Consider the following 144,179-nt stretch of genomic DNA (forward strand, 5'->3'; position numbering starts at 1 on the left):
TGCAGCTGCCTTGGGGGGCGAAGGCGAGCGAGGTGGCCTGTGCCGTCTTCACCCCACCGACGGTCCGTGCGGCCGCAGCCCCGCGGGGCGGGAGGAGAGGGCCGAGCCTCCCGGTGCTGCCGAGCGCTGAGCGGAGTGGAATGGTAGTTTTCCAGGTCTTGGCGTGGGCGGCCGCGGTGGTCTAGCCTGGTACCCTGACGAGAAGGTTGGGACTACGGGGAAGTGTCCTCAGTCCTTTAAGATGCAAAGCGAGGGAAAATCCCCCCACCCCACCTCCCACTTTTGCACCGGGGCACCTCCGCACGTACGAGCAGGGCACTCCTGGGCGGCGGCGCCGACGCCGGGACAGCCCGTGGTGCCGGCGGCGAGCAGCGAGGCAGTCCCGAGGTGAGGAAGAGACAGCACTCCCGAGCCTCCGCCGTCTCATCGGCCCGGCCCGGCCCAGCCCACAATCACGGGCGGGCGCCCCGTCGGGCCGGGCCGTCGCGCAGAAGGCGCTGGTGGAAGGGCCCGCCGGGGGCTGGGGTCCCGCTGTCCCTCCTGCTCCCGTGCAGGCAGGGGGATCCTGGCTCCCACGGACGTGCGGGAGGAGCCTTGCGCGACGCCGCGGCTGCCCCCGCGTGTCCTCGGAGCTCCGGGGCACTCCCGGGGGCTTCCCGCAACATTCCGAGTTGGGGACCATGGTGGAGCCGCCATCCTCGCTCCAGCCCCGAAGAGGCAGAGGGCCCGGAGGCCAGACGGGAAGAGCACGAAAACAACTGTTCCCATTCCCTTCACGACGTCGTTTCTGAAGGCAACCAAACCTCCGTTTTCCACCCAGCCGGGTGTCCGCGGGAGCACGGAGCCTTTCCCTGTCGCGGCTGCCTCTCCTCTGGCACCGGAGAGATTTCCAGCCCTGGCCTTGGAGGGAGGCAGGCGGGACCATACCAGGCCAGGATGTGGCTCTGCCGAGAGCGCTGGTCACGCAGGGCCCCCAGACTCCTCGCAGCCAGGCCCTGCGGCTCCCGCGCTGTGTTCAGCCGGGGGCATCTCTGCTTTCTGCGGGCATCTGCATGGTTACCAGGAGTGTCCCGCCATGAGACATCACAGAAATGTCTCAATTCTTTAAAACACTGCCGTGGTGGGAAAGAAAAAGAAAATCAGTCTAGGCATCTCTTCTCGTGAAATTAGTCTGTTCTAGTTGCCGCATCACATTGGTTTGCACGTAGACAATAACTCCAGCTTTCCACGGCCAGAGGCTGCTGTGAGCCCTTCCCTGCCTTGCTCACTCATGCCCCAGCCCATGTCGGCTCTGGGTGTAATTCAGACACAACCAACCGTATCACTGCTTTGTGCATTTTTATTTACTTTACCGTTTTAATAATACATGACGAAGCGACTTTAAAACGGATTTTAAATTTTTAACAATTTATAGCAAATTTTACATTGTAGCACATTTTAATCTGGTGCACAGCTTTGTAACTAGTTACAGATCAGGAAGCAATAGTTATCTGTCTCTGGGGAAAAGGCCAAATGTGCGTGGGGAATAGACAAAACTCAGCCTCTGTGGCTGACTGCTGCCGCCAATTGTCACATTTAGGAGAGCTGAGGAATGGAGTAGGATCAGGCCTTTATGCTGGCATCGTGAAATTTGCCTTCTCTTGCTTTGCAGCTGGGAACATGCAATTATGAATCCTGAAAAGAAGCGCTGCAATTATCTGTGTGGTTTCTCTGAAATAAGGTCTTTTGAAAAAGGAATCAGGGGGATATTTGAACACCGTGGCTATTGCTTTTATTTTCATTTAATTTCTAGTGGAACTGATTAAGAATGATCATTACATTTCGGCAGCTATCAACCAGAGAGTGTATTTCTATTCCTTTCTTGGTACCCCAGAGATTAAGATTCCTAAAAGTCTAATGCAAATGAGAACAAAGCAAACATGATTTAAAAGTTCATCACTTAGTCACAAAGCTCAGAGACAGAGGAGAGGGCTGGATGTACTTCCCATAAATGGACATCTCCAACATAAAGATTATACACACAATATTGACCTTTAAAACTGGCTACTAGGTTTACAGTAAAGTCAATAATGAAATAAACTGCCATAGTATGCTATCCAATTAATTGTATATGTTCATTTTAATTAGAGGGACACTTGCCACAAACAGGTTATCCCAAAATTTAGTCAGGGTAAACTAAAAGCAGAAATTCCCCCATGATGCTCTTGTAATTTTTTTTCCCTGTAAAACAATTTATTAGAAACAATAACTAAGGTTTTCTGAAGGTGCATATGGGTATTTGAAAGCTTAACTAGGGAACTATAAAGTAAATTATTATTTTGATTGGATGAGACTGATAAAATGAAAAAAAAGAAATATGCACTGAGGAAAGGAAACTAGATTTAAGCTGTTTAATGTCTAATAATTTTAGGATGTAGCAGTGGTACACAAAAGAAAGCTGATTTTTGTATTAGGGAAGGATATGATATGTGACTGACAGTGTCCCTTTGCAATGGTGTTGGGCTGTAAACCACAGTAATTCGTATTCACATGAACACACACGTAAACTTGAAACATTGAAGATTAAAAAAAAAAAAAGGAAACACATGGTATAAAATGATTTAAAAAAATTATGCTAATAAAAGCCAAATGGCAGCAGGAACAGCAGCAGCAGCTAGAATGGCTAGATAAGGCGCCGGCGCTGTGAGGTCTTCCGCAGCAGTCGTCTGTAGTCATAGGGATTATCTTCGGCTTTACTCTCTTCCAGGGGTCTTTCTGCAACCCTCGACCTAGGGATTAAGCACAGAAGTGTTTTAGAAATTAAAGTCAAAACATTTACCTTGGCAAACATTCCTAATCGACTGCTTAACCTCCACCCTTGTGGGGGGAAAATAAAAGGAGAAAGAAAAAAAATCAGCTAACTTTGCTAGGCCTCTTCCTGTGCTGCACAAAACAGGCACCTCGGAACAAACACATTATGTGCTAGAAGCAGATGAACACAGAAGAACAACATGTTCTTCTATGAAGGAGACATAATAAAAGGACATAAAAACATTGAGAGGATGGGGATGCTTTGCAGTAGCATTTGCCTGATGGTTACTGCACCAGATTTTTAGTTGGCATAAATTAGTTTGCTCTGTATTTAACCTGCCTGTGGAGCTCCCTATAAGTGTCCATCTCATTTTATTTTATTTTCAGATGGCAAGATGCATTTTGGATGTCACCTCTGACAGGCTGGAATGGTGATGTGGCATCAGCTGTTACCATGAAGCAAGATTAAAAATAAAAGACAGTTATTTAAAAAGTAAATTACTCTGAAAAAATTACAAAAATCTGTAGTGTTCTACATTAAAGGTGCTCCCACCACTGGTCCTATACCAATGTTGAAGGTAAACTGCCAAATAAAAAATACTCAGTGCTTCACTTCTGTAATTGAAATGGCTGTATAGTCTTTATATCCTTGTGACCCTATTCAAGAGATACTGAAGTGCAGAAATGTTTACTAATTGCATCCATCTGCCCTCTGAGGTAACTGTTAATTTAAAAGTTACACATATTTTGCTTCACTATGGCTACTTAGGCTGCAATCAGAGCAGCATATAGTAAAGGGTGAGAAATTCCTTTTAGTAAACTCAGTAGCAAGGCTTTCATTCACCTACACCAGATTCAGGGTGACAGATTTGGTGTAACTAAACACCTTAGAAATGCAACATTTTCTAATGGTTGTAAACTGTATGGTAATTCCCTGATATTATTACTTTTAATTACACATCTTCACAACGCTTTCCTGAAACTAATTTAGATCCTATGTGAAAAAAAGCCAGAAATGAAATACTTAACGGGCACAAAACATTCTACATTCTAAATGTTCTACAAACATTTTCTCTGTTACTACAGATACATTTTCAAATTCAGCCGTCATCCCAGGCTTAGTGTTTCCCTTAAGACTTTGACCTAGATAGTTTTCCAAGCTTTTCTTATATTTAGGAACATGTAAGAAGATACAATTATATTATTACAGATATGTGTTTGCATGTGCTGTGTGTGTGGGTGCATTGGCAAGAGTGGGAATATGAATTTGCTTAGCCTGGCAGCAGTCACCCTCTATGAAGTCTACGTGGGAAGAGAGGAAGTCGAGTGAACCATCCCTTTAGGGTTTTTCTCCTTACTGTCCACCTTGGTGAGGTGCACTCAGGCTACAGACACCTGTCCTGCTACAGGACAGCAGGAGAAGGAGGCAGTCCAGCTGGAGTCTTACCTGCAGAAAACATGCAGAAAGTCTGGCACACGTCCACCCTATTTAAAACCTAACTAATCAGAAATACAGTTTTTAGATTCTGCTTCAGTTTAATTTTATGTTAGATCAGAGATGCAGAATGTCTGTCCATCTGGCCCTTGGGAAACCAAAAACTAGCAGGTAGGCTAAACACCAATCACACTGGCATTTATCCCTCCTGCATGGGGAATGTTTCAGATATTCCCATTTTAAGACGGGAAATTTTCAGCTAGATGTTTTACAAGTTGATTTGGTAAAATTCCATGGATAAATTATGTGCAATTTGAAAGTGCATTTCTTTTCTTTTTATTAGTCTTTTGAATATCTCAACAAGGATATACAGTATTTATTTTTTCCTATTATTATTTTGTATGAATTACCGCTCGGTAGCTCTTAAAATGGAAGTCCTGCGCTCAATTGGGTGTCTCTTCCTTCTTGTGGTAGTACTGCTGTCCTTGGAGGTGGAGTCAGTGGAGGAGATTTTTTGGTAGTAGATATCTAAATCTAGCACTTTGCTCAGACTGTCAATAAATAAGAACACTAAGTTAAATGGTTAACTTGTCAATATTATTTTCAACATACAAACCCAAGGCAACCAAATACCATTATTAGTTCTGTTTATGTGGTGAGGATCTAAGGAAAAACATATATAGGCACCAAAAAATCAGTCTCTGAAGTGTGACTACTGTATAATGTAGATATTGAGAATTTTGAAATGCTAAATATTTTTATATATTCATAAAGGAGACACAGATGACTGAAATTGTTTGGGTTTGCCACTAGACTCAGTGGAGAGGCATTTTTATGGTGTAATTAATCTGGCCTATTTTAGATACCTCTTTGAGCAAGAAACGAATAATTTTCCTAAAGATGACTATTTTTTTCTCTGAGTATAAGAAGAGAGTCTAAAGCAACTGGTTCTGATACGGGTGTCAGTAATGCAGATATCTTATTTTGTTAGGTGAATGCTATCCTGAGTATTATACATACAGAAAAAATCAATCCCAACATCTAGTTTAGAATGGCTAAGGAAAGAAATAATATCCTAAAAAGAAACTGAACAGAGAAATTCAGAATTCAATCTTCACATTGTTAGAAACCAGAAGTAATTAATTGATTTCACTTGCTATGTTCCACTAATATGGAGTCATCACATGAAAGAAGATGCAGTCAGGGAACTGGTTAACTAGATTTAAGATAAGTGAAACCTAACTGAGGCCAATGAGAGAAAACACTAGATTTTGGTGTAAACACTAGATTTTCTGTGTTACAGGCTTTTCTTCCCCTAGACTAGAGCAAATAGGTGTGAAATTTTTTTAGGATCCAAATGACAGGAGAAAAAAAGCTGAAAGAGACCAAACATGGGGGACATCGACATAAGGTCAGTCCTTTAAGCTGCAGAATAATCAAGTGCAATTTAAACTGTGGTTGAATGAAGCTCAATGCTGTGAGCACATTTTATATAGATGTAATGCCATGCAACATCCTTTAAGATACAAATTTTAGCTATGGAGTTTGTATTCTGCAGCCCTAGCCAAGGATAGTGCAGAGAGTCCATTCATCTGTCATCTATGAGCAGGCTGCCATTGCACACATGGTACCACAGCAGTGCCACTGAAGGGGCAGCAAAAAAGCCTCAGTATAGAAATACAAATAAAATAAAGCTTTGATGTATGTCAGGAGCTGTGAACCAAGTCTGCAGCACACGTAAGGATCTAAGACAGAGAAAGGCAGAATATATCTATTGCTTCCTTTTTCTCTGCAGAGATCCATCAAAATAGGTTAGTTACACTGTGAAGAAACCACTTCTGGTTCAAATTCCAAGGGCTACTCTTCTTTAGCTGTTATTATTAGTCTTTGTTTTAATTTTTTATTATCTATTTCCAAACACTCATATATTTTTAGAAGAAAATTTTGACAATCTTTGTATTTTTGCTAACAAAAAAGAACTGGTTGCCCATTTGCTTTGACTAGAATTTTAAGCACCTTCAATTATTTTCTGTGTCAGAACTATCTTTGATATGGACCTTATCTTAACTTATTATAATGCTTGTGTTACCATGGTAAACGGCCATGTTTTAGGAGAACTGAATGACTGAATTCTATAATGGATTTTAGTCAATGAAAATTGCATATTTTAACTTTGTATACATGTCTCCTTGTGAATCACCAAATTACCATTCTTTTTTCAATGCTTTATTCTCCTGGTTGAAGTACAGCTAAAAACTATTCTAGAGTACTGGAATGACAATAGTGAGATAATGAAGAAAATTACCTTTCTTTTCTTGGTTTCCGTTTTTCATCTTGTATTGATTTCTAAGAAAATACAAAGTAATTAAAAATACGAAAAGGAAAGCTTATGCAAACATACAATTCATCAGTGTTAGGTAGGAGAATGGTATATATTTTTCATTAGAAGAAATTCTAGAGAATGAGCAAGTGTGCCAGAAAAATCTCTTTTAAGAACCTTTGAGACAGAGAATGAGATCAGCATTGCTGCTCCCAAATTTGTTGCCATACTGGAAAAAAAAAACCAAAAACCCAAAGTAATGATGATCAGAACAGAAAAAGAAGATCTAAAACTTTCAAATAGCTATAGCTGTTTTAATGAAGTTGACAACACTATCTCACTGAGGCAAATTTACTGTGATGCCATGAGAATTTCCATGAATAGAAGCAACGCAGTGGAAGGAGGCATAATCCTATTCTCATTAATGCCAATGTAGGATTCACACAGGTTTAGTAGAATAAAATGGACAAAGGCCCCATTTAAAAACAGTATACTAGGTGGCAAAAGAACATTTAGGATACAAGATTTCTAAAAATGCACAGGAGAGAAGATTCATAGGGAATGTGAATAATTTCTTATCTCTAATAGAGTTCTATCCCTACAGCCAAAACAATGCTATGCTGCAGCATCACACTTCAAAGGCATTATTTTTAAGTACTGATGGTCTTAATAGTGTTTCTTGCAAATGAGTGAAAACTTATTAGAATTCGTCACTGTAAAGTCACCAAGAATGAGAAATCCTGATGGACTTCAGTATGCAAGCAAATGAACATGACACATAATTCCAAAATGATAGGCTGATTTAAAGAAATATACCCCAAAATAAAATTCTACTGCTTCATATGATCAATGGGCTATTGTCAGGCTTCGTTTATACCTGTATACCCTTCAGGTCATTTGATATGCAAGGAGACAAGTGAGAATGTAAGGTGTCTAATTAATGTCTGTAGCATAATGTGAGAGAAATATCTGATTTTGCAGAAGATAGAGAAAATTTTTTAAAAATGCACGGATATTGTGTTTCTTCACTTTCCTATGATCTGGGCTTGATAATAATCTGTGAATGCCTGAAGGTCACAGAGATTTTTAATAAGGTAGAAAATCCATAATAGCTGGGAAAGCTGACTGCCCTCTAAAGCTGACTGCCGTCTAAAGTTAGAGCTTCATGACTTACTCAAGGTCTAAGAATTTAAGAACTAGTAAGTCTCCTTTCTAAGCTCCAGTACAGATATTTACATTGAACCTTTCCCTGACCAGTGAATTCCATGTCAGGAAGACAGGCTTCTCTTTTTCACACCTTCTTGAAAATACAACTAATTGAAGGTAATATTGATTAATATCTTGAAAATCTGCTGCTGAAAAATTGATTAAAAATTTCCTGGCATTACTGCAGTTTTTGTTTGCACTGATGTCATGGCTGTTTTCTGATACGGAGCTGGCCATGTAACAAATTAGCTCTCAGAAAATACCACGTTCCTGACTATAGTCTTAGCTTTCTAAACAGGCATTTACCTCAGAATTACCCTTCTCCTCAGAAATTTCCTAATACAAATTCTGTATCATGCCTTTCATTTCAGTCCTTTATCTCACCAATCCTGCTTTCACAAAACAAATTTTATTCTTACATGCAAATTTATTTCTAAGAATGTAATTTCTTTTCAGAATATCACAGTTCCAAAGCTGTGTTATTTCAAAGTCCCAGAATAAAACATAGCTGTATTTGTCTTTTTTTGGTATGCCAGACACAACTGTCCCTACAGGCCCTGGTGACACCTTCTGTTGAAAGGAGAAGCAATTGCTAAGGTTAGTTTATTAGCTGGGTTCTCACTGGCTGTTAAAATAGGTCACTAAGATACAGGCACCTCAAGCAAATCAGTTTAATTGCTTTTTTTGTTGGGAGTGCTTTCTGAGCTGCTTTTACATTTTCACTCTTTCTGCTTAATTTCTTGCCTTTTTTTCCTATATTTAAGGGCACTGAAGTCAAGAGGGGAAAGCAGCACTCGGTATCTGAACTTGGACCAAAGGATATATATAGAGACACTCAAATCCATTAGTCTCCTGAGCAGTTGGTATTTGCCAATGCTTCATAATCACAATCTGACACATTTGTAAAGGAAGTTACAGTGTGCATACTAATACAGCTTATTTTAGTATTTGCTCTCTCTGCAAGATCAAGCACTAATTTAGAGGCTCAAAATAGCTCCAAACAAACCTGTGACTCTCCTGGTTCTCTCCTGTGACTTACAAAGAAACTATGGAGATAGGGCACTTGATTTGGGTATTGAAAATGCAAACGCTGCTTATGCATAATATGAAAATACGTATGTTTAGGTACAAAAGTAAATACTGGTCTGACATAGCTGCCCAGTCTGGGTAATTCTGTACTCCAATTTCAAGTCTCGTTTGAAATGTGACATTTGTGGCATGCCTCCTTTCAGCAGGACACAGGTTTTATGTTGCATTAGAAAAGAATAATGGGAATTGCGCAATTAGAAAGATAGGTTGGCGGGAATTATCTGACAGTTTTAGCCCACAAAAGCTTCCTAAACTCACATGTATTAGAGTGTAGTAGGTGGAGTCTTCTGGATTATTTAATGTCTTGGGCTTCCGTGGCCTTCTGGGGGGCCTCTGCATTGGGCGAGAGTCTTCTACTTTGGCCACAACTGTAAAAAAGCAGAAGATAGAAACATTTATTTCTTCACAGAATGGGAAGCTTTTGGAAAAACAGGAGAGAATTTCACCAAAGAGAGAAAAAATTCCACATAGCCACTTTTACTGCTTGCAATAACTCAAGAAAGCAACCGGTCTGGACATTTTCATCAGCAGAGAATGGGTTTATTCTTCTGAGTCCTGACTGTCCACAGGGACAAATGCCACATAATGAATGCTAGGCTGGAACAGCCCAAAGGTCTGCCTGGCACAGGCCTCTCCTGAAAAGGGCTGATGCTTCACATTCAGAAAAGGGCTCTGAAGGGTAATGGCTACTGTGAGGCCACTGCCTCATAACAGGGACCTGTGCGGCAGGGGTGATGTTTTTTCAGACTCAAGTCAATCTTTAAGGTGCTGAATGAGGGAACTAGCATTAGGCCTCTGTTCCAGAGGTTGTCCTCTACACTATCATAGTGAAGATTTTCCTCCAGGTCTCCTGCTGAGGCTTTTCATCTCAAGCCAAATCACGTACCACTGGGCAGCACAGCATGACCATGTCCATCGCATCCAGTGTAGTCTATGTTAGCATACTTGAATTCTGGTCTCTATTTCTACAAAAGCTTTCTGCCAACATGTGAAAAATGCCTTCACTCTAATAGAAATGAAATCAAGATTTTAACACAAAATGGCAGTCTCCCAGTTCAGAGTTAGACACTGACTTGTAGATTACATTGGCTGGCACATAGAGAAGTAGAAAAATATCTTGGGTATTTGCTTGTTAAAAATCTATATGCAGTTCTGACAGTGCTAGGATACAGGGCTGCTTGGGTTCATATAGGCTGTATGTCACAGAGACAACACAGAGCGCAGGGTTCCTAATGCCTTGGAAGACCACAGAATTGACCCTGGAGGGACAAGGGACCACAAACGTACAGCCTGGTGAGCCTGGTCTCCTTCCCTTCAGCTTCAGCTATAGGAAAAGTTAATGGGGTGACAGCAATTCCTTTATGATGAAGGAGAAGGGGGTTGCACAGAGCAGAACACCAACGATAGAAATGGGTCATAGGGACACATACAGAGTAGTGAATGAAGTCACAGCGCAGTGAACTAAGTGTCTAAGGTATTTTGCATTATCCAGTGAGGTTTGATCTTGCCCTTGTCCCATCACAGATACACTAAGGACAGCCCATGAGAAAAAAACATCTCTCTATTCATAAATTAATATAGTGTGAGGTTGGAATGGGGATCTAGATCCCAGTGAATTACTAAAGTGTGTTTTGCTGATATAATCCACTTTCACACGAAGTGACTTTAACACCATTTTCTTCCCCTATGACCATCACAAGCCCTTTCACATCATAAAAATAAAAACTCTCCCATGTACAGCAGACATCTTTTTAATTAAGAAGGTAGCATAATCATTTAAAATGAGAAACGATCAGTGATACATCAGTGTTGACTCCTGCAAAATTAGCTGTTTAAGTTTTTTGTTATGTGTGATAAATAAAGGCTTGTAAAGGTCATGGGTATATAGAGGAGCCAGAATGAATAATGTTAATTTAAATTGTAGTTGGATAATGATTACATTTATTGTTTTAGTTCCTTATCTGAAATGCAGACTGCTTCTTCTGTAATAAATAAACAAGTATCTTTTTAACATTTTGCACTTGAGAGAACAATGGTGTTTTTCGAAGCCAGGTTACAGCCATGTTTAATTCATGTGAAAAAATGAATTTTAGATGCAATAAATTCATTTCAGTTACCTGTATTAAATATAAGTGACATTCCTTGATTTCAATAGGCTTGACTGTGCTCTTAATGTGGGCTGTTGCTACCTTGCTGCATTTCAAATGGGCCACCTGGAGTTATCTGACTTTCCATTTGTGAGAGAGAAAAGGCATATCTTCCCTATTTTATTTTTAAACACAACAAGAGTCCAAAGTGGAAACACTACTGTCTTGGGGTGACTTTATGATGTATCCCCTATCGCTGCTCTATGCCCAGAAATTAATTTTGTGCCTTTCTGTGTCTTTAAACTGAGCCCGAGAGGGGGGAGAGGAAAAAACTGAGCGAACTTTTCAAAGCAGTTGTTTAAGGACACAGATATACACAGACTCCTCTGCTTCTGCAGCAGCAAGAGTGGAGGAAGCGCCCTGCTTGCTTTCCAGCCAGCTTTCGGCTCCTTTTCTCCAGAGGGAGATGGAGAGTTGAACTTTGTTTTCCTGGGACTTTGGTTTTTCCCTTCTTCTCTTCTGGACTGTTTCAACATCAGAACACATCGGGGGAATTTTCCACCAAGGCCCCGGAGGTGGGCCCGCACCGACCCAGCTCCGAGGAGGAGGAGAGAGATCACACCTACAGAAGGACTCTGGAATTTTCCCAGGTTTCTCTCCACAGTGAGAGGTTTTATTATTTAGCATTATTACCCTTTTCCTGTGTGTTTGTTAAATAAATAGTTTTTATCTCTTTCACTTTCCTCCGAGGAAAATTTATTTTTTCCTGAACCTTTAGGGGAAGGATGGTTGTAACCTGCCTTGTATCAGAGGATATTTTCCTCCAAATTTGTCCAAACCAGCACAACTACCTTGAAAAAAATCCTTAAAATTCAGTGCTGTTGAATAGAAACACCTAACACCCTGTCTGTAGGATATTTTCAAAAAATTTGTCAAAGATCATGAAAATCTGAAAAAAGAAATGAAGCCAATTTGGGGGCTCTAGGAAAATCCCAATGAAAAGGTTCTCATAATGCCTAAAGATTTTTTTACTGTCCCCTAAGAATTCACCACTGTGTATGCTGTTACATTATTTAATTCATTACTGTCAAACAGATGAAGCATTATTGTATTCTAGATTACAATTATTCCAACTTAAATGACTTGTATACTTGTGTGCTCTGCAAAGAAGACTGCTTTTTACATTCAAAAAATACCATTTTGACAATGATAAAGGTTTCAGTTAAAAAAAAAAGCTTTTCAGCTCAACTCTTGTGTTGTACATATGTATAAGCTGTGCAAAAGAATTGAGGGGACAGAAATACCATGTTGGGGCAGGCAGCCTTCTAAGCTTGGACCTCCATTGTTCCTTTTAAAAATTAAATATAGGGCTGAAAATGCATTTCTGAGTTTTGCCTCCAAATTACACAGTAAGGCTTTGCTTTCTTTGTTTCACCAGAAAGTGAAGCTGTGATTTCCTTTTGCACTTAGATTTGTGTTCACTGCTACCAAAATTCAGCAGATGTGGTAGTTATTTGTATTGGATAATACAAAGTAAAATTTGCTTTTTTATTAGTTTCTGATAAATACGGAAATCATTTACTTAGTAAAATTTAAGGTTGGGGGTGCAAATTAAATACACAAGTCTGGTAAATGGTGAGTTTGATGGGCTTGTTTTCCAGATGGCCTATACCTTTCTGCAGGAGGCAGTGAAGCAGAAGGGAGGAGTGAAATAATTAATTTATTAACAAGGCAATTATGTTGCTTCTGTATTCCATGACAAAGAAAAGGTTTTTATTGAAGTCCAATCTCTCCATAGTGAAGTATCTTGTAGCTTATTTTTCCTTAAGACTTCAAGTGTGTCTAGCAAGATCTGTGCTTTACATGTAAAAGGAAAACTGATGTTTCCCTTCTAACAGTCGTTTAAATAGGTATTTTACAACAGTGGTACAAAACCCATTCACACTGTAGCTGTCGAAGCGCTTCAGAAGTGCCAGGTTGGCACTATCATCCCTATCCTCCTAGAAGGGTAAATAAGACGCACAAAGACACATCGAGACTTGCTTAAGGTTACATCACAGCTAATCATTAGCAGAGCTAAGGAGCTGAATGGAGGACTGTGCTGAGACTTTAATCTCTGCCGCCAGCCCACACCTTGCTGTTGTACCTGCCTGAAGAGGTGCTGTCAGTGCTGGGACACACCTTAGGAGCAACACGTAGGAGAAACTGGAAACTTTGATGCAACACAGACATTGCTTTTTAAAGGGTTTACCAGGAGGAAGACAGATTGAATAACAGGTTGGAATAGGGGGATTTTCCTCCTCAGACTTCCCAAGTGTATCCAGTCAGTACTTGGTTAGTCAAAAAAAAAAAAAAAAAAAAGAGGTTGGTCCAGTGATGATAATAAACATTAAAGTTGCTCTCCATGAGAATAAATGAAATACAGAGTTAAAGGTCAGGAAAGGCATGTGAACAGTGCGGCTGCCAGATAACATTCAAGAAGGTTTAGTAAATCCAAGAAAAATTCTTTATTCCTACCAGTATCTCAGCTAGTTCATTTAGCACTACCACAAAGGTTCCTACTAAGTTGCATACACCCTCAATTCTACAACATATGAATACTTTCATACTCAGGCTTCACTGAAAGCTCCAAATATGCTGAAATGTTTATACAATATTTATATGTATCCTGGACACCACCACAAACTACAGGAACTGAGGAGAGCTGCATGTGCTTGAAACGTTCAAGGATGAGCAAGAAATGTTCGAATAAACATGAATCAGTATCAACAGCCCTTTAGGTTGAACTGTGTCTGCACATTCTGACATACAATGATGAGCTTGCAAGACAGCAGTCTTGAGGAATCAACATTCGTGGAGGCTAATGTAAACTAACTATGACTTACAACAGATTTTGTACTGAAGACTGGAGAAATAGTGTGGTTACAGCTGTGATAAACATCTAAGGGACAAAAGGTCTCTATTTATTAAGCCACCTGAAGAAACAGACAAAGCCATCTTCAGGTCATTAAGTGAAATGTTACATGTTTGATTTAGAGCTGTTCCACATCTTATGGAGACAGAAGTATAAAGCTGGGCTCAGAATTAAGCAGGAAGGAAAAAAAGAGGAAAAGCAATAATTGTATAGGTTTTGTAGAGGCAGTTGAAAATAATCAGAAGAAGCGGAAATATAGCAACTGGAATTCCAGGATTTGATAATAAGAAGCGAATGGGTACTACTGCTTACAACATTTATGTGCGTACCTTTTTACTGTTCTAATTGTACACAGCACGAGGATGTAACTACTCAAGTTTGGAATTTGCACAGAGAAAAGCACTGCTCTTCAACATTCTGATTAGTAACTTTTAAGTATTTTTAATTCATGGGATGTTTAACACAGCCAGATTTGGAAATTACTGCTGATGGCTGCAAATTCTTAGCAATCTGGAAAAAAATAGAGGGATTACTCTGGCACAGACCTACAAGTTGAAACTGCAAGAGACTGAGAACTTTCCGATTGTGTACAGCAGAGTAAGTCCCATGGCCCCACTGAGGGAAGCAGTTTCAGTCTCTGGATGACACTAATACAGAATCATAGAATCATAAACATCGGAAAAGACCTCTAAGATCATCAAGTCTAGCCTTGACCACCTTGCCAGTTAGACCATGGCATGAAGTGCCATGTCCAGCTGTTTCCTGAACACCTCTAAGGATGGTGACTCCACCACTTCCCTGAGAAGTCCATTCCAATGCTTAACAACCCTTTTGGTGAAGAAATTCCTCCTGATATCCAGCCTGAACCTCCCCTGGTGCAGCTTGAGGCCATGTCCTCTCGTCCTGTCACTGGTTGCGTGGGAGAAGAGGCCAACCCCCACCTGGCTGCACCCTCCTTTCAGGCAGTTATAGAGAGTGATAAGGTCACCCCTGAGCCTCCTCTTCTCCAGACTAAACATCCCCAGGTGCCTCAGCTGCTCCTCATTGGACTTGTGCTCCAGACCCTTCACCTTCAGAGCTTTGTTGCCCTTCCCTGGACTCACTCCAGCACCTCTCATTTCTCAAGTCTGGTCACTTGAGAAATGACTGCTTTTTAAGAGAGGATATTTAAGGAAAATGGCTGTACTTCACTTCCATGACCTCCCATATCTTATGCTCTGCCATGAATCTGAGCAACTCCCAACACAGATCTTCCACATCCTGGCTGTATGGTGCCCAAAGGGCCACTCTTTTAGCCAAAAGTCACCAGCCAGCAGTGCTTGACTACCCTGTTTTTCTCCAGTCCCACGCCCCAGTGCTCCCTGGCTGACCACTCACTTGCAAAGAAGAAAGTCTGTCTGGTGCATACTGCTCTGCTCACCCAGTGCTATACAGGCTCCCTTTTCCTTGCAAAGCCTGCCCATTAAATTCCCGTAAATAGTGCTTTGACAGCCTACAGCAGGAGGAATCCTGTATGAAAACCCTGCTTGTCTCATTGCCTCATTTAGCTGAAAAGGTCCTCAGCTGCACTGGGGTTCCTCATACTACGTAAATTTCATTCTAAATATAGAAAATTCTCTTACTGAGATTTTGTACTTGAACTGTCATTTACTAAGTAGAAGGATGAGCACTATGATTCATCTGGAAAAAAAAGAAAAAATATTTGCTCCCATAATGGTCAAATTCCCCTTACTTCAGGCTTTGATCTCTAAAAACTTGACAGCAGCCATTTGTGCATCTGCTCTGACACCACAGCAACCCAAGGCTCACTAGCAGTCAAAGGTGCAGTTCTGGGGTGAAGCCATTACATTTGGCTGAAAGCATGTAAGCAAGCAAATGTAACCTACTCAGAGATTCTAGGCACAGGGAATTTTGTTTATTTCCCGAACCTTGTGCAGCTTGCTTTATGCATTTTATAAATATGAAGAAACTCATTTAAGAACAACTTAACCTTGTGGATTTAAGATTAATTTAACCTTTTGTTCAGATGTTCTTTGAACAGCAAGCTTTGCATTTTTGTTAAAAACAAACAAACAAAAATATGAACATTTGTCACAGTATGCCATCAGCTGTCCCTTAGTTCCTCCCCTTCTGTGGGTAGTAATGCAGTAAAATATTTTATCAGAGGAAGTGGTAAGTTTTCTTACTGCACAATGGCCACCTAGTCATAGACAAAGGCAGCCAAGCTCTCCTATCTAGCTATAAAATACAATTCACATGCTACAGCTGTAAAACAACATATAAAACTAGTGAAGTTGATGAAAAAGTGTAAATAAATGTAAATGACCAAAGTAATTACAAATAGGTAAATACCACATGATTAAAAGAACACCTAAAGCTCAACAATCCCTGCCTTCATAAGAGTAGGACAGGAAAAGCAGCCATAGAGGGAAAGCTGCAGCAAAAGCACATCCTTCTGTAAATGTGTGTGTATAAATTGTACTGTAACACATAAAGTAGGCAGGAAGACAGGAAGGTTCCTCCCTGTTAATAAGGCAGTGGATCACCATGTCAACCTGCTTCCCTTTAGCACGACCATCTGCAGTACCTTACCTCAAATATTTGGGGGTCTTGTAGTTATTTTACTATATTGCATACAGGAAGAAGTACAATGTCCAGAATGTTGGTAACTCTTGTGTTTTAGAGAGTACAACTTAAATGAACTGAACGCAGGCATATTGTTACTTAAATATTGTCTACACCTAGTTAGATCGTGCTTGCTGTAATAGACATCTACTTAAGACAATGCAGCTTTGTGATAAAGCCGGTTTCCAACTGGCTTAAAGGCAAACTGTGCAATTACTGCAGTATATTGCCTTCACTATCTGGTACATTGGTCATAGCCAGAAAAGTAAGAGTTTTCCTGCCATGTGAATTACATTCAAGTGTAGAAAAAGAACGTTCACATTCCACACCAAGAAAGGTTTTTCAGTGGACAGGTTAGCATACTTCACCACTGGAAAGCTTCTGCACTGTGACACTGCAGGGTTTTACAGCACCGTGACATTTTCAGAGATAAAGGGAAGTGAAGTGGCTGACTGGTCACCCCTTTAGGCAGGGTTGGATGCACGGGTGACAAACCCTGGCAAGCTTTTGTCTCCTGTAAAGCTACTTAAATTAATAGCAGTGTGAAGGGTAGACTTCACTGTACTTTGCACATAGCAAGAACATACTGGTTCATTTTCACCTGGTTCACTCGTGCAAGTGATGAGATCTTTAACCGATAAAACAGGGATTTGTATATTCCTTTTCCCTCTATCTACCTCTTCTCTCTAGCTTCTGTTGGAAAATGTGTTAGAACCAAGAGTTATTTTCCAAAGCATTCATTTTTAATTTCTCAGGTTTATCTTGTCAAAAAATCTGCAGTATTTAATAGAGAACTCAGTACAAACCCATTAATGACAATCACAAACCTTGCTCTGTCTTTACCGAAAGATCATGGCACTTAGTTTTCCACTTCCCATTGCTTTTCTCTTGCAGACTTTGGTCTTGGAAACAGGCTGATCACAGATCACCTACCAGCAGCCAGTTTACACTTAGAGGTGTAAACACCAAGCCCTCATTTTTAGCATCTTGCCTATTTGAGAGGACTCCAAAGCAGGATTGAAGTCCTTTTAAGATCTTTTCAATGTAGTCATAGGAACAGAAAGAAATTTCATCATGCGTGACAACTGAATCCACAATGTTATAATGAAAATAGCACAGCTAGCTCTGGGCAGTGAGAGACAGTCCTAGATCTTATCCCAGGTCATCCCCAGAGGCAGTGCAGTGGGCTCGCACGAGCCCTGCCACACAAACGGAGACACAGCCTGCTACATCTGCCCTCATCTTCCTCCGCGTCCGCAGCCCAGGACATGAGCTGAGGAAATTCCCTGTTAGATCTATTCCAACAGAAGACGCTTGAGCAGCTCAATCAGTTCTTTGTGGTCCTTTTGGTGGGGCACAGGCCTTAAGGATCTGCATGTTCAAAATCCCATGTCCTCTTTATTCTCCCAGTACTCTTTGCCACTGCCACCCAAGCTGTTCCAAGCATGCTTGAATTTTGGGAACCTTCACTGCCCATGTTAACTGGAATATAAATAACTCTGGAGGATATTTCTAGAGATCATGCCCTCTTAAAGTGTGTGAGTTAAATGGATGCCAAATATTAATAAAACTTTGCTTGCAATTTTAAGGACATACCCACCAACATGGGCAGAAGTTACAGGTTTTGAATAACCTAAGTTGCACCTGTGGATAGCTAAAAATTCACTCAGCATATATGTGATAAACTTTAGTAAATTGTTTGACATATTACCTAAAAAATAGTTTTGTTTTTAAAGCACAGTCCCATATCCTACCAATAGCACAGTTGAGTGACATGAGTTAAAAAGAGCCGATATGGAATTTTTACTAAATAAAAGTATTCCTAGACATTCTGTGTCTAGGTCTCACAAAGATTCATTCAGTAATCCTAAGCAGCACTGAAACAAAACACCAAGAAAAATGGTAACTACATAAATCCCAACCAGGCTTCGATATTTCTTTGGAAACTGTGTTCCAGCCATGTACTGATATGGGGCTTAGTACAAAAATACACAGCTTGAGTAATATGAGCAGCTGGAGTTAACTCATCTACCAGTTCCCTGGCCTTTAAAACATGACGAGGAGTAGCTTCTTGCCCATCCTGTTTACAAATGAAAATTCTGCTAACAGTTAGGTTAAACATTACCTGACTGACAAACATGAGAAGAAAGCCGGCCATTAGCTTGCTTATCTTTGGACATCATCACGGGTCTCAGCTGATGGGACAATATCATTTCATTCAGTTTTTGCTGCAATGCTAAGTAATCTTCAGATAATTTTGATATCTGAAAAAGACATTTTTACGTTATTCTAGAAATACAGATACATGTTCCAAGGTAATCAAAGGTAAAAGAGTGGACTAGAGAATTAATTTAAAAGGTATTGCTCCACCTACTGCAGTGTACACCCCTACCACATTTACCCCCTCATCTCCTGAAAAAAATGAAGATAGGAAAAAAAAGAGCCACAGGAAACTCCACACTGCAGTCCAGTCCTACAGCTACTTCTTATTGGTTCACATGTGTGAGCAGATGGTGCCTTGCTGATGCAAGATTGCTTCTACACCTGTAGGCATACTTCTCTGCACATGTGCAAGTCTCTGACATTGGCACAGCAACCTTAGCTTCATTTACAGGGACATTTCACAAGTTTACTGAATTAGGGACCTTGATGGGTAAACAAAGGCAAAGCTTCTGCATTTAACATAAATCAGATTAATACTATCTTTGCCAGTACTCTTTGTCTTTTCCTCCTTTCTGAAAATGCTATTTTCTCTTGCAAACCAAAATAGGCATTTTTATGGAAAACGCATTACAAAATCTCCATCTTAGTTTAGAGAGCAAAACCTTGGTGCCATCGAAGTCAGTTAAATAATTTTGCCATTCTGTCACTGCTCAGAGTATTATGGTCAACATACATTGCTTACAAGCTTCTTACCTGTCGTGAAAAGGCTGCCAAATCACAAGCCTCTTGCTCTGGGTCTCCCTTCAGTGTCTTAGAGTCTTCGACCTCTGTACGGATGCTTTCCCTACCTTTCGTTGATTGGGGATTGTTATTTTGAACGTGTATTGCTTCTGTTGGCTCCTTTACTGTTTTCTCTTGACTTTTGCAAGGTAGTTTTCCTTCTTTTCTGAGTTGTCCCCTCCTTCTGTAACCCCGGTAATTGCTCTGAATTACCACTGCTGCCTTCTCTTTGTCTTCTGAACCTTGTTTTTCTGCCTCAGCTTGCTTCCATGAGCCTCTTCTTAGTGACTCTTTTCTTGTGATTCCTTTACCTCCTGTAGGCATCCCTGCTTCACGCTTTAGGTGGTTTCTTTCCACATCCCTGTCAGCCCTGGGCTGGACCACAGTAGATTCTTGATTTTTCCAGTCTGCACTGAGTATGTCTTGATTATCTTGCTCTTGCTGGGGTCTAGATTCAGCTGAGATTTTGACAGAAGATTTTCTGGATAACTCTTCCAAAGAGTCCTGTTCTTCACCTTCACTAATCTCTTCTACTGCCGGGTTCTGCTTCACAGAAGGCACCTCTCCTTCAGCAGATGTTTGCTGTGGCTCCTCTACATTCCCTGTGACACTGTACCCAGAGCACTTGCTGTCAGTGACAGCATCAGCTTCATCTTCAGTCTCCTCGCCTACCACTTCTTCCACTGTATCACTTTGAGCTGGCTGCAGCTGTGCTTCAAGGAATTCCACAGCAGATAATTCGTCTTCTGTTACGGCACCTGCTTCTGCTTCTGTTCTAGGGAGGGCACTCTTCACTTCAGTTGGACTTTCCTCAGGATCTTGAGGTTCTTCAACATTTTCCTTCTTGCTAATGGATGCTGCATTTTCAATTTCTTGCTTTCTAAGTGATTCCCTGAATGGAACAGAGTTTTGGGCAAAAATTACAGCTGAAGAAGATGCAGAAGAGAGACAATTTTACAACTACCTTTGGTGGTCTTTGTGTACTAACTGGCAATTTGATACATTGCAACATGCGAAAGATTTAGTGCCTATAGCTTGAATGAAAGGTAGCAATTTCTGTTGTTATTATTACTATTATTATTATTATTATTGTCTCTTAAAGTGAAAAAGGATGATATTATTATCATCAACATCATCATCTCTTAAGTGAAAAGGGACATCCCTGTTAAACTTCATGGAAAATTGCCAGGAAGACAATGTAGACTGTATGAGGGCTGATAAAACAGTAAAGAATTAATTTAAATTTTAACAAAAACATAAGGCATAAACCTTTGAGCATCTCAAGAATGTATAAATACACACAATCCTAAAGGTATTCTGTGTTTCCTCTGTCATCACCTTTGCTTATCTTGAACAGTGACTTAAGATGAGAATAGTTCCTTGCAGATATCTGTCTCACTCTTGTCTGAACACTTTTTATTATGAGCTAATTCCAAGAAGAGCCTCATCTATGGATTACATTAACACTACAGGTAGGTACAGTATTGTTGATCTTTCTCCTAAATATGCCTTTTTTCCTTGGGCTTGAAAAGATGAGAAAATTTGCTACTGCCATTAAAAACCTCCACATAAATATACATTACTGCTGCATACATATCTAGAATAATCCTAATTTGCTTCACTCTTAGTTTATAATGTTGTTATTCAGTACTGTAATTACTGGAAAGGGACACATTTGAGTGAGACAAGAGAAAATAACACTACCTCCTGCTTTTGAAGACCTTCCTCTCCTTATATCCCCTGTAGTGAGACTGAATTGTTATTGCTGCTTTGTTTCTTGTTTCAGTTAGTTCTTTTCTCTTCTTCCTGAGTAAGTATCCTCTGGCAACTGATACAAATTGTAATGCAAAACAACCTTAGGCAACGAGCAATGGGTGTCACACACATTTCAGACAGTCAAATGCTAACAGCATTAAACAAAAGCTAATATGGAAATACAAACCAGGGTGCCTATTATGATTATGTTTTATCTGTAATTATTCCCATGAAACTTTTTGAGATTTTGGAAAGCTGTATCCATTCTACATGAGGATACAAACAAGCTCTTTCTTCATATTTTATTGGACTAAAGAAAATATAGGAAGATACAGAATAAAACAGAAGCACAGAGCCATAGAAGTGCCTTTAGAACACAGTACTCTGAGCTCTTTGAACCTGCTTTGCCTGATTCAGGCAATTGATTTGACTCTGTCTTTCATTTCCCTGGAAAATGCCTTCTTATCAGCATATAGATATTACCAGGCTGTCAACTGACACAGGCTTGGAATTAGCTGAACATTCAATAGATCAGAGAGAAACTGAAAATTTTATAGCTCAGCAGTTACAGAAGACTTAGCTCATGCTCCTTCTGCAAAGACTCATTATTCAAAATAAAAACGTTCAGCATGAAAGATGTGCTAAGCTCCACAGTAACCAGGTGCACTGTGGCAGGGAAACTCCCTACTTGTGCTTCGTGGGAGGCACAAGTTAAAGTTTCTGGTCTGAACCAGAAATAAGGACTCAAACGTGGGCCTTCCCTGAGCCATGTAGATGGGGCCTTGATGCCATTGCCGGCACGTTGGTATCTGGTGCCACCTGAAGTGCTCCAGGATAACAAGGCATCTACGTGGAGCTGGCGGAAAGAACAGGACAGATGGGACTTTGTGGAGAGGAAAAGTTGGGTATATCACGTGAAAGAAAGCTGGAGGCCAGACAAGATAACCAGGGCACCTTGAATGACACTAGATACCAGTATGAGGGCAAATGAGCTGAGCATTTGCTGATTTTGAATAAAATTAATCAAACCCTAGGCTCTACGGACTATTTAGCAGTTTAGACACCTAGATCACATTTAGACATCTACACTGAAGTGTCTTAATCAGAAACTAAATTGTGTTCAGAATGTTGTTTCAAAAAATTTTGAACTTGCAAATAATTTCTTAATGGAACTGTCACAGTCTCCACAGTGCTGTGATTTGGACAAATCTGCAATTCCAGGGATTCAGCACAAATCTGCTAATCCCTGGCAAAATAAAAAGAACATAGTGCTTTGTCAAAATATTTCTGTTGAACTCTAATTCCAAATGCAATAGCAAGAGTATGGGGATAGTGGATTCAGGTGATTTAAACACCCTATGGACATGGTAGATATGGGACTCTTTCTTCAACTCTGCTGAGAGTATTTTGCATCACAGAGAAAAGGTCAAGCTCACTTGAAGGGAGCATAAGCAGTCTGTTCCAACACATTCATATAACTTAGTGTTATGTGCTTTAGCATTCCCCACTCATAACTTAGGCCAGGTGGGGCTCCACTAGGTGCTTTCATCCCAGTGTAAGAAGCACCATATAAAATGGGCATAAATTACACCTTGATAACTGGATATAGGATAAAGAAACACAAATACTTTTTGGAAGTAGTACAATTAGATTTTATATTGCAGTCTGACAGGGTCTTAGAAAAGTGGAAATTGTAAAGCACTTGGAACACTTCTGGAGTTTCTTGGATTTCTGAGCCAATTCTCTTCCCATTTTCATATAAAAGCAAGTCAACAGGAGTTATTTTGAAACAAATCAAATTATGTGGTCAATGGACATGCCAATATAAGCTGCATCTGGTCTTTTTAGACTATTCTGGTTCACCTTTGAGGTTTTCTGAGAAGTTTGTTATGAGATAGTAGCTGTCTAAGCTTTTTTTTTAAACTGGAAGAGCAGTTCTGTATTGCTTTAGAAATAAATGTGGGGGGAAATGGAGAGAGCTAAGTAAAAATGGACTTTATTTTAGTTTTGGCTACTTTTGCACTGAGAAAGTTGAAATGAAACTGCAGACATGACAGAGAAGGTGGACAAAAAGAAACATTCAGGACATTAACAGAGTGAAGTGGTAAATTTATACTTTTGCATTTGCAAATGTATATCCTAATATATCCTAATATAATTGAAAATGTTCAGATGCGTAACAATTTTTGGCACATCACTGGATTTTATGCTGGTTTTAGATTGTTTTCTACACTAATGAAGTTCCACCAACTGCAGTGAAGTGATCTTCAGTACACACTGGCCCAGTGCAAATAACAGATGCATCTGACAATGATTAAAAGCAACACTGGTGGTGGTACATACTCATGAAGGCGTATCTGAGGTCATTTAAATCTAGATAGCCTGGGTACTGGCAACACTAGCTTATATTTGGGTTGTCACCTTTGTAATTACTAGAAATGCTGTGCAGATTTGTGCCAGCTGTTTTTATAGAATTATAAAATCACTGAATGGTTTGGGTTGGAAGGGATCCTAAAGATCATCTAGGTCCAACCCCCCCCTGCCATGGGCAGAAGTTGCTCATAGCCCCATCCAACCTGGCCTTCGATCCCGTGTCTCTCCAGCTGTTCTGCTCCTGATTTCAGAGCTGCCTAGACTACGTCTAGCTTGGGGATGTCTCTGCAGGGACAGGGGAGACCAAAGTACAGGGAGAAAAAAGGGATGTCGCATAGCAACACCTGGGCCCAGGGTCATTATGGCTGCATAAGAGAAACAAAGTGATGGCAAAAAAGAAAAGAGACATGAATAAAATTACAGCTTGCAGTCTTCCCAAATATAACCATTACTGACACATAACAAACCCTATTCCTGATCGAGCAGCACACATACACACACGATACGCAGGCAGTGCTGTGTGGGTTCCAACAATACCCATAGCTGGGTAGCTGTAGTACTTCAATATCTCAGACTAGGAGTGACAAGGTTTGCTATGGCATTTGAGCATCCCACTGCACAGCAGTGGAAAGTGCCCTAAACCACTCTGAGGTACAGTGACCCCATATATATACAACCACTCTATATAGACACATAATAGACAAATTATACCTCAGAACATGCAAATGAGCATGGTCAATCAGTGTAGCCAGAATCTGAGCCAATATATTGTGAATGGATAGCACATTAAAAGCCAAGAAAGAAAACAATTCTTACTTGCTTGAAATTTGGTAATATATTCTTCCACTTTTTTATTATGTTTTGCATTTTTGTATTCTTTACGAGCAACAAACCCCCTGTAAGCTGAAAAGAGATGTTAAAAATTAGGTAATCCACTAGGTCCGAAAAAGAACTAAAAAAATCTGGAATTACAGACCTCTATTAAAATATTCATAAATATTTTGCAGGCTTTATCTTTCAAAAAACATGGCAAACGAGCACCAGTAGTAAATCTACATAAAAACCGCATTTTCTGGTGAGTAAAGTTATTATGAATTAAATGAATACAAAACACAAGATAATCAGAATGTAAAATAAGATGATGTTTGAAAGTATTAAAAAATTCAGTTGATGCCTCCATCAAGAGGGTAATTTGCCTTATTATCTAGGACAGTTAATATATTTTATTTTCATTATTACATTATACAACCTTGTAAGTGCATGCCAGAATATTATTAACAAGACTATCATCTGTGCAATCACACCCTTCCATTCTTAAAATTGCCTTTAAAATGTAACATTGATAAATTTAATTTCAGTAAAGAGATTGTCATAACCTGGTTAGAAGAAATTTCTCTTCATGAGAAAAGATATGACCAAGTATAAGATATTTTGTCAAATGTAACATCAGGAAAAGAGCAAAATCCACATCCAGCATGCACATTAATCTATCAACTGTACACATGCACTAGCTTTAAGCAAAATGTTAAATATTTTAAAGCTATTACCTGACTGTATTTTAATAGCACTTTGTTCCCTTTGTTCCTTTATCTTTTTGTATCTTCTGGAACCCAGCCACCCTCTGACATAAGCTTGAATCAAAATAATCATGTCAACTGTCTCCTTCCGCATTAAATTGAGCTGCTCCACATGATAGTACTTGAGGAATACCTTAAAAAGAGAAACTGGCATAGTTACTCCCCCAGGCCCTTTATTTACTCAATCCATGTAATATCAACAAGAGTTACAAGATGATTTCAAATGATGAACAGACCCTTCAGCTGTAGTACCTAAAGGATCATTCTTAGAGATAGCATTTTCATTGTTTGGGATATTAGTTTACCTTACTCTTCTCTTCAGTATCTTTAGTCAGTCCCTGCTTAGTAATGTTTTTATGGGAAGACCTTTTAAAGTTCCAGTGCAGACCTTCAGTCTGTAACTATAAATCTGTTTTCAAAACTACAAGGCTGTCAGTTTACCTCACAAATCTAATGTACTTTACATAAACGTGATCCAAATCTGGAACCTTCGATTTCTCCACTTTCCAATTTTAAACCTAAACCATTGTTTATTTACTAAATTGCTTTTATCAAGCACGAAACTCACATAAGTCCCGAAAAATGAGTCCAGCATAAGGGTTGCCAACACATTCCTGGTGTATATTAAGGAGTCTGCTTTTTAAAAAAAGTAGAGACGAAGAGCTACTCCAACCAAATGGGTGAGAAAACAAATTGTTCAATATGTTAACAATGGTATACTGCAATGATGAAGATACAGCATATTAAAAAATTACTTTAGTTTTTCCAAGAACCCAGTTGTCAAGGTGGGCTTTTTCCAAGATGGCAGCACAGGTTTCCGGGCTGACTGGAGGATCATCATTTGTTTTGTAACAGATGAGGTAATACCTAAAGACAAATGCATGATTCTTTATTTGATTAATGGAGGATAATACATGCAAATACATTCAAACCGTTCTTTTAAATAATAAAAACAGTTGCATGAAAGAAAACATAGCACTGAAAAAACCAAAACAGCATGAAAGGAAGTGCAGTCATTTATACACAGTACTGAGAAACTCAATCAAAAGTGGATGAGTGACATATTGCACATCCTGGCAGGTTTTTTAATTCCGTATCAACACCAGAAGGTTTTTAAAAAGAGTCTACTTCAACCCAAGTGGAGTAGTGCACCGTTCCCTTCCTGCTCTCTACATTCTGTGAAACTGATTTCAGCAGCAATATAAAAATGAAATAAAATAAAAATATTTTAAAAGCTTTTCTGCCTAAGTTATATTATTTTATACTTAGAAATGTAATGAAAACTTCCTATCTTATGTCATGCGCTAGACCATCTACCTTTGAGATACTTAATATGATCTGAGATGCATCCCAGCTCTTGTTCCCTCTTTGGAATCAGCTTTGCAGATCCTTTTGAACATGTAAATACCATTGTGACATATCATCTGTAAGCGTTTTATCTGGCAAACTCATTACTCAGAATTAATTCTGACTAGGAAAAGAGATCACAATGCTCACTCATAAAAATTACCTGTAATACACCAGCTCAGCTGCTGGATAGAAAAGTTCTTGTTTGTTCCAGGACTTTTCAAAATGCTCTATAACTAAATGAACCATATCTATCTTGGGTTTTTTAATTTAAGAAAATTACATTAATTATGTGTACTTCCTGACAGTACATTCTGCTTTTTTTCTTGTTATTCAGCCTTTAAACACAAAGCCTGGGTTTACCAGCTTTAAATGATGGTAACAGTTTACTCATGGAATAATAAAAAAAGAGACAATGTTGATTTCTCCATTATCACCTACAGTGCCTTTTTTTTTTCTTTTTGCAAAACACAGTGAATTGGCTTATTTTTACTATAACAAAATAATGTTGCCATTATCTCAGGTCTACCTGTAACTCTCAACTATTAAAAAACCCCAACCTCAAAATAAGACAGATATTTAAATAAAAATCCCTTTTCACTTGAGGGCCATGTCCTCAGTGCCAGAGATCTGCACAGCCTCACTGCAATCAGGGGCATGACCTCTCGAGAGCTACCCTATTATGTTCACTGCTTTTATCTCTTTTACCTGAACATTTAAGTTTGAGGGTTTTTTATAAAAAGCTGTCACCAAAAGCTACAGCACATCTTGTGGTGATAACTATCTTTTCCCATGCTGCACTCTTCCAAAACAGCAACAGTCCTAGGATTATTTTTTCCAGAAACAGTGCTATAAAACCATCCCTCTGCTGTTTCCCTCTCATGTCATGCACCTGCAGCACTCTGCTGCTAGCTCTCTGTTTCTAGTGCACTATTACTTTTAAGTACTTCTGTCTGAATAGATGGTGCTTGCTTCTCCCCAGTTTTGATCTCCATTCCACACATCTCTGTTCTGATTGAGGCAAATACTCAGGGTCTTTATTTGTAAGAGAGAAGTACAGATTTTTGGCATGGAAGAGGAAGGTAGGTAAAGGAACTGTAAAACCACACTGAATTCATTACTGTGCTTCTTAATAAGTGACTAACACTTAGGAATAACATTTTAAACAACACTATGCACTCAATGAACTTTTCAGCCCTAGACTAGGAATCCCAAATTATCATCTACCCTGATGCTGCAAGCAGATGCTGCACAGTGCTGAAGGTTGGGAGTTAGAAAAACTGTGGTGTTCCTTGGATGCTGTGGTTCCAAATTCTTGACTTTAATTTGAAGTATTACATTTCTAAAACTCAAGTCTTTAAAGAAACTTGCAGAGCATAAGCAAGTGAATTTTTACCCAAATGCTCAGGGAGCCTGAAAAATCATCCTGAGATGCATCATCTTTCCCTATCCATTGAAAACTGGTCACTAATCTTGTGCCTGAACTACTCAATGCTAATCCAGTCTATAACCTTCTTTGTCACAGGAAACGCATTTGTATTTTTCTTCAAAGACCATGCCAAAAACACTGCTGGTGCTTAACAAGCACTGGACAGCAGTCATAGGAGAGAAAAGAGCTTCTTCACATTGATGTTACCGTTTTATGAAGTTAGCGAAGAGTATACGGTGCGAATAACCCTGTCTTCGAATCCTTGCTGTCTCCAGAATTCCCGTGTAACGCAGCTGAACCAACACTTTCTCTTTGTCAAACTTGTTTGCCTGCCGGTCGTTGTTTGGCTTGATGCATCTGACAAAATGAGGCTGGCCAACAACCATTTTGGATAACAAATCCATCAGAGAATACTGCAAAAAAGTAACAAGAGATCTGTCACCAGGATACTTATGAAACTTGTATATAGGTCCATGTGTAGTTGAAATTTTATTTCATATGATCAGAATCATGTCCAAAACCATTTACATTTCATTAAGCTGGTACTTTAAGAGTAGATGAAGTAAATGACCCAAAACCAATTCTAGCTTTTATGAGATCTCTAAGCTACTAATGTGTACTATTGAGAGAAACACTGATTCCAAATAAATGTACCAAATTTCATCCAGGACATTCTCACAGGTTTCCATCATGTCCAACATAGGACAGAACACTTACACTCGTTACATTTATTTGCTTATCTTGGAGCTTTTTTAGGTAATTACAGCCCATTTCTTTTTATTGTTGTTCACCCAGAGAGTAAATCATCCATCTACGGATGGGAAGGGGAAGAGCAGCAAGCCAGTAAATATTTCAATTCCTTCATTAGACTGGAGGAAACTAAGGCTACCCTAGAAGAAGGGCTGGTTGAACTGCTCTGATCTTGGCATGTCCTGTTGAGTGTATAGACTGATGGTGATACTATAACTGCCCTGCCAAGAGGGGAGAGTCTCCTCTCTTTTTAGGAGAGCAAAACTAGAAGTACACAAGATCACAATTCCAAAATTGCATTTTTCCCACCTCACAGGGTACCAGGCTAGTGGAGGGGATGCAGATTGTAGCTCCCCATGCCAGCTGAGGGGAATCTGACTGTAAACAACCTTGACTGGTGTTTTGAAAAATTGCCTCATGGGAGGATCTTATTAAAACACAAATGAACAGGCTCATTCCTCAAGATTCAACCTGACTCAACAGAAAGAGGCAGCCAGGAGATAATGCAACTCAGCAGTAGGTTGGTTACATGAAACCAGTGTAGGACGTCAAGAGCCATATGTCTCCTATTAAAATGTGCAATTCCATTCTGGGCAGAAGCTGCACCATGCAACAAAGTGCTTAATTAGCTCCATCACTAGTGTGCCAACTGAACACAAATAGGACATGCTAATGGATATCTTTTTTTCCATGCAGTCTGAGGTGGCATATGCTTTTCTCAGTTACCCATAGATTTCTGTGTATGAGTAAATCAATGGGGCTGAAGCTGAATTTTCATTTAAGAGAATTAGCTATCATGATCTAAGCAAGGATTTCCACTACAGAAAATAGTATCAGAAAAGTGTAAACATAATTAACTCATTTGCAGCCTCTGATGCTAGAAGTGCTGATAATGCACTGAATCATAGACATTAATTTGAATGAGAGTCACTATTTTTTTCCATCTAGAATATTTGACCAGTATGTAGTTTTGGACCACCATGATACCTAAACTGAAATTATCCGTCACAGCCCACAAAGGTGTGCAATTGTATCTACAAAAGAGAGATCTGGCTCCTTATTGTTCTGACATAGATGTAAATGAACTCTTATGGGTCATAAAATCATAGAATATACTGAGATGGAAGGAACCCATCAGGATCATCAAGTCCAACTCCTGGCCCTGGGCAGGACACCCCAAGGATCACACCATGTGCCTGAGAGTACTGTCCAAATGCTTCTGGAACTCTGTCAGATTTGGTGCTGTGGCCACTTCCCTGGGGAGCCTGTTCCAGTGCCCAACCACCCTCTGGGGGAAGAACTTTTTCCATATATCCAACTTAAGCCTCCCTTCGCTCAGCTTCATGCCTTTTCCTCGTGTTCTGTTACTGGTCACGAGAGTGAAGAGATCAGTACCTGCCCTCTGCTTCCCCTAGTGAAGTGGTTGAAGGTTACAATGAGGTCTCCCCTCAGTCTCTTCTTCTCCAGACTGAACAGACCAAGTCACCTCAGCCTCTCCCCATACAGCTCCTGCTCCTTCACCATCCTCATGATCCTCCTTCGGAAGCTCTCTAATAGTTTAATATTTTTCTTATACTGTGCCACCCAGAATTGCCCCCAGGACTCGAGGTGAGGCTGCCCCAGTGCAGAGCAGAATGGGACAATCCCCTCCCTTGCCCGGCTGGTGATGCTGTGCCTGATGCCCCCCAGGACACGCTTGGCCCTCCTGGCTGCCAGGGCACTGCTGGCTCATGTTCAACCTGCCATGGACCAGGACCCCCAGGTCCATTTCCCTGGCACTGCTCTCCAGCCTCTCATTCCCCAGTCTGTGCACACAACCAGGGTTGCCCCACCCTGGGTGCAGAATGCAGCACTTGCCCTTGTCAAAATTCATATGGTTGGTGACTGCCCAGACCTCTGAATTGTTGAGGTCTCTCTGCAGGGCCTCTGCCCTCAAGGGAGTCGACAGCTCCTCCCAATTTAGTGTCATCAGCAAACTTACTTGGTATTCCTTTGAGTTGGGTGTCCAATCCATCATGAACATCCCCTCAGCCACTTTATGGTTTGCTGGGAGAGATGACTAAACAACAGCTGGATATTCAGACCAGAACCAACTCTGTGCACCACTTCAGAGGAAAGGATGCTCTTCCCTGCTATTTTCTATTTTAGGACCAGCAGCACAGCCAGTGCTTGGGAAAGTCCAGAGCACTGCTGAAGGAGCCACAAACATAAACTCTGGGCAGTCTCTTTGCAGTGACCATCAAGAACTTTCTCTGGAGCTTCTGCTTCCAATTAACTTTTCCCTCTTTCTTAAACCTTTAAAGAAATGCTGTATATACCACAAATGTCCAATCTCCCTTTATCTTCCTTGGTGGAAAAACAAGCAAGTGAAAGATTAATATTGATCGTCATACATCATCATGACAGCAATGTGGCTGTGTAATCAAGTACAGTTAAACATGAAACATCACAATCTCCTCAAGATATTTGAACTGCACAGACTGCTGCACCATATATGCAGTTCACAAATTCCAAATGGATCACTAATGACTCTAACTCAACAGGTGCATTTCAAAAAGTAAAAGAATAAACATTTATTGTACTCTAGAAATATTTATTAGAAGATCTGATATCTTACTCTAAAATAAGAAGCGACTGTCTGTGTTTTCATGCTGGTTGTCTCTCTTGGATGATGTCCAGTATCTCCTGCTTCATTCTATAAAGATGAAGAAAAAAAATTACACTTTTGATCTCTAGTTAGCCTGTAGTGCCCTTTCCAATGCCCCAAGAAAGCACCCCTCAGAGAAGATAAATAATTTAAAAAGTATTCTAAACAGCACAAATTACACCATGATCACTAGCACAAATCAATTACACCAATACTTTGCTACACAAACATTCACACACACAAAGGGCACAAGTTGATAACAGAGAATCTAATAACTGCCACAAATAACCGGACGATGTCTGAGGTCCTATCTATTATTTCATCATCACTCTTAATTTGCTAGTTCTCTAAGGAATGTGGCTATACTCCACACCAATATTTAAATTTCTCTTTTTGCTACAACACAGCTAGGAAATTGTATTTTTTTCCCCCTGAAGTTGTTATAGAACTATAGCCAGAAAGAAGGGAAATGTTAGTTTTTTACCTCACGGAAGGAATATGAATTGCACAACACAAAGATATCCAGCTAAATAGAAAAGAAAATAGGAGAGGGAGAAAAACCAAGGAAGGGGTTACTTGCTTACTTTCAACACCAAAACAACTACTGCCTTTCTAGTTTAAATTAGGCTTCAATGCAGAATCACAAAATAGTTTTCTTACCTTTGTATGACTGATTGATTTTTGGGAGGTCCACATTTGGTAACTGATTGTAGTTTTGCTTTTGGTGTGTGCCAGGTTACCTATGGGAAGATGAAAGAAAGCAACCTACCAAAGTGCTTACATCTCATCTAAACTAAAAGCGATGCTGAAACACCTTATTCATGCCCGAGTGCAACCATATGATTATAAAGGTCATTGACTTTTTTCAGAGCATGTCCTCGTTTCCCCTTTAACCTTTAACCCTTGGGATGGAATGAGCTCTGAAGAAGTTGCATGAATACGGAACAGGATGATTTTTTCTCCTTCAGCTCATATGTCATCTACTAGATAAAAAAATAAACTGACTGCTGTAGAAGGTAAGAAAGATATATCTTAGAGCATCCATGTGGTTTTACCCTAAGAATGTTATTGTACTATTCTAGTTCTAGTGCTACATATTAGTTTAAAAAAAAAGGGCTAGCACCCTTGTCTGGCCCTGAGGAAAAGTGACATGGCATGACTCAAGATTATACACCTAAACTCTAGACTCCACTACTCTTTCAACCCCCTGGTAAAAATAAGGTTGTCTCTTCCCACAGAGCTTTCTGGAAACCATCACTGGCCTGTCCTTTCTCTGAAGTGTGGCTGGGTACTCCTGGGAGGCTACTAGCTGACTGGTAGCTACTAGGGACAAAAACTGTCCCAGGGAGGCATTCTAGCCATTAATCAGAATGAGCACTCCTGTGGGAGTGTGTCAGCTGCTGTTCACTGGCTCTTGGTTTACTAGCACAGACAAAGTCTTAAGGCTCTAACTTTGGAATTCTAAATCAAGCAATACCTTCATTATGATGACTTTGAAGGACTAGGTGTGTTGGCATGCTTTACACAGACACTGGTCTTTTCAAGGAATAATGAAAACTCTGCTGAGCTTTCCATCATGTCTCTCTGTCTTGATAAACCCTAACCATTGCTGCATGCTGCCACTGCTTCAGCTAATAACATAACACCTCTGGGATCTCCCTCTCCACTGGGAGAGCCTATATCTCTGTGCGCAGCTACTATCAGGAAGAGGTGGGCAAGAGCTGGAATAACAGCTGCAAATATGTGTCATGGTAATGCATCAGGTATTGTGTGATGATATCAAGGGCTAAACCTCCCTGGGGTTCAGCTGAATATCACAGGTGGGAAGAAAAAAGAGAGGATTACTCACAGCTAACTTTAGCTATCTGAAAGTGAGGCGTCTAGAGGATCCCTGCTGTACTCAGTGGAGAGACACACCTTCAGAGGAGGTTTTCCCCATCCCAAGAGAAACACCTGAGACAGGCAAGATGGGTTGGACTTTGGGTAAACCTCTACAATTACTCTGATTCTAGATTAATAACATAGATCAGAAACCTAACTTTTAGCTGGCTGTGGCTGGATGGTTTGGGTCAGTTTTGAAAGGCTACATGCAGCATTTCACAATATTTAACAAGAAGACTAAAACAGCCTTCAGAGTTATCTTGCAAAACATTAAGGCTTGGGATCAGTTCTTGGAACCATTTGGATGCTTACTTTGACTCTTTGGAAATTATAGTTTAGTATATTAGCAGATATCAACGAGTCAAAAAGTTCAGGCAAGGACATTGAGCTCTGTGCTTTCCCAGGAACACTCACTTAAAATAAAATTTCAAGACCGAATTTTGCATTCTATTAGCAATGCTCCCTTTGTAAAGAACTGAAGCCTTGCCAAAGCCTCAGCTTCTGTAAGTTATGATAACATTTTCATTTCCATTAGGCTCTTCCAATTTAGCTTTTCTGTTCTTCTAGAAATACGTCTCCTGTGTAGTTACACAAGAAAGTACTGTATGGCATCAATGCCATCACACAGGGAGTACTACAACACAATAACAAACTGGTTGCAAGGAGACTTACCCATCATCCTGAAGTGGAAGGTAGGACATTTTGCAAGGACATAGTTCAAGTAAGGTGCAATTTAGGAGTAATTTCCATGGAGCCAGTTTTATTCCTTCACCTCAACTTCTGAATTCCTTGAGGAAGAGCTTACTACTAGGACCCCATCATTTACCTTTTGTAAAGGACTCTTAAGACTGAGGAAATAGAGGAGTGTCTTCTCACTCTTTGCAGCAGATGTTAGGAGCCCCAACCTTTGTTCTCTACCATTTAGAGATAAATTGCACTGAGGCAATTTATATATGCCCTGTCCAAAACAGGCCAGTGACTTACCTGACCCTTCCTGTTCAGTCCTCAACTCAAGAGATGAACTACACTCCCTGTCTTGATCCCCTACCCTGAAGAGAGGGGCCTGAAAGAAGTCTCTACCACTTCCTTGGCACTTGACCAGACCCGGCAGCTTGAGATGGCTGGGGCTCCATTCAGTATAGATTCTATGGTTGGAAAGTTAAGCCACAAAATGTATAATGTCATCAACTAAGGGTCATATGAAACCTAGCAGTGGTCATCATGATGGCTAAAGAAAGCTAAGAAGATCACCACAACAGCAATACCTGTTTTTGTGAGAGGATGTGTTACCAGCTGTCGCGTCAGGTTGTTTTCAGATGATCGCAGTAGCAGCACAATATCAGCTGGCAGAGTATCTCTATTTTTGGCTAGGAATCCACTTGCATTATATAGAACCTGTTTAAAAAGTACATTTATATGTCTTCTTGGGTTTTGAAAAGTAATTGTAAATTCAGGCTTTCTGGAATAGGGCTTTTGATGTATCAAGATACACAAATAGTTTTTCAGCCATCAGGCTCACTCTTGCTTACAGTCTGTCTTTTGATCACTGGAAGTTCTAACTTTTCAATACTGAGATATGATGAAGATCACTGAAAGCAAATCCATCATTCCAAAGTAGCTTGAGGCATTCATTTTTCTAATGCAGATATGTTAATAGCGGTTTTAATTTGTGTGGATTCATCACTAGGACAAGTGTATTGTGGTCCTTGTTTACACCAGTACATATGTAAATGCACAATTACAATGCACTTGATTTCAACCACATCTCATAGGATTATCCATATGACTGTACAATCTTTCTGTGTTATTTATATTGTGCTGTACTGGACCCAGGACTTAACACTCTTCCTAGAGATCTCTGTATTAATTGTAGAGGAAGTTTGTAGAATCACAAACTACATATTGGCAATTGAAATCTCTCTAAGAATGGTGTATGTAACTCAAAATGTAACTTCAGGGTTCTATCTCAGTGGTAATCTAAGGGATTCAAAAGAAAACTTGACCTGTCAAGAAGGGTAGAAGATACTGGGATGCTTAATTTAGAAAAATCCATCACAAAATAACTCTGCAGCAGTCTTAAATGATGAAAAAGACTTGTAAAGGAAAAGGAAATAATTTTTTTTCCAGTTCCACAGTAAACTGGACTAGGGGTAATGAATTTATATGACAGCAATGGAGGCATAAGTTAGACAGCAGAAGAAACTTCCTAATGAAAGAGCTTGTTGAACACTGATGGGGAACTGGTGTAATCCCCATATTCAGTGGCTGGTAACAGGAATGGTACAGGAAGACCTGGCTTTCCATGCCTTGCAGTGAGTTATGCTAGGCTGGTGAAATGCAACTCAGCTGGAGATGAGGTTCAGAGGAGTTACAAGAGGCTCTTTGTTGCTGGCTGTCTTACTTAAGGGGTAAGTTATCTTCCATCAGCTGATGGGCAGTATTTGTCTCCAGCACTGCAAAGACCCAACATGCTTTCCTATGAGAGACATCAGTGCTCACTCTTGTAGTCTTTAAAAGAGCTCAGAAGGAGATGGGAGCTCCTGCTTTCCCAAGGCAAGGTTCAGGTGGCCAGTGTCGTCTTGCTGCAGTGTAAGAGCAGCTCCTCCTGTGTTTGCATGGCACGTGCAGCAAGTCACTTTGTACAGGAAGGCACGATGCTGCTCATTGAATGAAGCAGGAAGCAGGGCCTGCACTCTCTGTCTGGATGATGACAAAGTAAAGAACTAAGTAAGGCTGATGGGGTGTAGGAGGTAGTAGAAAGAATGGAGCTGGGTCCTGGTTAGAAACAGTGGGAACAAGCATGGTGTAGGACTTTGAGGAACTAAGGGGAAGAGCACTGAGTTGCATTACACACCAGTTATGTTTTGGGTCTTCTATAACACAGTCAGTTCATTTACCTGGTGACATTTAAGAAAAATATACTACTGCTATTGATTTTTTTTTTTTTAATGAGGGATAATAGCTTCTTAATTTAGTTGTGATGTGTAAGACCTTGCCAACATACCCATGTCTGGACTGAATAGATAATTGCTGAGAACCAACCCAGGTGACCTCTTCTACTTCCTTCCAACCCTACCATTCCCCAACTAACATCATCAGGTGTCTTACCTTTCCTGCATAATGATAAATTCCAAAGGTTAGATCTACTCTTTTGGGTCTCCAAAAGTATTTTGACTTCAAATTATCTTCAAATTTTTCTGAAAGGAAACACACAGCTTATTTTACCAGAGTTACCGTACAATCATTCTCTTCTGAAGCTGTATCCCTCCAAGGATATTGCCTGACTTCTCAGCCAATGCAGAGGCACAAAACAGACACTGAGGCTTTCAAGGACAGAGATACCATAATGGTCTTGCAACAAAAGACTCTGGATAAAGAATATGGGACCTCTTGGACAAGTTACTTACTTTGTATCAATTTTTTAATGTGTGACCTCAGAAAATCATAGAATCATAGAATCAGTAAGGTGGGAAAAGAAGTATAAGATCATTGAGTCCAACCTTTAAGCCAGCACCACTGTGTTCACCACTAAGCCAGGTGACACATCCACATGAGTTTTGAACACTTCCAGGGCTTGCCTTTCCAAGATTTAGATCTAAATATATGGAACAATGTAGTAATCTTTCCTAAGGATTCCTTGAGGAATTGTGAGAAAACATTTACTGATTGATTGAGGGCTTCAGTACTGTAGAGTTCTTCTAACCTCATAAAAAGTATGAGGCTAGAAGAACAACAGACTCATAGAATTGATTTAGCATGGGCATTGTTACTGGATGTTATTAAGTTTTGTAATTGGGTGTTGGTAAAAACTCCAATCTGACACTTTGCACATTCAAAAATGAGTTAAACAAGGATTTATCTGCACAGAAATACCACTGACATAACTAAGTCACCAGTAACTGCAACTACTCGATAGCACTGAAATAGCCAGGATCTGAACTACAATGAATTTAGGTTTTTTAATTTTAATTTGTAAATAGAAAACACTCAGGAAGCATAATTTGCTGAAAGGCACTGAAGCATGTGTGCAGTCATTACTTTTAAAAAGTATTAAGCTTCTTGCTCAGATACTGCTCATCAAAAATCTCAGAGCTGAACATGACTCAACTCTGCAAACAGTGTTCTTGGTCTGTGAACCTAGAGTTTTAACTCAGTTTGATCTTTACTTTTCAAGCTCTGCAGCAAAAAATTCCTGAAGGCTAGAGAACTTGAAACCTGGATCAGCAGTTTAGGTTCATTTGTACTCCTGATGTTTCTCTATGAACTTCAAGGACACAAGCATTCCTGCATGCATGTCTCCCTCAAACACACTGTGATACTGAAATGGGGAGTCACTAAAAATAACTAGCATGTAGTCCAAGCTGTATATGCCAAACAAAAATCTAACAGAAGACAAGCTGCAAAACTGTGAAATGAACCATATACTTACCTACAAGCGTCTGATCTGTTGCTTGTGGGAATCGACTTTCCTCATCCAGCAGAGACAATAAACCCATTGGCTTCTGCAGGAACATATCTAGGAGGGGCCTGTTGTCCTCGTATTCTATAACTCTTGCATCAACACCTTCGTAAAGGTATTCATTCTGCAGCAAGAAACAGAAGGCATGCTCTGTGCATACAGAACCACTTCAGAAAATAAGTCTCAAACTGTCAATTGTAGCAAATTAAAACGACACTGAGAAAGTATGCCTCAGGGCTAAAGACATTAAGGTTTTGCAGAAACAAGTGTCAGATGGGATTTTGGTTTTGAATATGTAAATTCAATACTCCTATGGCATATTTGGTAAAGTAAGATACTTTACAGGAATAGCAAGAATTAAAGAAACAGTCGAAGAAGATAAAGTATAGTGTTTGCAAATAGAGATCTCAGGGCCTATTTATTTCCTTGGTCTGAAAGGTAGAAAATTTCTTAACCATTTAGAGCTATATTTACATTCCCAATTCATTGCTCAGATCTAAGTGATGGCTAAGATTTACAAAAGTGACTATAGGTTACAGTGGCTTTGTTTGATCCCTCCTCAAACATCTCGAAAAATTCTTATGTGGAGAAAAAAGATGCACATACTTTCTAAAAATTAAAGAATTGTGTACATACTTCCTAGAAATTAAATAAATTGCCTCATAATTGCCTCTAACACATTTCACTCATTTTAAAGAACTGGGGAAAGGTATTCCCCAAGATCTAAAAACAACAGAAAAGCCGGTGGGGTGGACTTTTTGGGTTTGCTTTTTTTGTTTGGTTTGGTCTGGCTGGTTTTCTCCTGAAGACTGCAAATATCTCTGGATTCCTCCCAGACTAAGAAAAAGCAAATAACAAATGTGTTCACACAGTGTGTTGCAATGGTTTTATCTTGAATATAATTTAGATTATAGCTGGAGAACACAAGAATGACCTTCCTTAATCCTTTAGCAAGCTGTAGATTGACCAAGGGAAAGTTGCTCTAGGGACTTCCACCCCCCATTATTTTTGCTTGCATTAGGTAAAGCAGTAGCAGTTATCTACCACACAGTGATCCTGTTTGTGCCAGGGCTGTCTTCAGTCCTGTGCAGGCTGTACTGTGAAACACAGAGTTAAGCCTTTTGATCTACTTTAAAAATCATCCCTCGACCAAAGGATGGGACTTTATAAGTGTTGTATTCATGTATGGTGTTAACATCACAATTTTGCTATCCTGAATTCATTGTGGGAAGAGTGTCACAAAAATGAATGATGGCTAATATTAATGAGTTCAAAGACCTCTAACCTTGGAAGACCTCTCCTTATGTGTCATTCATTTGCATCTGAGTGAGTGAAGAAGGCAATACATTGAGCATTTAAAAAAGAAGTTCACTTTCATATACAACAGAATAGCACCTGTTTCATTCCTCTTAACCTCAGAGAAACAGCAAAAGGCATAAAATCAATAAAACTGGTCTAAAAATACAGGCATAAATAAAGATCTACTGATCCATTTGAAAGAGGACACGAAATATATACCTAAACCCTTCTGGAATCCAGATTGATCTAATTTCCCAGGACACTCTTCACTCTTAAGGATAGGTTATAATTCAGTTTATATGCCATACAAGGGTGTAATCAGTAAGAATCTCTCCTACAGCCCCGTGAGGGCTCCTTGTTTGAAAAGCTTAACATTAACCTCATTCATGCCTCCCCTGAAGCAGTGGACAGGAGGAGTTTTGCTTTTTATTTTAATCAATGACCTGAGTAGCAGGACAAGACAGGAGACTAATAAATGTATTGCTGATATAGGCAAGAAGTTAATTATATACCTGTAGGAGCTGGTGGCAGAAAGGGTATGAATCTGTGTTATCTCCCAAAGATAACATGGGAGCAGCGGCAGCTAAACTGAGGGCTACAGCTGCACTGACACACAGACGTGCATGGAACCAGCTGTTACTTCCTAGAATTATCTAGAGTACCCTTATCAAGGGGGCAAAGGGAAGAGATTCCTCAGGATGAATCTATCAGTGGAAAGTGTTTCTGTGACACTTGGGCATCCTCAAACAAGCTCTCACAACCCACCTATCTAGTGATAAACTTTTCCTAACTTCAAATGCTTGTGAGAGAGGCTGGTTTAGAGAGCTGATAAAGTGTTCTCCTCAAAAAAGAAAGGAACTCTTAGTAGCTGTACTACTATACTGTAACAGCCACATTTGCTCCCCTCCCTGCCCAGCCAGCATGCAGGGCCTGACCTCCAAGCCTGCAGTGTATGTGACCTTTTTGTGTCTTTTGTGTCTCGACAGTTGAATGAGTATCAGCACTGACAGTTCGGGTAATGCTGCCATCTGCCCAGCAGGATATGAAGGAGTTCACTCCATCACTTCCCATGGGCTCCTGAAGGACAGCTGATAACCAAGCCAGGCACTAGTGTGACAGATGACTCACAAATGATACTGTACTACATTTACTTATGCAATGCTGGTTTCAACCACATCATTAGGATACAAGCAGCAAATATAAAAGCTTTAACGATGGACATCATAAAACTGTAATGAAATAGGTCTTATTTGAATTAATAAGATGAATCAGCTACAGGGTTTTGTAATCCCCCGTGATGTTTTGTGACAAGAAAGCTCCGCAAAATAGCTACTTCTTGAAATTCAAGAAGTAAGAAAGTATTCCTGTGGATGGCATGTCAAAAGGAATAATTGAGTTACACTATTAATTGGGCTCCCATCTCATCTTACTATTGCATGGTATAACTTCTATGATCAAAACTAGGTAACATTAGCTTGTACCACCTGTTTCAGTGGTAACAAAAGAATTATTAAATGCATTAGGAAATGGTCTTCATGTTTAATAAAGTAATGCCATTTTGCTGAGAACATGTTACGATGACACTTTGGTTCAAATGCAGACACCAGAGACTTATCCAGAACCAACCTTTTCCAGCTGAAACTAGAAGATTAAATTGTCATAAGAATGTAAAATAAACATTGCATACATTTAATGCAAAAAGTATCATCCTTTCAAATGACAGCAAACTTGCTACTTTCCAAAATGCTTTAGCTATCTGCCATTACACCTTTTACTTTTTATGGGGGAATGACAAATAAGAAAGGAAGGGGAAGGCTGTCTTGCTGGACAATGTCACCTGCAGATCTTGGAACTAACAGAAATTAACTTACATCAGTACCTAATATGTAAGGGAAACAACCTGAAGGACAGCACTGAAGGTCCAAAAGTTCTGCTTTGCTTTATATTAAACAAAAAAACCCCTTGTGCCAGCAAGACTAAAAGCAGTGACTAAGTTGAGAGGCCAGATTCTCTCCCCAGTCAGTAGAGATAGGGACATACCTATTTGTCTCCATTGGCTACTGGGAATCTGCATTGTCTTAAACTATATACCCACTTCAGTCTTTCCGTTAAATTAGGGAAAGGAGATTGCCTTAAGGCCTAAAAGCCTTTATTATTAAATGCAAAAATTAAGTCAACAATAAAGAATAAATTCCCTTAATTCTGACTTGAGTTCTCCACGTTGGCACACAGACACTCCACTCTAGCTGACACCCTGAGCCTCAGGTTGTGATAGTATCACTGTTCCTTCCTTTGACCCCATCACTACTGAGGCCTTATTTGTGTAGGCCACACTTCCAAGGAAAGCAAAACTGTGAACACTCTTCAGATTCAGATAGAGAAAAGAGACCACTGACAATGCTGAAACCATGTCAGCTCAGGCTAATGGAAAGTCAACACAAAGGTCTTGGTGACTGCTGGCACCAGCCTTCTTGTAAACATAACTTCTGTCTTTTAGAGTTAGACACAAACCCTTGCATATAAAGTCATTTGTAAAGTCAGGCAGATACATCAGCAAAGGGCAGAGATCATCCTAATGTTTGTTTTTTGCATCAGTGATACTTTTTATTTTAATTTACAATTAAAGTATATTACAGGTGTCAACACAGGAGAGTTCTTACGGTGAACAGAAAAGATTCTGACGCCCCCTGCTTGCTCAAAGGCTGTTTTTGTGATGTACAACTGGGACAACCATGTAATAAATAAGTGAAAAGTGATGTCTTATAATGACTATCAATCATTCTGTGCCATTGGGTTATAATGCAGAATAACACATTTCTCATCTCCTGTCTCTGAAAGGGGGAGATTTACACCCACACGTACATGAACTATATAGCTCATTCTGCACTGCTGTAGTAATATCTTTGGAGACTGCTACAAGATAATATAACAAAGTTTGATATAATCTGATGTAGTGGTTTAATGTAAATTAAGGTAGACACTTGGCTGGTATTACAGGCTGGATGTGGACACTTGCAATAGAAATATTACGACTGGTATAAATGAAATATGAATGGGAATTTGCGATTAAGCACCAGAAGAAAGAGTCTTAAAAGAATAGCCATGTGATAGCCTGTGATTTGAATGAAGAACATGTGTTCGTAACAATAAAACTGGGGGAAGAGTTGCTTACATCAAGAACAGAAGGCCTTCACTTACATAAAAACACAGTGCAGAGAGTTAGTGAGGGGAACACCCTCTAAAACCGACAGCAGGAGCAAGACTGTGAGGTTGTAGCACATCACACACAATTTTCCTATGAGCCCACCAAGGAAATGGACTGCAGGCATAAAGATATATATATTCCAAACAAGGAAAGCCAAATAATGACCTTGCCTAAAGAGTATGGACACTGAAGTAAATAAGGGTTTGAGGCAAAGAATGATTGCTAAAGGCTGTAAAAGATATGTCCAAAAACTATTTCAGCAAGAAGAACCTAACAGACATGATGAAGACTTGCCAGCTGGTGTCCATTATCCTATATGTCACTCACAAATTATGTTGGCCAGACCACTTGAACACACACACACAGACACAGACACACAGACACAGACACACAGACACACAGAGACACAGACACACACACACACACTGTGGTGCATTCTATGTGTGAGTCAATGAAATCTAGGAGAGAATGAATGGAAATGGGTACAACTGACATACTTAGAGATTCTGTAAATAAAGATCACCTTCCCCTTCCATAGGGTCTGTAGCTGTTGTACTAATTTCCTACAGGGAGAAACGGACAAACTATATATTGTCAAAGTAAGAAGTTAATTTTTCCCCTCATCTGCTCAGTAGCAGAATAACCACCCTGCAGAATAACACTGCAGCAAGGCACATGCAAGAGGGCAAACTGTTCCTACTACACAGTGACACCACAAACCTCTGCATTAATATAGGTCTGGCCAAAAAGTTCTGTACTGGGATACCTAGAAACAAGTAAAAGCAGATTACACTGAACTTGACTCCAATCAAAAAAGAGAAGGAACATTAAGACAGTATTAGCGTGTACAGGAATAGGGCTAGGAAAGCCAAGGCAGGTCCATCAGCAGCAAAAGGCAGCTAGGGAGAATGTAGTCCTGCTGCTGAACAAGTTTGTGGATGACATGGAAAAGGCTGAGATATTCAATGCTTTCTTTGCATAGGTCTTGACTGATAACCCCAGGTCCCTGAGACCAAGGGGAAAAAGTCTGGAGCAAGGAAGACTTAAACTTAGCATAGGAGGATCAAGTTAGGGAACATTTAAGCAAAGTGGACATATGCAAGTCCATGGGACCTGGACAGTGCCTGGGTTTGGCAGGAATAAACATTGCTGCTGCAGTCTGTGCTATTTCCATCTTCCAACCGTTAGAAACAGCAATATCCAAGTGCCCTTCTTTAGTGAACCTGTGTACTTTGGAAAGAAGATGCCTAAGTAATTACAGCAGATCAAGTTAAATTTTCTCTGACTTTTAGATGATATTAAAGCCAAGGAAATACTTGTGTCAATAATCTTGCACATAAATCTAGAAAAACAGCTACAAGATACAAGACTGCAAGACAACATTTCCTGAAATAATTGGAAAGAGGATAAAACATTGATCCATTAAAAAAAATTGCCATATTACACATAGATACAGACACCTCTAGACTGACACATGCCTGTACATGCATGTACACACCTGCATACATGGACACATTCCAAACTCATATCTGTCTCATCCTTAAAACAAACAGTGATTAACACTGACAAAATACTGTACTAACAATTAAAATTAGCATTCAGGAGAATTTTCATCCATGTATCATAAACACCAATAATTTCAGTAAAACAGCAGAAGTATAATTTCACCTACAGTTTGAATTCTGACTATTCTGCCATACAGAATTCTGAAATATTTCAATTTTCAGCAAGATCAATTTTTTTTTCCCTAAACATGTTATTTCTTCAAATAACAATATTGAACAATGATTTAAAGGTGGTTAGTTTAAGTCTCCTGGAATTATTTACAAAGTTGAGATTATATTCTTTGAGGTTTTTCCCTCTCCAATTTAATAAATTTTTATATTTACAATGCTATTCCTTTTCTCTACTTTACAATAAATTATTTATTTAGCTGAGATGATCTAGTTTCTCAATAAGAACAAAATAATTATGAGATTTGCAGTTTTTAAAAATGGAATTTCAGTGTTCATTAAGCTTATTAGTAAACTATTATGAACAGTGCACTTTTAAAGTTTTGTTACCACTCATTTACATTTTAACTAGAGAATCATACATTACAACACTCATTATTCCTCAAGAAAACAATATTGCATTTGCATCAATCAGATTATCACAGTGCTGCTTAGCTACTGTAAATTTCAAATTTAATGCATTTTATGTTGGCATTTTACTTGCAAATAGCAAACACTGCTTCACGGAATACATACTTAAAAACCATTTGTTATAATCTGTTATTTACAACCTATTACAGAGAAGGAACAACGCAGTTTCTTGAGACAAGAAACATTACATACATTCAGTAATACTAAAGCTTTATCGAAATAATCAACACATACCTGTTCCCAGGCAAAGACATGTTGATTGAAGTAGAACTGAATTTGTTCATTGGCAATGTTGATACACAGTTGTTCAAAAGAATTTTTTTTGAAATTCTCAAAGCCAAAGATGTCAAGAATTCCAATGTTCAAGCCATCATCATTTTCACTGCAAAGATGAAATATACTTTCCATTGTTGTATCTATTTTACATTAATTACCTTCATTACTATTTCACAAAAGGAAATCATGGGCCAAATCTGAACACCAGTGACACAGGGTAAGTTTGGCTGAACCAGATATCTCCTAAAATGACAATAATTGTTTGTTTGAAATACAGTAAATGCAGATCAATTCAAAGATTACTGAATATGCAGAACAGATACACTGAATCACACAACAACCAAGTCAATTGATAAGTGAATAGAGGATTTATAATTTTATTTTTACACTAATATTTGTTAGTAATTATTCTAAAAAGCCGACTACAGTGCAGAAAGAATACACACTTCTTTTTGTTTCTCTTGTAATAACACAGGCTTTACTCACCAACATCGTGAAATTAAAGACTGTTGTCATTAAGTATTATTTCTTCATATTAGTTACTCATAACAATTAAAATTGCTTAGTTTAACATTAAAGTAAAAAGAATGACTAGCTAGACATTTTATGCAGCTAAATAACTACTTTATGCACTAGGATGTGGTATGCATTGAAATTACCAATTAAATTCCAGAGAAGCACTGGAAAAACTTTGGCTTGATATTTTAGGTAGGACTTACTGAAGATATGTGATCACTTCTGCAACTGGAAAAAAGCTCTAATATTTATTTGCTGAAGCAAAAAATTAAGAAGATATAATTTTATAATAAACTGAGGCTGTCATTAGTGTCTTTCTAGGCAAGTAAAATATAAATCACATTCTTTTGATAAAACCTCTTTGGGCGGCTATCTGTAACTATTTTTTAAATAAAGATTTATGAAATCAGAAATTAAGAATTAGCCTCAAGACACTCATGAATAGTACTTAAACCTCTTTGTGAAGTCCATCTCAAAAAAAGAAGCATTTCATTGTGGAGGGATCTGAAATCGGTGACTGTTTCATCTGTCTCAAGATTACATTTTTGATGAATAGACTGCTAAAATTAACTCTCCCATTCCTTTTTCAGAGCTAATTACATAAAAATAGTAAATGCAAATTATTTTACTACCACAAGATCAAGCAAAAGTTGTTTGGGTTTTTTTTTACAGTGAACATTTCAGGTTGGATTTTCTCCCTCCTCACCAGCATAATAAGTAAATATTCAGTTTGAAAAGGGCTCCGTAACAGACAAGTGAGGGCACACAGGCTAGAAGTGCTGCCCCATCTATCACGGATTTTATCCTATCACTTACTGATTAAAATTCTTTTTGTTGTTGCTCTGCTGTAACCAAATATTGAAAGTTTAGATGAATTTTAGGACTGCAACCTTGGCTCTCCTCTGATGTCTATGAAGAAAAAAATCCAAGAAATACAGATTTGAAAACCATAGCTATTTATTATTGATACGGTGTTTAAAATGTCACCTTTTAAGTGTTAAGTGGACAATACCTTCAGTAAATGTGTTTGAAAACTATTCCCACACATATATGAAACCATGCTCATAACAACAGTGACAAAAGAAACAGCATCAGTGTAAATAAGAGCAGAATTTGACCTATGCAATCAACATGATGAATATCAAAAATTTACTCTGAAAAAAATACAAAACAAAAAGTAGCTAATATGTAATTTAGAAAGGGTTAAATGAGTAAAGATCAACAGGAAAACACCAGATGCTTTTGCCAACCATACCTACTGTATTTTCGTTATATATTATGAATAGGACAAGACATTTTTGACATGGTGGTATCATAAACAAAAAGGTAGCAGAGAAAAAGAACTTAACTACACTAAAGGCTCTAGTGTAGACAATATTATTCCCAGAAAAAAATCTCTCTTTATTCTGCAAAATCTTCTTTTACCTTAAATGTTTGTCAGGTTTGAGTAAAGTGTTGATGCGATTGACTATCCAGCTGAAGAGGCGCCCATACAGTGCTTTGGCCATGGCATCTCTGACATCAGTGGCTTTTTCCACAGTGTTGGGACGAATAATTGTTTCTCCTCGAGTCACGACACAGTGAGAGGTGAGGGCCTCTTGCAGTTCATCTGCCTGAATACACAGCAGGGATGCGCCTAGGAAGGAATGGCACAGGCATACCTCAGAGACAGATTTTGGAAGGTGAAACAGGCATTTTTGCAATCAAAGGTGCAAGTGCAATGTATCATGAATAAGGGCCAAATCAAAGTCTTGAACTAGGACTAATGAGGAATTTTCACACCAAACAAGTGTTGTTATCTAATTTAGTCACCAACCTTCCTATCTTCCACTGCAGTCAATGAGTAAGTGATTCAAAGCAGAGGCTTTAGGTTCTAAATTCCTTTATCAAGGAGGCTTTTTCTCCAGTCTATGGAGAAATGCTAGGGAATCTAGGTGACTATGTAAGAAGCATCCAAGTTGTGAGGTGTGAATAACCCTCTCAGTTACAACCCACTCATAGAAGCCACTGCTATTCTCCTTTTGCTCCAAAAAAAGGGGTGCTTCTTTCCCAGTTCCACAATATTTTTCTATGGCAAGAAAACATGTAAGAAGATAGCATGAAGACTTCATTATCTCCTCAGGTGTAATTACTGAGAAAGTGTAGCAAATTTTTTGAGAATCTTTGCCCCTTGGCCTCCTCCACCTCCCAGCAGCTTATAATGTAAGGCATCCCTTCCAAAGAACTAGTGAGCTGTATTTCAACAGGCACGTGGGGAACAAGTAATGAGCAGCTGAGAAAGAAACTGGGAAAAAACTATTCAATGCATTAATGAGGTTCTCCATCAAATGTTGAAATAGCCTTGGAAAAATTCCAAAAATGTTTTCAGGCATCTGCAGTATTAATCATGTTTCCTGTATGCCAGAGAACTGGTTAGTCAAATAAGATGCATAACATGGAAATTGTTTTCTTTTTTGCATTTGAATTCAGGTGGGCTTAGAATTCATCTACCTCCAATTTTTAATTATTCTTGCAAAATTTCCACGTGAATACAGTTTTCATTGATATCTCTCTTACAATAAAATAAATTTGCTATGAAAACACTGAAGAAAAACAATGTTAAATTAAGGAAAAAACACTTACAATTCTCAAGGGCTACTGGATTGGAAATGTTGCTCTTGTCAATCATATGTTCAGATACTACTGCAGAAAATTCAATGTTACCCACATTTAAAATGGCAGCCAGGACACTGTACACACTTCCAAGTTCCTGAAAAGTATATTAAAAAAATGCAATACTTAATAGCCAGGTAATTTGCCTCTGTGGTTTGTGCAATGGGCATGTGCGTGTGTGTTGTTTCCTGTCGCCTGCCACATGCCCACTACTTTCAGGAATGCAGTTGTCAGAAATTATTCCTATTCTGTACTTAGCAAAGTCTTTCAAGAGTAAGACAGTCAAAGAGGGCAAGACAAACCATATACTAACCTCTCTTCCATACTTGTTGACAGGACAGAATTGACATGAAGTAGGGAAAGCAAAAACAGTGGTGTGAATATCCTCTTACACAGAAAGAATTCAGAGGTTATTTATATCTACCCTTCACTGTGTCTACAGGTGCAAACATGTCTAAAAATTTAATACGCAGATCAACAAAAATATAAAAAAATCTGCATCTATGTTTCTTGCATCATGGAAACAAAGCTACTTCAAATAATAGGTTGTGGTGGTTTAGCAAAACTTGGTTTGTAGGGGCAGACAAGAAAAAAAGAGGAAAAACAACTGCCCAAAACTTCTGTGACTGGCACAGAGCCAATAGCTGATGGGCAGTTTGCCAGACCATGTGGACAAGCTGGAAACGCCTCTGTGATGACATATTTAAGAAAGAAGGGATGACGCAAAGCTCCTTTTTCTCTTGTTCCCCTTGGCGAAGGGGAGGGACCCCCGGGCGCTCTTGGCGCAGCAGCCAGGGCCAGGCCGCCCAGAGGAGCCACTCCAGAGCCACGAGCAGCCACCTGGCTGGAAAATCCCCCAGCTGAGGCTGGGACAGTGCGGCTGAGATTCTTCTGAAGCTGCCGTGGCCCAGGCGGTGCTGGCTGGCCCCCTGAGGCTGGTGGGGCTCGCACCAAACCAGGCAAAAACACCACGCAGCCAGCAGCAAGAGACAGGGAGAGTCTTTCCCCAATGCAGAGCCCTGGCAAGATCAACTTCTCAGCTGCAACTTAAAGACACCAACTTTCTTCTAAGTCAGAGAAAAAGGAAAAGTGAGGTCACGTGAGGAAGGCCAACATGGCAGCACCAAGGTCGGTGGGGGAAGGGAGAGGGCGGAGGTGCTCCCAGCACTGGAGCTGAGATTCTCCTGCAAGCCGTGGTGAGGGTTATAATACACGTCTTAATAAAACCCTTTCTCTATAACTCATGGAGTGCATAGGGAGGTGCAGAGATCCATGCACAGCCCGTGAAGAGGAGTGCTCATGCTAGAGCGCACAGACGCTGAGAGGCTTTTAAAGATTGAAGAAGAGAGCCTTTGCTTGCAGGCTGGAACAGCTCATCCTTAAAAGACTAAACCCCATGAACTGTTATGACCCACGCTGGCAGTTGTGAGAAGACTCCATGACCCGTGGGAAAGATTTCCACATGGCAGCAGATTCGGGCGGGCTGTTGCTTGTGAAGTTTGAAATCGCGTTAGATAAGTTTGCAGAGAACTATCTCCCGCAGGAAGGATCCCACGGCACAGCAGAAGAAACTCTTTTCCTTAAACATGAAGAAAGACTCTTAAGAAATAAAATACTGACCAAACCCCCACGTTTGTTTCCTTGCACGGTTAGTGGAAAGAGGGAAGATTGGGGAAGAAAGGTGTTCTGAAAGTTTGCTTTGGTTTCTCATTACTCTTTTTACTTTTAATTCTGTTAGTAATAAATCTTATTCATACTGTTTAATTTTGGACCTGTTTTGCCTTGAAGTTTTTCTTTTTCCTCAATAATCCTTATTTCACCTCATGAAAATGAAGTTTTAAGTTCCCCTCTGCTGCTCAGCTATAGCAGAAGCAAATAAGTGAGTAGTTTTTTCATGGTGCTTGGCACTTAACCAGCATCAAACCACCACATAGGTCTATATCATCTCCGACCAATGTCATCAGAAAAAGTTTCACTGGGAGAAGAGTGAGGCCTCACATCTCTGATTTGGCAAAGCATTTTACCCTTCAAAATGTCAGTTAGGAACTCACCAAAGCATCTTAATATGGACTTCGCTTAAACAAATTTAGATTTCAAATTATTTAGGAGGTTCTGCGATGGTTTAGTTGATAAGGTGGTGTTAGGTCATAGGTTGGATTTGATAATCTCGAAGGTCTTTTCCAACCTCATTAATTCTGTGATTCTGTGAACAAGGACTCTGTCTTGAAAAGAGCTGTTACTACACTGGACAGTGAAGTGATAGATACAGTAAATTACTTTTAAGTACCTATACATGAGAAAATAATTTGAAATTAGTAAAATAATGCTTTCATTGCAGGTTTGACTTAGATTTTACCTCCAAATTTTCATCTGAATGGTGAGTATTTATTGTTATACCTGATGATCTGATTATTTTTTATTCAGAAAATGCTAGGTGTACTTGTAAAGCAGACTAGGAGTCTGTGACACTGCATAATTCGAGGCATACAGTACTAGTGTGTTTTATAAACAGCAGGTTGAAAACCTTTGAAGTAGTTTTATAAGAAGCAGTTTCGCAAATCTGATTGTTATTTTATCATGATGAACTTTTTATAATTGCAAAGCATTTTATCTGTATTATTCAATAGTTTGCTGGTACCATGTCAGGCATCATTTACTCAGATAAAATCTCTAATTGCTCTAGAATACTTGAGCTTGTTTTCAACACTTTCAGAAGTTAATCTAGCAGTTAATAAACACTGATTCCAGTGACAGCAAGACAAACTGGATAAACTCACTCTAAAAAATTGTGCTGAGGATAATTGGCACACAGTTTACTTAGGATTAAGCAATTGTTTTCATTTTAAGCTTAGGGACACAGTAAAAATGCAAAGAAATGGATAGTTTAACTTCTGCCATCATGCTGTACAATACGTATAGCTGCTGACATTTTTCTGCCCTTTTCCAGTGTGTTTGAAATGTGGCTTGATCTGTCTCATACAGCATAATTATTGTTCCCCTCAGGCAGTCCTTTCTTATTAATTTTGCCATGCAGCCTGAAATAAACCAGTGTGATTTTAAGACAGGGAGTACTGACAGTAGTTACTTTTGAAACCTGTCAGTCAGTTAAAAGCAAATTTCAGAGAAATAAAGCTTTGTTTAGGTCTCAGTTTTAACTGGAGTGGATATTTTTTTCTGTCCATGGCTTTCAGCTAATAAAACATTGAACATGCTTATATAGAAGTTCCTCTGTGCACTGGGATGAATGTCAAAGCTTAAGGCTGCCTTACTAAAAAGTGATCTTAGGAATGGAATTCAATGTCCTTTTCTCACTGAAAAAAATTGTCTTCACACATGTATCTGATATCAGAAACTCCATGGGGGAAGAAGGCTGTTCCTTCACTCTTGCAAGCACAGCCTCAGACAGGCTAATTCACCCAGAGGAGGATGTAAGGCAGGCTAACATGGCTGGGGCTCACTAGTAGCCACAAACAGATTGCCCACGGCGCTCAGCCTGCTTCTGAAATTGCAGGGTTCTACAGGTAGGTAATTCTTCGCAGATTCAGCTCACGGTGGCTTGCTGAGTTAATCAAGTAAAGATCCATGCTAGAACTGCACAATGCAGCCAGCGACCTAGTTCTAACTGCATCTTCAATATGTATGGAAGGCCTCTTCTGGATGATCAGGATTATTGTGTCAACCCGTTCAAGTGAACAAAAGAACTGGAAACAAAAACAGACTTGCTGCTTTTCATGCTTTAAATTAGGACTTATCAAGGTCTCTAGTGCTGTGACAAAACTGCTGTCAGTGCTGAACCATGAATGTCCTTTCATGCTGCTTCTGGAAAGGTGAAAGCACAAGTGAGAGGATGCGATAGTACAAGTGTGATATTACTAAATGCAGTTGTGAATAACATGTAGAGAAGAAAGAGACTGTGAATGCCACTGCTACTACGACTTAATGAAAAGTGACTGTGGAGGAACAAAATAGGTGAATAAATCTGTTCTGCTAGCTATTTCAAATATTTACATTGAGGGAAGTCAGAAATAGTCAACTGAAGTGAGCAATTTTCTGTGAAAAGCTCCTTACCACATACAGTAATGGAGATGAGTTTTGTCAGAGAAATTAAAACATTCATCCATTCTGCAGCACTAGTGCTCTATTTCACAGATACTATATGGATCATATCTTTACTATTTACATTGTTTATAAATAAAGTCAGAGATAAATGATACCTCTGTAAGGTAAAACTAGGCACAGGATGGGATTTCTTTCCTTTATAAATCCAGAATCCTTTTTTATTTTAATTCTACCGAAGACAGACTGAGAGGGGTTTAATGGCCAGCTGAGCAATGATATGAAATCATAAAGAAAGAACGGGTTCAGTTAAGGTTTAGTGATGAGATTCATCTCCAAAGGGATTTAAGAACTTCATTCAACTTTATCCCTGGAGTTGTGAAAATGTATTGAGTTCATCAATACTCAGTTCAACTCAATGAATTTTTAGAACTCTCACCATGGACTTCCTCTTAAAACTGAGATGAGGCTCACATTCACAGGCCTAGAACTATTGGCTAATAAACAGTTACAACATCATATTCTATGCATTAAATTTGATAAAATCTTCCCCTCCCCCCAATCACTCAGCTGTGCTGTGTTCACTCATTTTGAAGTCTTGTTGACTAATATCATTTTACTGGCTTATCCATGCCTTGAAACCTTAAAAATTTAAATAATACTATATAACAGTAAGTTGACCATGCAAGATCCCAAAACATAAGCACAATGCTGCTAAAGGAAGAAAATAACAAAGGAGATTTGAATGCTTTATGTAAGTTTTTCTTGATTAAGGTAGTTGGTAAAGTTCACAAAGGAAAAGGGTTATCAGCACTCACCTCCAGCGTAAAACCTATGACTTTGAAGCACTGTTCTATTAATTCAAACTGAGACTTATAAAAGCTATTGTTCATGAAATCTTGCACTATTCTGAAATGATCATTTTGCAGATATCTGAAAGAGTTGATGGATACAGAGTTAGAATGTAAATGAGGCTGACAATTCAACACCACATTTCTTAGTAATCAATTTATGCAAAAATAAACTACATTACCTGGGAGGTCTACAATCTGGCAATTTATAATGTGCCAGTTTTTTCTTTTCTGCGAGACCAGCATAAATATAATAAAAAATATGGAAATTTTTCTCTCCTCTGAAACAACAGAAACAACAAACTGATTTAGTAATATAACCATGCTACGTTTCTTGATGACACGCATACTATTACTAAATGTTATTTTAATAACATTTAATAACACTCACACAAACTGACAGAGGACTCTGAAAGAAGCTTCACTACAGAACTTCCTGTGAGCACCTTTTCATGCCATTGTATGTTTGTCCTCACACTGCCAGGGTGGCTGCTCGGTGCTAAAGCAGCTCAGTGCTGCTCTGCCTTCGATGCAGTTGGTAGATGCTGTGTGAGATCTTGCACATTGCTCACCCACCCACATTGAATGGGCTGCTTAACTCCAGTTATTTTAAAAAATCTTCTGACTGTGGGAGAGGTATACACTCCTGGTTTGCTGAATGCAGTATGTCTACTGTGTCCTTTAGCCCTGAACCAAGAAGCAAACATTCAGCAAAAGGACCTTATCACTTGGCATGCTTTGCCTAGAAGCTAGATGCCCAAAACTAGGACAGAGGTTTATTACACATTTAAGGCTCCTGTGCTCCTTATGAGAAAGAACTGGATCCTTAGGTGAAAATTTACAACCATGACTGAGCCCTGAGATGCCCAAGTCAGTCACTACTGACTAAGAAAAAGGAATTGTGTTCAAACCCCTGCTTTGTGCATGAGCATCACTAGATCATAGAACCATAGAATGTCTTGGGTTGGGAGGGACTTTAAGGATCATCATTCATGGGCAGGGACACCTTCCACTAGACCAGGTTGCTCAGAGACATATCCAGCCTGGCTTGAACACTTCCAGGGATGGGGCATCCACAGCTCCCTGGGCAACTTGTTCCAGTGCCTCACCATCCTTACACTAAAGAATTTCTTTCTAATATCTAATCTAAACCTATTCTCTCTCAGTTTAAAGCCATTGCCCCTTGTCCTGTACTACATGTTCTTGCAAAAAGTCTCTCTCCATCTTTTTCGCAGGCTCTCTTTGGGTGGAAGGTAGCAATTAGGTCACCCTGAAGCTTTCTCTTCTCCAGACTGAACAATCCCAATTTTCTAAGCTGTTCCCCATAGGAGAGGTGCTCCATCCCTCTAATAATCTTGGTGGCCTTCTCTGGAATTTCTCCAACAGGTAGAATATATTTCCTGCAGTGAGGACCCCAGAGCTGGATGCAGAACCTCAGGTGGGGTCTCACCAGAGCCAGGTAGAGGGGCAGATTTCCCCCCTAGACCAGCTGTCCACCCTGATTTGGATGCAGCCCAGGACATGTTTGGCTTTCTGGGCTGGGACTGCACATAGCTGGGTCATGACCAGCTTCTCATCCACCAGCATCCCCAAGTCTTTCTTGGCAGAGATCTTTGATCCGTAACCCTCTATAAACAATTCCTACCATATGTTCCAAAATGGAAAACAAGCAAACAAACAAAGAAATAAGCTACAGTACTAGAGGAAATTCAGAGGAAGTAAATCCAATTTATACACTTAACACAATACTCCAAAATCCCACGAAGAAATGTATAACTGAACTATTAGAAAGTTTTTAATTCTTTGCACATTCTTATTTTATATATCACATGGGTATTTTTGTAAGATTTGTTTAAATAACCCAGGAGGCAATGAAAATCATCTGGAGTAGTTTTCAGCTAGCTTACAGATTTATAAGCTATTCATTATATTTTTTAAGAAAAAAATCCAGGTACCATATTCATCTTTGTGTTTTGAACCAAGGTGATTTCCTGCATCATAGGCCTACTCTGTAACCCCCAAATTAGGTCAAATACAATTTTCATACTTACACTGCCTGGTGGACAACCCTGGATTTTTCAAGGAGGTACTCTGAAATCTGAGCTCCTACTACAGTGCCACCACAAGTGAATTTCATTTCCAAATATTTTCCAAATCTGCTTGAGTTATCATTGATGATAGTGCCAGCATTCCCAAACGCTTCTACAAGGTTGTTCACCTGGAGAATCTTCTCCTGCAGAGTCCTGTTATTAGCCTGCATGTGAAAAAGATATTGCTTCAAATTATCAGTAATTATTCAAATATATACATTTTAGGTGGTTTTTTAATCTTCTCATTGGTATTGTGAAGTGTGACATAATCAGGGCAGCCATTCCCATGGTAATTATATGGAGAGAAAGGCATATATATACATATACATACATATATATATACGTAAAATGAAATCTGTCAGAATATAGCAATCTTCAGAACTAAAGCTGTCTGGAAGAGATAACACACATAATGATAACAACACTATCAATGAATTTCTGTGGTTTCTGTGGTTTCTGTGGTTCTGTGGCTCTGAGATGGCCTATCTGCTTTTAGGATCCTTGTTAGCATCTGGTTACTCTCCACTGCACCCTAACAATCCATTAGTTTACTTTCATCTCATCTGGGACATGCAAAAAATGGCATTTTATTTAGATGGTTATGGTGGCCTCTTCTGAGACTGACTATGTCCCACTGACAGCAATCTGGTTGTGGAAGGATGAGAAGCTAGAAGAGGATTTTATTTAGTACTGTTTGGGTAACTTGAAGACATTCAGTTAAACAGGGAACTGACTAAGTCACAGCCCTCACTGCAGTGGGTACTTTTCCTTGTGGAAATCCCAGCATATTTTCAACTGACCCTAGTTCAGGAGGGAGGAAGGAGCAGATAGATCAGCATCATGTTCCAATGTTCTTTGGAAAATATGCAACAATCTCACCCCACAACCAATACCCTGTCCATAGGTTCAGCCCTTTAGGCCCAAGCTAGCAAAGCCTTACAGAGACATCCCCTCCGCCACTTACCTTGCCCAGGACAGTGAGCTGCTGAACCAGCAGATGAGCACTTTGTGTCTTGCCAGCTCCACTTTCTCCAGAAATAACAATACACTGCAGAGAACAGAAAAAGACTCTGAGCTCCTCACACATCCCTCAGCCTGGCAGAGGATGTAATTAGACACCTCATCTATACCTGATCGGAGTTGTATGTCACCATGGACTGATAGCCTATGTCAGCAACAGCAAAAATGTGAGGAGGGTTGGCAGTCCGTTTGGCTCCAATGTACAGTTTGGAATGCTAAGTGTAAGAAAAACAAAAACATTACCACTGTCCTTTAAAAACTTTTTTAAATTGAAGTTTGGTTTTAGTTTTAGATTAGTGTACAGCATGCTGAGGTTTCCAGCACTGATGTTTTCTGAGGGAGCTGTTACTGTACTCACTATACCATGAATCTGTATGTACTTAGTACTATAAGAATGGCTTAAAAAAATTAAGTGCAATTTTCTATAATTTTTGCCCTGATTACACTATGAAACTCAATTTATTAGGAGAAAATTTACTGTTTTCAGACATCATAGTTCCAACTTACCATTTAAATTTACTTGTGCTTCACTTCTTATTAACATCCCTGCATGATATTGATGTTAAAACATAAGATCTTTTCTGTACCTGTAGTATCTGATAATTAATAAGCCCAAATTATTGTATGATCAGACTTTAATATCTTTCCCCTTTTGTATAACAGGGAGACAGATTCACAGAAGTTAATATTTTACAGGGTTGCTTTGTGCACAATCTACACTATAGACATAAAACCACCAGAAATGAATCCTATTTGAGTTTCTCATTTCTGTGCTGAAATTCAGCACGTGTTAGGAATGTGTGTCAATGTACACTTGAAAGAACATATCTACTGGTAATTCTCTTTTTCAGAGTAAGCTAAAATAAATCTCAAGAATGGTCTTACTTTATACTTAACATGAATATTTATATTTTAGTGGAAATTGGTGCTAGTTTAAAATAACCAAACCTAAATTTTCACACCTGTGAAGAATAAATATCTATGTTCCGAAACGGGTTGACAGCGATGAGAATGTCCCCAACATATGTGTAGATCTGATCCTTGGCATAACCCTTCTGCAGCTGTTCTGTTACTGTATTCTGATGGAAAATGAACAGGAACAATGAATCACATGGGGGAAAAGAGAATATTAGGAAAATGTATAAAATATTTATATAGTTTCAGTGAGGGAGGATAAGTAGGGAAGGTATTTATAGTCAGGAATACAATCGATCATGATCAAAAGAAAGTGGTATTTTCAAACACACTGGCATTTCTAATTTTTTGTGTCCAAACTCACTTTGAACAATATATATTTACAGATCCCCAAGCAGCTGTAGAAGAAGGAGTTAATAAGTACTGCTTTCATTCATTTAATCAGAGGTTTCCATGAGACAGTCTTGTCTACGTTTCTAATACTAAAGTTTCATGTAACTTATCAAGCAAGAGCCATATGATTGAGTCCATAACTGCTATTACAGCTGCTTTAACATTACTCTCAGTTATGATACAACACAGATGTTCAACTGTTTGGTTCCCCTTAATGTAAACAATAAGGCATCTTTCTGTATTGCCAGCCAGTCTCTGCTGTGATTGTTCTTTGCTGTTGCAGAGCCAGTCCTCCCTCAACGAAGAAAAAAGAAGGGCCCATTAGTGGCATTCAAAGTTCTTGATGTAATTTCCCTCCGCTTCTTCTGCATACACAGCTGGGTATATAAAGTGCCTGGTTAGGTTTCCAATCAAAACAGGCCACAGAGCTGAATGAAGAAATTCAAACCAGCCTTGAGACTAATCTCAGGTACACGTGAAAATATATAGGCCCCATACCCAGTGGAACGGAACAACTGGCAGCAGAGGACTACAGAAGGAATTGCTTTCCTTCCCCATCCATCTATTCACAGTGTTGTACACTGTGTCCTGGTTAATACACTTAAAAGCTGAATTCTCAACAGCTGTAGAGGTTATATTTCCTTCATGAGAAAACATAAGGAGAGAATCTTGGTTTTCCATTGCCTTGATAAACTTTTTGGTTTTGAATGCTCTCTTTGTTTTTGGCCAAACCAGATTCATGTTACAGAATTAGTTTAGGAGAACTTCTGCCCTTTTTGAAATTATTTCTTGCATCAATAGAAGGTCTCTTGTCTTGCTCTGATGATGGGGATATCTAAACTGGAAGAAAAATTTGAGTGGAAGAAAGCTGTTATTCATATGTGAAAGAGGTTTTAAATTGGATTTGATTTAGTAACACCACACAGTCAAATGGTGTATTTTGACAGAGGCTTCCTGAGGACTTCCATGAGAATGCTCCACCTCTGAGGAGATGGGATATATTCCAGCTTGTCTGTTTCTTTGTGCAGTAAAATCTCTTTAGCTTGGATTGTTTCTATGTATCATGGTAAAAGATAAAAAAAAATGTATCATGGTGAAAGATAAAAAAACCCCAAACAGTCTTACTTTTCCCAATACTAAAAAAATGCTTAAACCTGAACTTTGTGCAGTAGATGAAGTTTGGATTAGCTCAATTAGAATTAACGAAACATTAAGCTACTGTAACTAAGCTCTTGGGAGATGGAAAATGTTCCACGAGCTGTCAGCATTATATAGTTTACCAGCTCAAGTGCCACTATGAGTATTCTGGACTGACAAAGATACACAATACCATAGAAGTTTTACAGATAAGAGAATGTGAATTATAGTCTATGCACAGCCCAGTAGATGAAGAATGACAGGTTTTTTACAACCACTGATGGCCTCTAAGACCTACAGATAATGTGTTGTGGCCTGATTCTTCTTTCTGGTTTTGAAGCTTAAAGCACAGACACAGCAGACTTCTTCCCTCCCTTATGCCATGCTCCCCTACTCCTAGAGGACTCATTTTCGAACTTTGACAAACCAGTGATATTTTTATCAGTAATTTTGCCAAAAGTTCAGCAGCAGGTATTGACAGGTCAGAGTCTCAGTGGACATAAATTGACCCTCATGCATGTCCACACTAAAATAAGTCAGCGAGAACCCAGTCTGGGAGAGTATGGTAAGCTAGTTTAAGACAACTCTCAGTGTTTAAGCAACAGGGACCGAAGGTCTTGGACCTAGACCGATTTCAGGTTAAGACACTGTTGCAAACTGGATACTTAGCTGTAATAAAATCCAGTGATACAAATTCTGTTTAGTCAATGGTGTTACAATACTGTTTGGTCCACAGCTGTAACTCCAGAGATTGTTTTAGCTTTGAGTTGAAACCTTTCTGGCACAGTAAATCTTATCAAAAGTATTTGGCATAAAGTGGTGAAATGTCATTGTACACTTAACACGATGTTGTGTAAATTCACACAAATTCAACTACGGTTGAATTTGAAAATCAACAGCATACCATTGTAATTTAATATGTGATTACTCCTCTTCAGGAAAATATGAAAAAAGAGATTCTTACCTCATCCAGTACCTCCAAGGTTGCTAAATCATCTACCTCTTCTTGGCTTGAAACTAGTGACTTACTGTAGTTCCCTTTCTTTGTATGAATACGTTCAAATCTAAAAGAGAAAGAGATACAATCTCCTGACGTAAGGAAACACAGAACAGATCTTACATCTGCAACCATCTTGAAGGCCAAAACATTCCAACTTTCCATTGTTCTGAATTTAAACACACACAAATGTTTGAATAGCAGGACAGGAGTCAACTTCTTGGTACAGCACACCTGTACTTGACAATTCAAAAGCTATGATTTGAACCCAGAACCACTACAATGAAGAACTTTGTCACTCTACAGATCCCTGCTTAGATCACACCCCCACATCAGCTGCAAGACTGGAGCTTGCTAATACAAGTAAAAAAAGAGAACATCTTCATAAAGCATGTAATAGTGAAACTCTGGCACCAACATGCAAAAAGATCCTGACAAAAATTATGGATAGGACAAACCTGGGGTGTATGATGAAATAGTGCAGCAAAGATGATGCAGACAAAGCATTCAGGATGAAAACATTTCTAGCTTATTAATGACAGTGCTCTGAACTCTGGCTGAGATGATCACAGTATAGAGCAAAGTGCTACAGGACCACTGGGCTAAGTGAAATACATCTTGACCAAATTTTCTTGGACTCACCAGGAAAAAAAGTCATACAGGAGAATGAAACAAAATTTCAAATATCTTTCTTATCAGGGTTAAACTTCAAGTTTAACTTTAAATTTGTCTTAAAGTTAGATTTCTTTTCTCCATCAATCAAACAAAAAATTAGCTTTATGCAGTCTTATTTTAATTAGCAAGAAAATCCTAGAGACTTGAATTATTCTTTATCCAAGAGTAAAGGCATCGCTAAATAGAGCAAAAGCAGCAGAGAATGCAAGATTTACAATTCATATCAGTTATACTTGCTTTTACGAGATGAGGGAAAATGAGGAAAAGGGAAACTGCGTAAGTAATAGCAGAGTTCACAAACTAAATCAAGCTCAGATGTGTAATAAGGCATAAGCACAGAAAACCTATCAAGCAAATCTGATCTCCTGATACGACCTCACCTCCCTTGATGCCACTGGTAGGAAGGCACCTCTCAAACACAAGGAACATATACCTAAGTAAACTGAGACAGCAGGGAAACTGTTGTGTGAAGCACTCACTCCTTACCTTGATCCCAGACAAGACCAGGGAAATTCTTTATTTAATTTTGATATTTGGATACATGGCATGGCTAAAAGCAGACAGGTGTTTTCTACACAGGCAAGAATTTTGATATACAGTGAACAGATGACAGGAGAAGGAGTGTAGTCACACCAAGATGGAAAGTTAGAGTGAGTGAACATCACACTGATGGGGAAGGCTAAGAGACTTCTGAACACCCACCAATTTACTGCATAGTTTAATGGGCTGTACCTGTTAATGGGAATCACCTAGTTCATGAGTGCTACTTCAGGTCATTCTGGCTGTGCCCTGATGAGGAATATAGGTGCAGAAACTCAAGCAGGGAAGGACTTGGTGCAATTACTAACTGCCAGGACTGAAAAGGGACTGGAAGAAATGGGCAAATTATGTCCTCCCAAACTGTAAGTGCAATCACAATGTGGATGATGGAAATCCAGACAGGAGGGCACTTCATCTATCACTTCTTTCAATTTCTCTTGTCTCTAGAAATCATTCCCTGAGGATGACAGAATGGCCTGTTCTCACCCTGGTGCCAGAAATGGCGCAGTATCTTCCTCCTTTACACAGGTGCCAGCTACCACTGGAGTCTTTTAATTGTCCACAATGCAAAGGCAGGAGCTCCACACTCATAGCTGACTAATTCTGCAACTTTAATATCGAGATACAAAGAATTCCTTGCAAGAGCTACCATAGTTTCACAGTTTCTGTGCCAAAATAACAGCACAGAATCCAGTGAGGAGGCTAAGTGACCCGGAAGCACAATGAACCATAGGACTGACAGGATCTACAAGATCCCAGGTTTGACCTATTCTTCCCTTTCCTTTGGAATCCAGTTGTACCACGAGAGCTGTCCTGATAGTACTGTCCTTGCAATAACAGTATGAGACAATTTTTGGTAGCATGTACCCCCAGGTTGTATTAAAAAGGACGTGGTAATATTAAGATTTAAATTAACTCCTTAGCCTTGCATAATCTGCTGCTGTTTGATTTGCATTTACCAGCTAAAGGACATTACTGAATCCAAAGTCAGAGGTGCAGGCAATATGCTACCCTCTCAATAGAAATCTATCCCCTCTATAATTCACACTCCTATTTATACCTATTTTTAACAGCTACATTTGAAAAAATTTAAATTTGGACAGCTGAAACGATTTCTCCTTCGCACCTGTATGAAGGTCATTTTGTGTCCAGAGGATGCATCTAATATCAGTGTGACTTTGAGAGAGACCTATCAATATGTACACAAGGGAAAGATGTGGGAATTGCAGGACCATGTCAAGCTCTGCTGTTCTACATTTTCCATTGCTGAAGAAAGATCCAAAACAAAGTATCTCTCAAGCTTTCCTTTCCATTGCTGGTGGAACTGTTACACATCGAACACATATTTTTTTAATATGTTAAATCCTTAAGTGTTACTGAGTATCAGTGAGAGAGTGATATTTCCCAGGATTAGTTTCAACTACCATTTTTCATTTAATGTAGGAAGCTAACAACTGCCTTGCAGGAAGGAAGGAAGGAGAATGCTCCAGTTATGGACACTTTTCTTTTTCTATTTTTTTTTTCTTTTAAGGAAACAAATCTCTGTGTATGCCAGGCAAGTTTAATTACATAAAATCGATCCTCCTGTAATCCTCTTCAGCTGACATTATGAGAACACTAGTGCTTGTTGGACCAGATTATACTCTCCATTCTCCAGAGTATGTAAGAGTGGCAGATTTGCAGAACACAATATTTTTCCACTCTGCTGTCAAAGGGCACAGACCCCTCAAGGGCAGTTATACTGCTTCGCTCCAACCACTTTAAAAAAAACCCACATCAGTGCTGTTGACATCAGTGCTGAAGTTTCATTAAGATCATGCACATAGACATTGTGAACTGAAATAACACATATCTCTGTTCTGCTCAAAAATGTGTTGGAGGCATTGGATTTTACAAGCATGCCCGACAAGCAATTCAGGCAGCTAAAGGCCAGAAACATCAATGCAGTATGGACAAGAAAATGAGCCAAGGCCTCATTGTTTCTGTGCATTCTCTTTCACACCAACAACCCCCTCCCTCGCTTATCTTTCAAGATTCAGTTAAATCAAAATGAGGCAACCGCAGCTTTTCTTCTTCAAATTGTCAGAATGTATTTAAAAGATTTCTGATAGTTCCAAAAATACCATGAAAAGGAAAGTGTGACTCATGATGCCCTGCTGAACTCCCTGCCTAAACCGGTTGGAGAATCATCTACAGACTAAGAAGTGACAGGAATAGGGCTGGCCTTAGTTTGTTTGTAAATAAGAAACTAAAAATAATGACATTTTTGTAAGGTGAAGGTGGAAACAGCTGTACACATCCCAGCAGTTAAAACCACCAGTAAAATGACAAAAAAGCAACACAGAAAAACCTCTACAGGATCTGTCATTGCTGGTGATTCTATTTCTCCGGAGGCTGCACAAAGCAATATTAATTCACACTTAAAATCAAAATCTTGTCTTCAAAGATATATCTTGTGAAATCTGCTTAAATAAAACTACAGTCTGATATCTATAAAAAATCTGTACCTGACTTTAGAAAGTGTAAGACTCCAGTGATAAGCCTCCAGCTGCATCTGCACAATGCTTTGCAGACAAACCTGCATTCCCCCCGTATTAAAAACATTCACAGCACTGAGACTACAGGCTGCAGTCTCAGGGAGCTGTGCTGAAGCTTATGCAATGTTGCTGAGAGCACACACTTGCCCTGCAGAGCTGTGGGGCTTTTGATTCAGAGGTGGTCTGTGCCCAGCTCTGCACAATTTGTTTGACAAAGCTTGTGCTGCTTTACCATGACCTGTAAAAAAAGCAGATTATTAATCCTTCAACAAAAGCCTCAAGTAACAGCTGTATCCCTGACAAATTTCAGGGGGAAATATGTGTTCTCAACTGAGCAAACAGGAGACCTCTAAAAGGACTCTTTGGGATTAGTTCATCATGAGTCAGGCCCATGCACTATGGTCACAGCTGTACAGAGATGATAAAGGAGAAGCTCCAAGGGTAAGCAATGCCTGCTGACTAGTCCCACCTTCAGAAGAAATGAGTTGCTGAGCAAGTGGACTGGCACAACAGTAAAGTACCACTTGCAGAGAATTTCTCCTGAGGAGTTCTGGATGCAAAAGGAACATCTTCCTCCTGTTTTCCTCAAAAGGTAAACTGTTCTTCATTCAGGCATTGCTGTTGTCTATCGTGTTATATAGAAGAACATTATTCACCTATAGAGATGTGTATTAGCAAGAAGCCTATGGGACTGGAGTTGTGCTTATTCTAAGGCCTTTGTCCCCAGAACTCCCTACTGCTTCTACAGCCTGAGAGAAGTTTGCAGCACAGCCATCCTACACAGGAGTGTCCTCAATGCAGAAGCACACGCTTCTTGGTATAACAAAGCCCACACTGAGTCCCAAGAGAGGAAGAACTGGCCTGAAGGGCTCAAAGATTGAACTGGAACTCTAAAACCTTCCATTTAAGTGACTACTCCAATCCAGATGTCATCTGGAGGCCTTGGCCAAGACAGCACTGGACTCCATATGTACTACCTTGTTCCATTCCTCATACTGTCTTTGTCAAGCCAGCATGGTGATCTCCCACCCTCTGCTACAGCCTGCCCTGCAGAGCTGAGCTTGAAGGATTGCTGTCAGCTGCTTTCCACTGGCAGGATGAGTCAGAGAGACTGGGACAGTGTACACCCAGAAAATGAATGACACAAGTCTGTGCAATCAGGGAAAGTCACGAAAGGAAACTTTCTGGTACTCCCTGCTTTAACTATGGGTAAATAAATTGACAACCACCTTTGTGCATGTTGTACGTGAACTTCTGTGAAATTATCTCCCTGATATTTCCATACCATTAAATAGAGCAACTGTTTAGTACTCTGTTACTGCCTTCAGTGCTAACCCTATATGACCAATACAGGAGTACAAACTCCGAAAAAAATAATTCAGCTCACCCAAAACTTTTGCATCGTTTTGCAGTAGAATAGGTCTCTTTCCCATAATTACTCAGGGAATATATAAAGATGACTCTTAATCTGGGGATCAGAGTCATTTGCTGAAATCTAGGTGCACTGAATATCCCTCATATGTACAGCTCATTCTGGAATGACTCACAATTCCCAGGAAATACACAATGTACTAATCATTGCATATTTCTGCAGAGATTATTGTAACAGCAGTCAAGAAGAAGACAGCCAAACAACTCAAGATAAAAGTCTTACAAGCCTGACTGTCAGGTGTAGATGCGACAGTTCTGAAGGTTGTTTCAAAGACAGCTATTTCTGTTGCAGAGTAAAATTCTTTACAATGCAGGGATTTTTTCCCTCTTTTGGCCCAGCAAGAAGTGTATTTTTAGAACTGTTTTGGGGTATATGCTGCAATGCTCATTTTTAATAACTATTTTCATCACTAATTATAAATTTTAACAGCTCTACTGCTATACTGAAGGCCTTTGTCAAGCTCAAAGCCCCTGTCCTGAAAGTGACTCTCCTCACAAAAAAACCAGCAAAATTAATTGCATTTAGTATGCAACTTTGCCTGCTTCATCACCTCTCCAATGTGAATTTATCCCATATAGCATATCTCATGTAGCATATTTGATACATAGATCATATATCATTCCCAGCAACAGATTTTAAAGATGTTTCAGTCAGGATGCTATGGGAAAATGTTAATGTATCAAGGGATATTTTCTCCTGCTATTCTCATTGTCATTTCAGCCTGAGTTCCGAGCTAGAAAAGGTTAAGTTGCAAATAGATATTATTAGCATAAAAAAATTATGATTTTGGAGAAAAATGTACTGCATTTGCTCAAAGTAAAAAAGTGGAATTTTTAATGAAGCTCATTGCTAGTATTCATGCTTTATTTGAGTCTTGAGCACAAGATATTCCAGTGCTAGAACACTGCTCAAAGGCTACTTAAAAACTAGTATTATCTTCTATCACTTTCATTAAGTCTGGAGCCAGGCTGCGACACATTGCTATTTAAAGTTTTATCAGTGTTAATTGAAATTTCTCTGGTTAGTCAGGTGGTTGGTGGGCTCTCTTCCTCTTGTTTCCAGCTCTTGAAAGGATGCAGTACAATGCAGAACCTAAACCTTGGTTCCCTTTCGCTAGAATAACAACACTGGGAAAGTTCTGAGGGCCCTAATGACTCGGTGACTCCTCAGTGTTGGAAAAAACCTCAGGAACATGGGTGCCAATGGGAGTGACTTCAAGGTGGCTCCACTCTGTGCCTAGAGATTACACATCCTTCCTGAGCACACACAGTGCACAAACATTGGATCTGAGGGTAAGGCCTTCTGCAAAAAAACTCTGGGAATGTGACATAATATAATGAGCTTTTCTTTTTGAACTGCATCAGCTGCACATTCAGCAAACAACAAGGTAAGATCACAAGCACATCAACAGACTATCGCTGCAGAAGGCATTCAGAACCAAATTACACCTCAGCACAATGAGCTAAGAAGGTGACTTGATTTTGAGTGAAAACAGAAATATTGAACACAATAAAACCTAGTGGCTGGTCCTCAGCTATTAATTTCCAAGTATTTTTCTTTTTTCTTTTGAAATACAAAACTGCAATTAGTAGAGTCAAATTTGACGAGGAGAGTAAACACATACAGAGAAAATAACTGGATTCCTAACTTTCAGCTTTAAGTCAACATTACCAAATTTACTGACTTCATATTCCAATGCCAATTTTTACAACACAGCACAGGTAGCAGGATTTCTTCCCTCAGTGGAAGGAAGAGATCTTTAATCCCTTTAATTACCTGCTTCCCACTGTCACTCCCATTGTCAAGAAGGAGGAGAGTTATGCCTTCAAATTGGGGACTGAGAGAGTGTGAGCTCGAGATCAGGAAGAAGTTTTACAAGGAAAGTTGCCAGCAACTGGTGGAAGTTCAGAAATTTCACAGTAGGATGGACCCTAACACATCAGTGTAAAAACAGTCCTAGAATAGCATAAGCAAGAAAAGCAGCTCTTCCAGGGGACTTGTCACTATACCACCTATGTCTTGACTCTAAATCAGATTTACATGATACTTCTGTACAGACAGTGCTTTTAACACCATTTGTTCTGTGCAGATTAAAGGTCAGAAGATACATATGATTAGTATTAAAAGACTGAAAAAAACATGACTATTGAATTCAAAGATCTTTGTATAATCTCTTATCATTCACAGCAGAAAAAAACACAAATGCTGTTCCATAGTCAGTCTTAGAGCGTATTTCACAAAATTACACAATCACAGAATCATTTAGGTTGGGAATACTACTTGGTAGTATTTTAAACTGCTAAACTGAAACATGGGCTATGCTTTAACCATGCAATTTAAATTACACTCTGAATTAAATAAGTACATTTTTTGCACAGTTTCAGATTAGAAATTATTATTATTATTTTGAAAAACAGTATTCTGTTTTCCTTTGAGAAATTCTACGTAAAAGTTACACTTGATCAACCATAAAAGCATAGGTAACTTCATCACATAGTAATACATTCCCTTAAATTCTTGTTCTCGTGAAGAGTCACCACCTTATAAAACACAGTCTAAACAGGACAGAGAAAATACCAGTAGATTATCTGGTTCCTGTGCCACTTGACTGCTCTGTGCACGAGCATATTGGGCCAATTTCCCTATGTTTGTATCGTACAGGAAAAAAAAGTTCATGTATTTTGCTTTATGCAGCATTTACATGAAAAAAAAAAAAAGGATTTTGAGAAAAAAATAAAGACTATGAAAACAAAAATGAGTTCTCTAAAATGGGTAAAAAAGGTCACAATATCTAATTGACTTAGAAGCTGGATTTTTTTTCAAAATTATTTAGGCTTTAAAAGGACTAATATCACAAGTGTTAACAGGATTTCAATTCATATAACTCAGTGGTTTGGACTTATTTTGCCACATATCATTTCCCTGTGTTTTTTAAAAAATGCTATTTGAAGTCTGGATTATGTTGCTGGTTTAGTGCTCAGCACTGACATCCAACAAGCTTATTTGAATTCAAGAATCTTTCTGGATTAAGCAAATGTCAAGTCTGCAATATATAGAGCATATAAATCCAGTCTGAAGCTTAAATTTAAGCCAAATGCATAGTTTTATACTGAGGTGTCAGAAAAGAGAAAGCATTGCTCCTCCCACATCCACTTAAAGTCTAAGAAAACTTCAATATCATAATTATTTAGAAATATATTTTTACTATTATCTTCAAAGCATAGAGTAAATAGAAAATTCTCCAGAACTAGAAATGACGACTGCTGTATATATTGTTACTATGAATGTGTGAAAGGAAATGTGGCAGATTTTAATAAGCTTTTTCCACACAGATGATAATGCCAAAATGTCTTTTAAATTTCATATTCCCTTTAAAAAAACAAAGAAAAATCATCATGCTTTACCTTGAGGCAGGAGCAGTCACACCAGTACTATGTCAATGCTAATCTACTACATTTCACAGCTGATACATGAGTGTACTGTGTGGAGGTTTTTCAATTGTAAAATTGAGCTGAGACCTTGTCAAGTATTTTAAATAAAAGCCATCAGGTGTTAAGTGATTTGTTCAGAATTGATATCACTTAAATACTAGTGGAAGAAAGAAAATATTCAAGAAGACATAATATTTGAAGTTTGCAAAACACATTCTGCTACCATTATCACTTCTTTTAGTCAGAAAGATCCAATTCCTGCAGGAACCTCACTAGTGATTTTTAGCATACTTGCTCAAACTAAACATTAGCTGACCATGCAAGTGTAAGAAAATGACAAACATTAAATTCACTTAACCTTAGCTTTCTAGAAGCTGGGGTCTAAGACTATATCTTGAGTCACAGAAGAAAGGGGAGGCACTTCTAGAGATTGTTTCATTGCACATGTGAATCATGATGCATCTCTCTTTCCATTGGCTGTACAGGGGACCCCAAAAATTAGGCTATTTTTTTGCCAGCTAAAAATTACAAGGGTTGAATCTATCTCTGAGTGCTAGTCATTCTGAAACAGTGGAAATATCAAAACTGACCCAGCTCATCTACTTTTTAGCTACTTTTACCTTGCCTTTTCAGTGACTCCCATTTGTTGATGAACATCAATAAATTCCATGAGTTGCCTTTGTAGCACGTTTTCTTTTCCTTCAATTTGCTTAATAAAATCATGCTGCAAAAGAGTAGATACTGTTGGACGCTTCTCATAATCTTTAGTCAAGCACCTGTGCCGGCAGAAAAAAACATATGATCATTGAGGGTTTGCAGTTAAGTTTTGAAATGCTTGTCTGGAGTTAATTCATGCCTCCATAATAAATACATCCATCTTAATCAAAAGAGTTCTGCACTGAAAACTAATACTTCACAGAATTCATGCGTCCAAGAAGTTAAATTAATGCATTTTAAAACTAAATATTCTTTAAATTAAGAAATGTCAAGGTTTTGAAATATTTTATCATGTTTTAAATACGGAGCCTCACTTGGAAATCAAACTGGATTTACAAACAAGCCTTTTAAGGAAGAGTATTAGTTGCAACACATTTCCACAAAAGATGTTTTACACATGACATTTGCACATGTTCCATATTCAACCAGAGTGGTCTCAGTTGTTACTCACTTGTTAATGAAATCGTTGAAGTCAGGTGACCACAGTTCAGGCTGCTGTAGTGTTGGAGGAGGATTCCTGCAAAGGTCAGTGTGATGATAAGTTAATAAGCTACTCACTTGACAAAAACAGTGTGTGAAGGCAAGCTGAGTAATGAGTTTTAGAAGGCCACTGAAAAAAGATATTGATTTCCACTGGTAAAAGGAGCATGGGTAGATGATGCAATGCCTCGTTGGTTTTCCTACTTTACATAACTAATAAGGAGAAATAGCATCAAGATGATCTACCAAGTGTAGCTAAGAATCACTGTAATTTTTTCAATCAAATCAATAAAAGGAAATTAAACTAACAACCCATTAATCACTATTCACTTGTAATGGCAAGTTCCTTCGTTCAAGCCTGAAACAATATACTTTCTTAAGAGAATTTTTAAAAAGAAATTCTAGGCTAAGTTTTCTCAGAAGGACTGAATTAATCAAATCGCTGAACAAAGTGTCCAAAGGAACTGGTTCTTTATTAATTATTCCTCATTCATCAGAAGATAAGTCAGAAGTGAAAGTCTAAATACAGATCTATTATAAAAAAATATACTGCTTTCTTTTCTATTGTTAGAGCTGTTTATTCTAGGTGTTAATTCAGTTGAAATGGTCTTGACAGTCTTCTTCCATTCAGAGGTGACATTTTCACTGAGTACAGTTGTGAAGACAAAAGGAATGACCGACCGATAGATGAGGTGACTTGCTGTCTCTTTTCAATCAACCATAACTTCTTTACTTAAGTGTGGCTTAATGTTTGCTCTATCACTCTCAGGTTTTACCTAATGGAATAAAAGGGTATTCACCTTATATTTGCTCCAGCGCAGAGAGGTGCCCAGTACTTGTAAGAGTATAAACCAGAAGTTTTTTTGAAGTCCTACCTCCAGTGACTGACCACAATAGTTTGCAACTGCTTTTCCCATAGCAAGCAAGGGTTAGAAGAGCATTCATAGTCTGATTCAGTGACAAGTCAGCCAAGATTTCTTAAATCTATAGGTAATTTAAACTAGTTTGGGCATCTCGGCTGAAAAGGACTCTAAGCACTTATATATACTATGTGGGCTCAGCTGCTGTGGTACTGCTCCAGTTCTTAGGATGAAATCCACAAACTACTACTGTATGATCATTACCTACAGACCTGGAGATTGATGTTCTGTGAAATGCCTTAAGTGGCACTTTGGGTACTTACATTTTCAGCTTCAAAGCAAAAACCACAAAAGAAGTTGCTATTTGCACTGCCCAAGCACAGCAACACTGCAACTTCCAGAAGCAGCACAAGCTAATGAAAAGCTGAAGCCTAAATGTATGTGAGAGGTGGAACAACCTTTGCTTCAAAGGACAGAAGATAACTCCTGAAGACAGGTATGGGACCAGTTCACCACAGTGGCACATTCAGACTGTATTTCTATCACATGTCATTCTTTGTAACAGAATATACGGGACTCAAGTAAGTCCTGCATTCATGTGGCAGCAGCCCCCTCAGGAGAACGCCTTACGACTTTTTCTCAAATGTAGCTACAGTCAGCTCTGAACTTCTCAATGTGCACACATGGTTGAAGCAGAGCCTGCAGAAAATAGAGCTGGGCAAAGTATTTTTAACCTATCTCCTAGTATAAATAATATAAAGAAAGTCTTTACATGGTCTAAGTTTGAACAAAGTAACAGTTAAGGAAAAAGTTCCATCTAACCTGTCAACAAACAAAACACATCAAGATATTACCTTGGTATTTTGAAGAGCGCCCTCATGGGGTGCAAGTCAGCAAGGGGTGGATCTCCATCTCCCAACTCTATTGCAGTAATGCCCAGTGACCATGCATCACACCTAGCATCGTAGGAGCTATCTAGCTGCTGCTCACAGGCAATCACCTGTTGGAGTAAAAGACTGGGATGGTCAAATGTCCAGATTTAAGAGTACACCCCCAGTTGGAGGAATCTCTTACAGAATATCCAGTGAAATAAACAGACATGCACACATATAGAAAGCAAAAGCATCTATCCAATTGCCAAAACCCCCCCCCAATGTTTGAACTAGAGAAAGCAGGTATCTGTGAACACCACGTTCTCTGGCCAGATGTTCTCTGACATGAAAAAAAGGTACAAATCCATGGCTTTTTCAGCTGAAGGTGATAAACTGCATCCCACAACTGAGGAAGCAGAAGGAAACTCAGCAGCCCTACAACTCTTTTTATGGATTATTCCTGCTAAGTAACTATTGCAACTATACTGCTCTCTCTATGAAGTGCAACAATCAGGAAAAAAGAAGCTGAATTCACTATATCTTACTGGGTCCTTGTTCAACCAAATCAGCCAATTTCCAGATCAAGTGGATTTGGACAAAGTTCATTAGATCACAGCAAAACAGTTAACTTCATATACATTTCAGCTCATCCATAATGCTGGATGAATCTAGAATTTTTCATTCCATTAGCTGCAGATCTAAACCAACATGTATGCCATTAGTTATATGGTTAGACGTATGTGTATGAACAGAGTATGTTGATAAAAATAAATGTGTATAAACAGAGCAGTTCCACATGCTATAAACAGATGTACTTGCATGTGTTTGTGTGCACACAAATACTCTAAGCAGATAAGCTTATTTATAAGGAAATATTTTTCCTGTCTCAGCTTAAAATGCATCTTTAAATGCTTCAATTTCAGTCTGGAAAAACCTCCACAGAATCACAGCGCATCTTCTTCATTCATAATAACATTTTCTATTTCTTGCTGCAACAAGTATGGATATATAGTATTAAAACTCTCCAGGTGTAGAAGTCAAAGAAGAAGAAGCTATAATGTGTCACAGTAACAACCTGGTCTTCTTCCATCCACGGGGAGACGAGATATCTATAGTTTCAGAGCTTGAAAGGCTGGAAAGTATCAGTAGTAGTACTCTATATTCTTTAACATTTTAGTAAACATTTCAGTGTCTTGCTCCCTCTCTCTAATATTATAATTTCAAAAATAAACCCCATTTCAACTTAATCCTTCCAAACATGTAAGAAATAAAGGTTTAAAACACTTTTTAAAAGGACATTGCTGTTTCATTTGGTGAAAGGACCAGGAAGAAAGACAAAGAAGAAATGCAGACTACAGCAGCTCAAGTACCAGTGGTAAAATATTTTGAAACCTGACCTCTGGAGCCATCCAGAATGGGGTGCCCACGGAGGTGTTCCGACGGAGACGAGTGCTGGTCAGCTGAGCAGACACACCTGGAAGAATGAGGGGAAGCTGTCATCAGAGCAGTGGGTATTTCCATCCAAGACAGCCCTTCTGAAGGGTGACATCCTCATCTTGTCATGCTACAACTTCTCCACATGAGAATCTCAAACACATCTTCCCAGTTCTCTGGAAAGAGAGGCCCAGTCCTGAAAGGTGCCCAGCACTTCAGCAGAGGTTCTCCGCATCCTTGTTTCCAGTGGCTTCAGCAGGACCGGGACTCAGTCCCAAATGAGCATTTGATTAGTAATCTGACTCCATATATTTTGACAGGTTAATTACAGGTTTTCTATATCCTGTTTTAAGACAGCAGTAAAAGACTTCAGGGGGGGTGGAGGAGTACTGTACCTTCCACAGCTTCTAATGCTCAGTACTGACACTAAATGTCTATTTCATTTTATACATACATATATATATATAAATATATATATGCATATATATATTTCATGTTAATGCTATAAAAGATACCTATACTCATCTCTTAACTCCTCTGCCATAAAAAAGAAACAACAAAACAGTGAAACCTCAAAAATTCTTACAAAAGCAGAAGTCTCTCCATGCTCAAAGCACATTCTCAAAGCAACAATCCTGTAAATCAGCTTTGCAATATGAGCTGTAGTTTACGGAATTAACTATTTCAGGCCGAGAGTTGGTAAGTGAACTCTGAAATTTAAAGATTCTTTGCAGTTTTGAGTTAAAAGACACTGAAATATTAGAAATTCAAGTGGGCTACAGCCCAATTCTGAGCAGCCTGCCACCAATTTCCTTCCTTACAAAACAAGGGTGTATCGGTTGGAAATAGCTCTTAGTGCATGCAAAGGGGACAGTACGACACATGGAGAAAAACAGCCCCTTAGCCAGCATGCCCTAAACCATTATGGATTTATGAGTCACAATCAACTGTGAAGTCCACACATAGAGAAAAACAGCCTCTCAGCTTGCATGCCCTAAACTATTATGGATTTGAATAATAGCCAACACTGAGGTCCACCAAAGGCATGTTCTTGAAGAGCTGATGCCATGGATGGCCAGAAAGATCCTGTGCTCTACGTATACATGCTCCAGCCTCAGTCTGACTGACACTGGAGCTCACCAATTTTTCCTTCCCACATGCATCTGCTTTTTCTTTAAAATGTAAAAAGACTCAGTTTCACTCTGTGAGTTCCATCTCATTTTTCTGAAACACATGAAGCTCCAGCGAGCACCACTGTCCAGTTTCAGCTCTGTATTGTCTAGTTTGAAAATGTTTGACCTTCTCCTCCTGAAAAGCCTGCAGACAATTCATAACAAGAGCACTTCACATTAACTATCCAATGGGACTATTAACTAAACCTCTGTCTGGATAGGGTTTGATAGTTTGGGGGTTTTTTTCAGTGCAGTTAAGAAACCATGGAGAGCTTGATCTGTTTTTTCACTCCAAAGCTACATGTTCAGCTCTGATTCACTGAATATCTGCATTTGGCTCTCACAGAAATGTACACAACATCTGAAAATAAAGGCTGCAAGGAAGACCCCGCCTGTTCCTTTGAGATAAATGCAACCACTGCCTTTGTGGTTGCCTCCCTCTAGTCTAAACCAGCCTTGAAAAAGCCGGATCTTTTTCTCTCTTTATGTCTGCAGAAAGTCCAATACAGTGTTATGCATCATGTAAAGCAGGACAACGTGAGTCTTAGCTCAAAGTCCATCAATCCTACTTCAACTCAGCTAAGCAGGGGCTTTGTTTTTACCATCTCAAGTTGTCTGAGGTCCAGCTTCCGGCTCACAGAGTCTGTGGCTGTTCTGAGCTCTCGGAAAAACATGTCATTTAGTAAGCACACATCACCTCAAGTCTGAAACCATTGCAGGGATGCCAACAGACATTATTAAGTGAGGTCCTTGATTTTGGAGGGAGCTGAGGCTACTCTCCCTTCCTCCGTGTTGTGGGAGTCCCCTGTGCATAGCTCTTTTTTTTGCAGTCTTGGACAAGGAAATGGGATTCAGATCTGCAGGCAAAGAAAGGCACTAACTATATTTTTATTATTTCAGTGTCAGATTTTATAAATAATCATAACTTTCTGTAGAGATAAGGAACAAAATACAAAAGGTACATTAATGTGTTCAATCTTCTCTATCTATTCACTGTCGGGTTTTTTCCCTCTTCAAACTGTAATTATTAAATGAACTGAAGATTTTTCCTCCTCACCGTTCTTTTATTTCAGTAAAAAACTGATTTAATTTGAATTGTTCACCACTACTTTCTTTAGGCTCTTGGGGGTTTTGTGTGCTTTTCGTTTGGTTGGTTTTTTTAATCCTTTTGCTCTTAGCACTAAAGTGGCATTTCAGATTATGCAGTGGAGGCCTTATGACAAATGATATTTCCTTGGGCTTTTTCTGTGTATAGAGGAAAGATGATGTAATTCCACACTTAGTAACATTTCTTCCAGCATTTCAGTAACCAGTCAGGCATATGGCTGGCCGCTTTTTAAAACTTATATATTTTCAAACAAAATTATCTTGCTCCTCCCCTTCCCATTTACTACTCCTTTGTTGCAAGATGAACTAAATATTATCCTAAGAAAATATAAAATATGTCATAAAATGGTGTTTTATTACACACAAATTATTTTTTCTCATGAAAGCTAAGAGTTTTATAAATATGTGCATTAATAGTACCAATGCACAACAAAAAGAAAATATTGTGCATATAACTGCATTTCTTTTTAATTTTTCAGGCACCATTTTAATAATAAAAACTGAAAATCAGGACACCTACACTACGAGTATTATTCAAGGTTTTCATTGCCAAAATGGGCATATTGAAATAACATTGCAAGTAAAGCTGTCTACGCCTGATCTTAGCATTCAAGAAAAGAAAAACAGGGCAGAATAAGTTCCTATTATTAGGAATGGCTTGTCTTATAGTGCCCAATCTGAGCAGACAACATTCTGATCTGAACTGGGAGGCTGTACAGCATCACTTTATGATGATGTCCTGTGACAGAAGTACGCACATATTAGTGGTTGATGCCAGTGAGGGAATGGCGAGCCCTAGTAAATTGCAGTGATCTCACATTGGACACAGCAGGGAGACTGGATTCATAAATAATGACCTTGACCTTACCCCCAAGGGCTTACACTCCTTTAGCTATTTTTCCTTCTTTATTTGTGCCTTCAGTGTACATTTCACTACCAAAACATCCTCATTGTGACCTCCTGTAGATTAAGAACATGTAACTCCATCATTCCGCAAGGTAGTGTGTGGACCAAAACCTGCTCACACTGTCAACCCTGCAGATCTAAACAGGCAAAAATGCTTTGAATTATTTCCCAACGCTTTTTTAATCTCCTAGAGAAACAGATGTGAATCAGCAGTGGTTTTACACTGCATTCCCCTCAAGCCCACTGGCAGGTATGTTTTGCCATTCCTGTTCCATGTTGTGCGATGCAAAAAGTGGCCTCTCCTTCCTCATCTCTTTGCCCGAAGGTGTGAAGTCAGTCTCTCATAAATCACTCGATTCCACCTTTTTTTAGTAGACCTGAAGGCAACAGGTCCTAATGGTTTTCCACTAGCACCTCAAGCTTCACTTTGAGAAGAAGCTACTACTCTTGTCAGGATGCAGACTGGGAAGTAGCTACTTCCTTCACAACAGTGGTGGAGTTAGAACTCAATTCCTGTGTAAGTGCTGATACACTTGGCACTCATTTCTTTGCTTCTTTCAGGTTGTATTGGTGTAATGATACATATCCAGACAGAATATTTCAGAGAGATTAGCTGAAATGCATACAAAATGAGAAGAAAAACGTCAATCATGCAATTCCTTCATACTTCATAATGACAAAAGACAACAGGGAAAGAACAGTATTAAACCAAGGCAATTCTGGTAGTCCAAATGGCAAACATCACAACACACATGTGGTATATAACCACATGAAACCACATGCAGTGGCATCCCCACTAAGACTGTAAAAGCAGATCAAAGAGCTTCTCCCAGGTTTAGTTACTCATCATGAATAGAAAGCATAAAGATATTTTATAGAAAATGTTACTAACAGGCAATAAGGGGACAAGTGGTTGGTTTGATGACTTTACAAGAGACGTTTCAGAACCTTTTTGAAACAATGTCAATATTCAAAATTCCTTATCGATTATAAACTGACCCCAAAAGTAAACTTTTAAATGAATAGGGCACAGAGACAATACAGTTTTCCTGTGTGAGCTGTTGCAAGAAAAGCATGCTTGAGAACTTCTGCTCATTGATAAGGGCTCAAATTAAATCCAGAACTAAAAATCAGGTTCTGACCAATAAGATGGAAATAAAGAAATAGAAAACATAGAAATAGAAAAGATTAGAATTTCCAGCAGCATTTTATGTTGAAAGGTGTTACATTATGTTATGAGGAAGCATGACTTGCTTTTCATAAATCCATGCTGCCTACTCCCAGTCACCTTCTTGTCTATGTTTAGAAATGATTTCCAGGATTACTGGCTCCATCATCTTCTGTGATGGAGATCAGATGTGGGTCTGACCAGACTGTAGTTCTCTGACTCTTCCTTCTTGCCTTTCTTGAAGATTGGAGTGAAAATAATTTTCTTCATTGCTTAAGAAACCTCCTCCAATCTCCAAGATGTTTCAAAGATTATTGGCAGTGATCTTGCAATGACATCAGCCAGTTCCCTCAGCACCCTTGGGTGCATCCCAACAGACCCCACGGACTTGTGTACATCCAGTTCTTTTAAATGCTCTCTAACCTGATTCCCCTTTACTGAAGGTACATTTGCCTTGCTCCAGACTTCCCCACTGGTTTCAGGGATTACAAGTTAAGACTGTGGCAAAGAAGAGATTCAGTGCCTCCACCTTTTCCATGTCCTTTTTCACCCCATTCTCCATCTTTCTGTATTATTTTGATGTAAATAGTGTGTTTTACAATTGAAAACATGTGTTTCCCAAACCCTCAGGAAAACACACAGTGCAGATGCAAATTTTCAACTGAAATAGGCATATCCAAAAGATAACCAAAAGGCCCAGAAAGATCAAAAGCTTAGTATTCAAGAAGACCATATATATATAAACTCCCTGGGAGATGAAAAATCTATGGTATTTACTACAAAACCAAGAGACATGGAGTAGAAGGGGATAACAAACATAATCTGTACTATCAAATACAGGGTGATATAAATGAATGTCAAAGAAATGAAAGTCCAGTGGCTTTCACTCACCATGAGGATTAAAGACAAAGAAAAGACATTTTTAAGCATACAAGGAAAAAAATTAAAATCCTAAATCTGACACAATGTAAATCATTACGAGGTACATACTGATAATAAAATGACAAACAGTGCTCTAAAAGAAGGCAGAATGTTCACTACATTTGTGAGATATGTAATCTTTTTTTAAACAAAAGGGTTTAATACAACTTCTTGCTTTAAGAAATCCAAGATCTTTCATTTTAAAGACTGGGCCTCCAGTAAAACAGGTGATCACAGACTCCCCTCCACATGCTCCTGACAGTTCAGCGCATCACACCACCAGTGATTCTAATCAAATCTCATGCTTCGGGGCTTCATATGGTTTCCTGAAAGGGATGCACAGGAACATTTGTTGTCCTGTTGCACAATTGGCCAGATGTACTTGGATAGGAGAACTAGTCTTCTCTAGAGCCTCAGGGACTTGTACAGCTACACACAATCTGGTGCAGTATGATGGTGAGGAAATTCCTCCTTCTCAGAGGCTGCCTTCCTTATACCTTAGATTTCAAACTTACTGCCACTTTGACACCTAAAAATGATTTTTTTGCCCCTATATGACTGGCAAAACTCTGGAGACTTTTCATTGTTCCGTGACATGGTTTTTCTGTTGTGATAATCTGGGTTACTGGCAACACCTATGCTGATAGAGCAGAATATTTAAAATACCTCAGGACTGGAATACTCCAGTACAAATAAGTCACCGGGTTCAATGTTCACATAAAAAATGAATGGGGGTTTACTATACACAGATGAGACCAGAGGATTTCTTAATAACTTCAAGAGATGACTATTTTGTGACCCATCACAAAACAAAGTGGAAGTCTTTGCTGGCCAAAAAGGACTATTTTCTCACTTCATGTATCTCTGGCATCCAACACTAGCTTTCAGCGTCAAGCTTCTTTAATGCTTAAGCCACCAGTGACATCCTTATGTGAATTAATAGAAGAAAATATTTGAAAGACCAAGTGAACAGCTTATCCTGGATATAGCATTTGGCCACATGATTTCTGTTTTTTGTTACTGGACAGCACAAAGGTTTTCATTCAAACGTGCCCCCCCCAAAAAAAATTTTTTTTTCAGGACTAAGCCTTCAACAAAGAATTAAACATTCAACAATGAAAAAGCTCCACAGCTCAAGTCAATGCAATCCATCTTATCCCTGCTCACCCTGGGCTGAAAAATTTGGAATTATTACTTTGATTGGGTTCAAAGCAGTTTGACAAGTTGCTCATGAAGAAAGCTTTCTTCAAAGTCTTTTACTTTTATTGGCTTCTGCCACAGTCTCCCGGTAGATGCATTTTAGCAGCAACAGGTGAATGTCGTGCTATATGGTATACAGAAATGACAACACAATAACAGCCTGGTTTTGATCTGAACCAGTGAAGCAGACAGCTTTATTATGGATGCATGCTAGAATGACTAAGACAAATACAAGTCTTGCTATGACTCATTGCTTAAAGTAAGCTAAGGGCAGAAAGAAAATTATTTTATTTTTGAATACTTTCAAATTAAATTATTTTAATTAATTGTTTCATTTTTGCAGAATGATTCAGACAGCATTTATAGCCAATGCAGGGCAAGTACAGAAGGACAAAATAGGATATTCTGACTACTCTGGAATAAGTAATAGACGGAAGTTTGGAACACTACTCAAGGTCATGCTGAGCTCCTCTTCAATGTCAGCAGGACATGCAAAGCTGGGAATGATGATACATATTAAAAAGGACAGAGACTGAAATGGTCCAACACTCAAACTTGGATCACTCACAACTCAACCTATTCTCTGAGCACAAGGTGGCTCTAGACTCCCTCCATTGCAGCCCGATCTGTGCCATGTGCAATCTCAGCACAGTCCTTGGGAGCCTTCTTGGCCTCTTCAATGCCACATGCCCCAGACACTTGCCAGGTTGATCTGTGATCAGCCAACAAACTGCATCTATCAAGGCTATTTATGGTCATTTAGGTCATGTTAGGAATGGCCAAAGCACTGTGTCACAGCGAGATGACAGGAGAGCCGGTGAAGTGTCAGAGTGAAAGGATGACACTCAGTGCCGCGGTTCCGTCCCCAGCCTCTGACCAGAGATTTCAGATGCTTTCTTCCCCACAGGACCAGCAGGAAGCTCCCTCATGCACCAGAAAACCAGGAATTATCAAGATGCAGTTGTACCATGGACTCATTATTCCATGGAGATTGTCCCCATTGTTTTGGACATGCTGTACAGTGTAACTGATTTTACTTCTCTTGCTTTGTCATTACAGCAGCTTCTGGCTCAGCTACACTTCAAAAATTCAACCTATTTAGCACATTCACAGAATTTTAAACATTTTGTCCTATACTTCTGTATCAGAAAAGGCATAAATATCATGGAACAAAACTTAACAAAAACACCTGTGCATTATAACGCATGTTGATCAATTGTTATTGATCACTAGTAGTGGTAAAGCACTACTAACAGTCTGTAATTTGTAAGGAAGAAGTAGTACACCACTACTGAGACACAATACAGAATGTTGGCAGAATTACTGTTTTTTAGGGGAAAAACCCCCCCAGTAAATTAATTTTAATAACTCAATTGAATTATGAAATTAATAGTTTCATTTATTATTGCCCAAATGAAATTATGTATATATTTTAAAGTAAACATAGAATGAATATAAAAGTACACTACCAAAACAGTCTTGCCATTGTTTCACCAAATTGCAATTTTGAATAATAATAATAAGACCATCTTGAAACACCAGTATTAAGATTTATTTTCTTCTTAACTTGGAAAGACTTGAAATAGCTTTAAAGGAAAATAATAACCCAATTACATTCCAAACACAAAAGCTGACCTCTGTTTACCTGCAGTTTCCAAACTGCAATAGTTCAAGTATTAAACAAAGCCATACCAGTATGTCTAAATAGAGCAATACATATTCCCTTTCCCAATTCAGTTTTTTGCCATTGAGTTGTACTCAGGTTAAATCTCTAGTTGTCCCTGGCTACTGTCCATGATAAAACTGTACTAGCTATATGCAAAGTGGGATATCTGAAACTGCATTTGGAATGCCAAGACAATATTCACATAAAACTTCTACACCCAACACTGACACAAAAGCAGAAAAATGCAAACTAAGCATGTTTAAAGTAAAAAAATCACCCTACCTTCACTATATATTCTATTAATATTACAATACGTTTTAATTATGCAACCTATTTATCCACAGTGCTAAAGGAACACTTGAAGACATTATTCTATTAACTGCAGCAACACAGCTTGTATTTTTCCACCATCTGCCAGAAGCAGTGAGGCTGCATTACCTTTTTTCCATGTTTTCCACTGGAACCTGCTTTACATATTAAAAAACAAAGATCTTTCCTATGTATTGCTTATCCAGAGCATCTAATGATGGAGAGTTTTAGGTACTATTAGCAAAGTGCCTAAGAAGAAACTGAAAATGGACAGTGCCAACCCTTTTCAATATCCCCTTCCCCACAGTTACATAGGGCAAACTATGGGGAATCATGGGATCTCTTGTAGCTAGAAGTAGGCTTGAATTCTAAAGATTTAATGAATGCCCACATTTTATTTTCCTTATGGGTACTTGAATATTTCTAATATCCATCTAGATGTCTCACTTTTTTTCCCAATGACCTTTCCTGGTAATAACAGCAAAAGTCTAACTACATGTGGTATGAAAGTATGTTTGATGCATAGACAGGCATGGCCTTCAGAAATAAACAGAGCTGCTGGAAAAATACGCATTTCCTAAGTTGAGGAGTATAATTTATAATTTTTCTGGACATTTCCAAGGCAACAGCTGCTTGTCCTGAGATATTTCCAGTCTGGGAGAGCAGGTTTCAGTAGTCCTGAAGAAGTATGAGCTACCTGTGCTCTTGGTCAAGACTATCAGCCTAAAGGTCAACCCTCCAAAACATAGCTAAAGAGAAATTTTCCATCAGCATTACAGTCTCCCCTTTTTAGCTACAAGAATCACTTGCCATGTGACCATAGGTGTTTCAAAACTTTTAGAGGAAAAATGGTTCTTTCCTCGATGGCTTCTGAGACATGAGCAACATGTCAAGTTTGCTGATAGGGAGTTGTGTCCTCTAGGATCCTCTTTGTTCGAAAACACGTAAGCATGAAAAGCTCTGGCTTTCTAGCTCCCAGAAGCACTGAAATGGCAGGGGGTTTCAGAAATAATTTAAAACCTTTCAAAATGACATGTCATTTGGACTTTTTCACATCAAAGTTAAAATAATAATAATAAATCTAAGTTCCTTTTCTCCCATTTTGAAATAGCACATTATAGAACTGTGCCTTAGATTGACATTAATACATGAAAGGCCCTGTGCAGCATCTGATTTCAAGAAAAGAAACTGAATTGAGAGGGACTGTTCAAAGAAGCAAGTATTTGTCAGCAGAAGCATATGTTATACCCTCAGCATCCCATGAAATTGGTTACACATTATGAGATGCAGATGAGTATATGAATTTTTACTACAGGTGAAGTGTGCTATGTGTTCAAGTGACTTCAGGCCAGCTTTTTAACTGATGAAAAAAGATCACATACTGACAGATATTTAGGCAGCAAAGGTTGCAGATAAATATGTCACATGACTTTCAAAACCTCTCTGGCATCAAATTAATTTCTTTAAATTTCATTAAATTAATTTTCTGCACTTTTAGAGGCTAAAATTTCATTTGAAATCTGTCTTTTAACATCAATCTGCTGGGTGCTGAGTTCTGAAACAGATGTAAAAACTTTCTTCCCAGAACACTAATAAGAAACTGTGAATATAATTGGGAATATTTATCAAAAAGGAATTTAATTCACACCTTGCTTGCCTCCAGTTCTTTTTATACAACAGATTACATAGCAGTCACTCTTTAAAGTGCTGCAGGGAATTTAATGTAAATGTATATTTTGCTATCAAATCTCTATCTTACACTGAAGACATAGCAGCTACACTTGAATATAACGTAACTATATGATGTGGTAGAGGATACTCCTTGCTTGGAGCCTAATTGCTGCAATTCTCAGGCATATGTCCTACCCTAAAGGTTTTCTATCAGAACAGCTTAACAGCTAATTCCCACAAATGTTCAGGTAGTGAAACTGCCTTCAGTCAGCCTTCTCTTACAGAGAAAGTATGGACTACTAGTGTACTTAGAAGTTTAATGACTTTAGAGACTGAATCTGTGATCAGTGGACACTGTCAGTACATCCCCTTGACTGCTACTCATTATCTGTAGAAAATAAAAATTAATTTGTTTATCTCTGTTGATCTAAACTATCATACTGGATGGATGTGAGGCAAGAGGATGCATCCCTGGTAACAGTATTTCAAAATTTTTGTGGCTTGGACAGTTTAAACTAATCTGGCAGCTCCTTGATAAGCAATTGAGCTCCAGAAGCATTACTGTGGGATGTTACAGAATCACAGAATGGCCTAGGTTGGAAGGGACCTTAAAGATCATGTAGTTCAAACTCATCTGCTATGGGCAGGCACACTGTTCACTAGACCAGCTTTCTCAGAGGCCCATCCAACCTGGCCTTGAACACTTCCAGGGATGGGGCATCCACAACTTCTCTGGGCAAACTGCTCCAGTGCCTCACCAGCTTCACTGTAAAGACTTTTTTTTCTAATATTGAATCTAAACTTATTCTTTTTCAGTTTGAAGCCATTTCTCCTTGTCCTGTCCCTATATGCTCTTGTAAATAGTCTTTCTCCAACCTTCTTTTAGGCTTCCTTTTGGTATTGGACTTGATTTCATCATTAATCTATACTGGGATTGGGTGTTTCTTAGATATGAGAGTTTGACTGGGGTGATTAAGAATATTACAGCAGAATTTTAAGGGAAAGCAAAAACGTCACTCTTCAAAGCAGTCTGAGTGAAGCATGGCTGTGGGGCTGTGGTATTCTTTCAAAGTCTATCTCTTTAACTGTCAGTACCTCTAGAATGGCAAACAGTTCAGGGAGTTAGCCTGGATTTTGGAAGAGCTTTTCCCTACATTTTCTGTGCCACCTCAAGCAATTCAGTCTCTCAAAGTTTCAGATCCCCAGCTGTTAACTGGGAATTAAAGCAATTTACTTCTCCATAAGGGTGTTGTGAAGGTTGTCCATTACAGACTGTGCAATGTTCAGAAACTATGGTCCCAGCATACATAAATACCTATGATACAATGACTACAAAGCAATGTGTATAAACTGTGTTACAAAATGCAGCTTCTGAAAAGTTGGTACCACTGTGCAAGGAAGGACTCACCATGGCAGAACACTGAACACTGAGTTCAAAGTGTACTAAAGCAATGAAGGAAAAAAACCCTTTTTCAAAACTGATTCAATTCACTGAAAGTTGACTGTTTTTTCACTTATGACTCTTAAAAAGTTCCTAAATGTATTATTAAAAAAGGACAAAAAAAGCACAAGTACAAATTAAATAATTGCACAATGCACACAGACTGAGAATAGGTCTTTTTCTAGTTTTGTGTTCCATAAGGCACTTCACAAGCCCATCTTTCAGACACAGCGTTTATGTTTAGAAGAAAACAACCATAAATAGTATCAGGGGAGGACAGCAAAGGCTTCTTCAGGAACATCTCATCAGCATCCAGCATGCAGGAGAAGGTGTAGATAAAATTATCTTGGGAAGGGCTCACTTCCCTGGTTATGTGTGTTCGGTGGTTGAAGGAGTCCTTGGAGGCCTCTATTCCCCTCTCCACACAGAAGAGCTGTGTGCATACTACAAAGGGTGATGTGAATATTTGGGTTGGGATTTTTTGTGTTTGTTTGGCCCCATGTAATAATTGGTTCAGTCTAAACCAAAAATTTTGCTTCCTCTGAGTATTTACTGGGTGAAAAGGACACTGTGCCTCTGTGTCTATCTTACTCCCTAGCCTGTCAATTTTAGAGGCCTGTATAATAAAAGATGGCTGAGTTTAAGTCCCTGATACAATAAATGTTTATGTACAACAGTCTGTAGCAATACCAACATGAGAGATTTTCATCAACTCACATTCCTGGCTAAAAAATGATCTTGGAATCTGATTAATGTGGGATTAAATCCCCTTAAGTAGAAGACATAAATCTCACAAATCCCAGCTGAATTCTTTAAGCAGCAGCCTGAATGGTGAATGGTACATCTTCCATGATGATTTTAGGAAGCCTATAAATTGATTCAATTTAAAACTACTCATTATTGGCTTCAGATTTTCTTCTTGGGGAGGAGGGGGGGAAGCCATCTCTGCAATCTACTCCTAAGTTAAAGTGCCATTTATATATTCCTTTGAGAGGAGGACTGCAGTTGTTACAGTCCCACAGTTTTGAGCCCACAAAAATGTGTGTATACATATTTCTTGTGCATGGTCTAATCTGTATTTTGGCATCACAATTCTCCCACAAGAATTTAAGACTATTTTTCAATTACAGCCTTATCAGTAGATTGCAGTTACTGGGGAATAAAGAATTTAGGCCCTCATCCCTACAGCTTGAATGTTTCGACAACTGCATAAGTGAATTAATTTTCAGAAGTATTGATCCTCTAATTGCCTCCAGCACCTTAAAAAATTAGTATCCACAACACATTAAAATACTGTTTTTTGCCCCACATTAAACTTCCAGACTATCAGAAAATACTAGAAAGTGTATGGCAAATGATTTAGGAAGTATGAAAATTTTTCAATGGAAGATTTTGTCTGAGGAATATAAAAGAAATACGTGAAATTTTAGAAGAATTACTAACCCTAACAGTTGTGGGGATTTTGCGTGTGAAGTCATGAGAGTTCCATAAATACAATCTACTGGCAGGAAGATACTATACTAAAGAGAGTTAAAATCCCATGGTTAGTTTAAACAATTGTTATGTATCAATTGAATCAATATAATTAACAAAATAGGAGGTTAAAGGAAAAATAAAGATTTTCCATCTGCTGAATTAAAAATATTAACAGTTGTCTGCTGTGCTGTGAAATAGTGACCAATAAATTTAATTTTAACATAAGAAGACAGTGTTCTACCTGAAGATAATGGTTCATAACAACAAGCATTGCAAATTTTTATACCCCTCATAAAACAACAATAACTTTTAAGGCAAATCACTGTGGTATGGCTGATAAATAACAGGTTGCATCCACTTACCCGTGTCTCTCCTCTTCCCTTTTGGTGGTGACACCAAAGATGAGAGCATTCAAGAGTCACTTTAGCCCTAACAGACTTCAACTGACCTTTTCAATGCCGATTCTTAGATTTAGATTTGCCAAAATCTGTTAGTCTTCCCAGACTTTAGAAAGTGGGGATTACCTATACAATATTTCTCCCTCTACTGTCTTCAAGTATCTCTTGCTTTGTTTTAAATCAAATTAATGAAGTATATGTGTCTGAGGTGGAGCTTTCCCATTCTTTACAATATCTAGCTTACTAGATAATGCTCTCATATAAAACATGAAGTGTTTTCCTATCAGGTCCTAATTTCACTGAATCATTGCACAGTTCCTGGAGGAACTAAACACCAACCTTATTTTGAATCCTATTTACTCACTTCGCCATTTCACTTACTCTGTGCCTCAAAGCATTTGGCACTTACCACAACCATCCTATAATTTCTGGTTTTTAGCCATGCTATTGAAACAGCACTACCAAAATTACTAAAATTTCTATCAAGTTAAAAAAAGTAACTTTGGTAATCCAAGTGATTTTTAATGAAGAACCCAAAAACTTAAAAAAAAATTAACACAGTTAATATTTTCTGGTTTGTTTGCTCTATTTTATTTTCCATACTTCATCTGTAAAACAGGGTATATATTAGTAAACATAACATACCAAAATCCACAAGCTTGACTCCTCCTTCAGTGGTCAAAAGGATATTATTTCCCTTAATATCACGGTGGATAGTTTTGTTTTCATGCAAGTGCTGAAGTCCCTGGAAGGCAAGATGCAAACATGAACTTTTAACAACAGCTCTGTCCTCTGTATTACATTTGCAGAAACAACAAGGTAGAAGAAAGGTATGAAAAATATTTAAAAGATTTTTTTAAATCCAAAACCACAGGGATGTCATTCTTACTGCAAAACCACTTGCCACATGACAAGGAAAAGCTATTTTTTAATTGCCACACTTTATGTCAAATAGAAATTTTAAGATGAAAGCAGAAAAATATCACTGTAAACCTATATATAATACCTTTAGAGCATAAACTCAAAGAAAACTACTAAGACCTAAATTCCACCGGAGAAAATTAAATTTCAGTTATAAGGAAATGATAAATACATTTGATCCTAATGAGCAAAACCAAATTCTTGTAGCAGGGTTTGAATATGCTAGATATGTGGATCGTTTTACTATAAAAATAGTTTGGATACAGACATTGAAAGCTGAACAGTATTTTGATGATATTTCTGCTATCTTAAAAGAAAAGCAGTTTTGATGCTGAACTGTATTTACTAAGAAAATTGATCAATGGTCAGGAATCAATTTTCATTCTCTTAATAGTGAAACAAACAGATTAAATGCTATTTACCTTGCTTGCTTAAAAAGAACTATCCTAATCAAACATTGCCTTGATTTCATTAAACACTGCTATAATACAAGATAGTGAGCTGTGTTAGTGGGGACATGATCTTCATTAATTTTAGAAAAGTATGAGTCGAATATTGACTATCCTTTCATTGAAAGCTTATCTTACTTACCATCAGAGCTTCTCGTAAAATGTAGGCAATTATAAGTTCATTCATCCTTTCGCCTCTCTTCAGAAATCCTTTCACAAGATCAGTCACAGATCCACCATTGCACAGCTACAAAACACAAGAGGAATATAAAAAGGAATTAGGGAGTGTTGGAGTAGCCACCTGGTTTTCACTTTCAGTATTTTTTTGTATCTGTAGCCAAATGAGATTCTACTAAACTGACAAACCACAAATTTGTCCTTAAGTCTACCATTTATACAAACAACTTACACAGCAATTTTTGCCAGTTATTTTTCACTACTTTCTGCATTTAATTCTTCTTGCCCAAACACAAGTACAGTAGTCTATCTCTTTGTTTTCCTGCATCCATGATTGCTTTTCACTGAAACAGAAGTTGATTACAGTGCAATAAATTAGCTGTGAAAGCATATTTTGCTGGGCATACTAATTGCTTCTTATATTCATCATGTGCAACTCACCACATGCACATTATTACAACACCAATTCTCAGGTACAAAAGATATGTACAGTATAAAATGGATTTAAGGCTTCAGAAGACAGGCAGCAGAGAAATTTCCCTAACATGAAATCTTCCAACAGTAAAGCTGCCCTTTTTGCCAAGCAGCACTTAATTCCTAGCATAGGAAGGTGTGATACACAAGGCATGGGTATTGTGGAATATGATGAAAGCACTGTGGAAAGAAAGGTCTTCCACTGAAACAAGGTGTGCCATGGGTGTAAGACTAATTATAGCCCTTGTTGCATCAACCCTGTCAGCTCCTTGTTCCAGGTGCAGAGCCACTATCCGGTCTGGACAATCTTCCCTCACTCTCCAGAGGAGAGAGTCCAGCCAGACTCCTGCAAACCCCTGTCCTGTCCCATACACGTGGGAAGAAGAGACCTGGCACTGCTCTCTAAAAACAATAGTGAGCACACATTACCAGCAGGTTAGTTTAGACTGCAGTACTTCATATGTTCATTTTTATCACTTACAATTTTTCTGCAGGAAGAAGTAACAATGTAATGTTAGGGAGTACCTACTACTGTAGGAGTTACACGTCTGCAAAGATGAAATTAGCACTTAAGCCCTTAAACTATCCATAATGCACCTGACAATACTCATTGATTGAAGAGCCATTGTCTCTACAAAGGGGTAGCTGCTTCCAATAGAACAGTAAAATAAACTTCAATTCTTATACAGTATCATCATCCAGTAGCTTTTCACATGAAATTAAATACCCATGTAAGGTATTTTAACAATGCAGCACAAAACAGTAATTCCTTTTCACTACTTCTGAAGTATATTCAAATCAAGGGCATAATTTACCAGTAAAACCTTTCAACTGCAGAATTCTAGACGTCAGATTCTTTTGTGTATGTATATTTTTCATCTGTTCTTCTATATCCCTACATTTTTTTCTGTGCTGCAATTAAAAAAAGACTTGCACCTTACCATATAAAGCATTTTCTATCCCTTTTTACACAAACAGAACAATAATTCTCTCATTATCTTTGAAACCCCTAGGCTGCACTGAACTTGCACCACAAGAATGCCTCCAGAAATGCCATTCAATACATAACTCTTGTTGCAAGATGTGTCCCCCATCAGGTCAGCAAGGGCTCTGGTCTGACAGAGGCTGAGCTCTATGGCAACAGTCTTGGAACTCACTTAACCTCACCCTTACCTAAGTGGGACAATATGCATGCTTAGAGAGGGAAGAACTCATATGCTTAAATGATGGGATTAAATGCTTTGCTGGATAAGGATCAGATTCCCAAGCAGGATTTCATTTACTGTCATTAGCCATGCTGGTCTGTCTTCTACACCGACATTTTCAAGTTAGTTATTTTTTTACAATGACATTATCTTTTCAGGGTTTCCATCATTTTAACTTTGGCACATCACTGACATATTTAATCAAACCAAATGGATTATGACAATAATCCTGGTTAATTTAATGCACTTGAATTCAGGGCACTGAAACTGTCTGAGAAGTAACAAACCAACTGTGAAATACATTACACATACAATATTCTTCAAACTATTTTTCTTCATTATCTCATAATATGAGATATAATATTTTGCTTCTTACAGATGGATCTGTTTTCTTTACAGAGCTGTATACCTGTTCAACATAAAGAAAATGAATATATTCTTTTTGTAGGCAGAAGAAGGGAGAAACTACACCTCAGAAATCACCCTCTAATGTTTAGGCAGTGAAGCCAATAATGAATTTATTTGCCTGGGTCAGCAATGTTAATTTTTACTTCCTTTAATATGCTGGTCTAACTAATTTTTCTACTACTCTCATAAGATATAAATCCTTGTTATGAGATAAATACCTGCATTATAAGATAACACCTACTTAAAATATCAGGTAATGTAAGATATTAAAACTGTGATTATTTTAGACCAAACAAAACCTTAACATGGGTATGCAAAAGCTCAGCTAAACAAGTCTTGAAATAAAGAATCCGGAAGTCAGCCATACCAGCACGGAAACTCTCTGCCAACTCCCAAGGCAGGGTGGCTGCTTAAACAGAGTTCAGCTGAGGATGATATAGACACAGGTTCTTGCACACACACACAGGGCAACTTTTCTTTTGCTGCTTCTGTGTCAAAGAGCTGTACTTTTACTTACATCAGACAATTAATATTTTTCTGAGACCACCAGCATAGGAGGGAGAGGGGGAAAAAAGGCTGGGTATTAGAATACAAGCAGCTATAAGGAGGAAAAGGGATTATTGGAATACAACTACAATTAGAAAAGGAGATTATGGCAGACACTGTATGTGTGTGCTCTACACTGTGTGGGTGGGAGGGGGGAACGATGACGACAACGATGACACAGGTTAGTATTAGCCTGTTCTATTTTTACTGTCATGGGTAAAATGCTGTCTCTGCTCTAATTTCCTATCTCAACTGTGCATTTTTTGCAGGTGAAGCTGCCACATGTCCCTAAAACTATGCACATAACTAAAGTCGAAATGGTGATTCTTTCTCTTGACTCAGGGTAGCAAGTTGCATGTGTACTCAATCCAAAGGTATCATAAACACTTCAAAAAGTCCCTGTCCTAAAAAGTCAGGCTCTTCTCTTCCCTTTCAAAACAAGAAGCTACAGAAAGTTATGATACTCCTGCCCAATACAGTGATGGACCATGCTTGCTTGAGAATTTGAGCAGATGGTAAATAAATTATCCTTGGGGATGTTTATCAGGATCTAGTCCATAGAAACTTATAGGAGTAAAAAACCCTAAATCATTTAAAAAAAAAAAATCACATAACCTTGAGTCATACAGTCCTTTAATGAGAGACTATGGGATAAACAATATTTAGCAGTTAGTTATTATGCTAGACAGGAAGTTTCCTGGGGTGTTGTTAAATATTGCAGCTTATAATTATGATATCTGCTGCTTCTCAGTAGCATGCTGTCCACAGTAGAAACACTGTGTAGCCTCTTACCAAAGCTGCTCAGTTTGAGTTAAGCCAACTGAAATGCTTGGATGACAAGAAATCATGAAGGCAACAGAGATAATTTTTTAAAAAGATCTTTCTAGTTTCCAGTGAAGCATCTAGAGAAGGGAGGTGCTGGTAGCTATTATTTTGTTGCAAACCTTGTGAACTCACATGACCAAATGGCTGATCAGTCTGTGTCATTTGCTCTACAGCATTTGGTAAAATCTCCTCAGAACACCTTGATGACAGGCACTGTAAGCAGAGAACAACAAATGCACAGAGAACTCGGGCCACAGTCATGCAGCAGAAGCTATGTGTCTGTCTGAGCTCTGCCACAGGGCTGCTCCCTACCCTGAAGGTCAAAGCAACTCACCAAATGAAATGGCCTTTCACCTGTCATGAGACATGGCCTCTTCTGGGAGGAGAGGGTCATACCTCTGTTTCTCTCTCCCATACATTCACACCCATTCTCTCTTACATACACAGAAGCATTTCTTGTGGTTTGTATCAGATGGAAGCCCCCATTTAGCTTTGAATACAGTCAGCTTAAAGGGACAGACTCTTGGAATGTCCAGCCTATGAGACACAGGAAGGGAAGATATTCGTGATCACCCCACAGGGAAGTAATTTAGAAATGTCAGAACTTTGTACATGAACAATTTACATCAAATTAGTATTAGTCACTTTTTCTATTGTTCCCTTGTGATTTAGAGGTATTTTCCTTACTGGCAGTTTTTTCAGTGCCTGCATTGATAGAATGCAAATATTATGTACAAAAACAAGCAACTAAAAGGAAGGTAAGTTGAACCCTTGAGGCTACCTACAACTAGGTGGAGAAGATAGAGACAGAATCTTCCTAGTGTCACACAGCAAAGGATGAGAGGCAACAATCCTCCAGTGCAAGTCAGGAGATCCCTACCGGACATAAACAAAAAATTTTCCCACTCAGTTAAGCACTGGGAGAGATTACACAGTGAGTCTGTGATATATCCATCCTTGGAAATATTCAAATTTGAATTGAAAAGACAAATCTGTAACATTTCAGTTAATAGTCTTTGAGCAAGGGGCTGGACCAAATAACTTCCAAAGGTTCCCTCCATGCTGTACTTTTATATGATTCAGAATATATGAATTTAATGAATTTTGAATTCGGTTCCTGGTCTGGATATTCAGACAGCAGAAAGAGTGGGAAAGAGCAAAAGAAATCTTGCGTACCTAAGCCAATCGAAAGAATGATTTAATAGAAAGCTTGACTCATATAAAAATCTGCCTTAAAGAGCTGTAGCTCTGATGGCCATGCATAGCTGTATCAAAAGAGGTGCTTAGGAACCTTCTGCAGTGGTAGAAAAGGGCTCCTCCCTTATGATTTTCTGGCGCTCAAAAAGGCAAAGACTCATACTGGGATGACATGCAGTTCTCCACCCACCCATCTGCCAGAACCATGTGCTACTGTAATTGAGCTATTAGTATGCTAAGCTATCTGCAGAAAAAAAATATTAAAAAGCATGATCCTAACACATGAAATGTCACTTAAAATTGCCATCACATCACAGTCATGCAGATATTCTTTTTAGGTCTTAGTCACTCTAACCCAGTTATACATTTCTCCTCTTCAGCTCTTCTCGATTCTGATGCCTGTTGAATAAAGATTCAGTATCATCTCCCTTTTGAAGAAAGCTATCACTTGCACTTTTGTGAGGGCCATTACAGCCTTTAATCATCTAAGTGCTCCTGACTTATGCATCTGTACTAAGCTGTCAGGTAATGTTTGCTTGCATCAAGCAGTCGTCAAGGTGCTTTCATCTTACTTCAGCAGCTTGGATGCAAACAGTGGGACAACTACAATTACTTCCTTCCCTGTCTTTACAGACATAAATAACTGGGCAGCACATCACATATGCACAATTTATGTCATGCATGAATTATCTTCATGAAAAAGTCCAACCTTGCTTTAATGTTATCTCACACAAGAGTGCTAAAAAGCATCACAGGCACTAATCTCTATTTTCCCCCTGTTCTTAGAATAGATAAATAATCTGACCTGTTCTCCTAAGCAGCACTGCCAGTCTCTGAGCTGACAGCACCTTTCTTTCAAGACTGATAGCTGTAAGAACAGAAGACTCTTAGTTGTTGCTGTTTTGTCATCATAAAATTACAGAAGCAGAGGAGTAAAAGGGACCTCAAGAAATCACTTAGTCCACCCCATATGCACTGTGTAGAGACCTGGAACTTTCAGATATATGTCTAACTTGCTCCTAAAAATCTCTTGAGGAAGATTCCAGTCTTTCTAAGTAGCCTGTTTCTGTGTTTCTCTAGGCTGATACAGCATTTTTCCTGCTATCCAATCTGAATCCTTTTTGCTTCCAACAAAACTGTATTAGTTTTGCCCTTCCTTTCAGCAGTATATGATAATAAATTATCATTATTTTCTATTTCCATCCCTGCCAGACTACTATCATGATATGTCTCTTTTTTTCCCCTCTTTTTTTAGGCTGTACAAGGTTAGTTGTTGTAACCTTTTGAAATTCTCCACATTTTCTCCACTCAGACTGCCTTCAATTTGCCACTGATGTTTGTCTCACATTTTGCCCCAAAGTGCATACAGAATTCCTTTGGAAGTCTTGTCTTAGCTGAGAAAAGCTGAACAGAACATAATCATCTCCACTTTACAAAGAATCCCTTTCTGCAGAATAACAGCCTGGTCAGGTATGTCCCATTTTTTATTCCTATGGACAGCAGTACTTTGAATGAATGTCTTTTCTGTGATTCAAATACATCCCTCTCCTAGTCACAACTGTGAATCTGATGCTATTCCCCAATCTGACTTTAATTAAACTAGGTATCCACTTCAAATTTTTATGAGGACTTTTTTTTATCACTCAAGTTATTAATGAATAGAAACAGACCAAAAGCAGATGCCTGCTTGAGATTTTCCCAGCCCTGAAGTCCAGTTTTGTGAAAAAGAGGTTATTTGCTTTTTTGTTTTTGTGAAATGTCTGTATTTCCACATTTTCCTCACAAGCATGTCACAGGGGAGCATATAAAATCCTTACAAAAGACATTCATCTATTGCTTTCTCCATGTTACACCAGTTAGCCTGTTAAAAGACTACATTGTAGTAATACAATTTGTTCTGGCCCAGTCCAAGTTGACCACTTATCACGTTACTGGGCTCTGCATGTTCTACAGTGGTTTCTATTAATTTGTTCTGGATCTGTTATGGGTATCAAAGTTAAGCAGATTGGTCTGTATTTTCCTAGGACATTATTCTTCCTCACTGTAAAGACATATACTAAATATTCTTGTATCTCATTTCTCTAGTAACCTTGTCTTTACCACTCTCCACATTAGACCCTCTGAACTTGTCTCTAAATGCTTTAGCTGAGCATTTTTGTTTCTCCTATTTGAAGGCATTCTGAAATATTAGAAGAAGCAGACCCTAATGCATTATCACTAGTCTCTTACTGTGCTTCTATTTTTCTCTGCAACAGCTAATTTGCTATTGTGTTTTCAATGTCTTTAAAGAACTGCCAGCTACCCTGGCACTTTCCTATATTTTTACATTATTTTTCCTAAGTGCAGGTACCTACCAGTTCCCAAAGCCAGCTAAAGCATACTCTCCCTAAGCCCATTATCTTTACCCTGCTGCCATCTTTACCATCCTTTCTTTTCTTAGGTGAGTGAAAGCAACTACTTTGGGGCCTTTTTCACTCAAATTTCCTTCTATCTTCAGCTTTTCAACAGAGATCTGGTCTGTTCAAACATAATTGACCTGATAAAGCCGTTTCCAGAGTCACTGTCTTTGCCTTCTGTCTCCAAGAAAGAACTCCATGGACTGTCCATCTCACAGGGTGACCTGTGACCAGATAACTCCTATTCTCTGCCTACAGTGTGACACGTTTTCATAATTATTACTGTCAAAGAGCACATTCCACTGACAGCACCTAACACATACCACACATACTTGAAGGTTCTTGTGAAAACTTACAGGGAACTAAATCTGTTTTCTGAATGGGCCAGGTGGTTCAGTACACAGCTCCTGTCTGTGTAGCACAGTTTTAATTTCACCTCAAATGGAAGAAAGATATGCACTGTAGCTCCTATTTTTCCTAACGACTGGACAAGACAACCCAAACCCATAACCCAACCCAAAAGAAACCACAGCAATGGTTTCTCTATGCTTTTAGATAAAGTTGATTGCTTTCAATTTAGTGTGAACAAAACTTATCACTGAAACAGGCATCTTTCCTGAGTTATTTTGCTTCAGTGATCAAAAACCATGTGGTATTTACGATTTTGCTCTCTTATATCATCTAGCACCTCCAGGGCTGTGTTAGTCACAGCCTCACGGGTGTTTGTGTGTTGCTTCTGATTTCTTTCCTTTCAGTTTGGCTTTTAACTTCTCATTTTCTTTGCCATGCACATGCACTGACAAGACAGCCAGCCAGAGGAACAGTTTGCCTGTTTCATCTTATGCAATGCTGGCCTTCACAAACTCTTATATTTCTCAGTCAGACCATAGATATCTTCACATCATGGCTAAAATGGAAAAGCCACAATGATGCAATTATTGCCTAAATTTCTTTGTTCAAACTCAGCATAATGGAATGAAGCCAAGCAGGTTTCACATAAACAGGAAAAAAACCCTACTCCCCAAAGGAAGGATTTTTCTGTTCTAAAACATTTGTAATATCATGAAAAAAAGCAAGTAGGTGAGGTGACACTGTTGTGAAAAAGGTTTACATGACAGACCTCAGCTCAATTCTCCTTCTAGCTCATCCTGACACAAACTTACATCCCATAATTCACATTCTTTATAATACGTTTACATCCCCATCAAGGTGCTAATGAAGAAATCAATGTATCACCTGTCCATATCCTCTCAAAAGATTATACAGCTGAAGTGGTACCAAGCTATGATTACAAATGCGCTCTGCAAAGCAACTGGGGTGAAAACATATTTAAAACAGAAATTCTAAAGGAGCTTCAACTATAGCTTCATGGCCTGGCAACACCATAGCACAGCTGGTTTTTTTTAATAATCAAATAAATGTAAGGGTCATTTTGCAAAATCAGAGCTAACCTAACCACAAAACTGAGAGGCACTGGTCAGTAAAGAGCCAGGACTTCCTTAGCAAATACAAGAGGGAGCTTACCAAGACAGAATATTTTGATAGAGCAAACTTAGTGCAATTCATCATTTTATCATACACAAGGACCAGTGGTAAAAACAACATTTAGAGGACAAAACCATTCCCTTGGCTAGGGAGAAAAAAAGAGTGATTAACTTGGCATCCATAATGACAGAAGTATTTCTACTGACTGCTGCAAACCTTAGCTGAGGCTCTAGAAAACACAAAGACTCTCCTAAGCAAAGAGGGCAGCCTGTGGTAACAGCAAGCACTTCACAGGTTTTATTGCCTGCTCAGAACTGCCTTACTTTTGTTCACTCTTCACCAGTTAAGAAACATTTCCTAGCACCTTCCTTTTTTGTAGCATCATTTCTATATGATTCAGGGTTCAGACAGTAGGTCCAAGTACTGCCATGTCCACACTGCTCATAATCCATTTCATTTGTGTATTTCTACATGAAGACAGTAATTTAGTCTAATTCACTGTAATTTAAATTACTGCAATAGAAATCTTCCCTATTGCGTTTGAAAGCACGGCCAGGGAAGCACAGATCCAAACAATGGGGCTTGTCAGAAGACTGCTTTTACAAAAGGAGTGAAGCTGAAACCCACTCATCCTCAAGGCAATTGGTGTCCTCCTGGGAGTATGCAGGACATGAAAGGAGCTGCAGGACTCTGTAACTGTCACAGGACCCTACTAAGGTCTGAAGGACTTTCTTAAAGATGATTCTATAAGAACAAAATGATGCTAAACTCAAAAGTCATTTTTTCTTCTCCTTTTTTTCTTATTTTAATGAACTACTGGAATGATTAACTCCGAGAGACTAGAGCAGACAGAATTGAAATTAAAAGGCTTTGTAAAGCAATCTCTCCCTGTTCCCTGTGTGTGTGCAAGGCAGTTCCCTGCTTCCTGGATTTGATTTTGGCAAAGTCAGCAGCTTTCTGAATTGCAACAAATGCTGACATTATTTCTGGAGTCCAGGGAACTTTTCATCACCACTGACACATGACTATCTTGTTTCTGTACCTCCTGGCTCCTTGTTCCTTGAGTACTCTTCTCCTATAGTTTGCAGCTTTCAGCCCCCTCTGCCCAAAAAAGAATGAGGAGTAGACCCCTGTCCCTACCACTGGAGTGACTTCAGTCACTTCCTTTATAAAGAAGCCCAACACGTAAACTGAGCACAAAACCAGCAAAACTGTATTGCCTATCACACGTGATAGGTGTCAGAGAGCAAACCCTCCAGCAAAGAGCAAAAAGGTCTTAGCACAAGCATTCTTACAATGACTGATGCTATTCCCCGTTACAGATAAAGGAGGTCTGGTTATCTGGGATCTAAAAAAAACCTACACAAAGGTGGGGTTTAGTGTTTTGCTTTATTTTGCTTTTCAATTACCTCACAGTTGGTAAAACTGTGATCAAAAATTAAATGTACAGAAAGCAAAGTGATGTTAAATATTAGAATGTGAGAGGCGTATTATTCATATGCCATTAAATTACACAGTGGTTTGGTAAAACTATTTTTCCTGGGCTTCTGCTTTACTGCATGATGGCAAGAATTGTTAAGTTACTGAGAACCGGGTTTTTGCATGTGAGTATTCTTCAGCAAGGTGAACCATAACCAGTTGTTTAAAAGATGCAAACTGTGCAAACCCCAATGTAATATGAAATATACATTATGCAGAGAAATTATGAGTCTTTAGTAAAAGTTTGAAGCATCAAATAATAGTTGTAGCCACACACCTTTGGTCTTGAGAAAATAGGAAATGATTCAGGAGTGAAAAATTGCTATAATTGGGAAGCAAAGAGGGACACATTAGAAATGATGAAATCAAGCCCAATTCAGGCATGTAATGGATCAAAACATTCAGTGTTGGTCTGAATAGAGCAATTATAACAAAAGACATTACTGAAAAATGACCTGTGTTAAGAAATATGAAAAAGCAATTTTCAATTGTTTAATTTTTCTTCAAATATGCCATTTGAAAATAGCTAATAATATTTAAGCAAATGACAGCTTCCTTCCCCTCACCCAGCCTTTTATAAAACATAAATGGACTTGTTATTTTCCACTATGCTAATTTCCTGAAACATTACTGTTTTACAGCAAATACCACATAGCAAAAAAAGTTGTATATCTGCTTTCTTATTATAACTGTTATTATATATTCCATTAAACAGAACAACTTCCATTGAAAGCTTTTTTTAAACTCCATAAACTTGCCTTTATTCCCTTAGATGGAAACACATCTGCATATAGTAACTCCTGTATCTAACAAAAGCATACTGTAAGCATGCCAAAGGAAAATCCTAAAGAAATTATTAAACTGTCCATATCACAAGGTCCTCTACTTCATGCAAAAGAGAAGTAACTGGTAGAGTGATGTCTCTAGTTTAGCTCATCTTTTTGAAAGCCAAAATGAGACTGTTGGGTCTTGCTTCAAGGCACTCCCAAAAATTCCAGTGGGGCTCACTCCAGCCAGTGCTCATTACTCAGAGAGGCCTCACAGAAAGAATCGTGACTGAATTTGGATTTTCCCACCCATGCTAAAACTGTCACAGCAATAAAAACAACTCCAGTTTCCATACTTCTACCCATTCCTTATAGAACCATAGAATATTCTGAGTTGGAAGGGACCCACAAGGATCACTAAGACCAACTCCTGGCCCTGCACAGGACAACCCCAAGACTAATACCATCTGTCCGAGAGTGTTGCCCAAATGCTTCTTGATTCATTACAATTGTATTATTTTTTAAAGACAAAATCTTCAGTCAAATGGCTTTCAACAACATGAATTTGTCTGCTGAACTTTTGCATGACCAGTGACTTCCCAAGCTCTGTGCTTTCCTTGCAGGCCACAGAAACTGAAGCTGCAGATATTTTCAGCCAAACATGTTTGCACATCTAGAACAAGAATTAGCGGCTTTAAAACACTGACAGCCACTCCTCTCTCCCTCCTCCATGCACAGAGAGGTGCCATGAAGAGTGACACCACCATTATCTGAGAAAGGAAAAATATCAAGCTAATGGAGAGAAAATGCTTTGCTGCCAGCCACCAGGACTCTTCCACAGCGCTGGAAATCTCAGCAAGAGAGAAAGGCAGAACTACTCATCCTGCTCTGAGCTTCACTTTTTTGTGCCCAGCCTGCTTGGGCATAAACAGCCCCCTGAAGAGGTAGCCTGTGCCTGGAAAAGGAGCAGTGGCTTGTGAAGAGTCTTGTTGTGTTGGCCATGCGGGAGTGACAGCACACTCTCCCTGCCAGAACCATATCCATCCCCTGCTCCATACATGGTACAGGACTCCTTGCCCTTTTAGACTGGGATATGGGAATGAGGTAAAAGCATCACAAGCCCGGTCAAGGAAGATTATCTAGACAAACAGATTAAAAAAAATATTGATCTATTTACCTAGCACACAGAAGTTATCAGTCTCCCTATATAGCTTAGAAAAGCAAAATTAATGAGTCAAAAGTAAATGAGTAAATATATTGTCATCTACTGCAAAAATTGAGATGATTGTAAAAGTCAAAGAATCTGTCGCAGTTGGTTTGGGTTTGTTTTGGTTCATTAGGGTTTTTTGGGGAGGGTGGGGAGTGGGGTTTTGGTGGTTTTTTTTTAATAATTTCTTGTCTTTCTTCACATTTTACATCACCCAGACTTCCAGCTCTCAAACAGCTGAAGCCTCATTCAAGTTAAGGTACAAAACAGCAGTGAAATATTTTAGTCTTTTTTTTTTTTTTTAAGAAAAATACCAATAACTGGATCTTTGGACAGTTGTTGCTCTCTTTTGTAGAAACCACACAGCAACCTAGAATTGCAATATTAACACCTCAGCTCCGCAGCAGGAAAAAAAACCTCCCATCCTCTCAGCAGCTGGACTTGCTGAGACTGTTATTTCCTTACATGAATATATTCCATAGATAGGACATTATATAACAAAGCAGATGATTTGTTGTTGTTGTTGTTGTTGTTTAAATAAGAAGGATGCACTTCAGTGAGTTTGATGCAACGAAATGCAATTACATGCAATGTTTAAAAGGCAACATGATCAGAAAATCTTTCACATATAGTAGGTCAGTGAAGGATCCAAGACTTTTAACCACACAAAACTTGGGCATTAATTATACTTGTTTTTCTCTGACACACATGTAAATTGTGCTGTCACTGTTCATTTATGAAACTGTGAGGAAAGTTTATAAATATTCCATGAACTCTAAGGCTCTCTTTATGACCACAGTTAGATCTGCAAACATCTGGAAGCATCCGATGTGCTAAATTTCTCTCTCCAAAGGGCAGATACAACAGTGCAACAGCACAGCAGACTCACTCCAGGACAGATACAGCAATGTACATGTATTGTTCAGCATTCTTAATTTTACCTAGGAGTTACTGCAACACCTTCTTCTCTTGGCTTTAATGAGTACTTATCCCTAACCAGCCATCTCCAACCATGCCATTATTCCTTTGAACCCTCATGCTGGCTGCCCTTTCTCAGTCACATCAAACATGAGCTGGATGCTTTTACTGTCAAAACCCACAGCAGTTCTAATACCATTTCTTATGCAGCAAGAGATCTACTTCTATCCTTGATCAGCTCACAGTGCTGGCATCCATTGCTGGCTATCTGCTGGCATAACATGTTTTCCTTTCTGCTTTTAAAGAGCAACTAAAGCAAAACAGAAAATCATAGCACCATCCTCCTTCAAATCCTCCTTAGTAACTCTCCTGTACTACAATGCTGACACAAATGTCTGCTGCTGATTGAGATCACAACTGACTTCTGTTATCCATTCAGTTCTCCTTTCCCAAAGCCATTTGTTCCATCTGGTTTATACCTTTGATGAAAGCTCTCTGCTAGGAAGTCAGTTTTTGGACGGGAAAGGAGTGAAAAATTGATACTCTACACATTGTGCAGGGCTCTCCATCTCTAGGCAAATTCAACAATCGTAGCTCTTCTAAAGGATCTCCACAAAACCTGAAAGGATTTTTATAAGAGGATCTCAGCTTCTTACATTCTCATTATATTTAAACACCTCACCAGACAAAGGCAACTGACCTTGTGATTGGTAACTGGGCAAGAACTGCACTGGTGGGCTACTCTGTGCCCGTAACACAGCACAGTCTGTTCACAGGTTCTCTCTCAGCTCTTACCCTGTTACAAGCATTTTGGCAAGTCACTGGAAATAAACTAGTAGTAATGGACCGACATAACCCTGGTAGAGCAGGCTGGCAGTTTGATATACCGGCATTTTATTCCTTTTTTCTGTATGGTGCTACCTTTACAATTGTTACAATGTCCCTCCTCTGATTAACCATGGGTTTCTACTTTGTCTATGTTTGCAGAAGGAGTAGCAGGTGAACTGATGCACTAGTTTCCTGTATTCTAGTTTAATTTAAGCTTCTGAGAGCTTCTATTTACTGGGTTTAAGATTTTTTTCCTCTTTCTGAAAAAAAATCACAAATAGAAGCATTCCAAGGACTTAAAAAGAGAATTTAGATATTTGTACATTCAATTTTTTTCCTCTTAATATTAACTTTAAGTGATCAAAGGTAAGTAAAAAATCTGAATCACTTCAGGCAAATTGTAAATCACCAAACATAGCTGCCAACTGAATCCATCATGACAATATTTCTGTAATTCTTTTGAGTTACCAGTGTCTGGTTAGCATGTTCAATTAACATCAAGAAACATCCAGAAGATGAAACTCAAAGTATACCAGTTTGCCTGAAAAAATCCAGAATTATACAAATTATCAATTTATTTAATTATTTTTCCCATGTTAAAAGGTTGAGGGAAAGGGAAAGGCTAAAATGACACCTCTTCAGAGAAGCAGATTCCAAGCACAAGCTACTCTACACTCCCACAAGATTTCTCTGGTGAAGACTACACTACATCAAGTAAAGGTTCTACATGAGAACAAAGGTGAATCAGATTCACTCAGTCTGGACTTTGCACAACCAGCATCTGTACAGATTGCACCAACTACTCAGCAGGAACTTTTTAACAACAGAGCTGGTCAGAAAATAGAGCCTGGAATCCACTGGAAACTGTAACATATTCCTCCTTCTCAAATGAGCAGGAGTCTAAATTTCTTCACACTGAAATATAATTAGATTTAGAAATATTTTCATAATGTTGAAAACATTATATTCTACTATGTGGAATATTATAGAAATAGAAATCAGCATATAATAGTGATGCAAAAATTCAACTTGTATGCTCATAAGGGGAGACTGTACAGTATGCCTGTATCATCATCAGGTTTAGTGTGTCCATCAATGGATACTAAATGGAATAGTCTGGGACATCTGTAATACAGCAATCATGGTTGCTGGAAAGCATGAGGGAAATGGACTGCAAAACTGGACAACAGACTCTTCCTAAACAGCATCTTCTAGTGCCACCGCAGTACACAGAAAGTTGAGGCACATGGATCATTGGTCTAACTCAGCAGGACATTGCAAATGTTTTTGAAATGTTCACATACACACTTTGGGGGAAAAAAAACACCTAAAAAGAGTATTTTGTCAGTCTTCTTGACATTCCCCAGAGTGAAAAGGATGTATTTCTGTAACACTTCTTGGCAACTCCCTCTACCTGACCAGAACAAGAGGTTTCTAAAATACGCCTTGATATTACAAAACTGTATTTTTGGGTGGAAAGTCATTCCTTCCAAAATTTTTCCCCTACCAAGATAAGTTTTAACTCATTAAATAAGTTTTTTTAACTTTAAAAATAATGCATGTTCCCTCTATTTCTTAAAAAATATATTGAGGACCATAAAATACACTAGCTTACTTGTATTCATCTCAAATATGGCATGCGTAACTTTGCATCTTTTGAAAATGGACCAAGATGCTTCTTAAAGTTCTACCTGATCTCTCTAGGAAATGAACTATAGAAATATGTCACATTATGATTCCAGCCTCTGGTTTACAGCAGCAAATAAAAGCTGTGTAATAACTACCACTTACCTTGTTGTGGCTTTTCAGCCTTCACTCTTTCTAGCCTAGGTTGTTCTTTGCACCAGGCAAGGCCTGTGCCATTTGCTGTCCCCACCTGTCCCTGACCTACATGCTCACCTTTAGGGCCTGATATGATTCCTGTCTGCTCCATCTTCCATCAAATGATCTCCAACTATCTCAGATATTTTGTGTTCTCAACTAACATCAAGAGCAGAAAGAAATAGGCTACAGCACACTCTGCCTCAGCTGCGTCATCATGCTGCTGTCTGCTGACATCAAACTGCTAAGCTGATTCATCCCACGTATGGGATTTATTTCCAAAACAGACTCAGTAGGACAGAGTCTGCCTGTGTCTCTGGACACACACGGCAAAGCTTAATGCACCTGGCAGGAATCCTCCCTCCAGCAACGTTCTGTATTATAAATGTGATTAGAACAACATCCAAAGAGGAGCAGATGTTCAGCTTATCTGAGTGCAGCCTACAGAGAGAAGGGTATTTCAGAACTGAAAGTCAAGAGTACTGGTACTCTGTACAGATGTTTTCTTGTTTCACTTTCATTCCCATAGGTGGTTTTCTTAAAAATACATTGCATGGGACATGTCTTAAAAAGCTGAAGATTCTTTCCTCTAGGAAAAAAACCCCAAACCCAAACATCTGAATATATGGATTCAAACACTCCAGTGAGTAACTTTGTTGGTAAACAGCAGTGGTGGGTCTAAATGCATTATTAAATGCTGAGTTTTGCCATCTATCACAACCCATTCCTAGTGGAATTTGAGAAACCTTCCCCCCAAATCGTCCTGCCCATGGATCCAATCAAAGAGCACAAAATGGAGATGATGAAAAGATATTCATTCTGATAAAGTGCAGGACACCTTAATAGCTGCTGTGAAAAGCAAACTGCAATGGCCCTGTAAAGCTGCACACAAGCTGAAAAGAAGGTGCCACTTGAACAGAGAAATCTGTTTTATGACAGTTTTCTTTCACATACACTATTATTAACAGGAAAGCTTCACCAAAGTCATTAGTGAAATTTATTTTCCTACTTATGCATATCTACACGTACCAGCTGAAATCCATTGCATTCATGGATCTACACGTGCAGTGACAGGAAGCATCCAATACTGTTCCACACACTCCATACTAACACTTGCACGTGTATAGCTTGGCATGAAAAGAGTAAATATAAAACATACTCCACATGTAGACTCCTGTTTTTCACATAAAGAACATCACTTCATGTGAAATATAAAAGCTAAAATATAAACACTTGACTGTTTCCTGCCAGTCTGTTTCAGCCTGGCTGTTTGGCACCCATCCTGTATAGGCCAGAAGTTTCACAGATGGGAGTTTCAAATGCTCAGCAGATACAATGGAAGCTGGATTTTCCAAGATGCTCACTTCACAAAGACCTGATACCTTTTGATGTCAGTCTAACCTAATAATTTGTTATGATATTCAATGCAAACAATTCTTAAAAACATCTTCCAAGGGAACACATAAAAATTTGGAATAGATTTTTTTAGAACTTATACATTACTGGTGGCTTGTTTCCGGGATTAGATACCATTGTATCATTGGGATATTTGGTAGGAGATTTGTATTTACTTAGATGAAAAATCATAAAATACAGCCAATTTTTCAATCTCAATCTTATCAAACCCTGATCAAATGACAGCAAAACTCCTGATTCTTAGGAAAAGCACACTATTCCTGTCAGAGATATTCTTCATTTTCCTCTGGATAAAAGAGGAAGTTTTTACAGAATAGCTTGCGAATCTATGAAAACTGTAATGATTAAGCTCTTTGCTCACAGATTACTCAAAACTTAAGACAAACGCACATTGCTCTGAACTTAATTTGAGGAAATCCTACTGCTTTCAACAGCATTTGGGCAGTAGCTCCTCTTATTGGCTTATTTATCTATTTGTGCATTTACCTTCCACAGAAAAAAAAAAGAATTCAGTTAAATAATTTCTATAATTTCATTTGGAAAAAAATCACCATACTGTGTTCTTTAACTGCTATATCATATGTTAGTCATATTTAAGGAACTGCTACTACAAGAAGATTCTCATGGCAAGCCTTTCACCAAAGAAAGATTTTAGGTAGCAAATCCTATGAGTTTATTAGAATTTTTAGGTAGCAAATCCTATGAGTTTATTAGAATTTATATCCTAATTCTGAAGGCACAGGATTATCAGTGTAATATCAAGATAAGAATGCTGAACTCAGAGCAGACAATTTAATCAGAACACTAAAAAGACTAAACAACAGCATTTATCATTTTGCATGCAAAAAAACCCATTAAACAAATGACTTGCATCTTGTTCATTGAGTTTATACCCATCAATGGAATACCAACTGGAATAAACCTCCTATTTTTCTGTATTATTTACCTCAAGAACTAGCCAAAGCTGGTCTCCATTTTTCACATCTTTCTTATAGTACATGCCGTAGAATTTGACTACATTTGGATGATCAGAGAGAGCTTTCAAAATGTTGTACTCAGCTTCAATTTCTTCATCAATATCCTAGTGTCAGAAATGATAAATACATAGCAGTTAATAAATAAATAATGATAGCCATTAAAAAAAAAAACCCACAAAGTATTTTCTGTCAATTCAAATGTAGTTTGAAATGATACAAAGAAAAAAACAAATAGAACATGAATATACCATTTAGAGAGCTACAAAGCCTGGTTCTGTTTAGTGAATACAAAACAGTTATTTTTTAAAATTTTATTTTGTCCTTATAAATTTCAACTAATGAACACATGGGATATGAAAGAGCAGCCCTCAGGACACTGGGGAAGGAGCAAGGGTCCTGGAGGACAAAAAGCAGTCCATGAGCCATCAGTGTGGCCTGGAATCCAAGAAGGCCAATGGTACCCTGGGATGCATTAGGAAAAGCACTGCCAACATGTTGAGGGAGGTGATCCTGCCTCTCTACTCAGCCCTGGTGAGGCACATCTGGAGCTCTGTGTCCAGTTCTGGGCTCCGCAGCACAAGCGAGGCATGGAGTTCCTGAAGCAGGTCCAGAGGAGAGCTATGAAGATGATTAAGGGATTGGAGCATTTATCTTACGAGGAAAGGCTGAGGGAGCTGGGCCTTGAGAAGAGACAACTGAGAGGGGACCTCAACAGTATCCAGAAGCATCTGAAGGGAAGGTGTCAAGAATATGGATCCAGGCACTTCTCAGTGGTGCCAAGCAATAAGATGAGAGGCAATGGGCAAAAACCCATGCACAGTAAGTTCCACCTGAATATGAGGAAGAAAATCTTTACTGCATGGGTGACAGAACACTGGAACAGGTTGCCCAGAGAGGTTGTGGAGTGTCCCTCTCTGGAGAGATTCAAGAACTCTCCAGATACGTCCTGTGCCATATGTTCTAGAAAGACCCTGCTTGAGCAAGGAGGTTGGATCATATGACCCCACCATCGGTCCCTTCCAACCTTAACCATTCTGTGATTTCAAGGCAAAGCCAGTGCAATCCACAAGCAGGTAGATATGCAGATGCCTTGGGAAATCACGTTCCTGCTTTAGTCTTAATGGAAACCCCAGCTAGAAATGGTGCAGTTGGAACTACCTCTCTACCTCTCTGTCCATGAAGAAGTATGACTGCAGCCACATCTTATTCATTTGCCATCCCACTTTCTAGAATTATCTGGGAATTTTTGTCATTTTCTACTGTCATAGAAGCTGGTGACATCCATGATCTCTCTGGGTTCTGCTACTGAACTATAATAATCATGGCTTTTTGTCAGACTCTCGTTACAAACCTTGGGTTTCTTAGACAGTGAGGGAAACCCATTTGGAGGTGAGGTATGAGGACCAGTTTTACTAACACATGCACTGGGAGCTGTACAAATCCCTTCAGACCAAACATGGACACAGGCATTGGCAGGCTTTAGCAGGCATTGGATGACTCTGTAAACCCTTCTCACCTGTGCACTGGAATTGCTTATTGAGGGATGATGATTACACTGCATTTGAGTCACACTGACAAAATATTCAATCCCTCCTGTCAACAGATAAAGGCAAAAAACCTGCAGCCATTTCCCCCTCATTTAGATCTCAAAAAAAAAGTTAACAAACTTGTTTCAGATTTAAAACATTTTTTAATACAATTTGCTATTTACAACTACACAAAAAGAAGTGAAAAATCCATTCTAGAAGAAGGAGCTCCACTATACATATGAACGGATGTCGTATCAGTGAAAAGCATCTACTCAGTGCCAAAAACCTGTCTCAGCACAGCCAAATAGAAGTGACCATGGCAGAGAAAGGGGATGCTTTGCATTCCCAATGAAGGATGATCCTTCTCATTCTGTTCAACACATCTGCCCCAAGAGGACCTTGCTCACTTGTTTCTTATACAGGTCTCTCCAATTCAAGTTCCTCACACAAGCCTTTTGTCTTGAGACCAGCTTGACTGGTCTCCAAGAACTTCCTCTGTCACTGGTATCTTCATGGATCAGGCCATTAAACTTTCATATTAAGATTACCAGGATAAGTCTTCTCGCAAGGAAGGATTTTAGAGATCTTGTTATTGGAACAACTGAAAAACAGCAGGAATTTTCCTCTTTCTAAAAAAGGAGGAACTCACTTTAAGGTAATTTTCCTATAAGCAAAATACAGAATACAGAAGAAAAATACAAGGGAGGAAGAAAGAACCAAAATACTAAAGGTGGCAGAGAAAGGAAAGAGAAAGAGTGGAAGCAGGGATGAAGACAGAAAATGCATCTGGCAAAAATAAAAGAAAGGAAAAAAAATACAGTCAAAAGCCAAGAAATTAAAAACAAAGCATACAATAGTTCTGACTGCCTTGGGGAAATTGGAAGAGAATTAGCCCACTGTTCTACTGTGAACTAATAGAGGTTTCTGTCTCCTGAGGGATACTCAGATTTTATGAGATTTTTACAATTATAAGGAGAAATTAAATGAATAGAATATTCATTCTGTGCCTACAAAAAAAAAAAAATCTTTCTCAGTATTTTATGAAGGAAAAAAAACCTTGAAATATTTGGTTGAATTTAGCATAATTACCTTCACAAAATAACTGTATTAGAAATGGCAGACTGAATATTTTTATCCTATATATAGAATAATTTGGCTAAGAGTTCTAAAGTACAATGGTATTTACTTATAGTCCTGAGGACAAGATTAAGCCTTCTCAGTTCCATCTTCATATGTTCTCATTTCAACACCTTTGCTTTCCTGTTTCAGTTTCAAAAAGCTGAGCTGTTATTCAGCAAAAAGAATCTGTGCTATAAGGATTAAACATTAAATGCTTATTTCAGTTTTATATCACCCATGATAATGTAGGTTCCCAGTTTAATTTCAAAATAGCAGTTAAACCAAACCACATTTCTTTTGCTTTGTTTCTAGTCTCAGGTGGCACAATTCTGAAACGATCTTCAAAGAAAAATAACTGTGAAATGTAAAGAAGAAAATACATAAAGTATCTTTTTCTTCATTGCAATGGCTCCCTCTGCAGCCATTAATAATACTTTCAGTTTAAATAAAAAGAACTTGTTTATTGCTTTCACTCTATTTCCAATACAGGATTGTCATTTCAGCAGTAATATGGAGGCACAGCAGCTGCTCCAGACAACCTGTAAATAGGAGAGGCCAAAGAATAGTGTTCTTAGAATAAAAAGGATAAAACATTTAGTTAAGAGTCAAGTGTTGGAAGTATGATGTTGACTGTGCTACTGCCATTTTTTCATTAAAATAAGGAACCTGTCTTCATCAGTTATATATATGCATGTCTTCAATTTCTTATATTCCATCTTTATCCATTCTATTTCTTCCATTTTCTTTACAGTCTATTCCTTTTCCCCATTTAATCTATTTCTTTTTCCTCTAGCATCAGCTTTATTATTTCTTTTCTCTTTCTATCATCATCATTTAATCTTTTTCTGCGACCTCCAAAGTGTACAGTACATTGAAAGTTTCACCGATTCCTTCAGGAATTCTTGCCATAGCCAGCTGCCACTTAAGAATCACTCCTGAACACTTGTGAAACAAAGGAAAGCAAAAGCATTTCCTGCCAAACAGGCATTTAGATGAACACCAATGGGAAGGAAGTCGTGCCTATTCATTGTAAGCACAAGAACCTTGTTTACAGAAAGCAAGAGAGTCAAAAATAGTTTCCAATGCATTTGAACTCATCAAGATGCTTATCACTCGGCAAGTTATGTTTACTTTGGAAGAGGTTGTGGTATTGAATTGAGATAAGCACCCTTTTGTTGCTTTGAAAGCAAGTTGAAATTAAAAGCAGATCAGAAAGAAACATAGCAAAGATAATGGAAGACACTATGTTTTCACCAACACGTTCCATGGACTTTCATGTCATGGGACCATATGTGTGATGTGCAGAGGTAGAAAAGCCCTGTGTGGCTGTGCAGGTCCAGACCTGTAGGGTCCACACAGCATGACATGCTCGTCCCTTCCTGCCCAGAGGTCATGCAATGGAAGCACACACCTCACAAACCCATACTGGGAGTGCACTGGCCTTTCAAAAAGGCCAGTGAAACAGGAACAGCTGCTTTTCCACGTTTCGTTCTCAAGTAAAGTCTCAAGCCACGTGCAGCACCAATGAAGTCAGTGGGGTGTGCCTTTACAAACCAGACTAGTGTTCTTCCTTACTCTTTGAGTAATACTGCCATCTAACCAATGTCAGTTATTAAGAATGAAATCATACTCTACAACTTCGTAATTCCATCTCCCAGTAGCCTAATGCTTTGTGCATAGAGCTAATCCCTTTGCATTTTCCATTTCAAAAGATGGATCTCTCTGTGACATCTACATATTTTGGCACATTCTGAAAACACAGAATAAACAGTAATAATAAAGTATGCTATTTTATTTTTGAAGTATCACTCATAGCTTGTAACTTAGCTACAAGCATGTACTCAGATGCTTGAAGGTATAGCTCAAGTACTTAGAAGTACGTAACTTCCTTACGGGCTAGTATGTCAAAAACTAAAAAAAAAAAGAAAGGAAACAACAGTAAAAATAAAATAAGCTAGGACTCCTAGTACTGAAAAGGAAAATAATCATCTCTGCTTCTGAAAACAAGAGAAAAACAAGGGATAACAAGGTAAAAGTAATAAAGTTTAGGTGTATTTCTGACTTTCACCATAAGCAACCACTTCCAAGATCACTTAAGATAAGAAAAATGTATTGATAGCTAGCCTGATACATCGCAGGCTGAAACAGCTCATTTCACTGTCACTTCCAATACAAACTATCTACAAAGATTAAGAGAAAAAAGACTACATAAACACACAATTAACCAAGTATTGGTATAATAAAAGTAACTTACGTGAACAGGATCCAAAATTTTGACTGCTGCTTTGCTGCCATTTTTCTTATTTAACACTTTGAAAACTTTTCCATAGGTTCCTTTGCCAATAGTCTCAATTATTTCCCAGGTATCTGAAGGATCAGGAAAGCTATCAAATATTATTGTTTTTCCAGTCAACGGAAGCATCTCAAATGATGGCTCCTAGGAAAAAGAGATCTCAATGTTCACTCAACAAATGGTTGATAGCAATTTGCTTCCTACAAATGGGAAGAGAAATACACATTCCAGCCTCAAACACTAGAAATGTGTTTGAGGCTGGAATGTGTATTTCTCTTCCCATTTAGTGTGCATATAGTGCATATAGTGTGCCTGCACAGATAGCATAATGAACAAGAACTGCTGCACTTGAATTTCCCTTCATTTGATACTGTGTTGACTGCACATACCTTCATTTGATATTGTGCAGTCAACACAATATCAAATGAAGGGAAATTCAAACGATAATTTGAACCAAATTCAAGTTTGAGTGAAGCTAGTAGAAGCTTTCCCATGCACTTCTATGAATATATATTGTCACTCCAGGATCTCTGGGGGGATGGGGGAATGAGAGTCAAGTTCATAAAATCCCAAAGAATTTAGGTCCATTACCAAGAATCAGGCAAGAAGTGGAAAGAAACTGACACAACACATCCTAAGTAGTAGCATTAGGTTCATTCAAACTCTTACAGCAAACAATCATTTTTACAAGCCACTCTTAGCATTTGAATTATGACATAGATCTCAAAAGGCCAAGCAGATCAAAGTGACAGATCTTTTCACAATGCTATGGTCCTCTGACAGTCAAGCACTCTCAGTCACGGGGAACACACTTACCAACGTACATCTTTAACAACTGGTTTACATACTGTAAAGGAAACACCTTTTACAGCGACTGAATTGTATCCATTACTGACTGACCAGATAACACCAATGCCCTGGTCCGTGACAGATACAATTCACCAGGAAACCTGCAACCATCTGTTGTGTACTTGGTGCTGCAACCTGTAGTGGCCCAACCTCTTGATTTCAAATACTGTGGGAATGAAATGACCCAATTTTACCTGATACAATGAATCTTCCTTAATACTATTCCAGGTTAAGGTCAAAGTAAAGATCAAGATCCAGAGACATACATCTGTAATAAGTAAATCCTCAGTTTTCCATTCCAGATTCAGAATTTGCTTCTTTCTTCTGTCCCATGGGATTCACGTAGACTCACCTGAGTCAGGACACTGACTGCAGTCTTTTCCTAAGGCATTACTTCTTCATTACCTTATACCTAGTCTTTTTCCATGCCTTGGGAACTTCACCACTTTCGGGCAAAGCCATTTCTTCCCCCAAAAATGAACACAAATTAGTTACAAATTTTTTTTAACTTTCTTTTTCTTTGCCTTTAAAGTAGTGCTCAGATACAGTCATTCTGTTGGGGTTTTTAATCACTTCATATATATTCATATTCATAAATGCTTTGTAATTTGCTCATATTTGGGATTACACAAAACAATAACTAAATTTGGGATGATAAAGAGATTAGGATTCATAATCCCAAACCCTTGCTTTGAGGGTTTCAATAATAACAGAGAAATTTTGAAGTTGTATTTAAACTTTAGGTTTTAAAATTGAGGCTAACTATTTGTTTAAGATCTTACTGGACACTAAAGTCTGTAACTAGTGATTTTTCTTTTAAGAGGGAAAAAAGTAAAAAGGTATCAATGGTTGCGTTCATAAGAACTGAGGCATCCAAACCATATTGAAGCCTGTCTACATATAGGCTATTTTCTACAGAATATGTAATTTTCCATCAAAATCTAGAGCCTGCTATGTCTCACATTACAAGAAAACACAGGAGCTTCTGACCCAGGCAGTAGGAGATATGCAGCGCTGAAGAAAGAAAGATTGAATTCCTCCCTTTCGAAGAGGAGCACTTCTGACACAGGAACTCAAAGAGCAGCTTCACATATTTAGACTGTGCCAGAGCCAAGCAGAGAACTCTGATATCTTCAGTCTCCAAATACATGCCTAAGCAAAGGTCCACCTTGCTGTAGAGATGTTTCACATGAAGTAGAACACTCTAAGAAGTAACATTCCGACCTGGTGCTTCAGGCAGCCTCCCAGGCTTCATTAACTCCCTATACATTGACAGAATGAAGCTGAAATTCATTGACTTCCCAGTATCAATTGCTTATTTGTCTGCAGAGACCAGTACAATGAGAAATGTTAAAGGGCTAAGGAAACATGATCCTGCAGGTGCTATTTGGCTACCAGAGAAAAAGTGCTAGAGAAATTCCCTTGTGCTTTTGTTTTCTTCTCAAAGTCACACCAGTTGCACATCATCTAGTCTTCTACATCATCTAGTAAGTCACCACATACTTAACAAATATGCATTCAGGAGCTGTCATACTTAGTTCAATAATTTAAGAGTGCTATTCCAGAAAGAATTATTCATCCTCATTCTTTGTTTTGATTTATAGCTTCAAAATCATAACTTGAATAAGCCATACTGAATACCATGTTTCCTCACTTTCACCAAGTCTAAGAACAAGTCCCTGCAGATAAATTGTTTAGTTTCCACTTCTATTATTAAAAATATATTAAATAGAATGATTTCAAGTGTTCTATTCTGGATGATGGATAATATTTTATTACATCTCAGTGAAGTTGTGAAAGCTGATAATGATTTAATCTCATATTTCACTGATAAATTGGACTGTTCCTGGAATGTGTCTGGATGCCCAACCAATTGGATAATTTATCATACCCTTCACCATTAAAAATTTACATAAAAGCCACCACAATTTATAACTTGATCCAAACCTCTAAGCTGGGAATGTACCCTTGAACCTCTAGGAAAAAAAGAACCTTTTTAAAGTACTTCTGGTGTGTTCAGCGTGACAGTTGACCCAGCTTCTGCTCAGATTTTGGCTAACCTGCTGGTGAGGCCTGATGGATGCTGGGCACAGTGCCAGTAAGTCAAAGAAAGAGCACCAAGTAGGCAGACTGGTGGCCTGAAAGAGCTCAAGGGCCATTATGAGCATTATGCACCATTATCACCAGCAAATCTCTGTCTCCTGTTATCTTTCCTGTTGCAGTTTCCCCAGAATCTGCTCACTTATGAAAATGATATAGGCCAAACCTCCAAGCTGGAAGGTATAAAATATCAGCTTACCCAAAAAGCTTTAGAAGCAAATCCAACAGCAGCCTGACTGCTGAGGTTTTCCTGCTTCTTGGTGTGATAAAGGGGACACTTGCACCGTGACATAGGAGAAAGGATAAGCAGTCTCTTAGCCCCAGCTAGGTTTTATTCTTTTGGTTTTGCTTGGAGGTGCACAAATTAAGAGTTACAGGTTATAAATTATGAAACCTTATGGCTTGAATGGTGAATAAATGAATTCACATGATAGACTGACCTGGGCAAAAGGGGATTGAGCCCCTCTTTGTTGTGTTTGTTAAAGTTCTTAATGAGCTCATGAAACAAAGTTTAAATCACAGAGTACATTGTCCTGTAAGTCTGAGAGAGCCAAACAGACTGACACAGCAATTAAATTCAGGATATTCAAGGCAAGGAAAAAATACATTTGGAGTTCCAAGTAAACAGGGTTTGGGGTTTTGTTGGTTGGTTGGTTGGTGGTTTTTTTCTCTGAGAGGGGGATTTGGTGCCAGTTACATGAACAAATTGGGTGAGAATTCTTATGAGTCATTCCTATGTGACTTTTTGCTTCACATCAAACATATGCACCCTATACAGCAGACTTCAGGCCAAATATTAGAGATACCCAGAGATGCCCTGTTCAGCAGCTGTGCTGGCAGACGGCTGCATTCTCCATCATTTTCAATATCTAGTCAGTTTGGAGAGGGAAGTGGAAGCCTACCGAAGAACATAGTATATCTCCTCTGGACTCTCTTTGCTGCCAAGGCAATTCAGTGAAGGACATTTATCACACCCAAAGCTTCAGACACAAACCAATGGCCCTGTGGAGGACTTTGCAGTCAAGGCCACAGAGCATTAGAGACAACACAGTCAAGTGGGAATAAACAATAGGTTTTGCTTCTGATGGCTGGGTTGAAAGCACACGGAGCCTGAATTTCACACAGAATATTGTATGCTAATCCAATAGTTTCACTACTGTTTCATATCACCTAATTCTTCAAAGAAGTGCAACTTCTTTATAAACTATAAACCTTCCCCCCCAATAGTTTCTGAATGGACCTTCATCTCACTTGGAGGAAAACATACCCATTTCCTCCATAAAGAGCTAATAAAATGAGAGTCCCCTTGCCTCATGTCATTCATCGTTCTCCACACAGGAAGCCTACATGATTAGCAATTCACATACACAATGAATCCAGCCTTTAGGTTCCCATCAGCATCTTGTCTTGTCTCCTGGCTACCACAACTTTCTGGTCTTGGAAACTGGAACCAGGATGTCATTGGTTCAGTTCAAAACACACCTACTGAGGTTGTCTTCTGTTTTGTTTGTTCACATCACTCTCTCCTTCACATTGCAAACATTACTTATGTTTAACCAGATAGCTCCTGCACATATCCTGCCCTGTCAAGTGCCAGGTATCTTCCCATATGTCACGACTGGCAGATGTCAGGTGCCAAGAACACTGGCACACATGGCCTGTCAGGTCTGTTACCTCTCCAGAGATGACACAATGCATTCCTTCAGATTGTGAAACTTAAACCTCTTGCCTAATGGATGCCAGAAAACGTAATCACACTAACAAAACCAAAACAAACAAAAATAGACAGCTTGTTATATAAAATAAAAAACCCCATCTCACCTCACTTTTTCACCACCTTTATTGCCTTTTTCCAATATCTCGTTTGGAAGTTCTTTGGTCTGACACTGATCACAAGCCACAGTGGGGCCTTCAAATACTTAATGGAATGGCACAATCAAATCCCAAACCACATTTCTTCTTATTTCATGAGTTATGCCACACTGACAAGTACTTAGTAAGAAAGTTAAAGGCTGCCACATGGAATTCTCAAAACAAGCCAAAAAGCATGAGGCTACAATATGCCCTTCATTATACTAGCACCTAGCAATTTCTGGATAAATGTCCAAATAATTCGATTATTCAACTAAGAGCATGGATTGCAGCTCAGGTTCTCAGCTAGAGCTATAATGAATGATTTATGCAGTATTTTATCTTAGCCATCATTCAAAGACTAAGTTTTGCTCTGGAAATTCAAATATCACCCCTGTTTAATTCTGGGGGAATATTCAGCCTCTGATTTCAATGGTGATGCAACCTGTATTTGAATGGGAACTATATTCAAATCTAAGCTCAGTGTGAGCAGATTATCTAGTTTGGCCATCACTTAAAGACAAGTGTTTGGAGGTTTGCAGGCTGGTTTTTTTACTTCATTTGTCAAAAGCTGAATGCACTTAGCATTATAATTTCACTCTAAAACAACAACAAATTTGCATAATTACATTATTTTTGTACTCTCCATATGTCTAGATGAATTATCCTCTTCAACTGCACATCAGTTTGCTTACTACTTTCCACTCTATATATTCCCCATTGCTTTCAATTGTCCTTCTCGTCTGCAAGAAACCTTCCAGAGGGAAAAAAAATCTCTTTAGTCCCAGCTATGGTAGACAAAGAATAAAAATCAACAACCTTCTCTAACAGTGAGTTCATGTCTTTCGCTGTTGTGTGCTTACACAAGTAAGAAAGATACAAGACATTAATTTAGGTGAGCTTCACCTTAGCTGATGTGTAGAATACACCTATTTGAACCTAAGCTAGATGCTTTAATTCCATTTCAGTCAAAGCAATAAAAAATTGATTCACCTTAGCTGGGTAGCATTTATCTTAGCATAAGACAGCTTCGTCTCCAGACACTGTTGATTCTACTGGCTCAGTTTCCACTGCCTACAACAGAAGGCCAGTTACACTGCTTCAGATGCAGACATGTTAAGGTAAATTAATTCTATCCTATTTAAATGCTGGAAATAAAGAGTTTTAGCTTGACAACTGGCAAAATGAGTATCAGCTCCAGACTACAGCCAAAGAAACTGCAAGTCAGCCACGTCATCACCTGAAAGCTGTCAGGCAACTTGGACATTGTCTCATGATGCACAGACAAGGCAAGCACCATGCAATGACACTGCCAAGCAAACCTTGAACCCAGCAACCAAACCCTAAATTAATGTAAATGCAGGAATAAATGGTTATGTAAAGCATTTGGAGGCAAGGAGTGGTGATCAATCTAGGCAAGTATCAGACAACATATTTCCTGGGCACAATTCAAAGTACTTACATCAATCTAAGGGCCGTTCAAGGAAGAAACTGATCTGATTTTGAGGCCACCTTTTAGTGTTCGCTCTCTGAAAGGCTGGGTAACTGCTTCTTCTGTTTCTAAAAACTCTTCTTCTCTTTGGTGACTGTTATCCAGTGACAACTTTCCCAACAAAGCAAGACAGCTTTCAGAGACATCTGATGCCTCTGGACTCCTTGACCTTTGTAAAACTTCTACACACAGTAGAGAAGCAGTACTGTGTGGTATCAGTACCTGATCTCCTTCTATTGATAAATGCATATTGGGTGTCCACACTGACATTTCATCTGCTGATTATTATTCAGCTGATCTTGACATTTTGACTTGCTGCAGACTGAACTGGCCAGCCCTGCTCATGGGAGGCTTCAGCTCTTCACTCTCTGAATGTTTTCAGAGGGCAAGAGATCTACTTCAGTGCTAGGTTCCACCTTGGTTTTTCATCCATTCTCTGCCATGCCCCACAACAGGCAAAGTCACACTGCATGTTGAGGTTTACGGTTCTAAGGAAACTACATCAGAGGAGGGGATTTTTTTAAGCAACAAGTTAAAGAACCAGCGAGGGCTGTAAGCATTCAACCTATTCTCATGCATAGAGGCTAACCACTAGATTGCAATCCTTCAGAGTTTATACATGATACCAGTACAGGACCCCAACTTTTTTTAAGCCAACCTTTAGTTAAAAGAAGAGGGTATGGAAAGAACAAGGAAACAAAATGCTAAATTTAATTACTGTAGTCAATTCTAAGAGCTCTGATATTTTGAAAACAAGTAATAGCTAAAGATTTTTGTGGCAATTGTCATCCAACAGACAATATTTATGCAGGGGCATTACAATCATGAAACAAGATTAATAACGGAAGGGGGAACGGTTCATTATCAAATTGTGTTCAGACTTTGTGCCACCAGAAGTAATGAACCGACATTAGCAATCCATGAACTGAATTATATCCAGCTAATTTTGTGGCTCCCAGAAGAGAGGCACTGCAAGTGATGAGAACAATTTTTCAATGACTAAACACTAGATCAATATATTAGCAAATAAGTTGTTTTTCAAAGCCAAGGCATCACTTAGTTTTCCTATTTTAACACAGTAAAACTTTATAAGGCCATAAGAATCAATATGGTGTGACCTCACTCACTCTCTATTTCTCAGAACTTCTAACAGCAGAAAAGTGGCAACTCGAAATTAATTTAGCTGCTGTATCAATGAGCTTTGTCAGGGCTTGAAATTAAGGCGATATAGTAACTTGATAGCAAGATAAGGAAGGCATTGCAGACAACAAGCAAACTTGCTAGCACTTAGCATTAGCAGGCAAGAAGTTACGGGGCGTGAGTGCACTCTGGGCACGGTAAGACCCCACACGTGTCCTGCCGAGGCCACGGTCACGCCGCAGCCCCGCGTGTCCCTCGGGCGGGCAGTGCCCGGCTGCTCTCACCGCGGGCACGACGCGGGCCAGGCATCTCTCCGGACTACTCCGCACGCGTTTCTAACCAGAAACTCACTCACAAGGAAAAAAAAAAAAAGGAGGAGAAAAAAAAGGATAACAAAAAGTAGAAAAAAGCACGATTCATCAGAATGAGACACCGCAAGAGGCAACCCTCACATGCCCCGGTGCCGGGAGCTCCCGGCTCCGAGCAGTCCCAGGCCGCCCCGCCCCTGCCCGGCGCACCCGTCCCGTCCCGACCCGGGGCTGCGGACGGCACCGGCCGGGCCGCGGCCGCGCCACCCCTGGGGGCCGGGCCACCATCGCGCGGGGGCCGCCCCGAAGCCCCTCGGCGAGGCGTGGCCGCCTGGCAGCGCAGCTCCATCGCGAGCCCCTGCTCAGGCAGCGGCCCCGGGACTCGCCCTTCTGCCCTGCCCGCTGCTCCCGGCCGGGGATTACCCGCCGCGAAACCTCCGGTCCCTGCAGAGCCAGCCCCGCCGAGGGGCTGGGGCCGCGCCGCCTCCGGCCACTGTGCCTCGGGTTCACCGTCCTTCTGCTGCGGACGGCCCCGGCCCGGCTGCCGTCCCGCCTCGGGGTCAGCGGCGGCTGAGCGCTTTGCCCCGCTAATCCCCCGCAGGCGCCGGCAAAGCCGGGGGGGCTCGGCCCGCCCCGGGCAGGGCGCGGCGGGGGCGCCTGGGCGGCCCGGGCTCCCTCCCGGCGGGACGGCGGCGGCTGCTGAGCCCACAGCCGGGCCGGCCACGGCTGCTCGGGATCCCGGGCCGGCCGCCTCCAGAGCTGGGTCACAGCCCCTGCACCCTGATGCGCCCCGCGGGGATTACACGGCGGCCGCCGAGCGAGGCTGCTGGCCTGGCACGGGAGAGCTGCGGCTCGTGGCCTTGGGGCTGCCTACGGCTGCGCTGCCCTGAGGAAACCTAATGGACCTACCTGGCCCTCTAAAAATAATTCACATCTGGTGCACACCCCGAGCTCACTTTAGTACCTGTTGCAGAGAGGTGACTACAGAGCAGCAGCACAATGTAAGTGTAATAACGTAATAGCAGAGTGGAGCTGTAAGACAAAGTACTCAGAAGTTTGGAAATAGATGAATTTTATCAGTACAGCTCCTATGTGGTACATGAACCAGGTTTTAATCATGCTGGTTAGGTTTTCTTTGCAAGATCCCTGACACATCCTCTGGAAAGAAGCAGCCAAACTCAGTCAGCACTGGGGATCATGTGCCTCCAACAGAGAATTTGGCTGTAGAGTCGAGTTTGTCAGCTTCCATTTTTCTGATAATATTTGAACCTGGGTTTTGTTTTCAGCCAGGTCTGACATAAGGGGAACTGTTTCAGAGCTGTCTATATTCTACATCTTCCACAAAAGCAGAGTAGACACCAGGTAGCTCATAGATGGCCTTTCCATGTGAATATATCTGTAAGAGGTATGGCTGCTTATCCCATCACAGCCACTAAGGAAATCACACGGACAAGAAACCTTATGAAATTCTTCCCTGTGGGAAAATCATCAACAGAAACTTTTCAAACTCCAAAGTTGAACAGCCATGAGCCAGATATGCATAAGGACAAGAGGCCCCTTGATTTCCTTCAACCAAGCACTACTACTTTATTGTATAAAAGTTGTTGACTTTTTTAGACTGTGCGCTGCATTATGCATGTAGGAATGTATGAGGGATAGTTTAACATCCTGTATAGACTTTATCTTTTGTTGCTGGCTGCTCTGTCCCTACATAACTGTTCTTCCCCTGGCTGAGACCCTATAGAAATACAAAATGAGCTTCCTGGTTTTATGATCCTATTTTACTAATTAGAGTTGGAAGCACTAGCATAATAGGGCCTCAGCTGTAAAAATATCCATACCTTTTAGGCTCAAATCACTGCAGGAGCAACACTCTGCAAAAGCTTCCCCCTCCCTGAGCAAAGCTCTCATTGCTTTTAGTTGTGCTTGGGAGTGCCTGGTGCCCCACTGCCTTCCGGCTGCGTGTCTGATGGATCATAAGTCACATGCAGAAGCATGACAGTCTAATCCTCTGATCATGCAGAAGCTTGACTGGAGTGCACCATCAGAAGAAGACTAGAAGCCTCTTAGTGGACACCCAGGTACAAAAAGGAGTGATGGGTGTACTCATAGCTCTTCCAGGAAGAGCTTGCGGGCATCTGAGATGTGGAGCAAGGAGCTGAAAAGTGCTAAGACATAGGAACCAGAAAAAACAGTAACATGAGTGATTGGTTGCTATGTCCCCTTCCACTTCGAGCAGTGCTGTCTTAAAACCGCTGCTGCCTGCCTCGTCTAACTCTGGCTATCTGTGTGCCGAACTTACCATCCCTTACCTCTGAAGACCTGAAATTCCCTGTGAGCACTCCCTCTGTCAAAAGGGCCTCAAAGGTAAAAGCCCATGCTAGGGCTCAGCTGATCCACTTGGAGTGTTGAACACACTTATGTCTTCTGCATTAATTAATTATTCAGGTGAACTGGTCTGTGAAACTCCAAAAAATTCATATCTGTTTCATTTAGGGAATCCTGAACGGTATGGAAGTAATGGCAGCCTGTTGCTGCAGAAAGGGTCCTAGTTTAAACTAGTTGAAGTCACAACCAATGTCCAAGGCCTGTAGAGCTAGGCACTCTTCAAACAAACAGGGAATTTCAGCCCTTAGGGAATGACAATCTATGTGTCAAATAGACACTGACTGTGCTGGAAAACTTAGTCATGAAATGATTACGTGACATTCAGTGTCAAGCAGCCTAGCCACATTTCTCCTTTGCCTTTATTTTCACTCCTTCATGTTCTTTTTCCATCTCAACATGCTTTGGCTTTTGCTCCTCATCTTCCCGAAAAATTACTGCTTTGCTTTTATTTAGAAAGCCTTTCAAATGAGGTTTCAAAGTTCTAGAGTAAATAAGGATATAAGCTTTCTCTCCCCCAAAATAAATTTGAAAAAATTAAGGACAAGTATCATGTATTGACAGTATCCAGCTATATATATTAAAAGATAAATGAAGTGTGATCATCTCCAGCTGTACCTGGTATGAGGTTAAGTTGCAGTTAATGCCACAAGACAGCATCTATACTACACTATCTTTTTAACAGACTGTGATTAGATTAGTTTCAGACTTTCTCCTTGCCTTTCAACATAATTTTTACTTTCATTAGAAGTATTGGGGGTGCAAGTCTGAAAACTATTTTTAAATTACTATGTGACAAATATGAAAGCAGTATGAACAGACAACCTTTCAAAGCATCTTCAGCATTAGATCACATTCGTGAATTGCATTTAGAATGTCTTACTCTTCATTATTGAAATATAATGGACCCAAAACATACATAAGTAGAATAGACCTCTTTTACTCCAGAACTGGTACATTCAGACTTACACATTCTTAGAAGCTTCTAATAACAAAATGGGGTGGGGGCTGGGGGGTAGGTAAGATGCTCTTGTGATTAAGGCACCAAATTAAGGCTATAATTTACTTAAAATAATGTTTTCTATATTGTGAAAGATCGTACTACATCCAAATAAAGGCAGGATGAAGATAGGCAGTACACTATGGACCCTCCCTACAAAAGGAGGTCCTTGGCTACTAGGCTCCAAATCCTGGGCAGAGCTCAGCCATAGAGAGTTTGTGGGAGCTAAGGCATATGTTCCTGCTTTTCATCTATTTTTTTCTTTATATTTGATTTTTTAATAGTATTCTACTCAAGAGGAGGTGTTTTGATGGCTAACAAGGTACATATGCAAAGAACAAGTGACACACAAAAAGATCAGCAGATAAATAAATGATAACTTAAGAAAATAAACAAGCATGCTTAACTAGCAGAAGACCACCACTGTAAGAATCAAAGAACTTACCTCTCTGGGGAAGTGCTTTTTGACCTCTCTGGCTGCTTAACTGAGCACAGCCTGTAGCAAATATAAGGAACTCCTCCCCTTTTGGTGTTTATTACAGAGAAGCAGTACTTCCTGCAACACCTGAGTAAATATCCTCTAGGAAAACCACCACGGAGTTTGTCTACATCTAGCTCAGTATTCTTTTGATCATAAATACCATCTACCATAATGAATTATCAGGATGTCCAAAAGTATAAGTTATTTATTGAATGCATAGTTTTCTCTAAACCAACCCTGAGCTTTGCCAGATATTTTCTGTAGTTGATCAAAGAGCTCTGTAACCCCTTTTGAAGGTCTTAGATGCGTGATCCTTGTAATCACATTTAAGGGGCTGGTTAGCTCAGGAGATTGTTAATAGGATACAAAACCTTTAACATCCAACCCAGATCATTGCAGATGAAAAGCTGTGACTATTCAACAGCTTTTTCATGTCCCATGACCTAACTTAGTTCCTAAAGAAGTGTTTGTATTCTTTCAAATTTACAGAATGTACTTTTCAGACTTTTTTTAACTGCACGTGTAATACAGAACATTTGACAAACAGGGAAATAATTTAAAAGCTCAGTGGTAATTATTGAATCCAATTAAATCTGCAATCAAAAGAATTTTGAAATTTCCCACTCCAAAACTGTCTTCACAGTCTCAACAAGCCCGTAAGCACAGGGGAGAGTCAGAGTAATCAAAAATTAGGAATTGCCAGAAAGTAGGAGTGGTTTAGGAAGCTGACCCAAAGCTTCACTAAACTGTGCCTCTGTCAGTCCCTGTCATTAGACCCAGGAGCTGCACATCTAGCACAGAAGTATTACCTTTGAATGGTGATAGCCTAACTCATGCTTACTGATTCATATCCAGTAGGGAAAAAAAACCCATTACAACTAAAATGTACAAAGCATTGTGTTGAAATTTTCACGGCTATTTCTATTTCACAGGGTTTGAAGTAGCAAAGTTTTAGGGTTTTGCAGGTGTAGTTTTCCATCTAAGAAAGTCCTAAGTTAGACACAGTTTGAACTCAAGTCTCAAATTCAATTTTTAAAAAGTGTTCTTAATTTTTTCAAACAAAATATTGGGAAACAATATATTGGAAAATTTGGAGTATAAAACCTTCTACAGTTCTAAAAAAAATGCACTACAGAAGCTCAAGGACCCAGTGATAACTGCAGAGAACTATGCTGCAAAATGTGTCCTGGTGTCATCAGTTACTTAGAGAGTACCCTTATCCTTTTCTTGGAACACACTGATCACTAAAATAACATTAAAGGATTTTGCTTACGTGCAGTGATGTCAACCACTAAGAAGGTGTTGGGACATCTGAGGATTGCTGCTTTCTGCATACCTGGGGGTAATGGAAAGTGCCAATCTTGAAAATGTGCAGGTAAAGATCTGGGGTTGTGCTACTGCCATTTCCAAGTGTGTACAACATATCCCTCAGTCATGAAGCTGGCTTGAAAATTGTGGGATTAAAAAACTAAACTAAGCAATAAACAACAGCAGTCACATGGTAATATTGGTCATGTGGGTCATCCTGTTAGTCACCTAGTTAATACAGCAGTTCCCATACTAACTGCTTAGAGATTTCAGGTTTGGTACTCTACAGTTTTTTGCAACATCTTTTTGAATCAGTTGTATGGAGGGTATCCTGAAGGGTATCACTTGTATCCTGGAGTAGCAGTGCCTTCAGTTTGCCTTTATGAGATGCTGTGTGCATTTCTTTACAGTTGCAGTTCTTCACAGCCCTTGAAGGTTTAGGTGATCAGCAGTCTGACATTAAGTAAAATACCTATTAAACAAATACTGCTATTGACACTACTAAACACAGGTGTACTTTGGTATATAAATAGGACTGTGAATCTGTAAAGTATAAGCAGGATCAGGGTATTGATAATTGAAGCAGTTAACTGATGTTTGATATGTGCATCTAATTAGAATTTAGCATTCAGTCTCTTCAGTTCATTGCATTCCAGGTCCTGCAATTTAACCATTTTTTTTTTAATGGGGCAAATAGAGGTCTTTTCATATCAGGTGATAAAAGAAGACTCAGTGTTGAACAAGTGTGTTTTTTCTTCTGCCTCTGAAGGGGTGCACAAATGGAAGTGTCAGCCAGCAATGATAGATGTCATTTTGTACGAATGAGATGGAGAGAAAATCTGTGTTGTTCAGTAGGCAGAGAACACACATTTCTATGCAGCCACTAAAGACATTATGGTTTACCTAAGACCAACTGCTCTCAAGACTGTATCAGTTCCAGTAGTCCTGGTAAGAGTCATAAGGCACCAGATCCTTAATCTGTGGATTAACTGGATGTTGAGGTTACCATTTGGAAAAATTAAACTACTAACCCTCATAATATGTAAGGAACTCTAAAAGGCAATCTAAGTATCTAGCAACAAGATGGAAAAGAATGATAACCTAAACAATTTCATGAATTTTATTTGGCTAGATCTTTTTTTTAAATAACTTTTTTTAAAGCAACTACCTTGATTTTGAATGGAAATTACTTATGAGGTTTGCAAATTTGGGGCTCAAAATACTATTCTTGGACAATTTCAAGTTTGGAATATCACATAATGTCCAGAATACTAACAATGGATAAACGGAATGTGTCAAACATTGTTTTACACATTTTTTTCCCTGTTTGAGACATACCAGGAGCTTGCTGTCAGTCTATTCCTTCTTTTAGAGCCAGAGGTAACAATCACATTGCCGGACGTCACACACTTCACAAATACACACTTCATTAATCCCAAACAGTTGCAAAATTACCAAAAAAAAAAAACCAAAACCAAACAACAACAACAACAAAAAACAAACCTAGAAAATTATTTTTCTTTCAAGCAAAAAAAGAGACAGACATAAAAAGAGAATGACAGCATAATTTGAGAATAACCTGGAAAGCTTGTTCTGGAGTTTTTCTCCATTATTCTGCCTGTACTGTTTTGAATTCCTCAGCTTTCTAATCCAGAGGCATGCCACAAATGAGTTTTATAAACAGTTTCCTATTTGTGAGCCTGTCATTAGTCTCTGAGATGTTCCAAAGATAGCCCTTGGAGGATTTGGATTTGTCTTCTTTTTCTTTTTAATCCAGTTAGGGAGTATAGCAAACAGTGACACAAACAGGATTACATTTGGAAGGGTTCTGTGCCTGGTTATGCGAGTGGCACACAGACACAGACGCTGAGCTCTGCTTTCCTGCTTGCAGTTTGCTGTCTTCCCAGCTGCTCCTCCTCTTCTTTTCTGGTTGACTGTAAACACATTTGGAAAAAACATATTTATTTTGAAAAAAGAATCAGATTTTTTAAAAAAAGAAATAAAGGAGGAGGAGGGAAGCTGCGTGCCATCCTGATTTTAAGCTCGTTATCTGTCTTTGGTACCACACTTGTGTCCCAGTGCTCTGCTGTTAGCCGGATGTACATTTCCAACACTCCATTCTCCTGAATGATGAGACAGCCTTGTAATCTCTTCTGTTAGTAGGAGCAGAACCAAATCTCCTCTGCTCCCACTGAGTACTTCCAACATTTCAGTGGAGATGGTTTTTTAGAACCAAATTGTCATTAGGATTTTGTAGGTAACAAGCACTTTATGAAATAAAACCGTGGATTTTTAAACACTGAGGGTAACTTAAAATGCTGAAATGAAATACAGAAGGTACCAGTATATTGTCCCTTTCAGATCACCTTCAAATCAAGGCAAAGAATTTAAAGCTATGAAAAGCTGTTAAAGCATCAGTAATTCTGTGTTCCTGGAAGTAATAATTGCATATTGATTATGGCAGCTGATGTGGTAAGTGGTCCCAATTGCTCTATCCATGATCATCTCTCTCCATTACTTGTAACTCCCTTGATTTCTGCCATTAGTTGCAAACTGTATCAGAAAATAATTTTGCTTCCCTGCTATTGTCAAGAATAAAATTTTTCAGGAGAAAGACAGATTGATACAGACTTTCATTAGAAACATGCCTGGATTTGAATGGTTTTTAATCTGTTAATATCTGGAAACCTACATGTAGCCAGTTTCCAGTCTGTCAAATAGTGGTGGACTGACTTTATAGATTCTTAGGACTAATATAAGCTATTTAGAGTGACTGGCTTTGGTATTTCATGTAAATTGTTATAGGTACCAAGGGTTCAAATTTAAGATTATAATATAATATATTCTGTCAAAAACACTCATAAGATAATCAAGATAAACTTAATAACCTGTAATGTTTTTCTGACTAGAGGCCTAGTTTTCAAATGTACCTTATCTGTACTATGTTATGATTTGCATTAAAACAAAAAAGTCATGGAATGCATTTTATAAGTTTATATATAATTTCTACATTAGGTAGTATTGATTTTGCTGCTGTACCCTTATGCCTCAGATGGTATCTGACATGATTCAATATGAGTTGTAAGCCACAACAACATGGCAGTGTAAATCATTCAGATTAGCTCTGAAGGTTTCAATAAACGAGATCTAAATTAAATGAAAAAGCCAACATTCAAAACTCCAAAGCCAACAGTCAATAAAAGTCAAGTAAAAAGTTTTCTCCTTTGCATTATCTAGATAGGAAAGAAGACTGTACTCTGTGTGTTTGTTAAATAATACACCTTTGCAAAGCTGAGGTAAACTTATCTGGCTGTTCTTTAAAACATTTAAGTTGCAATTAGTATAATGGTCCAGCAGTTTCTGTGTCTAGCTGCCTTCCAGTGCCAGAGTTAGATCTTCAGTTTGCCTTTTAAAATGTCTTTTTGAAAGGGATTGTTAAGGAAACCTGCAGATGAGCTGTAATGGATCTAACCCTGTGGACGTTTTCAGTCCCGAAGGTGAAAATGGTCTTTATGAAAGTGCTGTAAGGTACAGGTTGAGTGGCATAAACTCTGTTGCTCAAACTCAGCAGCCTTTGCAGTTGCTAATGCTGAAAAGCCTCAGAGGAATGGACCATGCAAAGTGAAATTTAATTTCAATCTGCCCTAAATGATGAGCATCATGTAGGTGATGGGTTTTCCCTTACAGAGCCCTGTGTGAACTGGACTTTGAACTGGTTTTCACACCAGAGCACAGTGTCTCAAGGGGTGAGAGAGTGGGGCTGAAAGTGTGTTGCTGGAAGTAGAGGTAGGGCTGTTTCACCCCCCATTACAAAGGTAGCACTGAGAAGAACAGCTGTTTTTAAGATATGATCCGGCCTCACTTGCAGGCAGTCTTAAGCACAGCCTGTTCTCGACTCTGTGAACATAGTAATATTCTCTTCAACTAAGCTGTATATATATTATTTAATAATTTATAGTAACTAATGTTCTTTCCACCTTCCTCACCTGTCCTTACACATATGTGAGTCCACAAGCACACTATTTGGAAAGACCAGACCATAAAGTCCTCTTCCAGATATCAAGCCAGTCCCAAATGAAGAATTAGGATGAGGCATTTTATATAGGGCTGTCTTATCCCATCTCTGCCTGTTACAGTGCTTCATGTACCTTTCTTTGATGGAGCTGAAATTGCTCACTGTTGGAGGCCTGACCCTAGACTGGGTAGCCAACAGGTTTGGTTCACAGCTGTGAAAATTTGGTGTTCCTGCTTCAGCCTTAGGATTAGGGTGTTTTCCTACCCTGTTGTTGCCCGACACAGTCTCCGGTGGAGAGCAGCCTCAGCACAAGCCAAGACTGTCTCCTTTATCCCTTTTAACTAAAACATACTGGTTAGTCATTGTTTTCACACACAGTTGAGACAACAATGTGATTTTTTGACTGTTTTGATTAGCCATGCAGAGGTCAGGGCTGCTGCTGTGTGCACTGCCATCCTCACTCAGCCTGTCTAGAAAGGTCGTTCCCGCAGATAGTTTTGTGTCCTGAGGTTCTGACTTTGATTGTGGCAGCTGCCTTATTTAGCAGGCACGGCGGGAAGCGGAGGGAAAGCAAATCAGAGCAGCGGGGAAGGCTGGTGCTCACCGCCGGGGCACAGCGAAGAGCAGAGCCACCCACCGCTCCCCTGCTGCCATCTGACAATTGAGCTCGGATTTCTACCTTCAGGTCTGCTTGAATCCAAAGAAAGGAGCCGTGTGTAGCAGAAAATCGCATACAAACTTTCTGCAAATACAAACAATTGTTAAAATTTATTTTTGCTAAAACCGGACTTCATCTTGGAAGAAATTCAAAGTATCACCTAGGAGAGCTTCGCGTGCATTTGCCATGCAGTGCAAACCTCATGCCTGCTCTGTTTGTGAGTGCTGGAAGGGCAGTGAGCCTGATTCTATGCTCCCTGGACCTCTCTGACTCGAGAAGAAACTCCCAAATTTGTTATGTGAAAGCTATGTCTTCTCGTTTAGTGTTCAGAATGCTACTGCATGCAAGTATCAAACAGTGAATTACTATGGTGGTGTGAGGGAGCTCGCTATTGTTTTCTGCTTGGGGGAGCACATACACGTTTCTAATTATCAGATGCACCTATTAAGATTTACATTCCTAACCCCAATGTCATTCAAGGTAACAGTAAAACGTGTTGGTTTGGAATGGGCTGGAGACTGACCCTTGGCAAGTAATTCTTTTAAATGAAAGTAAGTTGTTTCCCTTATTGCCTTTTTAGATGCAAGACAACAATAGGAGCAATACTTTACACTTTCTGGCACTGTTTATTCCTAGTATTTATGAATATGGTGCAGTGCAAATGCACATCATCAGCCCATTGCCAAAGGTGTTGCAGTAGGCAGTAGAGATCTCCATGCTCACAGAGGGCAGGCAAGATTTCGCTTTTGAAATCTGATCCGGAAGACCCACTGCACAGAAAGCATCAGAGCATCTCGGATGGCTGTCTCAGAAGGAGCAAGGCGCAGGATATGATGTGTTTTGCACCTGTTATGCAACAGGGAACAATTTGCCAATTAATTCAGGTAGAAGAGATAACATGTCTTGGATTTCCTGCTCTTAATTTATTGAACAGCTAAGCCCTTGGGACTAATAAAAAGTATTTCATCCACCTGCAGGAGGTCTACAGTGTCTGATATAATAAAAAAATACCAGCTTTCAGAATGGCAAAGTATCATTAACTGATGCAGACTTTGCATAAAGAGCATTTCTGGTGGACTATTTAAATAAATGTTCTACCTTCAAACTGTACTCCGTAATGGGCAAAATTATAAACAACAAGGTACATGGGTGAACATTTACTCATTTTCTTACCACTGTTTCTTGATCAGCCCTGAAAAAACAAGGTAGGAAATAGCCTTTCCACTTTTGAGACTTTAATTTCCTAGGCATTTGTTACATAGGATTGCATCCTAGGACCTAGGGGATCAGCTCAAGTGTCTTAGGTACTAAGCCATGACTGATGGAATATGAATACAGAGGACTCTATGTGTTTACTTAGGAAATAACTGAAAATAACTCAGTTATAAGACTAACTCAGTTGCTAGTTTCTTCTTCTCTGCAGCTTCATTGTACAAATTGGAGGAGCAGGTAATACAGTAGAAAGTCTTCTGGCTTGACAGCAAATTCCCAGAATCTTCTCACTTTCAAACTAATAAATAAATCAAATGATCCTTATTCATGAAGATGGCAGTACCATCTTACAATGCTTGCTCTGATGCCAACTGCAGTTTAACTAAAACATAAGGCCTTTTTGTTTTTCACTTGGGGACAGAGGGCTTATTGAGGTCACCAGCTGCTCTAAAAGTGATAACATTTTTCTGCAAAAGGCCATTAAAAAAAAAAAAATCAATGTTGAGTTAATATTCTTCAAAGAACTGGGGGTGTTTAACTAGTTCTAGTTTGTACCACATTTATTGAGCTTCTCAGTTGGAGTGCCTGTACCAAAGCTCAGGTGATTATGCATCTCCTGATTTGTGGTTTTCTTGCACAGTTATGCTAAGATTTATTTATCAAAGTACCAGTGGAGTTATAATCAGATGGACCAATGAACCACTGTCTTGCCTCTTCTTAGCAGATGCATTACCTCTTTTCTCTCTTTTCAAAATAGGCATCTCTGCAGTAGTTTGAGGACACATCCATCCTCAGTCTGTAAAGTTTATTTCACAATGTAGTGAGGTTCAATCTCAGTTTTATCATGAGATTCATGTCTGAAAGCTTCAAATCAAACTGCAGACATGTCTGGTTTTTAGTTGAAATAGTTTCTTCCGCACGCAGACAGAGGAAGGCTGTATTCTCTGAGATGTGAGATGTGTCACACATGAGATTCATCTTAGAGAAAACTGAGAACTAAACAGAACGTGTTTAGTTTGCAAAGTAGCTGATGTCACAGTCGGTGAAAACCGTCCTCACTGAAGCACCGGTGAAGTTCCCCAATGCAGAATGAAGTGTTTACAGTCAAAGACACAGGAAAAAATTAGGTTTATGTCTAACCTCCAGCTTTCAAACAGCTTCTGAGAAGTCAATGTGATTCATGTGACTTCCAGACAAACCTCACTGGCAGCACCTTTCTTACGATTCTGGCTGGAGCTGCTCAAAAAATTAATTTCAGCTTCTTTCAAGCTTCTTTGAGTCTTCTTGACATTGGTCACCCTAGGTCAGAGCCTCAGGTTTGTTTTTACCTAGGTTGGTTGCCATGGATTTCCTTGCCAGCACCTCAAAGACTGCTAGTAACATAAGGGCCTCTGCTTTTGTTCTCTAGGTAGCTCTAAATAATTTTTCTTCTCATGAATCAGATATTCTGCAGCTTCTAAATCCAGGTAAAGTAGGATGCTCAGTCACTTTAATTATTGTTTATAACTTTGCCTCTACAACTTAACTTGAGCAGATTCCTATTCAAGTAGAGAAACAAGAAGGTTACATTAGATAGACAGCAGAAATCTTTGTCCAATTATACATAACACTGAGATTTTTTTTTTAATTTTTCTGTCTATTTATGTTCCATGAAGTCTTTCTCAAAAGAGAAAGTGGTAATGGAATGTTTTTATTTACTATTTTCTTCATGTTGGCTGCTTTTTCCATGTTTACTATGTACTATTCTTTGTATTTACTATTTCTCTGTATCTCTGGATCTCTGGGTTGAGGTGTTGCTTGTTTTGTTGTTTTTTAAAGAGACAAAGACAAAAATGTGGAGGACAAAATTCAAGGCTCATTATTTTAGAGAATACTCCTCAGTGCCAATATAGCTTCACTCTCAGTTCTTCAAGAGGGTTACTTGCAAAGGATCCAACACAGCACACTGAGTCCACAACATTGTTTTTATTCATTTCACACAGATCTGTACACAGCATCCACCTGTCTCCAGAGTAGAATTAGGTCTGCATCACTACTGAATGACCTGGATCAGCATCATCAAAAGATTTTTGCAAGCAGCTCCTATTAATGCTATTAGGAATGTGATATATTAATCTCTCATGTGCAGATGAGAGAACAAATCCATTCAGTTGCAGAATAAAAATACTGTTAGTGTTTGAGGAACTATAAAAACCTGAACCATTTAACAACAGCAACAATCAACAGAACAATACTTTTGGCTAGTTAGTACCATGCAGTACAGCACAAATAAGTACAGGTACAAAGATAATGCAGTGTGTCCCTCCACTCTCTGGTGGGATTTTTTTTGTTGTTCTGTCATATTGGTAAATTGCAACAGCATTATTCCAGCTTCTAAGAAAACCTGGGAATGCATAATATAAATACTTAGCCCATTGTAGCGGCCGAACTGAAGAGAAGGCAATGAAAAAACAAAAACCAAAAAATTAAGGTAAAAAAATAGGTCTTGATTACCTTTTGGTAAAACAAATAAATATTGCGTTTACTTGTTTAAGGGAGTATTTCGATCCAATATTCATGTATGCTTATCTGTAGTAATCAGCAAGTTACTTTTCAGCTATTTTCTGTTTTTATAATGTGATTTCATACCTTCTTCCCAATAAATATTGTTTGTTTACAGTTGAGCTCCTTCCATCCAAATAAAGCAAAGATTCTTCTGAAATCCTGTATTGTTACTTTTATCTGGGAACCAGTCTTACCAGTATGTCTTTCAAACTTCTAGCTCCACTGTTTAAAAATGGTAACTCTAAGAGGGGACATTATAGGGACATCTGTGAGGAAGATTCAAATCTATTAACTGGTAAGTATAGGACATGTAGGTATCTAAACCAGGGAAAAGACAGTAAAATCGAATGTTGGGAGGCATCTGAAGATACTGCAAGGATAGGTGAAATTCTGGGTCATGGGTGTTTAAATGTTTTGTATGTGCCTGTAAGAGACAAATGTTTATTGTCCTATTCTACGAGTTGTATATTCGTGAGTAAACTGCCATATGAGAAAGTGTCTGGTGCATGTTATGAGCCAACACAAACCTCTCAGAGGCACATTGGGTGGCTTCAGAATGCCATCCTCTCCTGGATATATCTGCCCAGCGAAGAGGATCATCAGGCTGTCTTGCCAGGAGTGTCCCTAGAAACGCCTTGCTGTTTACAGGTGGGACATGGGGTTGAACAGGCTCACAGAGGAGTCAGATTGGCTGGGGGCACTGCAAGGACCAGCTGATCCTCAGGTTTCTCCCTACAGTGCAGTGGGAGCACTTACAAGACATCCTGGCGGCATCCTACAGACTGAACAGGAGGACAGAGGACATGGGAAGGCCCTTCAAGGGCCCTGTTTGGAGTAGTCTGTCAGGACAGCCGACCTGAAGCCACAGGTGCCTTCCAGTGGACATGCAGCCTTGCCTGACTGACATACTGGCAGCACTTCTTACTGGGAATGGGGAGCTAACCAGCACAGCCAGTTTTTCTGCATACATTTGAACGTCAAATATAGTGCTGATTGCAACAGCATTTGCTAAATGTATGAAGTATGACTTACTGCCATAGCCTAATTCAAAGCCAATCAAAAGGACACTACAAAAGACACCAGCTAAGACAAATCTCCTGTGGTGCACTGAAATAAAAGTCACCCCTGTGCAAAGCAGTGGGTTCCTTGGTGGTCTGCTTTGATGCTGGCTGGTGTTGAGTCAAGGAGCACATCTGAAGAGCTCTGTCCTGCTGTCTGAACTGAGAGCATTGCCAATGGGGATGAAGCTCAGTGTCTCCTCAATGTTTGAGAACCTACCTTACATGGCCTGTGGATGTCTTGGAGGTCTTTCAAGAAGCTGAGGATGCCAGACAACAAAACCAAGGCATTTCCTGAGGAAATGAAAGGAGAGATAGCTCATAAAGGAAGAGCTGGTCAACCACACTTGAAGAAGCTCTTCAGGCACTAAAATAAAGTAACCATCCTACATTTCTTGTCACTGCTACAGCTGCATGAAATTTATTTCTGTTTATACATTTTAACATACAAATCTTTGTTGGTTTTTCATGGCCTGGTTCTTGGTAGTGTGGGGGGCCCACAGAGGTAGCTTCTTTTACCAAAAAGTCTGGTCTGGGCCCACTAGAGGAAGTATGAACACTTGTGAACTCTTTCCAAAAAATAGTTTCAAAGTGACAGTTCATCTTTCACCTACATCAAGTTCAGTTACTATAGTTTTCAAACCTGTGACATATATTTTTCTTTTGATTTATACTGAACTTTTTGTTTGGCTCCCCTAATTTGTCTTCTGGCCTGCAATTCAAGCAGCATCCATCATGCAGATGGATGCATCTTTGGTGAGACCTGAATCTTTCTGGCAAAGTAAAATCTCAGGACTCCGGGAGTTTTATGGTTTACCATGACCCTGTGTGCTTTGCCCATTCTAGAAACAAGAGCAGGGCAGCTTTTGGGGCTAAATTCACAGACTACCTTCTTGGTTTAAAACATCCAAAATGGAATTTCTAGATTTTGGCTACATAAGTTTACCCATAAGCTCCCACCTGTCTTTCCAGATGTGATCTGATGCCCCACAGACAGTTTTTTTACTATAAAAAACGAGTGGTCATGCATGTGGATTCAATACCACGTCTGCCAGTTAGCTGCATTAGTCTGGTTTGCCTTACTAACTCTCCTTATAAAGGTCTCAGCTAATCTCATGTGCACAAAAGAGACAGGCATTTGCAACTAGCTGGAGGCTGCAGCGGGGTGCTTTCTCTGTGGCTTTGATCTAACCAGCATCTCAGACTGCTGGCAGGATCAGGGCCTCTGCTTTAGGAAGGAGGGAGGAGGCTGCTGCAAGGTGCTTCATCTGTCACTCAGGCTGGTAGTTCAGTAATTTATTTTCTTCCCCTTTAATCTATGTCCTATAGAAGGTCTAGAATCTTCACTTTCTTGCTTCTGCCTTGAAGCTGCACTCTGTCATTATGAGCTGCTAAGATAATTTCTTTCAAACTGCAGAAATGGGAAGAGGACTTTGTAATCATCTCAGATCTATTTTGTCACATTAGCCTTGGGCTTATATTTGCATTTGAGGCCAATATCCCAATGTTTCCTGCTGCCCTAGTTTTGGCACTCTGTGTTGAGTATGAAGGGAGCCAGGTAAGTCAAGAAACAGCAAAGCTTTGGAGGATACACTTGGCTGAAGCTCAGCCCCTGTCTTGACAGGGCCCATGGCCAAACTGTCTTTGACAAAGTCCTGTGAGGTTCTCTACTCAAAACTGGATTAAAAGGAAATAGCAATTTATCCACTTAAGAATACCAAAACAAAATTAATGGAAATGGTGATATTCTAGGCAAAAAATGTTGTTCTTAGGAGCCCCAAGACAACGCAGCATTGCAGCCAGAGACCTGGCCTAGGGAACGAGTCTGGAACATTCACAGTGAGAGTTTGTCATCAAGTAAGAAATGTCATCAGCTGCCAGAGACTGAGATATCCATGAATGGAATACAGAAGGCTAAGTGTATAAGGATTGTCCAAGCGTACCTGTTTGTGTTTTGACTACATTTCTGTTTGTGTTACCAGAAACTTCTCTGGAGTGGAGACTAACTAATCACGTGGGTTTGGACAGTTGCACGCCACAGACCAGCAGTGCTGTGATGGAGCTTGAGCTGCAGTGTGCTCACTCAGCATGACTTTCCAGATCACTGAAAAACACAGGACAGCCATGGCCATGGCTCCAGTCGTTACTACAATTTCCTTTGCTGCATCAGCTGGCAACATATATCTACACCTGCCTGTGTGCAGTCGCACGGGACGGCAGGAAGTCAAGACCAAACCAATAAAGTGTATTTGACAACCAAGGCAGCCCAACCCAACAGATATGAGATCCATATATTGAGCAATGTGAGAGATTTACGTGGCAACTTTTGATGGAAATCATCAGAGACAAAGGGCCAAACTTTCACATGCTTTTTTGGTGAGAGACAATGCGCCCTGGAGTAGTTAAAAGAGCCATGATATGTCAAGAAACTAAGAGAGCAGGAGCTGCTATGAGACTACCTAACAGCCGTGGTGCTGCCACCCAGAAAGAAAACTGGGCTGTGGAGACAAGATAGAGAGCTGCACCAAAGCTACGAACAAGAGAGAGTGCTGAGCCTGAAAGAAAAACAGAAAGCATCTTTTTGATTTCTATCTGGCAGTGCTTCCATCTTAACAGGTGTAGTGCAGGCTCACCCAGCTGGGCTGGGACTGTGAAATAGCCATGTGTGACAGAATGAGCTCTTTGGTATTTCTGTTTTGTGAATAAAAACAAGCATTTTAAATTGATCGTGAGACCCGGTGTTAGTACCTAATATGCTCAGTGTCCCCCCTTTTATAGTACCTGTGCACACTATTCCCCCTTTACTCCATGCTGTTGGATTCTTGGACAATTAAGTCATTGATTTCAGGCAACTGACTTTTACCAAATTTTTAAACATTTTATCTTAATTGCTGTGTTAAAGAATCACAAGTCAATGAGTCACCAGGCTACTAATGAAGGTTCAATGAAAATATAGGACAGCCCCTCATCTGCAAAGGATAAAACCATCTACCTATGGTCTCCATTCCCACATCTCCACAGCTAACAAGCTGGCAAACAAAACTTAGGGGTTTATCAGAACTACTGTGTACATTGTGCTGTCTCTGCAGGAAGGAGTCCAAGTATTATTTATTTCAACATCCCAAGCATAACAAAAGACGGTTTTTAAACCAAACTTTGTATTTAAATTTACACATGTACATATACTGCAGGTGGATAGGAGGTGATTTGTAACTCAGGATGGCATTAACCAAAGCAGGTTGTCCTGTTTGTGCAGGAAAAATCATACATATTGAACCATAGGAAGAAATATTCAAAAGCAACAGAGTACCACAGAGTGCTTTGAGCAAGTCTCTCTAGAACACCAAAGGACAGAAAAGCCAAGTATCATCTTTTCATCAATGAATTAATATGTTGTCAAAGGTCTGACCACTGCTAACATGTCTTTGTATGGAAGAGAAACCTCAGCGGATTTTATCTCACTCCACGAGCACTGACTCATCTTTTCTGCCTACATTAACTATCTACTGAACTAATCCAAACCTTCTGTAAATGTCTTTCTTCCTTAAAATAAAGGGGTTTTCTGTATTAGTTCTGGCTGCATTTTTATGAACCAGGATAAATGAGAGTTGTTAACACACTCTTCAAGCACTTATTCAGGTTTTCAGGCTTGAAAAATCAAGCTAAGTACATCAGTAAGAAGTCTGTATTCAGCACACACAGCATCTCTGTCACTGGATCCTAATTCCTCCACTCTGGGATTAAATTCCAATGGACCTTGTCCTGCAATCTTACAGAAGGTAATTAATGAAGAGAGGCTATATGAAAAGATGTAATTTGGTACAAGAATGAAAGATCACATACAAGAGACCAGTATGTCTCTTGATTCCTCTCATACTTGGCTTGTAATTACTTGCTAAAATGCTAGGATATGAAGAAGTCCAGGTGGTCTGTTAGCTCTGCCTTTTCTCTAAGTGCTCAGCTAAACTTTTCCTTCAGTCTGCTCAAAACCCTTTCTGAAATCAAAACTCTGTGACTTTAAACAACTTTGTACAGTCATCAAAACTTCTTTTGAACTGCTGCTTGTAAAGAAAATATTAATTTTCCAATGCAAGAGATTTAGTTTTCCAAATTATATCTGCATATACATACATAGATGTTTTCTGATACTGTATTTGATTTGTGTGGCCAGGTTTTGGTAGCAGTGCAGTGCGGGGAGAGGGGGACAGGCTACAGAGGTTGCTTCTTTGACAGTCTGCTAAAAGCTTCCCCCATGTCTGACAGCCAATTCCAGCTGGCTCCAGGACAGACCCAACTCTGGCCAAGGCTGAGCTCATCAGCCATGGTGGCAGCACCTCTGCAATAATGTGTTTTTTAAGAAGGAAAAAAAGTTTTTGACCAGAAGCAACTGTGGCCAGAGAAGAGAGGAGTGAGAATTGATCCTGCAGACACTAAGGTTAGTGGAGGAGGCGGGGAAGGAAGTCCTTCAGGCACCAGAGCTTTCACTATGACACATGGTGAAGAACATGGTGAGGCAACTGTGCCCCTGCAGCCTGTGGAGGAGCCCCACACTGGAGCAGGGGGATGCCCAAAGGCCTGCGATCCTGTGGGAAACCCATGCTGGAGCAGGTTTGCTGGCAGGATTTGTGGCCTTGTGGGGGGCCCACGCTGGAACAGCCTGTTCCTGAAGGTCTGCAGCCGATGGAATGGACCCACACTGGAGCAGGTCAAGAAGAACTGGTGCATGTGGGAAGGACTCATGTTGTTGAGAAGTTTGTGGAGGACTGTCCTCTGGTAAGGACCCCCTTCGCCAGACTGGAGGAGGGGAAGAACTGCTCTCCCAGAGGAGAAAGCAGAGGCAAAACCAATGTGATGATCTGACTGTAAACCCCATTCCTTATTTCCCTGCACAGTTGGAGGGGAGAGGTAGAGAATCAGGAATAAAAGCTAAGCCCACGAAGGAGAGAGGGTTGGGGAAAAGGATCTGTTTTACTTATCATTATCATACTCTGATTTTGATTAATAATGAATTCAACTAACTTCCCCAAGTCAAGTCTGTTTTGCCCATGATAGCAACTAGTAGGTGATCTCTTCCTGTTCTTATCTCAACTTATGAGCCTTTTGTTATATTTTATTTCCCCTGTCCAGTTGTGGAGGGGAGTGATAGAGTGGCTTTGGTGAGGCCCTGGCCTCCAGCCAGGGTCAAAGCACCACAGATGTATAGGCAGGTTGTCCTTCAGAACAGTCATTGGGTGGGTCTGGACATTGCTTGACTACTTGGAGTCTTGTGGTTCATGCCTGGGACAGAGCTTGTTCAGTGAGTGATTAATTTTCTCCTATTAAAAATCACCTTGAAATTTCAGTCAGTAATACAGTAAAGCAGAACTGCAAATGCTCTGATCAGCTCTATCAGCTCTATCAGCACCAACATTTTCAAGGAGTATCCTAAGGGACTTAACTGTGTTGCTCTGTGCAGTAAACTGCTCCAGTAAAATGCTCTGCATTAGGGGCAGGTTACAGCTATCACCTGGCAAATGATGTGAAACAGGCTAGAAGCTGTAATGATCATACAGTAGCAAGTCTCTTGTATTTCAAGAAATTACTTCTGTCCACCCACAATATTGTTTTAAGTGAAGTACTAAATGAGCCCATATTCAATAGGTCTTTATGAAATATTTTAACAGTCTAAATGTTCCAGATGAGGCAAGGCTAATGGCAAGTTGCAATGCATATACGTGCAAGAAAAATCACTTTAGCCACATTTGAAAGAGAATTTGCTGGTGTACCTCCTGGAGGCTGATTACAGTTCACACTGAGATACCTAGAGGATTACTATGACCAGGTGAAATTGCAGGGGGCATTTCACTACAGTAGGACACAATCATGCAAAGACAAAATGGGAAGTTGGGCCTAATGATCCTTTCATATGCCAAAGGTATATGTGGTGAGAAATCACAGACAGACAACCCCAAATTTCTTCAGTGCCTGAAGTACCTCTCCTTGTTTTGTAAATCTAAAGGGACAGTAACATGATGTCCCTAAACCATTCTGAGGTGCCACATCAGACAGACAGGGAAGGAAGAATGCTACCTGCTGCTTTGTTTTAAGGATTCAGATCTCCTTCACTCAATCACTAACCCAGGCTGGCCAAATTTATATTAGAACTGATGCAGTCACAACCTATGCAGGCAAGTCTGGAGAACCAACCAGTGCAATTAGAGATCATGCCACAGAGCATAAATTATAACACTATTAATATAAAGTCTCTGAAGACACCTGAAGGTAAAAAGTGGCTATGACCATGTAATGACTATTTAGGTCTTGACATCACCAGGGGCATATAATTTTATTTTTATGTTTACTGTTTCCTTTTGTAGCTGTATTGTTCTCCAGAACCGTGAAGTACTTACTGATCACACTATCATTTCTGTAATTTCAAACTCATTTCTTACACATTGGTCTCAGGTCACTTTTCACTTCCTGTTTCCTGCAAGTTATGTCCCCACCCACACCGAAAGGAAGGGAGAACTTTACGCATCCAGGACAGGAGTTATCAGCCTGAGCATTTGAGCCTTTAAACTGAAAGCAACAGAAAGCACTTGCCTTAGTTCTCCCCTCTTGAGGAATTACTCTTAACCTCAAATATGTGGGCAAGAGAAGCTGGGTCTGACAGCATCTCACTCTCCATCTAACAACTTTTCAGTGTTTTCTTGTAGTGCAGAATCCTACTTTTCTCAGTACTTGCCTTCTTTGCAGGGCTTTTGCATTCTCCTCAGCCTTTATGCTCCCATGCCCTGCCTGCACGTGTTTGAGAAACACCTCCATCCCCTAGGAGGTGGCCCTGAGGGATGGCACAGTCTCTTCTTCTACAGGTTTTCCTCAGAGCAGGACGGAAGACATCAGGATGAAGAGCAGCCTTCCACCCTGCTGCCCTTTCTCTTGGGCCTTTTCACAGAAACATGTTAACACACAATATGCAAGAGAGCATTTTAAACAGCTGTACCACCCACTCACCCATTTAAGCCAGACTTTCCTAGGTGGAGTCTGCCCTGGCTAGTGTGAGGTGCTCTGAAAGGGCTGGAGTGACAGCTGGCTACCAGAAGACATTATCTACTGAATCAGCAGCATTTCCAGACCCAGGAGACATGGGTGCAGTTTCAGCCCTGCAACCTCTAAAATGAAATGAACAAAACTTCTTATGTTCAGCCCAAGGGTCCAAGAAGGCCAATGGTATCCTGGCCAATATCAAAAACAGTGTGGCTGGTAGGACCAAGGAAATGATTGTCTGTCTGTACTCAGCACTAGTGAGGCTGCAGGACTCAGCTTGAATCCTGGGTCCAGTTCTGGGCCCCTCACCACAAGAAAGTCATTGGGGTGCTGGAGCATGTCCAGAGATGGGCAGTGAAGCTGGTAGAGGGTCTAGAGAGTGAGTTATATGAGGAGAACCTGAGGGAGCTGGGGGTGTTTAGCCTGGAGAAAGGGAGGCTCAAGGAACCTTATCACTCTCTACAACTGCCTGAAAGGAGGTTGTAGTCACTGGGGTCAGTCTCATCTCTCAGGCAACCAGTGACGGGACAAGAGGATATGGCGTCAAGCTGTGCCAGAGGAGGTTCATGTTGGACATCAAGAAGAATTTTTTCACTGAAAAGGTGGTTAAGCATTGAAATGGGATCTTCAGAGAGGTGATGGAATCACCATCCCTGGAAGTGTTCAAGAAACAACTGGATGTGGCTCTTAGTGCTTTGGTTTAGTTGACATGGTGGTGTTTGGTCAAAGGTTGGACCTGATTATCCTGGAGATCTTTTCCAACCTTAATGATATTATGATTCTCAGGGGGCATGGCAGGCTGCAAAGTGCCTGGGCTTTCCCTTTCAAACCCTCTCTGCTTTTTTTCCAGTGAGTGGAAGAAAGAAGAGTCAAGACCTAAAGAGCCTTTCCTACAATGAAAGGCAGCCCTGCTTTAGAAATCACTGGTGCCATTAGGAATAATTTTTCATACAGGGACCATCAAGACAGCAAGGGAGTTGATGGCCAGTGGTGAGCAGGGAGCAATGATGTTCCTGGCTCCTTGGTGCCTGCAGCACTCTACAGGGAGCCCAGCTTGCCCTGGCCCAGCAGAGGGCAATCCCAGCAAATAGCTCAGGAATCAGTGCTGTTACTGGGGTTCAAATTCCCTGCAAAAGTGCAAGGTTGAAAAAGTAATAGAGCCACAGCTACCCAGCTGTTTGTGCCTCCCGTGACCCCTGCCGCCTGCACCAGCCTGTGAGTGAGTGTGAGGCAGGAGCTGGGAGCATGGAATGTGAGGAAATCGCCCCATTTCTGCCAGTTTTGGGTCAGCTTGTAACCTCAGGAACCTTGCCCTTTTCAAAGCTTTGACGCAATCAAGCCCTGCTGAAAAGAGGAATTCTGAAAAGCAGCCAAATTCTGCAGACATAGGTATATGGAAAGATCCTGGAAGAACTGTGCTACATCTTGTTTATGCCTCTCTTTTTTTGTACACCTCACTTGTACAACGTCAAAAATTTTCTAGGCTTGGCTGGAAGAATATTTGCAAGTAAAAGAAAACCAGAGCAGCTTAATAGTCAGACAGTTTCTGGGTGCTTATTTCTGCTCATAGATGAAGTGACTCACTTCTAAGCCTCCAAGTACCCTGAGTTTACTTTCCCACACACTGGCATCAGCAAACATTTTTGCTGTAAAGCACATTAGCTAGTCATAAGCTTTTTTTGCCTGTAATTTAATGCAATGTGTGCAAACCCCTGCTCATCTACGTAGGTGTTTGTTTGTTATTCTAGGCAGCTGATTAACACTGAAAAACACAGATACCACAGAAATCATGCAATACCAAGTGTCACTGTACCCCTTTTCTATAAAGAAGGGAACTTAAGGGTATAGCAGTATAAACATACATGAAAGAGCACTGAAAAACATACCTATTTGAGGTAATGCTGCAAGAAGGCTTTTGACATTCTCTCCATCAGCAGCACTGCTCAGCGAACGACCTAAAACAGTTGCACTACAGTAGACAAACCTGGCAGACACAAAGTCACAGATGAATGCTGTAAGGTCTGCAGTCTCTTGTCCAGCCAAAGGTGATTAACAGCAGCACAGACTTGTGTACTGTTCCTTAAAAGCTGCTGCAGGAAAGCAGGCTGGACAGGGCAGAGATAATTCTGGGAAGTGCCATTAAGTGTAGATCTGTAGCATTAGGAGAGGGGTCTCTTCTAGGGACACCCCCTGTTCCATGTGAGAAGGAAGCAATTGCCTGGGATGTCTTGTGATTGTCACACAGGCTGTCATTTATCCCACACTACCAATGGGTTCAGGAGGGAATATTCAATGGCCTTTGAGGTCCATCTTCTGATATTTTATCTCTGACTTCTAGTGACAAGATAAGATCCACAAAAGCCCTCAACAAAGGAATACAATTGCTAAACTCATCTCTTCACCCCATCTTTGGAGAAAATCTACTATAATGCAAGTCTTCAAGTAATGACTTACCCTAACCCTTCTGCAAATATGTATTATGTGTGTATATATAGATACACATATATTCACATATATATACATATATATAAAATATAAAAAATGTATCTATTCCATACCATTTCCCTAAGCATCCTGGTGCACTACGTCTTATCTATGCTCATCAATGCACAGTCAATTCAAATGTTAATGGGATTCAAGAATTGTTTAAAACTGAGTTCACAATTAGGTACTTGGCTGGCTCATTCAGCAATACTCCTTCATTTCATAGTCAGCCTAATGTGAGTTAGAAAATCATATCAAATCATCAAGCTCATCTCATAAACCCTATAGAGAAGGAAATAATCACTGGAGAACCAGTCTGATACCAGCTGACTATTGAACTAATTAGTAGAACAAGAAAGATGAGTATAAAATTTCTACTAGAAATAATTTCTACAGAAATCAGTAATACCACTAATACTTTGACCATAAAAGGAAGCTTGATTTTATAAACTCTTGCACTGTATGTTTTATTTGAAAACTTCTTCAAAAAGTTTTTTCAACCAATTAAACAAATATTTTTGCTTCATGTCACAGTGTGTCATTAAGAAACACAAAGGAAAGTCTAATGCTGTCAATGATACAGTGAAATTACTTCATCATTTTAAAATATGAATGTAAAACAAGCATGACTTTTCAAGCCATTTTAGTTAGGCACTGTGTGTGCCATTTTGCTGTGTGCAGTGACTTTTGCTGAGGACTTTGGACTCAGAAAGAAAATATTTTGGCCACATATAAAGTCATGGAAATATGTACTAATATTTTGGTAGTTTCTATCATTCTCTACTGAAAGAACAAGGAAAATACTGTCATTTTCTCATTCGAAGGAAAGGGATGGAAAGGACAGAACAGACCAGAAACGGACAGATTATTGAAAGTGTCATGATAAGAAGGTTCACAGAGAACTGCAGAGATAGATTATTTCTACTGTCACATTTAAAAATCAGATATTAAAATCATAATTGTGTAAATAAATTGATGTTGTTCTGATACCAGTGCAAAAGTGAAGACATGAATAAAACCCCCACCATTTTGAATCTATCTGCTGGGGGTTTTTTCAGTCTAATGTTTGTTTTTTTTAAAAATAAGTACAAATGTACTGGGTTGCATCCAGCCACTATCTATTCACAGAATTGAAGGTTGGCACCTGCCTGCCCCCTGCTCATGTGAAATTGCCCTTTCCCCATGGCCAGTGTACTCATAATGCTCTATTTTTCTGGTGTGGCCCCTGCGCCTTCATGTTAATCACAGTGGAGCATGTGACAATGGTTCTTGTCATGCCAGGCCAGAAGAAACTCCTTGCCATCAAGTCACATATGTCTTGTGCGATACAGAAGTCTGGTGGATGTGCTGACCCTTGGAGATGTGCTATGTCTGAGGCTGTGGAGGTCAGCTGCTTTAATACAGATGGACATCTGAGGCTGAGGGGTTGGCCCTGAAGTGCTTCATGTTATTGTACAAAATACGCTTTAGAAGAAAAAGAAAGATTGAATCTGCATTTATGCCTGACTTTGATTTCTCAGTTTGCCACTCTCTATGTCCTGGACAGGCCCCACAGCAAATATGGCCTGCAGCAATAGCCCACACTGGTGACAAAGTGTGTAAGATGTGGCAGATCGAAGAACAAAGTTAATGTCTGGACTGTGGTACTAATCTGCTGCTGAGAATATCTGCTCATGGCATTTGCAATTCAAAGATACCCTGGCTTCTGGGAGCTTTTCTCTTTACACTCCTGAGTGTCCTCTCCTTCCACACACTTTGGTCATTACCCTCTATTTTGTCCTCTTCCTCTGAACTGCCAAATTGCCTTCAAACAAAGAAACATTAACAAAAGTTCCTCCTCGAAGGGATTCAGCTCAGGAGAACTCAGTCCCTTATGTCTAGGGCAGAACATGTCCATCCCAGCACTTCCATTCTCCTCTCTGGTCATCCTGTGGTCCTTTTTAAAGCTTTGCCCCTCTTCTGTAGGTACAAAAATGCTGTTAGTGAGGCTCTTCTTGTTATTTTCTAAGTCCGTGAGAGATTTTTCTCTCTCACAGAAGAAGTAGCAGGGAATGTAAACAACCAAGCCACCTGCAACCTTGGAAAGTCTTGTTTATGGTATAGTAGAAAATATTTTGATAATGGATGTTTTAGGATTTTGGCCAATCACCCCCAAGGGGTGGCTGGTCCTTTGTCCAATTAGACTATGAAGAAAAAAGTCTATAAAAGAGTTTGTAAAATAATTAAATAAATCAATCTTG

General features: G+C 39.5%; 1 protein-coding gene across 1 annotated transcript; it reads right to left on the reverse strand.

The window, feature by feature from the left end:
* Nucleotides 1-1,321: 1,321 nt before the first annotated feature.
* Nucleotides 1,322-118,339, reverse strand: MYO3A (myosin IIIA). The gene is given in 37 exon segments (XM_032100904.1): nt 1,322-2,768; nt 4,636-4,776; nt 6,531-6,571; nt 9,099-9,208; nt 18,592-18,730; nt 19,383-20,301; nt 21,114-21,237; nt 24,354-24,440; nt 25,085-25,247; nt 25,870-25,981; nt 28,098-28,303; nt 31,258-31,335; nt 31,948-32,027; nt 34,153-34,278; nt 34,281-34,313; nt 34,434-34,563; nt 36,277-36,365; nt 37,598-37,751; nt 44,510-44,657; nt 46,493-46,703; nt 47,690-47,816; nt 52,594-52,708; nt 52,809-52,907; nt 54,678-54,880; nt 55,681-55,764; nt 55,847-55,951; nt 56,699-56,815; nt 59,146-59,245; nt 68,414-68,569; nt 68,962-69,027; nt 70,705-70,850; nt 72,120-72,196; nt 86,237-86,336; nt 87,104-87,208; nt 105,057-105,191; nt 109,990-110,172; nt 118,192-118,339. Coding segments are annotated over 36 exon segments (5,100 nt in total). The 5' UTR covers nt 110,158-110,172; nt 118,192-118,339; the 3' UTR covers nt 1,322-2,662.
* Between the last annotated feature and the right edge of the window lie 25,840 nt (nt 118,340-144,179).

This window comes from Corvus moneduloides, chromosome 1 (assembly GCF_009650955.1).
Source record: "Corvus moneduloides isolate bCorMon1 chromosome 1, bCorMon1.pri, whole genome shotgun sequence".
Classification (NCBI taxonomy): Eukaryota; Metazoa; Chordata; class Aves; order Passeriformes; family Corvidae; genus Corvus; species Corvus moneduloides.